This window comes from Dendropsophus ebraccatus, chromosome 13, assembly GCF_027789765.1.
Source record: "Dendropsophus ebraccatus isolate aDenEbr1 chromosome 13, aDenEbr1.pat, whole genome shotgun sequence".
Taxonomy (NCBI): domain Eukaryota; kingdom Metazoa; phylum Chordata; class Amphibia; order Anura; family Hylidae; genus Dendropsophus; species Dendropsophus ebraccatus.
Genome location: NC_091466.1, coordinates 40,303,765 through 40,447,943, shown reverse-complemented (window position 1 = coordinate 40,447,943; position 144,179 = coordinate 40,303,765). Strand labels below are relative to the sequence as shown.

At 41.2% G+C, this 144,179-nt stretch overlaps 1 protein-coding gene across 4 annotated transcripts; it reads right to left on the bottom strand.

Annotated features, from left to right (window-relative positions):
• Positions 1-23,150: 23,150 nt before the first annotated feature.
• Positions 23,151-131,829, bottom strand: KIF26A (kinesin family member 26A). 4 transcript variants are annotated; one of them, XM_069950034.1, is made up of 16 exons: positions 131,695-131,829; positions 118,406-118,633; positions 85,710-86,225; positions 71,039-71,199; positions 52,798-52,981; positions 37,382-37,591; positions 36,815-36,908; positions 36,111-36,373; positions 35,696-35,879; positions 34,738-34,897; positions 33,049-33,211; positions 29,007-32,241; positions 28,679-28,869; positions 27,456-27,476; positions 26,727-26,877; positions 23,151-25,232 (listed from the first exon to the last, which is right to left on the bottom strand). In XM_069950034.1, exons 1-16 carry the CDS (start codon positions 131,827-131,829, stop codon positions 25,054-25,056), a joined length of 6,075 nt encoding a protein of 2,024 aa, XP_069806135.1. In that variant the 3' UTR covers positions 23,151-25,053. The 4 variants fall into 4 exon arrangements, with proteins under 4 accessions (XP_069806135.1, XP_069806136.1, XP_069806137.1 ...); XM_069950035.1 differs by lacking the exon at positions 131,695-131,829 and adding an exon at positions 119,602-119,842; XM_069950036.1 differs by lacking the exon at positions 131,695-131,829 and adding an exon at positions 119,602-119,842 and having other exon boundaries at positions 85,941-86,225.
• Between the last annotated feature and the right edge of the window lie 12,350 nt (positions 131,830-144,179).

The window sequence follows — 144,179 nt, the reverse complement described above, 5'->3', positions numbered from 1 at the left end:
GGAATCCATTACTAAGTCGGGGCCTAGTGTTAGCCGGTATAAAATGGCTAACACTAACCCCCCCATTATTACCCCAGTACCCAATGCCACCAGGGGTACTGGGAAGAGCCGGGTGCCAGTGGTCCTGGACTGGGCGGCAGCAGGCTGGTAAGATTTAGGCTGGGGAGGGCCTAAACCAATGGCTCTTCCCACCCTGGTGTTACTAGGCTGCTGTCGCTTGGTTTTTAACCCGGCTGGTTATAAAAATAGGGGGGACCCTATGCGTTTTTTTTTTAAATAAATAATAAAAAAAAACGCATAGGGTCCCCCCTATTTTTATAACCAGCCGGGTTAAAAACCAAGCAGCCTGGTAACACCAGGGTGGGAAGAGCCATTGGTTTAGGCCCTCCCCAGCCTAAATCTTACCAGCCTGCTGCCGCCCCAGTCCAATTTTGACGCTCCGGGACCACTGGCACCCGGCTCTTCCCAGTACCCCTGGTGGCATTGGGTACTGGGGTAATAATGGGGGGGTTAGTGTTAGCCATTTTATACCGGCTAACACTAGGCCCCGACTTAGTAATGGATTCCGTCTATTAGACGGCTTCCACTACTAAGTCTATAAAGTAAAGAAATAAAGACAACACACAAGTGAAAATTTTTTTTATTCAAATAAAAACACCCCCACACCCCTCATTGACCATTTCATAAAAAAAAAACACCAAACAACCGCTGGTCATCGACGTAGGCCATCGAATCCGACATAATCCACAGGATACGGATATCTGAAAAACAAAAAGGGACAAACACACAAAAAACACACAAACAGGAGCACAACACCCATCATTGTGTGCGGTGTTGTGCTCCTTACAGTATGCAGCATCTTTACAGATCGCTGCTTACAGTCTGGCCCCCAAGGGGTTAAGGGAGGATGTATTGCATCCCCCTTAACCCCTTGGGGGCCAGACTGATGTCAGACTGCACCTATCCCTGCAAGGAAGGGGTTAAGTGACCCCCCTTCCTTGCTGGGAAGGGTGCAGTGCTGGGGAGGGGGTGGGGAGAGCTTTATACTCACCCCGATGTGTCTTCTTCGCTGGTCCGCAGCACAATGAAGTCACTGTACTGTGGACCGGCTCTTTATATGTGCCCTCAGCCGATCAGCCAATCAGCTGAGCGCACATATAATTCAAAATGTTTCTTCTAATAATGCTATTGTGATAACATAATTAGAAGAAACATTTGATGTTTTAATTAAAGTAAAGTGTTGATTAGTACAGAATGCTCTATTACCGGGAATATGAATTAACAGCTTAATGGAGCTTCCTGTACTAATTAATATTTAATTAATAAAACACATTTTTGTTGTAATAAAATCAGTTTCGTTGTGCAATAATTTAATTCTAACGAATCCATCATTGTGCAATTAAATATACTGTCAAAAAATAAATATATATAAATATACATTTATTTATATATATATATATATATTTATTTTAACAGTATATTTAATTACACAATGATGGATTCGTTAGAATTAGAGGCATCGGCATTCGGCATTATTGCCGGCTATTTTTAAAGTACTCCGTACGGACCGCCTGTCGATCCACGGCCGTGAATTTGCCCAGTTCCAGCCGCAAACAATGGTCTTGTTCATTTTTTACGGGTCCGTTTACGATCGTGCCGTAGGCTCATACATAGTGTGCACTGTGCAGCCGTATATCGTATACTTTCCAGCGTACGCATGAACCGGAAAAATACGGCCGATGATTTACCGCCCGCAATACAGCCGCACAGATACATAGTGTGAACCTAGCCTAAAGATGTATTGCCACCTTAAAGGGAATCTGTCACTGGATTTATGTTGCCTTACATGAAGGCAGCAAAAACTAGTGACATAAATGCTAAACAGAGCAACATATTACTGACATTATTCTGGTCAGTTGTTGACCTGGTTTGCAGGAGAATAGACTTTGTGCTGCATCACTTTCTCCACCCTCCAGATGTTGATTGACAGCTGTCTGCCTATATACAGTATATTTACATAGTACATTAGTGCCTTGGATTACAAGCATAATTCGTTCCGGGACCGTGCTTGTAATCCAAATCCACTCTTAAACCCAAAGCAAAACTTCCTATAAGAAATCACTAAAATGCAGACAATTGGTTCCACACCCCAAAAATAATGATTTTTTTTCATTCTGAATAACATGTAAAACTAATGAAACAAACATTTAGAAACAGCTCAGTATGTGATATTGTAAGTTACTGTACAGTATAGCAATCGGCATGTGGATTATAATGTATAGTAAGTGCATAATCCTGAAAAAACATCAGCTGTTTGTAGAAACAGGATGGACCTGCAGATCCCCACAATTGAGAGGATGGAAAACACAAGGACTGACAAAGCCTGCAGGGAGGATGAAGGAATGAGCAGGGCAGATGTGGGCACAGTATAGCAGCACTCTCTGTCTGGGGAGAGAAGGGTTACAGCTAGGAATAGATTACCTCCACAGTCCTGTCCCCTGATGGAAACCCCAGCCTAAAGTAGATCTGCTATGATTTGGAAGGTGAAGGAGACTTCTTGGGTCAGAGTACAATGCTTATGAGCAGATTATATATTGTTCTGAGACTGTGTTGTTTATAACTACATTGGAAGCTCGACACTGAGCATATACTTGTATATTTTGTGTCTCCATTTTGATGAGTTGCAGAGTACAGTGCTGTAGACCCCGCTATGCAGACCAAGTTGTAATTTTGAAAAACTGTGAGCTCTTAAACCAAAACGCTCTTAATTCAAGTTACTCTTAAACCAAGGTACCACTGTATAGATAATTGCCAATCAACAGAGGAAGCTAGTGCTCATGAATATCCAGTATTACTGGGCACATGCACATGAGAAGACTAGTTTGCCATGCTCAGAATCGTTGTTATTCAGGGTGAGATCTGTGAATTAGCTTCACAGAGCAATGTAAGTGATACATCATTCTGTTTAGCTTCTCTGTCACTAGTTTATGCCATCCTTAGATAGGAATGTATAAAACTGCTGACAGAGTCTCTTTAAAGGGAACCAATCAGCCCAATTGAGCTGATATGGTTCCCAGGAGCGCTGTATAAAGCGTAACAGACACGGACGGGGAAGTAGTCATCTGGGAGGCTCCCCGCCTGTATCTAGTCTCTGCGCTCTGTCAGCTCACTCTGCAGGATGATTGACAGGCAGAGAGGCCAGTAAAAGACCTTTCTGCCTGTCGTTCATCCCCTCGGAGCGCGCTGACAGGCAGAGAGGGGTGACTAGATATGGGGGCGGGGAGCTGCCCAGATGACTACTTCCCTGCCTGTGTCTGTCACACGCCCGGAAAATAAGGGTACTATTACACGGAACGATAATCGGCCGAATTAGCCCGATTCGGACGATTATCGCTCCATGTAATAAGAACAACGATCAGCCGATGACAACGATCATTGGCTGATCATTGATATAGGTTTGGACCTATTTTCGTCGGGCGCTGACTGCGCACCGTTACGTGTAATAGCGGTGCGCGCCCGGCAACTGACGATATACATTACCTATCCACGTTCCAGGGCTGCTGCTGCAGTCTTTTTCTCCCCAGGTCCTGCGCGCTCTAGCTTCAGAGTGGCCTGTCGGCTGACAGGCCATCCGGCCAATCACAGGCCACGGCGGTCCCGGCCTGTGATTGGCTGAGTGGCCTGTCAGCTGACAGGCCACTCTGAAGCTAGAGCACGCAGGACCCGGGATGAAGAAGACCACAGCAGCAGCCCTGGAACGTGGATAGGTAATGTATATAGTTAAGCAAGGGCTGCAAGGACATGGGTAACGATGTCCCTGCAGCGCTTGTTTAACGATTATCAGGTCGTGTAATAGGTCTAGTAAACGAGCGACAATCTAGCAGATCGCTGCTCGTTTACAGGTATTATCGGGCCCCCATCGGCCCGTGTAATACCACCCTAAAACTCTTTTCTCTCTGGTATAAAGCTCCTGCTGCAGCCACGGCACAGCAAGGGGCACAGCACTCCGCTGAGGATGGTAAGGTGAGAAGTTGTTAAAGATTCTTCTAAGGTCCATACCAGATAGCAGAATGAAACTTTCATAGCTACAAGAGCAAAAGAAGTAAATTAATAGAATAAATATCAATATATAAGCCAGAGAAAAAGCAATGAAAAACAAACACCAGAAATAAAGTCGTGCTCAGCTGCAAGGAAAGAAAACCAACCACGTAAATGTGAACATGTGCTTCTTAATGAGGCAATTATAAGAAACAGGAGCGAGTAGTACAGCAGTACAGCTCTTGTTAACTCACACGCTCACTGGAAAAATGACTTTTTTAGCAGCGACAAACCTACAATAGAACCCATAACCGCTTTGACATGGCAAGTGTATAAGTACACAACCAACATGATCGGCAAAAAGACTGCAGCATTTACATGTTACAGCAGCCAGGGGTTAATGGCGGCTGTAGTCATTAGACTATGTCACAGCGGCTAAGGGGTAACAGTGGCTGCAGGTATGTTATTTCATTTTTAGACAGTGATACAGGGATAGGGGTGGTGGTGGTTATTAGGCTATGTTGCATTGCCTGTGGGATAACGGGCAATGGCCAAGGGATTATTATAATGCTTCTGCTTTTAATAGTCCTGCTGGGAGTAAATATAGGGTGACACTCACCATAGAGTTAGAGATATTACAATAGGTAATTAAGCTGTTCTAATAGTAATCTGAAGGGAAACCATTTATTCATGTTTTTAAAGTGCTAGGCCCTAAATTATCACAGTAACACAGTGGCCCATATTTATCAAAGGATGTAAAATACAGACTGGTGTAAACTGCTTTGCAGTCTACTGGCCTGTCCCAGGATTATTGGCAGTAAGTGTCTACCGTGAATGCAAGGACGAGGGATTGTGGGAAGTGTGTGCACTGTAGCATGGCAAGAGCAGGGTCACAGTTCAGAGAGGAAACCAGTAAGTGATTTGATCTATGGTGGAGAAGAACAGTACAGTGATGTAGTTAGTTTTACCAACAGCCCATTTGCACTATTTTACTATGTACATGGTAAACATCTGATTCTACCAATTTTACTTTGTTGGAAAACCCCTTTAACTAGTAATTATTATACATTATTTAATTGAGAACGCTGATACTGACACTTTTTCATTTAAAGGGCCAGCACACTGCACACTATGCATCCCACCGACAATCCCCACTCTGCTGCACTTATTACGAGACACCATCCTGCCTCCTGTGTCACAGCATTAAGGTTGGAGGATGTGGCCTTTTCAAATTTATTGAATACGTAACTGTGAGGTTATATTGTTTTAGTGATTTGTAAAGGAACAATTTGAATCTTCAACCTTGATGCAACTTGCTATTTAACCTCTGTCTGCTGCCTAACCTGATCTGTGCTAATGGGCCAACTCAGGATAAACTCCACCTGCCTGCTGCATGAATTCTGCCAGCCCTGCCTGCCTGCCTGCCTGCTCTTCTGCTACATGTTAATTCCACATCAGCAATGGCCCAGCAGAGACTATGCTGAGGGTTGTGATCTGGGACATCTCTACCAAAGAATTCCACACCCTTTCACAGGGCTTAAAGGGGTATTCCCATCTGGAGTAGTTATGCCCTATCCGCAGTATCTCCAGGATAAGGCATAACTAAGAGACCCTAAAATTTCCACTGGGCCACACATATGTGGCACTGTTCCTTTGGCAGGGATTTCTGGTTCTCCATTCTCTAGATTGCCCAGTAGTCAGACCCCTGCAATCTCTTAGCTAAGAATGGGGCATAACTACTTCAGATGGAAATACCCCTTTAAAAGTGAACAACAAGCTTTTTAGACTCCGCTCCATTCTACACCACAGCAGCACAAAGGATCAACAGCAAAAACAGATAAGGCAGTTACATCCTTGTTGGGTCGATTGTGTATGGGATCGATCACCTGAGGCAAATGCTAAAAATACCCCACCCACTCTGGATAAACCAATGGACTGTAATATGGTCATAATAATCAATCAATCATAAATGACCAGGAAATCTATTAATCACTTAGGATGCTGACATTGTGTTTTTCTCAGCACGTTATAATGATAATATTGCCTGTAACAAAACTAAAGGATTTTCTCTGCAGAAAGACAAATGTGTCCCTTTAAATTTCTCCAGCATTGTCACTGATAACCTTTATAGCTTTTCCCAAATAACTAGTTTTCCCAACATTCATTCTGAGACACACTGAGCCATCTGGAGATGCCCCCAGGCAGGTTCCATGGTATGATCACCAGCTGGGCAAGCAGTTGTTGGAATTCATGGGGTGATTGAGCTCGCAGGCTGCGCTCTCACATACCAGTACATTAAAATTCAAAAATTCTGTAACCTTTCCAAGACGAGCAAAAATATCTTAATCCTTGAATTGCCAATTACCCTATTTGTTTAACTCCATACATATTGGGAATTTTACAACATTGGGACCCCCCCCCCTCCCCCCACAAAAAAAAAAAAAATGTTTCCAAAATAAATATAGATTTGGGTGGGTGCCCTGTTGAAGGTTTTTCAACAAATGCATGAAATTGGTCATATATTGTTTAATCCAAGCTTTGGGGAAGAAGTGAATAATTTTCTGTTTTATTTTCTTGCAGAAATAGTGGGATATCACTGTTTTATAAAAGTGACACAGAAGGCATATTGGTGCTGATTGTCACTTTTAGATGATCTCTTCAGAACTGGGGGGAAATGCTATTGATTGAACCAGATGACAAATTTACATGCATGGTTTATGAAAAGTTTATTTAAATGTGGTAACTGATATGGTACAATGGTTGTTGTGATAGATAGATAGATAGATAGATAGATAGATAGATAGATAGATAGTAGCAGATATGATGAGAACCATGACTCTAGTTACAGTTAAAGATGAGTGAACTTGCCGAAAGTTCAGGGTTCACACGAACCGGAACAATTGGCATTTGAATCACTCTGCCTGGAGAAGGTGGATCAGCCTAAAGACTACTTGGAAAACTTGAATATCCATGGCCGTTCTCCGGCTGCATCCACCTTCTCCAGGACAGCGATCTGATCGATTCATATGCCAATCGATCAGATTTGTGTGAACCTGAACTTTCTGTTTGGATGGTGTTACGCATATTCAAAGCAACCCAATCTTCCAGTGGCATCTGCCTCTGCACACCTCTCCGAAAACATCAGTCAAAGATACATCATAAATTTTTTGTTAATGGGGGGGCCCAGGAATTTAGGCTTTATGGGGCTCTGAAATTCCTGATGGCAGCCCTGGATAGATAAATAGATAGATAGATAGATAGATAGATAGATAGATAGATAGATAGATAGATAGATAGATAGATAGATCTGTGTCTTTAATGAGAGTCATGGCTCTAGTTATAGTTTATAGACTGGTAATAAAATCCTTCATTGTGAATATAGAGGACATTTCTGCCGCATGCTGTAGAGCGGCTGTAATCACATTGGAAATGCTGGCTATATCCTTTAACAGCATTCCCTTATGTGACAGAACAGAGGTAATTAAACTTCACTATGACCGGTCTACCAAATGTCAGACCAATAGATTTAATTACTACAAGCATATAAATGGAAAACCGTTCTCTCCTTGCAGGTACACGTTTTAGCAGCTCACATATTACCACCATATAATTGATCCACCAAATAGTAATAGCTACATTGTAATTATGATTGCTCAGATCTGTTTAATGAAATGTAACTTTTATAAAAAATTAAATAAGCAACTGAATGTTTAGATCATAACAACTTATGACGACAATGTTAGAAGAGGAAGTCAAAGAATGAAGATAAATAAACAGATAGATTCATAGATAGACGATAGAGATAGATAGATAGATAGATAGATAGATAGATAGATAGATGGTAGGTAGATAGATAGATAGATAGATAGATAGATAGATAGATAGAAGATAGGTAGGTAGATAGATAGATAGATAGATAGATAGATAGATAGATAATAGATAGATAGATAGATAGATAGATAGATAGATAGATAGAAGATAGGTAGGTAGGTAGATAGATAGATAATAGATAGATAGATAGATAGATAGGTAGGTAGATAGATAGATAGATAGATAGATAGATAGATAGATAAAAGATAGATAGATACATAAATAGATAGATAGATAGATCTCCCTTCCAGTAAACAAACGTTACTGCGTTTGTTAGTACGTTGGAAAGTGCTTGAATTCTTTTAATGAAATCTCGGATAGTTTAGTTTTACAGCCTCCTAAAAATCCTGCGAAAACTGAGTACAGCCCTGATATTAATCACGCATCCTGTCCTTACAGCGACTGAAATCAATTTTCGGGTTTTTATGGCTGTACTATAGAATTATGAATATCACACAATGGAATGAAGAAGACTGCAGGAAAATGGCAGTGAGATGTCATTTATTAATATACAAACATCTACTACAGCATAACCAGTTGGCAGTTGTATATTCTAAACATCAATATAATGTACTAACTGCTTCCAGTCCAAGCAGGGTGAAACGCGTTGGAGAGTGAGGTGGAGGTATTCAGGCATATTGGGTCAGTATTGTTCCTGTTGACCTTATTCGTTCTCTTTAATTCTTTATTGGTAAGGCTAGGGCCACACTGTGTTTTGGCTGTTCATTTAACATATCCGTTTTACGGAAAAAACTGTTGAAAAAAACGGATGCAGTCGTATGACATCCTTAAAGAGGTATTCAGGGAAAAAAAACGTTTCCCCTATCTACGGGATAGGGAAAAAAAAGGAGGACATCGCGGGGACCGACCCATGAACCCCCCTGCAATCTCTGTATAGGACCCTTCTGTCTCCTAAGGTGGGAGAGCAGTGGGAGCAGGAGACAATGTGAATTGGCACAGAGGCCATTTTTCTTCACTTCCTGGATTTCAAACAGCTAACAGTGTGGCAGAACCGCACAGATATGGTAATACTTTATAAAGACACATCTATATAACTTTTAATGTACTTTTAATAGAAAACAAGTTTTCCTCATGTGGAGTTCCCCTTAAAGGTGCAGAGAGAACAGAAAGGATCTTATTACCTCCCTGACCAGTGTCTCAATATATAACTTGACCACATGGACCACATAAAGAACACTGGACAGCTCCACAGCACTTATGCAGACTACAACTGATAAAGGGGGCAGCAAAGTTCCATGCCGGTATCCTGCCAACCTGGGCACTGGCCCAAGTGCCTAGTTGTAAATGTGGTCTTGTGTACATGTCTATGCATGCAGTTCTGTTAAGCGCATGAGCCCTAATTTTACCATTTCAACATATCTGGTCATGGTAATTAGCCTAATTAAGATTAAGACTATGCTGCCATATAGTGTCTAAATGCTGTCTCAATTCAAAGCCTCTGAGGAAGAATGTGTCCACTAGGGATGAGCGAACCGGCCGAGGTTCGGGTTCGTATGAACCTGAATTATCGTCTTCTGATTCCCGCTGTCTGCCCGCTCCGTGGAGAGGGTGGATACAGCCTGAGGACCACCTGGAAAACTGGGATACAGCCTAAGGCTGGGTTCACACTACGTATATTTGAGGCTGTATGTTTGAGGCTGTATAGCAACCAAAACAAGGAGTGGATTGAAAACACAGAAAGGCTATGTTCACATAATGTTGTAATTGAGTGGATGGCCGTCATTTAATGGCAAATATTTGCTGTTATTTTAAAACAACGGCTGTTATATTGAAATAATGGAAGTTATTTACCGTTATATGGCGGCCATCCACTCAATTTCAACATTGTGTGAACAGATCCTTTCTGGGTTTTCAATCCACTCCTGGTTGTGGTTGCTATGAGGACCTGACATGAGGACCAAATACAGCCTGAAATATACATAGTGTGAACCCAGCCATGGCATGGCTGTATCAACCCTCTCCACGGAGCAGGCAGACAGAGGGAATCAGAAGACGATAGTTCAGGTTCATACGAACCCGAACCTTGGCCGATTCGCTCATCCCTAGTGTCCACAAAAGAGGATCCATTGGGACATGTCCAATTCATTCCAAATCCATTTGCACAACACCTTCCTATGCTTCCATATAAAATTGTAAAATATCGAGATGTAGGACTGGCCTTATAGAAAATGGAACTCCCATTTGCCATTCTTAAACATGTGTTGTTGTCATTTTAGCCCAACCCATATACAAACTAATACCACCATATACCAGTAATGAAGACCCAGAGCTCCTACAGCTTTGAATTCATTTTAATGGAAGGTGTAGTATTGTAATTGAACATTTCATGCACTTATACACTCACCGGCCACTTTATTAGGTACACCTGTCCAACTGCACGTTACCAGTGAGCGGCAGTTCTGTGGGCGGAAATGCCTTGTTGATGCCAGAGGTCAGAGGAGAATGGGCAGACTGGTTCGAGCTGATAGAAAGGCAACAGTGACTCAAATAGCCAACCGTTACAACCAAGGTAGGCAGAAGAGCATCTCTGAACGCACATTACGTCGAACTTTGAGGCAGATGGGCTACAGCAGCAGAAGACCACACCGGGTGCCACTCCTTTCAGCTAAGAACAGGAAACTGAGGCTACAATTTGCACAAGCTCATCGAAATTGGACAGTAGAAGATTGGAAAAACGTTGCCTGGTCTGATGAGTCTCGATTTCTGCTGCGACATTCGGATGGTAGGGTCAGAATTTGGCGTCAACAACATGAAAGCATGGATCCATCCTGCCTTGTATCAACGGTTCAGGCTGGTGGTGGTGGTGTCATGGTGTGAGGAATATTTTCTTGGCACTCTTTGGGCCCCTTGGTACCAATTGAGCATCGTTGCAACGCCACAGCCTACCTGAGTATTGTTGCTGACCATGTCCATCCCTTTATGACCACAATGTACCCAACATCTGATGGCTACTTTCAGCAGGATAATGCGCCATGTCATAAAGCTAGAATCATCTCAGACTGGTTTCTTGAACATGACAATGAGTTCACTGTACTCAAATGGCCTCCACAGTCACCAGATCTCAATTCAATAGAGCATCTTTGGGATGTGGTGGAACGGGAGATTCGCATCATGGATGTGCAGACGACAAATCTGCGGCAACTGTGTGATGCCATCATGTCAATATGGACCAAAATCTCTGAGGAATGCTTCCAGCACCTTGTTGAATCTGGCTGCGGCTGGGCAACACACTGATTGGCTGGGCGGCAGAGCAAGACGCCGGGACCCTGTGCAGCCAGAGCCAGGTAATGTATGGAGACAGCGGTGCGGGAGCCGAAGGGGTTAAGGGGGTGGCTGCATTACATACACGCAGCGGTCTTTCAGTTTTTTGCTGTGAGTCGGTATGTGTGAAGGCACCCTAAATCTATTGAATTGAGGTGCGCACATATTAGTGTGCACCAGCATCCCAATTCACCATTGCACACAATAGAGAGTTGTGGCCGGAGCCGCACTTTCCATTGTGTGAACAGTCAGTGGTGTGCAGTGACATGTCAGTTTTTACTACGGCCGCTAGAACTCCCGGCCAGAGTGTATACTATGTGTTAACACTCCGGACGGGATTCTCTCTAACTGCAGTGCAATGTGAAATTTTATATTGTGTGAAATTAGCCTAATGCTGTAATTATATTCCCAGATAACACTGCCATATACAATAAATAATATTGGATGGTTTCAGTTTGCTGTTGGGGCCCCATGCTTGGGGCTGCTGAGGCTCCCTTGTATATTACAATTCTGGCCCATTGTGCCACCCCTTAAAGGCGTTGTCTGGCATAAACTGAAAATATACTATTCTGCTGGGGCTGCTGGGGGGACGCAAAAGTGGGATATACTTACCTGTCCCATGTTGTCAAAATCATGACAGTGGCAGACAGTGGACGGCAACTGTGGTGGAGAAGGACGGGTAAGTATACCACACTGTTGTGTCCCCCGCAGCCCTGGCAGAATAGTAGATTTTCAGTTTCTGCCAGGCAACCTTTTTACATTATATGAGCTGTAAAATGCCCTTTTGGCATTTTTTCCACAAAAAATACACATAAAAAAGAAATTTTCAACACACCATGAAAACCTAAGGATGAAAAAATACATGGAACATACCATCATGTATCAGATAAATTGGTTCCTATAAATTCTATTTCATGAATCTTATGGATTATACCTCAAAAAATATGAAAATCATAGATCTAGATTAGAATGGACAAGAGTGAATAAGACAAATCCTTATGAAAATTCTATAGAAAAAAATCACTTGACAAATGTAATTTTAGCTGATTAAATACATTTTGAATGTTTGCTTTAATAATATTAGGAGCCTGTTCTTTTTATAATATCAAATTATTTTTTTTCTTTTGCAACTAAGAGGTTTTAATAAATTATACAGCGTGCTGATCCATATGCATTTCATGCTTATTCTATTCTGCATGCATAAAACTCTGTTTCTCCTGAGGGTACCAGCAAGAACAGAACCCTCCATCACTTCCACCATCTACTATGATTACTTATATCCTCTTTGATATGCAAAAATTACAAAGTATATATCACACCGGGGTTTCTGTTTACTCTCTAAAATGAATTTTGTGAGGAAATGTTAAGCAGTTCAAAATCTTCCATAGTATCATGGACATAATAGGGCAAAGGCTGTGTTCACATAGACGTCATGGTTTCTATTTATAATGGAAGCCACAAAGCAGTGCCAGATATGTTATACAATGGATACCAGTGGTGACTAGTAGTGATGTGCCATGTGGCAGGGTGGGGTAACTAACCCGGTGGTCCCCTGTGAGCCCAGCAATGTCTTTGTCAAGGTGGTTGCTTCAGTGATACAAAGTTCAGGAATTCCATGAAACATCTTGAAACTTTACAGTCTCTGTGCCTAAATCCTGTCAATGACTTTTTATACATCACAGGGTGTGACACTATACAATTTGGAATGGATTATAGGAATATGGTCACATTTCTTTTTAACAGTACTCTTTAGGCAGTTATACTAAGTAAAATTCTCTAAATAAGCTTCTGAGCACTAGTAGAGATGCTAGTAAAGAAGTACCCCCCCCACACACACACACACACACACACACACACATACACACACACACACAGATTTGGTTAAGTGTGTTAAAGTTTATATAGGCTACAAACTCACTGGGCGGATCCGCAGCGCTTTTCTCACTGCGAATTTGCAGCGAGACCCGCTGCAGATCTTTGCCCTGTACAGTCTATAGGCAGACAAACTCGCAGCAGGATGCACATCCAGCTGCAAGTTTTTCCGCAGCCCTCCCCGTTAACCCCCCTGCCAGCTGGAGGTATACATCACCGGGTCCCCGCTCCGGCTTGCTTCGGGGGTTCCCGTCACGTCCTGCTCAGCCAATCAGTGCGCTGCCCTGATGTGAAAACCGCCGGGAGCCCCGAAGCAAGCCTATTTCATTTTACCCGAGATGAAAGCTGAGCTGTGATTGGTCGCTGTGGGCAGTTATCACCATTTTACACCCTTTGATAAACCTCTCCAAAAGTGTCAAAAGCTTGTTTAGCTTTCCCTTCCCAATGTTTCCTGCCTACACCAGGAAATCTTTAAACTGTACCTGTTCTTATAACTTTCAAAATCTAAATTAACAGGGGATGTGATATAAAGTAAGTTTGCAATTTACATTATTATTTTTTTCTCATGCTTTAAAACAAAGCTTTACTTGCTTGAAAGCCAAGTCCAGTCTCCAGAAGGCAGCTGTTTAGTCTTGTGCTGGTTAAAAAAAAAAAAAAAAAAGACTAAACACAGGATAGAGTGTCATTGTCGCGGCCGCAGCAGCGTCCCGTGCTCCGGTTTGCCACCGCCGCTGCTCCTCCTCCCCCTGCTGTGGTGCAGAGGCGGACGCCGGAGCCCACGTATGGGGATCTAGTTCCACTGCTCCTTCAGCTACACAGAGCGCCTTACCATTTTGTGCTCCTGCTCCCCACTGTCCCAGTCGGCGTGCGCACCCCCACCAGCTAGTGCACCAAACACCTGTCCCTATAAACAAAGCACCTATCCTGACATTCCCCGTATGAGACTATGCATGCTTCCCTTAGCATGTGGTTCCAATTCTCCGTTGTTCCTGCCCGTCGTTCCTGCCAATTGTTCCTGCCCGTGGTTCCCACCATGTTTTCTGCTGCCTTCTTGCTACCTGTGGTTCCAGTCGTGAGTCCTGCTGTGTTCCTGCCTACCCACGTGTCTCCAGCTGCACTTCGCCTGCCACCGTTGGCAAGCTTAGCCAGGGGTAGCAACCTGGGGGTTGCCTGCCATAGCAAGCCCTAGTGAAGACCAGCGGCCCCATAAACTCTGCTCTCTGGTGCGGCTTACGCTATTGCTAGCAGTGGTACAGTGGATCCACAATTCCAGTTGTTACAGTCATGGCAGGCGGCACCTGCAGGGTTTGGGGGGGCCCTTGGGGTTTGGTCCTGTGACATTGGGGCTGCAAGGCCATTCCGTGGCCCCCTTTTCCTGCTTGCGCACAGTTTGTGGGGTTGGCGTTTGCTGACCGGCACATTGTTGTTTGGTTAGGGACTCGTGTATCAGAGACCTGCACGTGGTACATGAGGCAATATGGTTTGATCAAATTATATACTAACTTCTGATGTTGGTTTTTAATGTAGCTGAACAAGTTTTCGTATCAACCATGAGTGCGATGTGCAGCCATTTCTGTCTCTCCAGGCTTGTGCAATTTTTTTATTCTGTCCCTTTTCTTTGTTATTAGCACTCCTCCTTTGTAGGACCCATGTGATCCAAATAAATTAGCAGGAAGCACCAGTGTACATATGGTAAGTACCTCCTCATTTCTCCCATTTTACCTGCAGGAGCAATGGTGAGAGGTAACAGCTTGTTCGCACTTGTGTTGCTTGGTGGCCGCTTTCTCCACCGGCGTTGTCTATGGGGTTTGGGGGGCCCTTGGACTTTTGTCCTGTGACATTGGGGTTGCAAGGCCAAAGGCCATTCCGTGGCCCCCCTTCCCTGCTTGTGCACTATTTGCGGGGTTGGCGTTTGCTGACCGGCACAGTGTGGTTTGGTTAGGGACTCATGTGTATCAGAGGCCTGCACATAGTACATGAGGCAATATGGTTTGATCAAATTATATACTAACTTCTGATGTTGGTTTTTAATCTAGCTGAAAAAGCTTTCGTATCAACCATGGGTGCGATGTGCAGCCATTTCTGTCTCTCTAGGCTTGTGCATCTTATGTATTCTGTCCCTTTTCTTTGTGGCTAGCACTCCTCCTTTGTAAGACCCATGTGATCCAAATTAGCAGGAAGCACCTGTGTACATATAGTAAATACCTGCTCTTTTCTCCTATTCTACCTGCAGGAGCAATGGTGAGAGGTAACACCTTGTTCACACTTGTGTTACTTTGTGGCCGCATTCTCCGCCTGCGGCACCTAGGGGGCTTGGGGGGGGGCCTTGGACTTTGGTCCTGTGACATTGGGGTTGCAGGGCCATTCTGTGGCCCCCCCTTTCCTGCTTGCGCATGCTTTGCTGGGTTGGTTAGGGACTCATGTGTATCAGAGACCTGCACGTGGTGCATAAGGCAATATGGTTTGATCAAATTATATCCTAACGTCCGATGTTGGTTTTTAATGTAGCTGAACAAGCTTTCGTATCAACCATGGGTGCGATTCGCAGCCATGTATGTTTCTCCAGGCTTGTACAGTCATGGCTCAATTTTGCATTTACTTTCTTTAGTTGACATGTAAAGGGGAACTCCAGCAGGGGAAAAAATCCTTCAAATCAACTGATGCTTGAGTTTGAGTTTTTTACTTGAGATTTTTTAATAGAAGTAAATTACAAATCTATATAACTATATAGATTTGTAATTTACTTCTATTAAAAAATCTCAAGTAAAAAACTCAAGTACTTATCATCTATTGTATGTCCTGCAGCAATAATTCCCCACAGCACACTATGGAGCTTGTGGCACAGTGTGCACTGACATGCCTTTCTGCAGCCGCTATTTGCTGCGCTTCTCGGGATCCTAGCCGTAGCGTATACTATGTGTACACTCCGCCCGGGATCCCATAGGCAGCAAAGGCACGTATATTTTCGTAATAATCATGGCCGTTGTACATCGGCCATGATTTTACAAAAATATATGTTGTGTTTACATAGCCTTAGGGTGCATTCACACGTACAGGATCCGCAGCAGATCTGCAGCAGATTTGATGGTGCAGATTTAATGCTGTGTTCAGCTATTTAGATAAAATCTTCTGCAGATATGCTGCGGAGCCGCAGCATAAGTCCGCTGCAATACAGTGTATGTGAAGCTACCCTAAAGCAGGAAAAGTTTTGTATGGGGATTTGCTACTGCTTTGGACAGTTCTGCCACAGACAGAGGTAGCAGCAGGGAGCACTGTGTCAGACTGGAAAAAATACACCACTTCCTGCAGGACATACAGCAGCTGGTAAGTACTGGAAGGCTTAATGTTTTTTAATGGAAATAAAATATAAATCTATAATGCTGCAGATATTTTTGCATACTGTCTCAAAAATAAAATGGATTTTCAATGCAAATTTCAGTTCTTTAGGTTAAATCTGCATTCACGTGCACAGCAAAATCAAGGCTGCCTAAAGTAATTTGTATGCAATGTGTGAATGTAGCCAATGTGTGAATGTGCAATAGTTGTACACAATTTTTCATGCAGACCTATCATTAAAAAAATTGCCAAGAACGTTGCATATCTCCCACCATCTTTCATACATATAATGGGTGTAGACCCTATCCTAACAAATCATTTACCCAAAATGACCAGACAGACCAGGTGCAGATAACATAGATGATCAATAGATGATGATTAGTTTCAGGTATTCTCCATTAAGTAACAGATGCCCTCCTTTACCAGACAGCAGGAAATTAAAGGAATTTTCTGGAGAAAAAAAGATTATCCCCATTTAAAATGTAAAGACGGGATCCTTTAAAAAGCAGATGGCTGGCAGCCTTCTATGGTATTTGTGTGCTGTGGTGAGCATTGCAGCTCTGACACAGTCATTGATAAAGGGAAGACCCAGGGCAGAGGAAGTTGTGGAGAATTCATTCTGCTAGCTAGGCAGAAATGGTAAGATTTAACGCCAGCTTTGGGATGCAGACTTTCAACTTCAGAGAGTAAATATAACATCCAACACACTATAAGAAAAACCAATTAAAGGGATTCATGTATGTACGGGGACATTTAAAGATCGCTCCCAGCCACAGTTAGAAAACCCGCTCCTTTCTTTTATGATTCTCTGAAAAATGCTTTGCTAAGGAAATGCATTTTTTCCAGCAGTAATCTGTCAATCATTAAAGGAACCTCAGAGGATATGTATTTAGTACAGACGTATGTTCCAAAACTGCTGTCTATAATGGATATGCTGCACATGGGAACAGTTATGTTTATTTCTCTTTTCATGGCAAAAAAAAAAAAAAATGTCACTAGAAGAGAAATTTAAAGAGAACCAGTCATTTTTTTCCCTAATTGTTTGTATCAGGTCAGAAGATTTCCTGATTCAAGAATTATAATGTCAACCTATGAGGTGCGAGGGGTGGGGGCCTCTGCAATTATTTCGTGTATAATCTTCCTTTATGTATTATTAGGTGCATGTTCATTTATCATTTTGGTGCCATTTTGTGGAGCACCACTGCACAAAAAAAAACCTGTAAAAAATCAGTGCATTTATTTGCTTATAGCTGTTTAGATGCCGCGGTCGACATGTACAGATTGCAGCTGTATGTAGTAGATTGGCTCCTGAACCTACTCTATACTCCCTCATATGACCCATAATATAACAAAATTATGGTTCAGGGAAGGGTTAAAGCAATGCCAGGGCCTAAAAAAAAATATGTCTATGATACTTCTGAAATTTAGCACACAGACCAGATGAGGGTGTGAATCCTGCAATAGACAGTGTCCTATAGGTTGGATCCAGCATGTTCCCCCTAGTTCCTGATCCGGCCCCCCATGCTCTTCCCATCTGGTGTTCCCATCACCCTCCTTTGTTGATTTGCATCTAATTCTTTGCTTTTTAAGTGAGGGGATAAGACAGCATAGTGATGTCCCTACAATTTCTCCTCCTGATAGGTCACTATCTAGAAGATGCGTTATGGTTTTGGTAAGAGTTTACTGCACCAATAGTCTTGTAGGGGTTTATGGATGACTAACACTGTTACATGGACATATTTTGGAGACGACCATGGTTGGTGCTGATATTGGGCACTGACTATAAGTAGTTAAGCAATATAAGTCTATGTATATACATTTATGTTTGAATAAATTCTTTATATGCCTCCTGATATGTAGATGTACATAGGCCTGTAAGTCTAACATCTATAGTGGGTAAAGTATTTGAGGGGTTTATAAGAGATGCTATACTGGAGTATCTTAAAGAAAATAATCTTATGACGCAGCACCAGCATGGGTTTTATGAGGGATCGGTCCTGCCAGACTAATCTGATCAGCTTCTCTGAGGAGGTCAGTTATAGCCTGGACCTGGGTGAGGCTGTGAACATTGTGTATCTGGAGTTTTCAAAGGCATTTGATATTGTGTCACATCAAAGGTTGGTCTATTCAAAAAGATGCTGGTACTGGGGGAAAGGTCATTAAGGGAATGGGTGGGTTACAGTATCAGGACAGATTATACAGCTATCAAGCCTGGGGATATTTAGTTAAAAACAATTAGGCCTGAATGCTTTTCTTGAAAAATACAATTAGGCTATGTTCACACAACATATTTTTTCAGATTTCTACGGCCATTGTTGCCGATTGCAACAACGGCCGTAGTAAATACAAAAAAATATGTTGGATTGCTGTCTATGGGGTCCCGGCCGTAGCGTACATGCATAGTATACGCTCCACGGGGACCCCTAGCGGCGCATCAAACAACTGACATGTCAGTTTTTTGCAGCCGCTATTCATTGAATAGCGGCCACAGAAAGTTCAGTCAGTTCACACTATAAAGCGAGAGGCTCCGGCCGCTTGCTTCATAGTGTGCTGTGGTGAGTTCTGATGCGGGCGCGCGCTACTGCTGTACCGTCCGGGATGATCTTTTCAGAGATTGGACGCTCTGTGACCCGACAGGTTCACGTAACGGCAGGTCTCTTACGCCATATGAACATGGCCTTACAAGTTATGGACATTAGTTTTCATGAGATAGGACATTGATCCAGATTGCCATTGGAATTGGGAAGGATTTTTTTCTCCCTGTGATGGGGCAATTGTCATCTGCCTCATTGGGGTTTTTGCCTTCCTCTGGCTCAACACAGTAGGGTTTCTGTAGGTTGAATTTGATGGACTCTTGTCTTTTTTAAACCTATTAACTATGTGATTATGTGACTATGCTATGTCATCCTTATCTATACTATCAACATGCAATAAAGCACTACCAGTGGGGACACCTGGAAGCTCCTGGACCCCAGGCAGTATTTGTGAAACCTTCCCTCCCATACACTATGAGTCATTTATAATAAATGTATAATATGTCTTATTATATGGCAGGAACACATAATATCAGCCTAGATAAGGCTACTACCTCTCTCCCTCTTTTAATCATACTGAGGTCAAGAGGCTTCAGACTACTAATGATACCAGCAGATCTTTTATATCTATTGGCTCCTCATTCTCTGTGGCTTAGGTTTAGGGCTCCTTTATGTAATATAGATGTGCAAGTAACCATAATGAAAGCGTTTACACCATAAATGTTTCTATTCTACTAATATCTGTGCTGGGACTTTCATTTCAGCAGTAAAACCATGCTCCACCATTGGGATATCAGCATTATTTTCCGTCCTGACATGTGTGCTTTATATCATTGGTTATGACTTTGACAATTAAACGGCTGCAAGCAATGACCTGGAAAATGGTACATAACATTCTTTATTGCTACGTCCTGACCTCCTTGCTCCCAGTGTTATATATTGCTACCAGCCATCAGAAATCAAAGGACTGTTGCATTGATGTAGTGCCATCCTCAGCCTTGCCAGTGCCATTTGTTGAAATCACAACCAAAATGGACTCTTTGTCATAGATTGTGGACAAAGATTCTCTGTTTCTCCTATGGAGAGTAATAAAAATGTACACATCTATAGATCAGACTGACACTGGGGATCTGAACCTGGACAGGTTGTGTTAAAGAATCCTGGCCTATTTTCGAAATCTTGAAAGTACCCCTAGACTAAGAAATTGTAGTGAGCTTAAGAGCACAACTACTTAAAAAATATATGGTATAAGGATTTAGGAAGCTTATTTAAAAGTGGATACTGTCAATGTGACCCTGACCAATAGCTAGAATGAACTAAGGGTATTATCTCACAGGTCTGTGCCACGTGATCAAGACCAATGTAAGGCTATGGAACCATCTAATGCTGGGTTTTCACGGAACGATTATGATTCGAATTTGCACGATAACGATCGAATGCGAACGATAATCGTACGTGTAAACGCAGCGAACTATCGAACACCGAGCGAGAAATCGTTCATTTTGATCTTTTATCATGTTCTTAAATCGTCGTTCGCAAAAAATTCGCTGATCGTTCCGTGTAAACAGTCGTCGCGCGAAAGTCCGGCCCCCCGCCCGCAGCCCGGCCCCCCTGCTCGCAGCCCGGCCTCCCGCTCATCCGCAGCCCAGCCCCCTGCTCATCTGCAGCCCCCTGCGCCGGCTCGATCGCCACCCCCGCCGCCCCGATCGCCACCCCCGCCGCCCCGATCGCCATCCCCCGCCACCGCCGCTCCGATCGACACCCCCGCCGCCGCTCCGATCGCCCCTGCCGCCCCGGCCATGAGCATACGTTACCTGCTCCGCGTAGCAGGTCTTCGAAATCCCCGGCTCCCCTCTTCAGTGCATTGATTGGCTGAAGAGGTGAGCTGGGTATTTCAAACGGCTCCTCTTCAGCCAATCAGTGCTCCTCTTCAGCCAATTCCCGGCTCCCCTCTTCAGCCAAACAATGCACGGCAGCACTGATTGGCTGAAGAGGAGCCGTTTGAAATTCCCGGCTCCCCTCTTCAGCCAAACAATGCACGGCCACACTGATTGGCTGAAGAGGAGCCGTTTGAAATTCCCGGCTCACCTCTTCAGCCAATCAATGCACTGAAGAGGGGAGCCGGGGATATCGAAGACCTGCTACGCAGAGCAGGTAACGTATGCTCGTGGTTGGGGCGAACGGAGCGGCGGCGGGGGGGGGCAATCGGAGCTGCGGCGGGGGTGGCAATCGGAGCGGCGGGGGGGCGATCAGAGCGGCGGCAGGGGGGGGCGATCGGGGCGGCGCAGGGGGCTGTGGTTGACCGTGGGGCCGGGCTGCAGACGAGCGGGGGGCCGGGCGGGCTGCGGGCGCGCGATGGCAAAATGATTGCAAAACGATTTTTCCGTAAAATATATCGTACCGTCTAAACGCTGATTGTTATGGGGAAAAAAATCGTTAATCGTACGATCGGGCCAATTGTCGTTTCGTGTAAACCCAGCATTAGGGTCCATTTACACAGAAAGATTATCTGCCAAAGATTTGAAGCCAAAGCCAGAAACAGACTATAAACAGAGATTAGGTCATAAAGGAGAGCCTGAGATTTCTCCTCTTTTCAAATCCATTCCTGGTTTTGGCTTCAAATCTTTGGCAGATAATCTGTCAGATAATCTTTCTGTGTAAATAGACCCTTATTCATGCTCATAGAGCAGGGAGAGAACTGCTTAGCCATGTGCTTCTCTCTCAACTCTTTATAGTGATTGAACAGGGCCTTGACATGTCAGATTTATCACTATATATGACAAAACAGGTCACAAACTTTAAAGTGAACCTGACAGGTTATTACGCTGCGCTACCTTAAACAGGACCTGAAGCCAAACCCTCCCAAAATGATGTTACTACCATGAAATGGCTTAGGTTGCCTTACGCCCTCCCCTTGAGGGTTCATTTTATCTGATTTATCTGATAATTCAGTTAGTAGTCAGGCATGAACTTAATTTAACAATTCAAGTAAATATCAGGTGATGGGTGTGATTATATAGGTAGGGATACACATCCCTCAATGCAAAACATTCACATTCCCAGACTGTGTAATCATGCCCATCACCTGACAGTCAATCCCATTATTAAAATCAAGGTTGACGCCCATCTGACTATTAGCTGAATTGTAGACAAACTATAAACTCATATTTGAGGATTGGGAGGACATTTCAAGAAACTGTAAAGAGGAACGGAAACAAGGTATGATGTGCAAGCTATTTCATGATAGTAAAGATGCAAAAGAAGAGCCCATGGAGCCTCTTCAAAGAGTCTCGAAACACAGGACTAGCCAGATATTCCTCCGGGAAGGAACCAGCCAAGGGGTGGCTCCTGTAAGGAAACCCCCATATTAAGTGGCCCTATAAGTCAATGGAATGACAAGGGATAAACCAAGGCTAGGTAACCATCCACATACAGCTGTTAAAGGGTGTTGCCCCTCATCAGTGTGGAACAGGATTCTGGCTAGGTGGGAGCAATGCCTAGTAGAGCCATAAGAGAAACAGATCACTCATCTCAGGGAGACCAGCCAAACGACAACACTGCCGGTGCCAGTGCTAGTAGATAGTAAAGAGAGAGCAGAAAACATATATATGAAGGACTCCCAGAAGAAAGAGTGAGAGTCCAGCTTACCCTGCGAACAAACTATACGTATGACAGCTTTCTCAGTGTGTGTACTGAGGGACTTCAAGAGACTTTGCACTTCAAGGGACTAAATACTGGCTCCTCAGCGTTCTGTAGCTCAACTTCAATTGACACTGCACTTTACATACTGTATATTAAATATATATTTGGCCAGCACATGGCTTAAAGGGAATCTGTCAGCAGTTTTTTAGCCCTCAAAACTTACATCTCAATATATATTGAGAAGGGAAATGTAATGATAGTTTGTGCTTTGGTTTGCTACCTGGATGACCAGTAAAAACACTGTGTTTAGTCCCAGCCACTGCTGCAGCAAGTGTCCATGAGGCGGGCTCTTCCCGTTAGGTGCCCAGATTCATCTGTATTTACAGCTTTCCTCTTCCCTTTTCTCAGCTATAATTAACTGCTCTAACATTCAATCAGGACACTGCTGGAGCTGTCAATCATAGCTGAGAGGAGGGGCCAGGGAAGCTCTCAAGTTTGATAGAATGATATGGTAGCCAGACCTAAAATGAATGTACAATAATTTTTATATGTCCAGTAAAGAAGGGAAAACAGATATATTAATAAATGCATCTTTTATTCACAGATAAAAGTTTAAGTAAAGTATTATACATTTATACAAAGGTTTTGAAAACCCCATATAAAAAAACAAGATGATCAGAAAATATGACTCCATATGAAATGCAATATTACTTACACACATAAACCTTTGCAAAGTGTTTGGCAATCATACAACAATCGGTGCTTGAGATATTCATTACAAAACAGAAAAAATGCACACATTACATGCAGCATGTATAGGTTAAACCTGAGCGTTTGCCTTCCATAGAAAACTGTAAAAAAATTACTTAAAAAATGCATAATCAGTGTAAATAGAAAAAAATGTCATGCTTCACTATACTACTGCCAGTATAGTACAATCCGAGCAATTGTCATGTACGGTTAATGTCCTAGGCTTGTAAAATATACAAGAAGGGCATTTAATTTAGTTGAACAGATAACAGTATAAAATGGAAAGTGAAGCATAGTCCAAAAAAATGTTTTTACAGCTTGTTAAATTGATCAGAAAAATATTAGAATTTAAAGAAGGAAATTTTTGTTGTTTTCCCCTTGTAAAAAAACAGCTTTTTTGTGAAATCAGAAGGCAAATTCAGGCCAGAAACATAATTTCTTTATTGCTTCTGCTATAAAATGTTTCATTTTTTCATCCTTTTTTGTATTTTTTTTTACAAGTACTTACACTGTACAGTATAAATGTTGATACATTTAATGGTCTGCTTAGGTTTGCTGGCTTTGAAAATTTAGCACCAAAAAAAAAAGTAAAAAAATTTATAAGAAAACAAGGCACTTTAATTATGTTTTTTAAATGCATGAACTGATGTTTTAGTTTTAGTTTTAGTTTTTTGTTTTTTTTTCATAACCACATTCTTCGATATTTTTATTTATTTATTTTTATTCACAATGCTCAAGAATCCAATTGCATTGTGTTGTCTAATTAGGGTACATTTGTTGTTGAATTTTTCAATTGACTTCAATGGTGAATTTTTTAAATTTCGAAAATATATTCAGCACGAAATTCTGCATAATCTTAAATCCTTTTTTTCTTTTGGATTGTTTGCATCTTTACTGAGAATGTTTTCTGCCTCAAATCTGACCCTTGTGGATTTACGCTTAGGGTATAATCATGTTTAACACCTTCTTAAAACTTCATTCAAACCTATACATATTCCAAATGTAAAACCTGGACTCCTTCCCATTCTACTGAAAGCATGTGCTGCTGTAAATTTGGTTTAGTAGAACTGCAAAGAATCCAGGTGTTATATCTTGAATATTGATAGTTAAACATGGGTGCAATACGTCCATCAGAGGCCTAAGAATAAGAACAAGGGTGATTCCCTAGGCCAGAACACCAAGTTCCAATAGTGTAGCAGGTAAGGGTGGACATTTTAGCAAGGGGGGCCACCACCATATCAAAGACACTGAAAATATTCTGGCTTTCTACAGCCACCACTAGAGGAGAGCTCACTGTATACAGATTTAGACAGCTCCCATTCAACTCAGTATTAGCTGTCTATATTTGTATTCATTGATTTCCCCCTTCCTTCCTTTGAATGGGGCTAAGTTGCCATTCTGGCACTGTACCAATACAATGCACTTTACTAGTACTGTGGCCACATGGTTTCTTGCATGGGAACCTTCCGCTATGTTTCCCCTGGTGACACATCAGTGCGGATCTGAATAACCCAGAGAACCATGATTCGTCTATTTCTGGTCTGGAGGCACCGTATTCATTTATAAGTCATTACAATTCATCATCGGTATCAATCCAGTAACATTCTTTCCAATTTTACAGTTTCACATTCTGATGTACTTTTTTTTTTTCATTGCACAATGCAGGGCCTTTTCTAAATTAACTTTTTTATGTCCATTATTTTCTACTACTCCACTTTCTTCAGGTTTTTCACACTTCCACTTCTCTTCCACTATCTTGCTGATCCATAATCATTCCGATGTCAAAGCAGGTCACCATCATGACATGAGATTTGCATATGTTAACACAGAGCTCCAGATCCTCTGTGGCTTGTTCCAGTGCCTCTAGATACTCCTGAGACTCTCTGTCGAGATCTGGGTCCACGTCAACTGTAGGTCAAAAGAAAAAAGAAATGATAAGATTATTACAATACAAGGCTGCTATAATGATAATGTACAAATATACATTTTGCATATGTATATAGTACTTTCATATGGATCTAAAAAACTAGAGGATTAAAAAGTTATTGCTTAGTTAAGTCACCTATACTATTCCATTGTTGACTGCAGATCCCTAGTGACTGGCCAAGATAGGGGTCAGAAAGCAGGAGGCAGAAGAGAGATTTTTATCCATACACTATCCTTTCAAAAGCAGATCTGTCACCAGTGTACAATAGGGCTTCTAACCATGAATCAGAACATGTAACTCTTATTTTAATCCTTTACTCCAGCACTAGGATACAACTTCCCAAGGGTTGCAAAAGCCCAGCAAAAATTCACTGAGTGGCCATTTGCTTGTAGGTATAGGGGCATTAGTAGAGAAGGAGCTAAACTATGCTGCGCTTTTGCAGCTTGAGCAACACCCCATGGGCTTTATCTCCTAATTTCATACAATTGCATACAATTTCTAAAGCTTATATCTCAAAGCTGGAGTGACAGATTGATATGGAGAGCTATATTTCCTAATTCAGGATAAGAAGCTCCATTGTACAAGGCTGGTTCCTTAAGTCAGCAAAAACCTGACATGTTCACTTTGAGAAAGCCTACATTCTAAATCCATTCGAATTATATGAAGGGCAAAAGGGGCTATGGCATCCAACACTTAGGGCCAACTAGCTCATAGTTCTACCAAGTGCTTTACAGGTACTCCCTTGGGATTAAAAAAAAAAAAAGAGAGAGAAACAATGGCTAAGCTTTTATGAATCCTACCATAGAGATAAGGGGCTGACAGATACCTCTATCTATGCTCACCCCCAGGACAACAAAGTATCAAGTGTAGCTGATCCTTGTTTTCTCCAATAGCAGTAATTGGGAGACAGCAGATTAATCCTGATCAATATATGATACAGTTACTTGGACAGGTGGAAAGCAAAGATGGAGAGCACAGAGTTATCCGCGACATTTACTCAGTGTGCATATTCCCTTACGAAAATATATTGTAGCACCACATAGCTATATAAAATCTTATCTATAGCTGTTAGAGGGTTTTCCTAGGTATTTAAAGTTGATGATGGCTTATCTGTTTAAAGGGGTTATGGCACTTGTACAGGTGCTGCAGCCTTTCTTTGTTTACAGTGGGTTGCTCGGCAGAACTTGGCCATATTCATAGCAGCTATTCATGATATTACAGCTTTGTCCTTTTCCAGTGAATAGAAATAAGCCGTAATGCTGTACACAGCTAGTATGAATGTGATGGCAATATAAAGCCATGCAAAGCACAAGGAGCAATTGCTGAAACATTGCAAATTTCTCAAAAACATTTCCAGCAAGATTTTGAGGAGGAAGAAAAAAAAGAGATGGATAACCCCTTTAAATCTTACAAAAGCCAGTTTTCACCACATGTTATTATCACCATCTATGAACACACTGACCATCACTACTTACATTCTCCTCTCCATTTGTTTGGATCCATCATTAATCGAGTCTTTGTCTCTTCCAACTCATCTTTCAACATCTCATATTTTGCCTTTACATCCTTGATTCTCTGTTGTCGTCTTTCCGCAACCTTCAGTTTGGTGTTGAAGTACATCAGCCCCTTAAGAAAATAGATAAAACCTGTTATCAGCACCGGAGAGATTTCTGATTAGGTAGTGATCATAGGGCAGATATCATTTAACTTTCTGATTGACCTTAGCAATATGTTCTGCCGTGCTTATTTTAGTTATACTACAACTAAAAAAAGTCTGCATCTAAAAAATATGCTTCCGAAACCCGCAAAATCATTGTCTGTTAATTAACAAAAAATCCTGCCATATACATTTTTTAAATGACTTTTTGTGCATCCTTATGCCAATGTAATTACATAATGGACCATTTTGCTTTTCATTTTATTATTCATCAATTAGTTTCATTAAGCTATTTATTCTAATTCCCATAGTAACTGCAAGACAAATAGGAATTTACAGAGGTGGTTTATAAACCGAATTCAAATTAAAAAAAAAATTAGTATTAAATGAGTAGAAAATGAAGAAAAAAAATCCATCTAAGCATAAGATATTTGTGTAAATGGGCAATTAAGAAAAAAAAAATATAGGTATGTAAAATAATTAGGAGAAGAAATTTATGAAGATTAGATAGATAGATAGATAGATAGATAGATAGATAGATCCTTACCTTTTCCATATCCTGGAAAGGCTACAAGAAAAAGAAGAAAAAAAATTAAATTAGAACCATATTTGAAAAAGTAGAAATTATCAGAAAGAAACTTCCATGAGTTAAAATAAAAATAAAGAAATAGATTATTATCAGTTATCTCTAATACACTGCAAATAAAATATCTTGGGCGGGGGGGAGGATGGTAAGGAGAAAGTTGTTGGCTTGCAGCACCCCCACCACAGAAATGAGGGCACAGGTCCACTGAAATCTAGATGCTATACAAGAGCCAGAACCTCCAAAGAAAGAGGCATACCCTTTGTAGGCACTCTGCTTGATGGGCCACACCATGGTTAATGAAGTATGCCCTAGTGAGGTATTTTTAGAACAGGTTTTTAAAACAAGCCAATCCCTTTAATACAAATGTCTTAGAAATGGAATGTGAGTAGTTGGATGGGTTTGGGCTTCAGAATTCTCAAATATGAATACCTCAATGTAAATACTGTAGTGCTTAAAATGGTGTAACAGGCAGAAATGGACAAACCCCAAGCTTCAATATGAGATCACATATGATAAAATTAAATTTTTTAGACAGACATACTAATATAATGGTAAAGAAAGAATGGTAAACCATATGTGGTGTGATAATTGAATCTTATTTATTTTACTATTAAAGTATCATTATGTGAATATCATGTTGCATCTCAATCTTAAAGGGGCTGTCTGCTTTGGACAATGTTTGGGTTCGGCAACGTTATCTGAACCAAAGCGCTCAGTGTTTGGTTCCCTGTGATTGCAGAAGCCAGATGGTGTCCAAGGGTGTCCTGGATAATATGGATACAGGATATATGCATGTTTTCCTGGCAGCCCTAGGGAGGGATCTATCTTTTGCAGCCGCGGGGACTGTTGCTGAGCCCAAACATTTTGACTGGTCCACTAAACACTAGACAATGCCTTTTGTTCACCCTGTAAAAAGCTGACCACATGGTGCCACTCTGCAGGGAGTCATCTGGTAGCTATTTGAAAATCTGGCAGCAGATTGTCAATTCTCCTACAGTGCCTCAAAAGGTGGAATGAAGAATTACAGTTCCTACTGAAATCAATGTGATAGCTACACATGCAAGGTCCTCCAGAGCTAATAGAAAGATGTCCATAATAGAAGACTTTCTTCCCTAATATGGTATTTGGTCCGTCTCTATTATCTATAATCATTTTAAGTCAATTAAAATATAATCTCTACTGACCTCTGGTTCTTCACGTTTGTGCCTCTGCAGCCGTTCCACATCATCAATTTCATAAACCTTGATTTCAAATGGTTCCTTTAAAGTGCCAGGCAAAGGTGGGAGGTCGACCCACTGGCCAGTGACGTTGTTCTTTCTGCTAGTTGTTGTAGCCTCGGGGAGAGGTGCTGGTATAAGCCTTCTGCGTTGAAGACCTATGAAAATAAATAATTTTTATTTAACTTGGTCAAAGGGAATTAGATGCCAAAAACCAACAAACTAAACTAACAAAAATACAATCATACAAAAATAAAATATGCAGGTATATTTATAAATGTAAAATTCACATTACCTCTTTTCTTTGGAGACTTTAAACTTCTCAGCCGCCCAGAAGATGACATTCCACTTTCACTCATTGAGTCATGGGCTGAGGATGCGCTTCCGGTGGCTTCACTGTCTCGGATCATGCTTTCATATCCACTGCTACCACTGTGATAGAACAGGGCTGTCCTTCCCATGGCAGGGGGCAGTTCTCCACTTAAAACACTGCTGTTATCACTGCCATGCCCACTGCTGTACCTCTGGGGACGCCTTGGAGCTGTTATTTTACTATAAGGTGAAGGTAGAACAGGAGCCTGAGATTTTTCATCACTAAGGTTAATACCACTGTCATTTCCACTATCAGAATCAGTTGACCCCCGAAAATGGCCCATTTTGCCTGTACCGCCAGAAGCCAACTCATTGACACGGTTGTTGGCAGCTCTTAATGCTTGCTTTGTGCCCATAATTGTTGTTCCTCTTGAAGGTTTGCCATTAGCACTCTGGACTGTCCTGGAACCTGCTTTTCCACTAGGGGGTATTCCAGAACATTTACCATTTGATTGATTAAGAGATTTAACTGAGGAACTAAGAGTTTTCGATCCACTGGTTGAAAGGCTGCGGTTTTTGCTTAAACTTGTGGTAGCTTTCTGGGAAAGAGAACTTTTAGCCTGGTTGCTTTTGGTGGAAGAGCTGCAAGAAGGTGGTGAGGTAATTGTGTTAGACGCTGGTGGATTGCCAAGTCTAGGCACTGTTCGGCCAGCCTTATTGATATTACTGACACTGCCACTATCTCGGTTTGCAGTCATTCTTGAGCCAACAGATGTAAGGCTATCACATCTTTCCAGAGACATGTGACTTCCATAGCGTTGAACACATTCAGACCTATTAGATTTATTCTTTAAGCTGGATACTGCTTTGGGCTGTGAATGGTCACTTTTGGCGATTTTGCTACTAAGCTGTGTTTCGGAATCTTCCTCTAAACTGAAGGTGGACCTGCTATAATCTGTTCCATCTAATCTGCCAAGACTGTTGGAATGAAGAGGATTATTTTTATGATCTAAGCTTGACTTTCTTACAGGAGGAGCCGGAGGTCCAGTCCCACCTGGTCTTGGCAACATACTTGTCTTCTGTGGTAATGTCTTCTTGGCTCCTGACAACTTCAAGCTGCCATCAGAAAACACAGAATCGGAGGTACCTTTGATCCCATGCTCATTTTGGGAACTGTAGTTTGTTACTACCCCTAAAGTTGTGGCACCTCTTCTTAGTTGTGGCATTTTGGTGAAGGGTTCGTTCTTTTTAGTGGAAGGTTTAGGATCCATTTCGCAGCCATCTACCACCCGCTGTGAACATCCCAATGTTGTTTGGGACTTTACAGCCTTAGGCATATTGGTTTGTGCAACTTTTGAGCTCTGTTTGAATTGATTGTCTGTAATCAAAGTGGATGATTTTGCAGAAAGTGTCTGATTTTCAGTCCTTCCTTGTAATGAATTATCCTGTCGCACTGCCCATGGGTCTTCAAATATGCTTTCTTTGCACGTCAATGCATCAGCATGTGTTGTGCTTGAGGTAGACTTATTTTTCCGAGGAAGACTAGAATGGATCGTTTCTACTGAAATTGTGCCCCAGGTGCTACAAGCGCTAGGTTGGCTAGTTGCTTGGTAAGCAGTTGGCATAGCTTTGGTTAGCTCAGAGGTCTTAAGGCTCTTTTCATTGCTAGTATACATGAGGCTGGAACTGATACTATCATTGTCCATTTCAGAAAAGCAAAAACCACTATCGTTTAGAGAATTTTTCAGATTCTTACCAATGTGAACATTTGTGTTGTCTAAATCCAGATCCAGACAATCCACAATGTTGTCACCTTTGTGAGATGAGTGTGGAATTAAAGTGTCATTTGGCTGTGCTCCATCACTTTTAATCGTACAGATACTCACTTCACTGAGCCATGAGCTTATAGAAGATCGCCTGCTGCTGATTGTGCATTGATCCTCCGCCAAGGGAACCACAATATCAATATTGACTCCAGCAGCGGTTATCTGTGAGGTGTAGGCATCAAACTCATCATTAATACTGCTTATAATACTAACCGGTCTAGATCCAGAAGCGAGGGCCTGTAGAGAACAGTCGCTGTTAAAGCTAATGATGCTGGAGGGTCTACCATTATCAAGAATACCACCTATGGACAGTTCTTCAACAACAGTGAACACAAGTTCATCTTCTCCATTAAGCTCAACAGGCTTCTGCAATGTTACCGTTGTGGTTACAAAGTCACGATCAAATCCCTTTGCTTTCATTGCCGAGCAATATCTGCGTACCTCAACTGGACCAGGCTGTTTAGGAGTGCTTTTCATAACCGGTAATGTGCTGCCTAGTAAATTGTGCTTGTCCTGATTCCTCAGTCTGCTCATTCCAACAGGAGGTGTCCTGACACCACTACATGATCCTAAGCTCACTTGAGAGGTCGCCTGAGGAGGTGGTGGTGCAGGACTTGGGAGAGGTCTTTTTGTAAGGAGGCTTTTTTCTCTCACTGATGGTTCAGTAGATAATTTTGGTTGTTCCTTTAATTTGCCATTACTTGGCAATGAAGCATTTTGCCTTTCTGTGATTGTCAACTGATCTCCATCTGAGACATAGTCCAAACGTGCAGTTTCAGCTTTGGCATGTTGTTGAGGGTGCTCATGTGTAAGTTGAGGTGATGTTGTTTCCAATCCTGAACAATTATAAGGAAAAGCAGATGCAATATTTGTACTCTGTCCCTTCCTAGGTGAGTGTGGCAGTTTTTCTTGCTGTGGCATAGAAGTTATATTTTCCTGGTGATTCATGGCTTTTGTGATAAGAGCTGTAGGGGAAACTTCTTCATGGAGGAACCTTGTTGGGTTTTCACTGCCATCAATGCACTCAAGTCTCTCTTGTAGCTCAGCAAATGTGTTGCATTTTAAGTGATCATTATCAGAACTCCGAAGATTGGATAAATTATCTTTGCTCCTTCTCTTGAGAAGTGAAGGAATAATTGGGACAAACTCTGGAGGACCTTCATTATCTGTCAGATCTTGATCAGACAAAACAGCTCCATTTGGACCGACGTAGATGACGGTATCACATGACTGTTCACTGCTGGAAGAATAATCTGGATCGCTGTGCATTCCAACTGCAGGAAAGTCTGGGTCAAGTACAACTGTCCTTGGGTGAAAGGGTCTCATGTGATGGGGTCTTCTCACCCTGCCTTCTTCACAAGAGCTTTCTCCTCCCGACGAGCTGGATGCATACTAGAAAACAGAGAAGATGGCAGAGGGCTTAGAATGTGACAGCTGCAGTTTTTAGTGTCACCCACTCTATAAAAGCTTGTCTAAGGTCCATTAGCTTGATTCTTAACCACTGTTGAACCTCGTCCAAGCAAATTTTAACAAATACTGCAAATAGCTTATCCATCTCCTAATATAACCCACTTGGTACTTAGCAGCTACTGTCAGTCAATCATGCATACAAAAGTCATACAGATATATTAAGAGATTCTACAACACTGTATTTCAAACTTTTCAATATATAGGTGAGACATATACGGAGATGTGGTCCTATGGAGTGAAAGCTATGGGGGGGGGGAGATTTGAAGCAAAAAAGGTACAGTGAAATATTTCACAGCACATTCTGCTGCTTAGTGAGGGTCCAAAGGTTTACCCTAACGATAGGATAGGTTGTTATTTTTTTTTGTTTTTGTTTTCGGAATATGTTTTAGGTTACGCTCACACACTGTTTTTTGTTGTTTTATTTTTACCAGAACGGCCGCTGTTGACAATTATAACAGCCGTTCTTGTAAAGAACAACACACAGTCTGTTCACAAAATGTATGGCCACAATTCAAATAACCATTCAGCAATGTTCCTGCGGCCTATATGGCAGTATTCGCTGCAGGAACATTTAAAAATGTGTCCAGTACTGCACTGTAATACAATGGCCGTTGTATTACAGTGTGTGAACATAGCCTTAATGTTACAAAACCTTTGATACTATAAAGAAGATGATTTATACTTTAATATATTTTTGTACAGAAAGTACAATAGAGAGAACAGACTAACCTTGGATTTTTTCTTCTTCATTCGATGAATCCTTGAAGCGAGCTGTACGGTGGCGAGGGATTCTGGGTAATTTGATGGAGAGTCTGAGATGTGGGCAATCATCGTTGTTCTGCAGTTAATATTCCCCAGAGATTCCCTCAGGAGCATAGTTAATTTGCTGTCCCTATTTAACAAGGGGAAAGGCGAATTAAAATTCTGCACTGGGCATTCAGAGACATTCCTATTGTTATTTCAGTATTGTAAGGGCATGCCAACAAGCAAGTAAAAGGATTACATTAAAAATATCAGCTGTTTGCAATGCTATAAATGACAGCGAGTTGTAATTTAACCTGTCCAGTCTGCAATAAACTTCAAGGCAACTCGGTTAATGCCCCTGCTGGCAACTAAGGGATTAATTATTTCCATTTCTGACACCAGTATTTGCAAACAATTCAAGGAATGAATCAGTAAGTCGGTGCTAATCATGATATGGATAGAGAGTGGCTCTGTGCGCTCGAGGAACCAGCGGATTCAGCAGGTTTACGGGTTTGATGATATAGCGAATTGGTTGAAAATAAGCTACGTCTATAATGTTCGATTTAGTGTCGCTTTTACTCTAAACTTGAGCTAAGCTCCTAAAGACAGCTTGATGGATCTCTTAAGTTATGGGCATAATGGAGCTCAAGGAGCGTATAGGCAACTTAAAGGAGCAAAATCTATACCATGTGTTATGTCTCTTGGCATACATTTTGTGTGGCGTATTCCTTTACATTAGCTATAAGTACATCAAAGAAGTTTGGCCTCAAACTGGAATACATCTTAGCTTTAAACAGCTTGTGGCATACAGCCAGACACAGATATACCAGATTTTTCGCTTTTTACTCCATCTGACTATAGGGCCACATGGTTCTCTTTATATGTTGTTTCCCCTAGGTAATGGTGGAGAATGGATAAAAGAAATTTGGGCAACAACTGTGATTTTCACAACACACAGTAAAATGGTGAAATAATGGGAAATCAACCAGGGCTCAGATGTGTCCAAGTAAATCCTAATGTCTAACAAAATAGCAGGATGGATTCAGTAGACATGAGCTCAACTAGAGAAACCTGGAGTCCGGTTGTTCAGCATTTGAATACGGTGACTGAAGTAGTTGGATGCATCCCAATGGATTCCAGGAAAACATGGATACAGCCTATGGCTGGGTTCACACTATGTATATTTCAGGCAGTATTTGGTCCTCATGTCAGGTCCTCATAGCAACCAAAACCAGGAGTGGATTGAAAACACAGAAAGGATCTGTTCACACAATGTTGAAATTGAGTGGATGGCCGCCATATAACAGTAAATAACGGCCATTATTTCAATACCACAGCCGTTGTTTTAAAATAACAGCAAATATTTGCCATTAAATGATGGCCATCCACTCAATTACAACATTATGTGAACAGAGCCTTTCTGTGTTTTCAATCCACTCCTGGTTTTGGTTGCTATACAGCCTCACAAATACAGCCTCAAATATACATAGTGTGAACCCAGCCTTAAGCTGTACCCATGTTTCCAGGCAGCCTTAAGGCTACCAGTATTGAAATGCTGGACAATCGTACTCGAGAATGCTATAGTTATGCTCATCTCTAGTATTCACATGATCGGTTTAATACAGCTATAGGGAGAATATAGACTATAGTAGACATTTGGTACACTGGACTAACCTGTATGGGATATGCTTGGCACTGTTCACAAGGGCTAATATGACGTTACCAAGAGCATTCAGAGAAAGACACAGTCCTCCTCCCCCATCACGACTTTTACTCAGCACTTTTTCGCAGCTCCCAAGGTCAATAAGGTGCAATCGACTGCGTCCACCCGACACTATCCAAAGAAACAAACACTATATTAATTATGCGAAATTATGTTTTATTACTAAAATTCATAAAATATGTGAACCCATAGTAACCAACAAGATGTTTTGTATTGTTGAAGTCCATAATGTAAAGATCCTACAGCCATCAAGTGTTTGCTACTCAGTATCTCTGGAGGGAAGAGCGACACTTGACCTTTCAGTACTTTACAACCTTACAAAGTTCAGCTATTATTTAAAACTACAGCCACTTCCTTCCATTTCTGTATTCCCTCAGTACACATAAACCTTCCCGAAACAGCATTTCTACTGTTCCCAAAGTAGGAAGTGCCATTGTTCTTCAATAACCTGTTAATAATGTTAATTTTTTGTGCACCTGTAACACAAACCGAATTTATGGCCAGGTTTTTTTCTAAATCTGAAGATGGCATAAGCGTTACTTGTGAGGGAAGTAGAGACAAAATCAAAAGGATCTCCACCCTGTGCTGGTCCATGCCTTTGCCCATTGTGATACAAAGTCTATGAGGTTTTTCAGAAGGCCTGAACAGTCAAAATCAGGACAGGGCTTTATTGTGGTCCTTGCTTAATGTTCACTATAGGGATTCCATTGAAAGTCGTGGTGTTGTTTATCTAATTCAAGACAACATTTTTAACTTTTTCCTTTCCAGAGCAAGCAACTTCAGTAGAACACTGGTTACTGTTTATAAGATCAGCACTTCCACTCCATTATTTTTGGGCCATTGGACTATTAACGAAATAGACAACATTTATGACCCGTGACTAACAATGCATGATCCAAATTTACATACTTCCTCCTTTTCCACTCTTTTCCATGCGATACTGATATATATGAAGGGTGAAAAGCATATGCGAGTTCCTCCTGTCCTCTTCATCACAATCCACTCTACTTGTACTCCTTGCAGCAATGGCCGCATCAAGGAAGTGAGCAGCTTTTTCCGCCGTCGGGGCTCTCAGCTCGCTCTGGTTTTGAAGCTGAAAACACACAGGAAAAAAAAACACTTAATTAGGATAAGGGTGCGCTTTCTTCCTCAACTGCTGAACTCTCTGGGGCAATCAGAAAAACAAATATGGATAGCTAGGGACAAGGGATTCTGGCTTCAGTTTCAGCAGATCTATAATAGCTAAAAAGAAAGAGATACCAAAGAAAGTCTGAGATTTGAAAATAAAATGTATAAATAAATAATCCATGGCATGTTATTATACCTGAGTTCCACATATTGGATCTTCTCTGAGATACACCCCTGGGGACTGTCCGTCTTGAAGGCTTCCAGTGGCTACTTCTGCTAATAAATCCTTAAGGTTTTCATCTTTGCCATAGATTTCAACAGCGGATACCCGGATGGAAAAGCGAGTTCCAGTCTTTTCTCTCCTCTCGTTGATTAGTTTGAAAAGCCACGAGATTGCGCAGGGTATAATGCCGAGGCTTTGTGTAGAAGCATCTTTGCCAATCATCGTATAGGTCTTACCTAAAAAAGAATACACCATTAGATGACAATGGAGTCATCCGGATGCAGAAACAACTACTGATTGTCGTGCAAATCTCCAACTGCAAGCTAAAAATATCATGGCCCATTCCCAGAAAATCTGGAAAGGTTTTCTTTCCAAGAATCTATTTAGACTTCAGATTCGAGAAGCAACGAGATTTGTGTTTTTCCTTCACTATAAATATAATGACAACGAAACACAAGGCGGCCATGATGTATTAATACAATATTATACGATGGATAGGAATTTAGAAAATTTCTGACTCATTTCATAACACTGTCGCAGAAGTTAATTGAAGCGAGTTTTGTAAGTAATTAAAAGCTATAATCTATTTGCATTCACTATGTTTGCCGAACCAGATACCGACAGCATGTAATTAACAGACTGACATATAATTAACTGTAACAAATCTGGGAGCTTACCAAGCTTGACATGACCGAAGCAAAATATGCACCCATCTGCACCGTTCACAACAGACTGGATTACTTCTGCAACAGTCCCGGAGCAAACTTCAGCCTAAAGTAAGATCAAAGAATTGTTTAGATAAAAGACAGAAATGATGCAGTATACATCAATGGTGGCATTTGTAATATGGGTAAAGGAAAGAAGAAACACTTTTGGATCAGAGCTGGAATTTAACAGTATCCAATAGCATAACAACTCAAGTTAGTAAACATACAGTATACTAGGATTCCACATAGAGGGACTGTAGCTTAGACAGTCCTCTTTTTTTTATCCCTATGAGATTTTTTTACAATTAAACAGAACTTGAAGTGTTATTTATAGAGTTTACTACATGGCAATTTTTTACCACCCATGAAATTTAAAAAAACGACATAATGGTATTTATTGACATGGTATAACCCTGTACCATAAGGAAGAAGGTTCTACTTTTGTTTTTTAATATTCAATCCCAGTTGTCCTTGGGTGACTTATAGATACATAATACAGTACAAGCTACCAAAAACCTGTAGATGGCCCTGACATACCTGAGAAGCATCTTGAGGGAACACAGAATCAAAGGCAAACATCTTTGGAGCAGCAACGACAGCTCTTCTGTGGCCTGACAGGGTTGGACCACAAGTAGATGGATCATAAAGAGTAATCTGTTTTTTCCGTGGATCAACTTTTAAAAAGGACATGGACTCGGATGTATCATGACTTCCTTGAGAAGGGCAAATCCTAACCATGACTTTCACCTGAAATGAGCATCAATTACAACATTTTAGCATGACGGTGTGATAACTATTATGCATCAATATCACAAACTCAATAGCACAAGGTTTAAGTGGCTTAGTAGACTATGGCAAAGTTCAGGTGTATTTGGAAATGAGTTATGCAATTGTTCCGTATCAAAACATATAGCATGGAACATTTTTGATCCATGATGCTTACCGATCCAGCACCCTGCCAATATTTCTGTCACAATGCTCTAGATGAAGCCTTGCAGCACTTTAAGGGACACCAGATACAACACAAGGCTTGCTACACTGTGGCTCTACACTGGTTTAACCCTTTACATGGTTCCCCCTCTTTATTGGTTATGTATCATCTAGTTTGTTTTCATTTTACTTATTAGATACAAAATCTATTTTGCAATCTGTCTCTACTTTCTGATTGTAGTTTTTTTTTATTTAATTTTTTGTACAATATTATAGGGGCAGCCATCTTGCCTGAGCTGTTTTTACAGCATTTAGTTATTAATTTAGATAGTAAAATCGTAGATTTAAACAATAGGTCATTTTCTGCTGACACATCCCACGTAAAGGAATTATCTACTTTGAAAAGGTCCATCAATGGTGTTCCAGTAATCTACTATATTGCAGAAACCTGCAGCACCTCCACAGGGGAAACAAAGTATTGCAGAGTTTACTTTGAACTCAATGGTATGCCCGTGGACATGCTGGTCCTCCAAAGCAAAAAAATTCTCTTTAGATCCGATCCCAGATGTCCACTCTTACTCAGAATATACTATATTCTCTTAAACCAGACAACTCCTTTATGCATAACATGACCAGTTTGCATTAAATAAAAAAAATGTCCTCATGAGTTGATGGAAAATGGATGTTCATGTTATAAGGTCTCACACTTTTAATAGTCATATGTGAATTACAACATGATAGTGTGCATGCCCATACTAAGTCTTTTACGCGCTCTTTTACAGATTAATCATCATAGAAATTGTAATTTGTAAGGTCAAACATAGCCTGCAATCTCATCTTCACAAGTCGCCTGGAGCCTAAGTACTGAATTCCAAATGTTGTAAAAAGACTTTATAATCTGGAAGGAAAAAAGGATGTCGAATCTGCATTGCCACATGTGGTCAGGAAAATGAATGAACAGAAACTCTCAAGTGTATATTAAAGAATGAGGCTTATGAAGCTGAAGTCAAAGAAAGTATTCTACCTCCATCTGATTTACATCTACTTGGGAATAATGTTCTATAGCACTCACATCTAAGTAGCCAATTATTTTCTCACTTGCTGTACTCACTAAAAGTATTATGTGAACTGAATCTGAAGAGGGGAAAACAGGACTGAAAGACAGAGATAGATAGATAGATAGATAGATAGATAGATAGATAGATAGATAGATAGAATGGATCATAGTCAGAAAAAGATATATGCCCATCCCGGTTAGCCTATGACCTTGTGGTGTTAAACCAGAGAAAGGAAAAAATCTCCGTGAGTTAATACAATTTCAATAACTGAGAGCCAAATAATTGTTCAGCTGTCAGTTATCTCTTCCACCCACCCTCCACAGCCACAGAAACGTTCGACCTGGCCGAGCATTCCTGTGGTCCCGTGTTGCTGCTTAACTCTCCCAGAACAAAGGAGTCAGGCAGTGATTTTCCATCACCCCTGACTCCTATCAGCACCAACATCACCGGTCAGTGGTCGCTCGGGAGAACCCCATACACTGTAGATTCACAGCCAAATCCACCAACTAAAGTCTAAGGTGTATGGAGACCTTTAGAAGCCTGCTCCATACTGACAAGAGACAGGAATCCCAAAATAGCTGTCTACAGATAGGTAACTCCCCTTTTTGGAGGAGATTTTGACTTGCATATAATTCTTTATCCTGTGTAAGGGCCAGACATTGATTGTAAGGGACGCTACCTCCAGTAGGTGGCACTGTAGAGCAACTTCTTGCCTTCCAAAAATTTGCTACTTTGCATCTCTCCAGAAAGTTTTTCAGGGCTCTTCAGATCTCTTGTACTGAGTTCAACATGACCACTTCCTCTGGCAGAGAGCTCTATAGTCTCACTGCTCTTACAGTGAATAATCCTTTTCTGGGCTTTATTCATCCAAAACCTGTATAAGATGTCCCCTTGGTATAAAGTAGTATCCCTAATAACAGATCTATACAGCACTGTCCCCACCATATAGTGCAAAGAAAACATATGATATGCAGTACTAAAGAATACCTGCAATGATCAAATAGAAACATCACACATTGCTATACAATAGCAATACTGCCATGGAAATTATACAATCAGGTAGAACTCACTTCGAGATAGATAGATAGATAGATAGATAGATAGATAGATAGATAGTTGATATGAGATATATAGATAAATAGATAGATAGATGTAAAGAGAGAGAGAGCCTCCTTCCATCCTGTTGTATTTCACATGCCACATTCATTTGACTGGATGCATAATAAGCGCAGGGACTCTCAGTATACTCCTTGCCTAGGGGCTTAACCTCTGGCAACGCAGCAAATGAGAAAAAGGAAAGTGGGAGGGGGGATACAGGACAAAGCAAACAAAGAATAAGTAGACAGTGATAATCTATAATGACTATAACCAGGGTGTGAACACTTTATTTTGTCCAGTTTGATTGCACTATTGTGTAACCCTTGCATCACCAACTTGTTGTCTCACTTCACTTTATATGATTTTAAAAACATTTTAGCCATTTTATTTTTTTTTTTGCAAATAAGAATTTACGTTTTTAGGCATATTTTCAAGATTCTCAAAGACTGCAGCACAATTTGTACATGAATCAATAAACCTCAGCCAGGTGGGGGGTGGAGTTAATTAATAACATACATATACACATTTTTATATATGCAAATTTTTCTTGACTCGTATACACCAGAGACCGTATTCTCATATCTCTTGCATTTTATGACTTTGTTGTGCAGGCACCAAATCCATCTCAAGTATCTTCTATATACATTTAATTACTTGCTCTATACTTGTAGAAACCCAGATCCCCCCAGCAGCCCATCTGCTGCCTTTTAATATATGCAGAATTAAGCTCCAAGGTTGTGTGAGCTGCTTTTACATAAGAGCTCTTATTATGGAAGGTCACAGGTCTAAAGGTGCATTTCAAGCCTGAGCTTCTACTTTGTTCAGAAACCATTTGACACGAAGCGAAAAACACAACATCTGATGGGTTGGTTCATTTTACAAAGCCCAGGTCTGTACTGCAAAGAGAATGACCAAAATCTAAATAGGACGTAAATTTTGTGCTGTTTAATTTCTTAATATATCATTGTAGGGACAAGAGCCCAATGTTCTGGCAGAGAGCTCCAAATCGTCTCTAGACATAAAAATGAGGTATGCCTACATGAAGCCACAAATGATAGAAGCTTAGGAAATTACTGCACACAGGCTATACATTGAGCTTGATAATAATTCAGTATACAGTAGGCTCCCTCTAGTGGTGACTGCTGGCATCCACAATTATATTATTTGAGTCTATTTCAATTCAGGGTATTTGCAGCTTTGTATTATAAGTCACTATACTGTATATGTATATTAAAGAGTAAACCAGCACAGAAGCAGCTTTCTTCCATCACCCCATTTAAAACACGTACACACTTTGCTTAGCCGATTGTGCACATGTATTGGGTGTTTATAAGGAATAGCCATATGAGTGTTAGCTTAACAGTAAAAGAAGGTATATGTGCACATTAGAAAAGTGACAGCTGAACTCACCAATCTTGGTGGGATCAGCAAACTGAAGCAGATGTAGGGGATGAAAAGGATCAGGCATGTTTCAACTTCCCAATCCTTTTTTTCTCAAGGCGATAAGCCACTGTCATAGCGGTCTGTCAGGCGCTTATCTCCCCATTGCTACTGAGAATCCATGTATGTTCGTGCATGTATATGCGGTGATCAGTAGCGATAGCAGTCAGCCAAAGGCTGTGTTCACACAACGTCAAAAATTGAGAAATAGAAAATAGAGATTTTGATATTTGATTTAATTGACTGCAATGACAATGCATTGAAGGCAATGGAAAGACGGATGTCCAATGCACACAATGTATTGAAGAACGGATGTTTTTGCTACGGACATCTAAATATTAAACATGATCATTATTTTTGGACGTCTTTTGCAAACAGCGGACGTTTTTTATTAGTTGTTCACGCACAGTTTTTCTTTTGTCTCTGATTTTACTATTAAATTCAATGGAATTTTCTGTTAAGACACACCCAAATGCAAATTAGTAAACCCAAACTAGAATAATGTACCAACAGCTGTCATTGCATTAAGGGGAGGCCAGACATCTAAATGACGTCCGTTATTTAAGACTCAAAATAAAGGACGTAATTTTAAACAGAACTGAAAAAACGTTGCGTGAACAAAGCCAAACATATTGTCAACTTTGGGCTATGGCCACTCAATCCTCTACAATCTGAACAACCTAATGGTTGAGTGAGATAGGAAATCCTTTTTCACGCTCTATAGCACTTACCTGTGCTGAATTCATTAGCTGATGTTAATAAACAATGTTTTCATCTGTTAATTAATTCAACTCAAGGTAATTGCCATAGTAAATCAAGTGGCAGATTCTGAAGCATAGTGTTATGTAACATGGATTATCCTGAAGCATCGGGAGGGCAGTGCACACTAATATTATTATTGTAACCTATCAGGGACATATAGATTTTGAATGTATTGTTTGGCAGTGCCATTGATGTGTGGTCACACCTATTCAGGGCAGGTGCCCCCGACTGAGACCAAATGTGTGTGGCATGTGCAATAGCTTAGATTGCAGATGGCCTAAGCATTTGTAAGTGTGACTGTAAGCCCTCCTCCAACATTAAAAAAAATACTGCTTTGCCCTCCACCACCCTGCAACTTTAATCCCTAAAATGAGTGCACAGAAAGTATTTCAGCCAGTGTGAGGATATTTATGAATACAGGTACAATCCTGAAAATTGCAACCTCTTTTGGGAGGATTCCTTGAAATGTTAACAAGGATACTTCTAGGAATACTAAAGAAGGTGATACTGTTACTTGTAAGAACATGCCCCCAGATTACAGCGGAACAGTCATGTCTGACCTGATGCTCTGAAGTTACAGGCTAGGTGTGAACTCCCTCTGTAATTACAAGTGTTCCCTGGAGGGAAGAAGTGAATTCATTTCCTGGGCGGTACGGGAATTGCTATGTTGTCCCTGTTTTGTTTGTATTAAACAAGTCAATGCTATATACTGCAGTCTGGGAAAGCTGAGTGACCGCTGCTGTGATAGCTGGTGGCCCAACTGCTTATAACCCAGCTGTACAAATAACATAAAAATTGTTGAATTTTTGAATTTATTGAATTGTAAAGTGCTGCGTAATCTGTTGGCGCTATATAAATAAAAAAAATTATAATTATTTATATTTTAGATATTTATTCTTTTGATGTCTACCCTTAATTGTATGCAGAAAAATATCAAAAGAAAAAATCTATGACCAATCTATTGGCCTATGCCCGATTTGTCACCACAGGTGCAATAACCATCGTTACAAAGACTCATTGTAGGTCGGATCGTGTCAATAATCCTCACGTAACCTGAAGCTTTGGCGCAGCAGACTGGTGTTGAGTAGCACTGAGTAAACTGTCAAAGTGAGGCACAATCTGGAACCATTCAAGATTTATTGTATTTCTGGCCTATAATGCTGCCCTGCTTTCATTTAGCTTCAGATCAGCACCATGCCATGCCCGCACTGTGTAAAAGGAGCTCACAATCAAGGGTGCTGACATTAAATCAGGGTCACCGGTTATATTGAAGGGCCACAAAAGAGGAGCTTGTTCCTTTCTACAAGGACTGACGTGACTATGTTATTACAACCCTCGCTTCAGACAGAATAACAGACTCTGTCACTCTGTTGATTTGACACCAAACAAGTAAGAATGCAGGATAAAGCCCAGCCGGATTCCCTCTCCATGTCGGCGTGTATAAAAAGAAAATCCATGCTATATTTTTATAAGCCGGGCTTTCTTAAAAAGCCGTTACACCTACAGCACTAATTTTGTGAAAGTAAGCTTCTAATACTAAATAGCAGTAACATTAATGAGAGAAAAAAAATTATACACATATTTAGCCAAATGTTTCTGGATGCCCAATGGGACGCAAAGTGGGGCTTATGGGGCAGAAATGTTTTATAATCTGGGGTGAATAATTTTGTGAAGTTGGCAAACCATTAGCAGTGGCCTATGTTCCTGTGAAGTCTAATCCCATCCCTCTTGTTCCCAACCTATACCATTGGAGGACCATGTGCCTTGCCATTTTATATGACGGCAAGATTCTCTTCTCGCTGTTCTATTACATATGTATTAGGTATGAGCATCTTAGAGTGGCACACTGTACAGGGTACAAGGCTTCACTATGCACTAAGGAAACATTTATGAACAAGTTTAAACGTCTTATATAAAGGCCTACCCCCTCTTTCCCGGTCATATTTACTGAGAGGCACACGGCTCATAGTACAGCCGGACGGCCCTGTGCCTGGCATTGCACAAAAATCGACACCTGCTTTACATCTGTTATTAGGTGTAAACCTTAATAAACCAGGTGCTGGAGGAGGCCATGCCTCCTCCCCACCATGTGCTCCCCGATCAGGCGAGCAGGGGATAAGGCTGGCATACACCGTGGAAAAGGGAGTACATGGAGTACACCAGGGGCGCGTGATGATATAACCCCCCCAAAGTCTTTAACGGTTGACCAGAATGCCAAGCTGGATAATCAGAGTTGGATAGAGCATGGTACAAGTGCTTGTTACTCAAGTCAAGCATTTTTCATTAAAATCAATAAGAAACTCGATTGAGCACTATGCTTGACCAACACTAAAATCCGTGCCTAGCACTTTACATGGTGGCACTATTGCTTTGTTTTTGGACTGATGGCATCTTCTGCCGCCTCCGCCTCCACAGCACATCAGAAAAGAAGACAAGGCAAATTTTCATTTTAATGCGTAATGAAAAAATATCCATTGTCAAAACATTTTTGGTTCAGAAAAGGGGAAAAAAATTCCCTTTGCTACAAGTCAAAAATAACATTATAAAAATATTCACGGAGAAGATCGCCACTTATTTGTCTAGAAGAATAACAATTTGGACGGTGCAACTAATAAGGTTCTCTTTGTGTAGGGCCCTTTTTTTTCCTATCCATCTGAAGCACATTATAAAAGCTTTCATAAAAAGTCACATTACCCCAACCTTATGCATTGGCACTGCTGAATATACCGCCTAATAGAGTACAATGCTCTCTTTCCGCTGCTGTAGTGATATGAATTGGAAAAGGCAGTCCTAGAAACTAAGTGAGCCTTAAAATAAATGAAATTGCTGCTTCAAAAGTGTATGTGCATTGTTGGTGACAGATTCAAGGCTGAACGTCTATAAAAGCTTCATGAATTTCGTCTGGCTCTCCTCTTTCTCCATGCAGACTGCAGTGGGTGTTTTTTTTTTCAACCTTGAAATATTTCTGAGGTGTACGGTAAAAAGTCATTCAGACTGTGTGGTGAACAAGAGTAATTAAAATTCATTTTCACAAGGCTCAGGGTGTCATTGAGGACCATACCGCTTTTTTTTTTTTTCTTTCTAGGTTGCTGAATGACACTTGTGAATATAGGATTCTGGGAGAATAATGAGAAGATATAAAGTGTGCTACTTTTTGCATTTGGAAACTGCATAAACATGGCAATAAAGGATAGAAAAATGTTGTTTATGGTCCCAGATTTGGTCCTCATCACATTAATCATCAGATTGAAGGCCTTTTCCTAACTAGCAGCTCATTAAACCCCATTTCATACATTTAGATTTTCAAAGAACTCAATGAACCTGAATCCATGGCCCATGCAAACACAACCAATTTCTTATGGCAACTCTCTTAGGCCCCATTGTTATCATATGTTGGGGGTATGCCACTGGTATACGTTGGCATACCGGCATACGCACATTGGGCCTATTGACTTAAATGGACTAAACACAATCCACTAATAACAGTTTTTGGCCTATTTAAAGAAGGTAAATTTTTTGGGGCATGTATTTGAGACCCCATTCACATCATGTTATTGGGGTACATTGCCCATTCAAAACAACAACCATTTTATAATGACACACAAATCTTGGAACACCTGCAAGGTAACCATTCATGCAAGTCCACTTTTCTTACATGTGGTGGCAAATGGGCAGATTGTTTATGGGTCACAAGGTTGGTATGTAGGCCCACACCAAAGAGCCCACCAACCTTATTCCAGTCCTAGCTTTCAGAGTATTGAAGGGAAGCCAGTAGTATAAAATAAGGCCTAACAGAATAAAATATTATGATAACCCCACACAAATGTACAGACCACCTGCGTGTGTGCACTGAGGATCTTTGCTGAGATTAGTTGATGCATCTGAAATGTTGTAGACAGTCTATTTATTCCATACATTCAGTACATAATTGCAGCTTTCTAAGCTAAATAATGCTAACCGAGCCAAGATAAATGGGACCATCAACTCCCCTTTCATTGCTCTCACGCTTATTATTAGATTACGCTGCCTGGGCAAGGAAGAAGAAAATTTTATATTGATCTCGACCTTTACTCATCATTTCCATCAGCCCGGCTCCCTCCAGCATCCAGAGTATAGACGTTCTGAGTACACATGTGTAATGTCAGCTTTTTAGATGTTCCTATGGATGTAGTAAATGCTGAGATCTCACCATATAAAGCAACTCCGAAAAGCAAAGTCAATGCTCCAAGGTCATCGGCATTATTCTAACTAGAGCTTTCAAGGGAAAAGGGAAAAAAAACAATCTGTCAGCCGTTCCTTAACTGTTTCATAGCTGAGAGGATCCTCACTGCTGTGTCTATCAATTATGAAGTGTTTAATGCGAACAAGTGCTGCAACAAATCCTGCCCTCCAGTAGAAACCAATCAAGATCGACCGTGTTCTCATGAATATTTCTCTATGATTTATGACTATCCGCCATAGATAACACAGGCAAAAGGACTTCTGGACAGACAGTAGCCACTTTAATAAGGCAAAGTACATTTTCTATCATGAATGCTCCCCTGTGTGGCCGTTCACACCTATGCGGGATAATAGCAAACTTTGTAGTTACCCCAACTACTACCTATTTCAGGGTTGAAGTCATACCTTGAAACTCATAACAGATATACCCATCTACCAGTGCCATTTATAATCATGTATTCTTTCCATTCTGAAACAATGCTCACTACTGCCTCCTCTGTCCATGTAATGAACTGTCTAGAACAAGAGAGGTTTTCTATGGGAATTTTCTACTGCTCTGGACAGTTACTGTGATGGACAGACGAGGCAGCAGAAAGCAATGTGTCAGACTGGAAAGAATACACCACTTCCTGCAGAGCATACAGTAGATGATAAGTAATAGAATACTTGGGATTTTTAAATAGAAGCACAGTAATTATAACCGTATATAACTTTCTGACCCTAGTTGATTTTAAGACTAATATTACATTTTTTTCCCCTCCGGAGTACCCTTTTAATTTTGTTACAGCATCACCATAAGAAATGTCATATAGCTCATTCCCTGCAATACATTGCAACATCACATAACCTCAGCAATACTACATCTGACATATTCATCTCAGCTACACCTGTATATAACCAGTACTAATCAACGTATTGAACAAATAATACAGGGTCAGATGTCACTCATGTAATTCTAGAATACAGCCACTTCCATTATTTCACTTTTCTACTTAGAATTCTGCTATTTGTTCATCCCGTCCTCTAAGATTTCTGGCATTACTTTAAGATGTTGTCTGCGGCTCACACATTCAGGTCCCCGATGAGGCTTCTTCATTACTCTGCTGCAGCATCAATCTAATTAGGGATGTCTATGCTCAGTGCCAATATGTTCCATTCCATATAATTTAAAGTGACAGATATGCATAACCCTTACAAAATTGGTTTATAGAAGATATTTCATACAAGCTGTTTATTTGCCGGCATGACCCGCAGCTGGCAGTTTTATCCGCTAAGCTACAACATGATCTTATTGTACGTGCTCATAATAAAGACTGGGCACAGTCAAGATAAGGAGATGTGTAACTTAATAAGATTTCAATATCTATGGGTATAGAGTCTGGTCAATGCCAGGGTGGCAGCTTTGTATTCACTTTGCTGAATAACAACTGGCCAATGTGATGCAGCTCTCGAGCAGAATCTCCCCAAAGAGGACTATGGCAATCTGTTGTAACAATAGAGAAATACATTATACAATGCACGTCCTGCATTATAACCAAGCTTAATGCACCAGTGATCAGCGGCGTACTGTTACAATTCTGATTTTCTGTGTTAGCTATATATTTGTCTTGCACAATGCTGATATTGCTAGATTGCTGGAGAGCAAACGACATCCAATTAGTAAAAGACTAATGTGAATTGCTTCGGAACACAATAAGAAGCGGATCTTCAGATGGGCAGTAAAATTACACCGATATCCAGATGATTCTTCACAGTGAGGAGCTTTATTCAAAGACAAGATCCGATCAGATCACTGGGATGGCATCTGCATTTAATTAAAGTCATGTAATACACGGCTGCACCAGGTCTTCCAGAGACAAACTGGCCATAAATTTAAAATTATTAGGTCTTCTGGTCCCTGCATACACACAGTGTCGGACACTGCCTGTCCAGCAGCTGGGGCCCCCAGACAGCCATAGGATGATGCTGCCTGTCCTCAGTGGGCCCCCAGCTGCAGCAGGATAAATACATGGTTTTGCCGGGTCTGCCCGACTCTGAGGAGACAGCCCCGGCAAAACCATGTCCTGGGTACTCCCGGGAAGCTCCACCCCGCCACAGGAAGCCCCGCCCCATTCCGGCGTTCACAATCTCACTCAAGCAGAGCAGGGAGAGGAGTCGCTGGGGCACTAGAGGAATCATACAGGTAAGGTAAGTATAGCTGTTTTTTTGTTTTAAATACAGATGGAGGGGCTGGAGAATGATAAGAGAGGTACTGGTATGCTGATGAGGGGCAAAAGGATGAGAGGGATACTACTATGATGATGGAAGGGCAGGAGGATGAAGGGGGAAGGAGGATGATGGAGGGGTAGTAATATGATGGAGGGGCAGGAGGATGAAGGGGGTAGTAGTATGATAATAAAGGGCGTAGTATTATGAGGATGGAGGGGCAGGAAGATGAATGGGTAGTATTATGATGATGGAGGAGCAGGAGAATGATGAAGGAGGTAGTAGTATGATGATGGAGGAGCAGGAGGATGAGAAGGGTAGTAGTATGATGATGAAGGTGCAGGTTGATGAAGGAGGTAGTAGTATGATGATGGAAGAGCAGGAGGATGAGGGGTAGTAGTATGATGATGGAGGAGCAGGAGGATGAGAGGGGTAGTAGTATGATGATGCAGGTGCAGGAGGATGATGAAGGAGGTAGTAGTATGATGATGGAGGTGCAGGTGGATGAAGGAGGTAGTAGTATGATGATGATGGAGGAGCAGGAGGATGAAGGAGGTAGTATTGTGATGATGGAGGTGCAGGAGGATGAATGAGGTAGTAGTATGATTATGGAGGTGCAGGAGGATGAAGAAGTAGTAGTATGATGATGGATGATTTGGTCAGTAACAGTGTGATGGTATGTTGAGAGGTACAGTATGGTGATAATATATATATATTAGTGCTGTTCTGGGGTCACTTCCACACACTGAGCCACCACATAACAATGTATTCTGATCTCCCACAAAGCATTCAGTGTACAATACACCAAGAATCCTCCAGGTACAACAGCTGCAGGCACTACAAATCCCAGCATTTACTGATAGTCTGCATCCCTCAGTATATGCTTGGAGTTGTAGTACATATGAGCTGCCACTGTAGAAAGATACAGTGCTGGACCTTCAGGGCTGATGGTTGTAACAGATTACGGCCACCAGAAGCTTCTGCACAACAATCAATTATTAAAGGTTTGTTCTCTCTGAAACTACAACTCCCAACATACCCTTCATTAAAGCTTCATAAGTGTAGGGTATTCTGAGAGTTATAGTTTGACTGAAAACATGTAATTCACAAGGGAGTTGTCGCAGATTCAGATGAATCCAGGATGGGGCCGGGTCAGTATGTCGCTTTTTACCGATTCTTCTTTGGTGGGCCCCAAGGATCATTTCCTCTGGTGGGCCCCAGGTATCCCAGTCCAACACTGCATACACATGCACATTCGGCTTGGCTAAGCATGCATGTAGAGGGAATGTGGTAAGGGAATGTGGTAAGAAAGCTGCTCCAGGGTCCTATCTCCCCGAGACAACAGAACCAGGCATTCCCAAGAGTTCTCTCTTCTGACATCTGCTGCAAACACACTCCAGCGAACATTTGTGTGGCCGGGCCACATGGTTAGTCCAGCCTTGTGTAGGCTTCGCAAAATAAGCACAGATCACCAAGTTTCTCGTCAACTGCTGCCTGTTGGCCCATGCAATAGCACCCTAACTCTATCCCACAAAAGCTCAGCTGTGTACTTTTTAGTAAGCGTCACATTTCCCTGCAGTGCCAACACTGGTGAAATTAAAGTGAATGTACCATCAGTACCATTATTGTTGGAGATGAATAGAACAGCGCCAGTACGGGAATGCCAAAGGTGCGGTCATTTTTTTTTTAAACACAGCCTGGTTCCCATGTATGGCACCGTTCTGCCCCCAGTGGGAGGAAACTCCTGCCCCTCTATGACGCGAGTCCACTAGAATGAATGGAGCCGCGTCATAGAGGGGCTGGGGTTTTCTTCCACTCGGGGCGGGTCGGCTTGCCTCCAGTGCTTCACCCCTGGCCAGTGCCCGGGAATAGAACGATGCTGTACACAGGAACCGAGCGCAGCCCAAGTGCAACATGTCTGATAACCCACTATGTTTCATGATTTCACATACAGATTAATGTATGTATGTAGACTATACACAGTTTGTTACGCATTATCATAGAAACATATGTGTTTCAATGAGACATGAAGAAATTGCGCTAGTGGTTTTTGTCCAACTTTGAGTAAATTTATTGTTGATTATAAATTTCTTACTGTTTTCTAAATACAGCTTTTATGCTGACCTATGGGTCAACATAAAAGCTGTATACAGAAAACCGTAGGAAATTTATAATCAAGTACAAATGACCTCAAAGTTGGACAAAACTACAAGAGCAATTTCTTCATGCCATATTGAGGCCAACAGGCCACATATTTGTCATATCTATGCCATCTGCGTCAAAGTATTAATAAAAACAAAGCCATTAAAATGGAACATCGCCATCTAAATGGTGCATTTATTTATGTAAGCCAAGACTTTTAGATGATTCTTCTAAAGAATCTTGAGAAAATGACAAGCACTTCAAACTTGTTCCTTAAAGTGTGGTGTAGAATTAAGTGAATAGAGATCCTCTTAGGTTACAAAAATATACACCTAGAAATGTGACATACAAATACCTCCGCCGCTCAGAAAGTAGTCAGGAAATGGCAAATTAAGATGCTCGGCAGCGTCTTCAGTGAAAAAGATGTCTTTTTAATGCCATCGGATGATAAATTACCTTAAGTAGCACATTAATGTCAGAGATTGACTGTAATCCAACTTCTTCTCGGTGTCATCATAAAATGGCTTTCAGACATCATTTGTACTATTCCAACATTAAATTTAATAACTTCCACAGAGACGGCGGGAAAAAAAATACGGTTAAAAGAGGCTTGCAGCATTGGCTCATTGCTTTTAAAGGGTGAGTTTAGCTAAGTGGATGGCACTGTCTGATGTTTCCAGCACATTAATACTCAGAAAGGATAATTCCCTCCATTATGTTTATCAATGCCGATAAGATTCTGCAAAGATCACAAAGGTATAATCTGGTCTAATCTCAGGAGCACATAGCGGCAATGATATGGGATGTAAAATGATTGGTGGATGCCATCGCTATTTACATCAGCAGACGCCCAGGTAAAATACTAACTAGCATTGGACCAGATGGAGATCATGTTTTCAGTATAAAAGGCCTGTAAAGGCGGATTAACCATTGGGCCAACCAGGAAGCTCTTACACCATGGGAAGCCTACAGGCCAACAACTGATTAGGCAAGGTTTGCATGTCTTTGTTGACCAGGAGCTGTATAGGATGGGAACAACACATGCAACCCCATTAGGCTGACATAAGTCATGATGGTCAAAAACTAGTCAATAAAAAGTTTTTTTAACTGGAGTAAACCATTCCATATTCCAACTATAGTCGATCACTGGATGTATGTGAACGTAGCCTTAGAAGACTCACAAGGAAAAAGAAAGTCATATTTGCTAATGAAATCACATTCATAAGTGTTCACATGTTTGAATAGGGAAGTGGGATTTACCACTGCCAAAATCTTGGCAAAACTGTCATGTTTGGCCAACATACAGATAACGTATTCAGTGGCCTTACATTTTTCCCCAGGACTCAGGGCCGATTCAAGGGTTTCTGCGGCCTGAGGCAAACCTCAGACGCCCCCCCCCCCGCCGCCGCTGCTGCAGCCATCTACTCACCTGTCCCACACCGCAGCCGGCCCGCGATCTCTGCTGTCTCCACATCCCGTCAGGTCCCGCGATGTCACCCTGCAGCTGTCACGGACCTCCAGGCTGTGGTGAGTGAGTGGGGTGATCGGGTCGCGCGGGGCACTCACCACAGCCTGGAGGTCCGTGACAGCTGCAGGGTGACATCGCGGGACCTGACGGGATGTGGAGAGCGCGGGCGACGGGACAGGTGAGCGGCCGCTGTCATTTTTGTTAAGTGATACTTAACAAAAATGACAGCAGGGGGTACATAATGCCGCCCCCTGCCGGACCGCAAATTCTGCCGCCTGAGGCGGAAGGCTCATTCCGCCTCATGGCAGAAGCGGGCCTGCCAGGACTCATTCCTTTTTAGATACAGGCATCTATATAATCTTGTTTAATACTGCACGTACGAATAGCTGTACATGCGGGAGAAGTTGCATGATGGCCATTCCAATTAATGGTGACATTTGTATAAATGTTGCCCAAAAGTGGTCATAATGGGGTCATTCGTCGGTCGTCTTAGGACAAAAGACTTAAATACCTTCATTATTACTCCTAAAATGTTTTTAAAAACTCTCCCTCCCCCCCCCCCAAAGACCCATAGGCCATTTTATAATATCTGGAAATGCAATAATATTCATAAAAGAGATGTTTCCCACCTTTCCCATGCCTGGATTTTCCTTGATTTTGGACACGGCTCTCATTAAACATGGAGGCGCTGGAGGCGGACATAACTGGAGAATGCCACTGAAGTTGGTAGAGTAGGTGGAATACTCCCGGGAGTGAGGAAGAGGCGGGTGATACTTCTTGCGCTTTGAAGACAAGTTAAGCTTTTGAGCGGCTCTGAAAACAAAGTAAAGGCAAAGAAGTCTTATTACTGTGCACACCCAGCGCCATTCAGGCCATCAAAACAGATGTTCGTTGTCATTTCTGCCTGTTTAACAAATCAAGTCATTTCATCCTAATCACATTTCATAAGAACATATCACCAGGAGACTCATAGACAAAACTGTGCGCGGAGAAAGAACCGGCAAGTTACTGATTTAATCTGTCCCCCAGCAGAATTTCAATTATTGCGTAACTTTTTATCCAACAGCTTGACAGCTGAGTCCAGGACTTCGGAAATCTCATTGATATCGTAAAAAATGCTCGAATGGTTCCCTAGCCACACTTTGGACCAGATGGGTTTGCTACAGCCAGCAGTTAAGAAGATATTGCAAGCTACTCTAATATCTTATCAATATGATGAAACTACATTCCCATTCATATTACCGGGGCACCAGTGCAAATTAAAATTTTTAACCAGGCAGATTTTTCTTTTTTTTTTAAACTATTTGTGTCAAGCATACAGATTATTACCATCCCACTGATTTAAAGGTGTTCTTCATTGTCATAGCTATGGGACTATATTAAATGGTAAAATCTTTGTGGGAAATGTCCTATATATTGGTATGCAGAATATACTGAAATTCTGTTATACATAGGCCTGGATTATAGGTAGGATAAAAGGGGCAATTACCCACCAAGCCAACATTACCAAGCAACTGCCATCACCTAGTTATTACCAGTCCTTACCGGACACCCTATCAGGAACGCATAAAAAAACCTTAAATATACCTCCCAATCAGAGGATTTTGTGGGTCTACCATTTTAAGGCCTCCATTCTAGTTACACAAAGATCAGCTGAACCCATAGACTTTGATCGGACTAGCCAACTAGGCTGAAGTAAAAGGAAGGTTCAGCAGCACCAATGGTCCCTTGTATTACCGACCATGGTTGGATGCATGCTGGTGAACCCACAACCCTAAGTGGTTATGCGAAACTTGTCTATAAGAAGTTCAACAGCATCAAGAGATAATCTTCCAAAGAATTTATTGGATGCAAAGTCTACATAAATACAATGTTTTGACCCCTGCTGGGGTCTTTGTCAAGTATATATATCATTCACAAAGAATCCAGCAGGGGTTAAAACCTTGTGTCTAAAGCTTATAGCCACCCAACCCTATTGTACTCAGAGGAGATAAACCGCTACCAGTGTGTCTGTGGTTTACCCCTCCTGTCTCCATAGAAAACACTACAATGTTTTGTAGTGCCAAATGTTTCTGTTTTGGGAGTTCAGTGCCTCACTGTTGCATGCGCAAAAGGTCGTTGTGGTCAGGGACAGAGCCATCACTGGGCCACAGTGTCCAAGTGGACCAGAACCAGCATTGTGAGAAAGGCCGACCCAATTCACACTCGGCATGAGTTCTATATGGAGAGAGGGGAGAAAGCCACTGCCAGACTCATCTATCAGCACTCATCTATCTATCTATCTATCTATCTACTATCTACTAAAACAAAGTATCATCTCTGAAGTAAAGGGAGATTTGAGAGGCCCCCATGCACATTACAGGGTTGGTTCCACCTAAATAGGCAGGTTCGGCTGACACATGTCTACGTTTGGTCCGCTTTAGACTGTGCTTGAAACCACTAAGCTTGAGTGCCTCATAATGCATGTTTGACAGTATAAAGTGTGTCCTTATTACAGTTTAATCCATTCTGTAGGACATCATTGTTGAACACCCCCAGCCTTGTACAAGATTTCACCCTACTCCCCATTTTGGTCAAGTTATTTTGTCACAAATTTAAGCTCAGCCTATGTATTGGCTAGTGAACTGGCAAATCGGTTATATCAGGTACACCAACTTTGCTTGAAAAAAATATTGACATCTATAAATATCTACATTATTCAAGAGCGGAAGAACGAATTTTTCCAAACACGATTATATAGAAGGAGAGCTGTCAGCAGCGAAACATGGTATTATTGATGGACCGAATTGCGCTGCTAAATATTTCATATTTAATGATCCAATTAGCAGTTTCTGACTACATTGTTACCTAATCAATGACAAGTTGTCTACGCTAGTCATGTAATACATACATGTGTGTGTAGGCCCAGAGTCTATGCAAACCGGAATCAATTACTGCAGTTTCTACCTTATTTTTGCACACCGTATGAGCAGTTTTCTTTCCCATGCCCTTAGAAGCACGTGTGCTTCGGAGACTAGAAGACACACATCTTCTTCGATATACAATCAGTAAAATGTAGCAGAGAAGCTGATGAGATAATTACATCTCCAAAAGATTCAGCTTGGAAAATCCCCAGTGGAAAGGAAGGAAAAGATAGAGCAGCATCTTAATACTTGCAATGTTCCAGTAGACAAATTTTGCCATTAATGGGAATATTGCATGGGGCCAATATGTGCTGGTTTTATTTGTATACATATATAAGAGGTAAGACGGGCAGAGAGGATGTTAGCACTTGCTTTTTGGCTCATCTGCTCTCAACGAAACATGAAATTAGAGAGGATATTAAGCAAATATCAAGCGTTTCCTAAAGTGTCACTGAGGTAATCTGTGTATCATAAGAAGCCACATTAAACTGATATTATATAGCAGTATGAGCATCCTGAGGGTAAGAGGAAATATTAAAAATCAATCCAAACAAACATATTTTATACTTAAATGATAAGAAATTTGTAAGTAAATTAGAGGAAAAGATTGCATATTTGAAGCAATGGCAGTCAAGGCCTTCAGGGTGAAATCAAACAGGATGGAATTGCTAGAGAAAAATCTGCAGAAATTCCAACTAAAGTCTTCAGGGAAATGTGCAATACAGATCTGCAACAGGTTTTGTGAGCAGATTTGCAGGTATTGATTTCCCCCCAAAATTTAATCCTTTAAATAAAATTTGCAATTGTGGATTTTGCTGGACCAACAGAAAATCTGCACCAAAATCCACAAAGAGAAAATCGGCAATAAATACATGACATAAATTCACATGTCATTATCCACAAGGAGTAGTTATGCGCTGCATGGATACCATTTTTAAAGAGGAACTATCAGCAGGTTAGACAAATCTAAAGCTCCCTAGTGGGCACGAGGCGATGAGGATGAAGGTATGTCTGTTACCTTCATCTTCTGTGCCTTTCCCATGCTGTTTATTCTGAAATCCTCTGCCCGTTAAGCCACTAGGAGCACTGAGACATGGCTACCACCCCAAGCACCGATCCAACCCGTCCCCGACATCCGCCCCATGGGTTATCCCTGGAGCAGGACAGCTAGATAGGTGCTCAGGGGGGCAGTAGCTATGCCCCCAGTGTTCCTAACAGCTTAGGTCCCACGGAGCACCTTACTGGGCAGAGGATTTCAGAATAAACAGCCTTCAGCCACTGATATTAAAATGCCGAACAATCGGATTCAAGCATGCTCGAGTTGCGCTCATCTCTAATGGCCAGCCTTAATTTAATGACCATTTTGGAGTGTAAGGTAAGGTGTAAAACATCCAGTTTGCATCTGTTCACCTAACAAATAACATTTAGTTTAATTTAGGGGCCGTAATTTTACCAACCATAAACAATTGTAATGGTTTTGGACCATTTTTTAGATTAATTTCGAAAGCTTTTGTTGCACATAAATGCTTCAAAACACTTGAAAATTTCAAACAAAGACCTATTTTGCTTTAAAAAAATATAACATGTGCTGAGAAACACCTAAAAAAAATGCAAAAAAAAAGATGCCAACATAAAGTAGAGGTGTGAAGTTAGGTTGTAAAATTGAAGGGACTGAAGCCATTATCTAGAGTTTGTAATTTTTTTTAGCTTTTTTGTTTTATTTTAGGCTTTTTCTTCTTTATTTCAAAGATTTCCCCATTGCCTTCCAGCACAGAAAAAAATCTGGCACTAAGGAAGGGATTATGAGAACAAATTTCCTGCTTTTCCAAATGATCTTCTGCCTGGACGGAGAAGGAGATAATTCCGGTGCTCTCCTCTACCACATTAGATCAGTCTTTGTTGTGCATCCTTTGTTGGTATTCAACAGACAGATTAACTTTAATCCAGTCTAATTTGCGATCCTCTGAACCACAAATGCCCGAACACAGTCCCCTCTGTGCTCCCTTTGTCCTCCTCTTTTCCTACATATGGCATCCAAAATAGGAGTCACTACTGTGAAGGCAATTGTAAATTGTCCAGTTTGTTGAACCAAAGACCAATGTGGAGGATGATGAAGTTTTCCGCCACGTCCAACACTTCTGCCTTCCATTGTTCCTAAAGTCAACTGATAATTAGCTGTATGACAACCAGTTGCCTCACAACTAATCTGCTCCATAGCACGAGGCTCCTGGGCCGAGCTCCAAGGAAATCCACATTCATTGGGACATTCAGACTAGTGGCCATTAAGACTCTTTTTTTTAAGCTTGATGTCTTCGTAGCATTGGACTGAAATTTGAAAAACTGATATTTTTCCTCCAAAAAAAAGTGCCACTAGAGGCTCTTTCTGGTATTATGGTTAACCCCCATACAACAGTTTATAGAAAAGACTGTAATAGCCCTTAGTACAGTTCCAACAGGGATGTTGAATTTGCCCTGCTTTCTTGGTTAGGGAGTATAATAGAAATGAGGGTGTTGCCATATCCAAAATGTTGATATCAAAACATCCCTAACTAGCCAGGACAGGAAAGTAGTTGTTTGCTTGCCCCAAACTCCTTTCCATGATCATTTGATTGATTCCCTGTACCTTGTCTACTAAGGGTCTATGGCAATGTTCCCCAATTGGTCACTCTCCAACTGCTGCAATACTATGCCATCTATCATGCCCTTAAAGCCGAAAGCTGTAAGACCTGCAAAGAGGGGATCCCTACACAGGGGATGTCAATCTCTGCAGGAACCACTTGTACAATCTTACCTGTACTCCTAAATAGATTATAAGGTTATAATCTAGACTAACTCCTGCAGTGGTACAACATGAATATGTAGGAGCCTGGAAAAGTTGAGCGCTACATGTAATGGCAGCCATATTGATTGTCACCCAATGTTTCCAGAAACAGATACACTGTAACTACAAAACAACTGAATGGATATTAAAAAAAATATCAAGACAATAGGTCTCAATGGGTACTTCTTTGATTTCCACTATGTTTCAGTATTATTTATACCAACAAATTAAGGTTGCAGAGACAATTTTCCCAAGGTACAGTAGGGTGTACGGTGAATGATCTTTATTTTGATTGCATGGGAAGTTTGTCCATATGGGAAGACAAAACACAAATAAAGAATGACGTAAGTCAAGCATTTAGCAAGATGTTTACATTTGTTCTCTCTGTAAGGGGCGCCGTACGTAACATAAACATTCCCATCATGTAATGGATAAGAACGTTCCATGTAGTTAAGAGATGGTGAAGAAAGAACCTTTCCTAGGTTTACAAAACAGCAGTGAGACGTGTTTAGCCCCGATGTGGCATCTACATACAAAAGATTACTGAAGGGATCTGCTAATGAGGGGTTAATGACAAAAACATTCTTATGTTTATCCACTTGTCTGACCCAATAATCAAAGGCTACGTGTGTGTGTGTGTGTGTGTGTGTGTGTAGATTGTGTATGTTCTCTTGTGTTTGTGTGGGTTTACTCCAGTTTCCCTCAACACAACAAAAATACACTGATAGGGTATGTGCACACTGAGTAATTTAGACGGAAAGTCTGTTGCGTAATCCGTCGCTCTCGCCCGCTCGCGCAAAGTTCATTCTTTGGACGGAGGAAGGAATCTGCCCGTGCATAGAATGGAGTCTATGACACAGACGGAGAGCCGTGCGGCTGTCGCTGTCAGCGAGCGGGCGCGAGCAACGGATTACACAACGGACTTTCCATCTAAATTACTCAGTGTGCACATACCTATAGGTTGGAGTTTAAATTGTGTGCTATTAAATAACAGATAGGATCAAATATTAGGCTTTTTTTAAAGGAACAGTCATAAACACTCCAAATTTGAAAACATGTAGTTGTCCCTTTAATGATTTTTTCTGACCATTGACACTTGAGTCACAGGATAGAACAAAGTCCATAGACAACTAATGGTTGTCTCAGGGGTGGCAATTTTTTCATTCCATTTATGATGTTTTTCTTCCATAGAGAAAAACAACTGCAAAAAGTTTCTAAATTGCATTGAAAAAATGGCAGAGATTCATATGTGTGCATGAAGCCTAAAATGATAAGGTTAAGGATTAGTAAGTAAGGATAAAGGAATAAAACACTATGCTCACTTTTCCATGGGGGTCAATGGAACCCATGGAATCCTATATAAGTGAATAGATCCAGCACAGCATTATATATAATGGAACTCTGTAATGCACATGTGAGCAGAGTCAAATATTATAGAATGATGAAAACTCAGACCAGGTTTTTATGGAGCCAAATAGAGCAGTATAGGCCACAGTGCTAATAGCATATTATCTATATATAAAGCCTGCAGCTCCATGTCCTTGGAGGATAGCATTAAAAACCACATCTAGACTAGAAGGTTAAAAATAAAAGCAGAGCATTAGTGTATTATACATGAAGACCAGGGACAGGCAGCCTCAATTTCTGCCACATCTGTGTCCTTGGCGCTCAGTAAATCAGGGTTATTCTATAATGATCAGCTGTATTTAACCCTTTAGTAGCTGCCCCCTGACTCAGCATCAGACTAGGGTGTATGTATTGCATATATATTTTCCAGCTCCTATTTTTACAGTAGGCACATAAATATAATCACTTTATTTTATTAGTATAGTTTACATTTCTACTTGCCATCAGTGAATGTAGATATTGTTTGACCTACATTACAACACAAACATAAATCTAACCGCAGTATAATGAAAGGTTAGCAGCTTTCTCACATTTGTAGTTTATATATTTTTCCATCATTTTCCACCAAAAAACTGATCTGATGATAATTCAGTAATTTATTTGGCAGGTTAACATGTAATACTATATTTCCCCAGTAGTGGCCGCTGCAGGGAAAAATCTATGGTTAGCAGTTGTGAGCTATCATTGCTTTTCACCGAGGGGAGGGGATTTAAAGCCTTGGCAACCAAGGAAATTTGGACATTACGATTATTGGTACCAATTGTCATGAACAATTGGATTGGTAATGATAATGGTTATGATTATGGCCAGCTTTAGGCCTAAACCCACACGCATCAAACACACAACACAATAACAGTCACATAGAAACATATAGATGCTCATTATGGAGTTCACAGTAATATAATTAAGGGCGGCATTTATTTTCTGCATAATAAAAAGCCATAATGACATAGCGCTGGCATCTCTGTCCTCCCGCACATATATATTATCCAAGTACAGGCCCAGCTTCAGTGTTATCTTTTCTAATGGACTGAAAATGTATCTTAAGTAGAAGCCGCATTTTAATAGTCTCCAATAATTGAATTACACCAATAACCATCTGCCGAAAATTAAAAATATTATCTAGAAAACAGAAAAAAACATAATCTTGCTTAGCGCAGGAATAAAATAAAAAAAAAGGTCAAAGCTGTCATTCCCATGAACGATATTCAGGCAAATTGATGTAAAAGCTGAAGGTTCAGAGAGCGGCTCATACAAATGCCTACTTTGTGCTCCATAGCTTCTTATCACAAGTGGAAAAGGTAGCTGTATCCATCTCTTACACTGTGTTTGCTCACCGATTTACCCAGACCTACAAGTATACACAGACTCTTTTAAACCTTCTTCTCCCCCTCTGTATAGCTGTCAGCCATGGAGCCATTGTCACTTGTATATGGCAATTTTTACCACTTTCACCACCAATTTTTAGTTGCCACTGACATTTTGTGCGTAGACTAGCTGCTATGATGTCTACCACACAGAAGCATAGACCTTGATCCTACATGCACCTTCACCAGATGGTGGAATATAAATGGCACTTGTTTGGGTTTGTGCAAACCCAAACTTTTGGCAAGTTCGCTCATCTCTAGTGATATATAACACTCAAATATGTCCTATGTTGTCGATATACCCAAACAGAAAAGGGATTGTTGGCCATGGCATAAGAGATGTTTCATATTCATGACCCTAAATGTCAAACACTTTTGTTAAAAATTCTGAGAACAAAAAGCTCAGACTACAGCTAGAACAAACACTGACCCAAGAGGACAATAAAAAATATTCACTGCACTGCTATAATAATAGAACTAAAGATGTGGGCTGGCCGACTGATATCAAAGGAGTGCTAAAATACCTCTCTATTTTAAAACAGCAATGTTATAAAGCTAAAGTACATATTTGAGGGCATTTCATCCGGCTGCAAAGAAGCAGAATGCTTTTATAATGCTGCTAACAATGTCCATTGGCTTTTACGACTCTTGTGAGTATGTGTGTTTCAACGCTCGGCAAAAGCAATTAATTTGTCCTAAATACATGTCTGCTCGACTAGCAGCGTTTTATAATCTCTACAACATGGATGGACTGAAAGCACCTCCAGAACAATGCAATGACAGGAATAATAAGCGTCTGTCCTATTGATCTATAATGAATACAATATTATTTTTCAAATCTAAATAGGTATAAAATTCTGCTCTGGTTAATTTATAAACAATCACCATTACTCATCTGTTGCGCCCCTGTTACTTTGCTGCAGCACTGATGTGCCACCACCCAATTCTCTGTGAAGATCCTAGGGTTAAAGCCAATGGAAATGGGAATTAACTGCCATGGTCAAAGGGCTATACAGTGCATCATTGTAGAAGCAAAGTAAACAAAGACCATGAAGGACTATCAGAACTTGTCCTGCAGCATATCTCCACTTTTAAACTTCTAGACAACAATTTTAACTTTGTGTCTGTGCAGAACATTGGAGCTCTGTATTAGAAAAAGTAGACTATGAACACTAAAATTATATTTTAAAGGGCGTCCCCATTTTAAAAAAAAAACAAAAACATATTTCTATATGATTATTAGGGAATTCTAAGTTAAAAGAGTTTAAACAAAAATATACACTGACCTACCCTCAGTTCCTGTTGTGACATCCTCTGGTCCCCAACTATTTGAACTTTTGTCCATTCCAAGGACTTTTTTTCAGCAGTGATGATCCCCTCAGCCATTCAGTGACTGAGGTGGGACACTGCTGAAACCAGTGATTGATCAGGCTGTCATTGCCAAGACAAGTCCATTTTAGAAGTAGGAAGGACAGCAATGAGCAGGGGACCAAATGAATTCACAGCCAGAGCTGAGGGAAACTCAGAAAGGTGAGTATGCTTTTTCCATTTTCATGCTGCTCCCCAGACAAATATAAACTTTTTCAGTCATCTGATAACCCCGTCAATTTTCACATGTTTGGTGTTAAAAGTTAGACATTCATTTTCAGCAAATTTTATTTAAAGAAAACATCAATAATGATATAGATTGCAGCTGCTATGGGGCACCAAGAATGCTTAGTTTGGCACCCTTTCCCATCCATATCAGTGGGAATATTCAGTACAGGGTTCTCTTTCTCTACAGTCCTGTCATCAGTGAAAAATAAGATGAGGAAAACTAGCCTATGAATTATGCCAGGCTTCCAACCTCCACCAGATGGCATGGTGCCAGGCCCTGCAGTTATTTGATGGCGTAATGAGGGGAATGATGCTGTGAACCTGCACCAAAGTGGGAATTCTGTCAAATATTCTCGTTTTAATCCAAAAACAAAAAAGTGCGGTCAATTGGGGTTAAAGTAGCCAATATTCTTCACAGTCTTCATTTTCCGTATCTAGTTCTCTTCCTACCAGAACTATAAGCTACTAATACTAGATGATTATTGTCGATTTATGTTCTTCTTGAAGACACATCATAAACTCTTGAGATCCCTTCATTTCCCATTAATGGCTGAACAGAACAGACCTTCACCACCTTGCTCTGAAGATATCTTATCTTATTTTATTTAACTCTTCTTTCCTTTAATAGAAGCCGTCCTTTAAGATACCTGAGAGATTTCTCTCTTAACAGTTTAGTGTCAGGAAAAGGAATAAAACAAACTTATGTCTTGTCCCCCGGGCGGTGAAATATAAAGTGACCGAGGACAGTGTCTGGATGGAACCTGGTTAACTCTGTGCCAGATGAATGACAATAATGGTATTGATATATCAAGGACCGAACCTTTATTATGTTTTGCCAGCAAAAGCAACGACATATTCCACATAGCTTTGCAATCAATAGGAAGAAAGACTAAAATGAAAAGTTGACCAGAGGTGGAAACAGTCTCATTAGAATTACAGTCAATAGGTACAATATATTACATAAGGTAATATAGGCTAGTATTACACCATCGAATGCCCGTCTCATGAACATCTTTAATCAGTTCAGCTGAATCCTGGGGGTCAGTAATATGAGCAATAAAAAGCATTCAAAGTCTACAGAACCATATATGAAGGGGTATTCCAGCATAAAGCATATATTGCCAATCCACTGGTTAGGTGATAAATGCATAATTGGTAGGGGTCTGACTGCTATCTGTGCTTGTCTGTTTCAGTCAGGGCCATAGACTATGAATGGGGCAGTAGTGAGCATGTTCAACCAGCACTCCATTCAAATTCTTACTTGAGGGAATGGGGGATCTAAGCCTCTTGTTCTAGTCATTGGTAATATTTATCACCCATCCAGTGAATACATGATAAATAAATTTGACTGGAGTACCCCTTTAAGTTTGCTATAGAACCCCCCCATAGCGGTCTAAACTGGCAATACTAGAATGAAGGGGAGGACCTATGGGTCTTGTATTCCCATCTTAACCCATACTTCCCCCTCCAGTCTAATACACACTATATCTATGCAATCTATTAGCATAATAATTTCAGCCTCTCATCCGACACATTCAAACAATGCAGAAAACATGAAAAGAACAAACACAGGTGAATAAGAGGCTTCATACAGCTCTATGATGGATTTCCGTCATATATTTTCTCTGATTCGGAAATGCTTGCATGGCAGGGGAGCAGGAAAACAAGAAAGCAGCTGAGGGCCAACAGTTAAAGCCAAACTTTGCAAATATATATAGGGTTTTAAGCCAGTTATCTCAGTGAGTCAATATAGACAGATATCCGTTAAGATTGTATCTGCTTGTCATGCATGACTTGACCCTAGAATCCAAAAAATTCAAGGCTTGCGGCAAAATGATATTAAAAAGCGACTTTGTTTTATTTTTCAGCCATCTTTTGTTAAAGGAGGAATCTATGGATGGAAAGCGGGCTAATTAATCACCGGGAACAAGCGAGCCCCATCCCTCCCATTAATCATCCTGTGTTGGGTGATGGCACCCACTGATTGTTTGTTTATGTAGCTAGTCATGCATTCCCCAGGAACGTGGAAGCCTCATAGCAAAGCGTTTCAACAGCTCACTTTGTTCAAAGCCTTGATTTGTTCTCCCTGTCACAGCAAAATAAAAATGTACACTTGACATCTTTATCATGGCTGCATAATTAACCGTCTCATATTCCTGCTGAGGGTGATTTGGGCTTCATGGTAGAGAAGCGGGTGCAGAAATGTTCTATAAAAAGACACAGAGGTTTCTGGAAAATAATAAAGTGGGTTCATATCTTCCAATCGTTGTGCGTGCTTCGGATCATTCACTGCATCTTTCTATAGACTATTAGCTAAAGCTTGGTCTAGCAGTTGCATTTTTCCAGATTGTTCAGGTTTGCAGTTTATATCAAGGTGCCAGGCCATGGCCTTCAAATTTTTTTCAGTGCACACCCTATGCAGCTCTTCAACAATATGGAGAATGTTTTACAAAGGTTACAGCCATGGGGTACGCCAGGGAGAAGGTGAAAATTCGCCTCTTCTCCCTGGCGTACACCTGCCATATTCCCCCCCCCCCCCCCCCCCCGCTTGCCCGATGGGCAAGCAGGGTGGGCTCAGGGGGGCACGGCAAGGTGGGAAGGAGACGTGGTTTCCTCCAACACCTCATTTATCATGATTTACGCCTGCTCACAGTCGTAAATCATGATCCAAATCTACACCTGCTGGACGCAGAGTCGGGCACACGACAAGCCATATTTACTAAGAGGTGTGTGCCTCTTAGTGAATACGGTTGGGGGCAGGGCCTAATATACGCTGGTCTTCATAAAGCCATAAAGTCATAAAGTAGGAATATTCACTAAACCCAAATCTAATGAAGAGTTTAAAGTAATATTTACCAAACCTAAATCTAATGAATCATCAGCCATGAGTTCATCTAGTCTTGTAAGTCATTCCACTTTCCAAGTATTCTAATTCCCTAGAACTCTTGAGTCTTATTCGAGGATAACTTGCAGATGTAAATCTCTACTTGCCAAGCAGTTGGTGCTACACAGTGGTTGACAGCTATCTGCATGTAAAAGTGTCAATCACTAAGGACTGCCCATTTCACCACTTAGGTCAGAATAAACAAAATAGTCAAGTTGGTGGTCCTACTCAATGATTAAAAGCTGTCTACAAGCACACTTACACAGAAAAAATAAATGTCAATCACTAAGTAGCCACACCCACATGGTGGCTTTGCGCAGAATAAGCAGGTTTACATCAAAAAATGACAAGATGTTCTGGAAGTTTTCCCACATAATTCTATGTCACTCTGCTCTGCTGTCTTTAGAATGTACTGGGTTTTTATTGCCACAGGTTCCCTTTAAGTCTGGTAGTCTTTGCCTGACACATCCAATTACGCAAACGTAATTTACATTTATACAATAATATAAACCGATACAGCGTAAAATCTAAACCTCTTCCTTCTTTACAAACCTTTGTATATTTTTCTATTTCCCCTGAAAACATAAGTATTCAAGGCCACAATGCACCTTTATATTCATGGCTGGCATGTTTAGAGAGCGCATCTGAGTTTAATTCTCATCTGACACCAGGGCTGAGATGGCTGAAGAATAACCAAATAATGAAATTCAACCGTATCTCTCCGTAAAGGAGTTCCAGAAAACACCCTTCACAAGGAACATGGCAAAAATAAACACTTCCACACAATCAGATCAAATGCCATCTGCTTGGCACAGTTCGAACCTCCGACAGGCGTCTAGCAAGTGAAGATGGCGTTCTTCTCAATCGCATATGGTTTGTATGTTTTATGCTTCTTACCAATTACACTAGCAATAAATCTGAGAATTTGGAGGGAGATTATGTTCAATCTGGCCCCTTTCCTTCCTGCTCTTCACCTCAAGGAACAGAAGGAATGTTAAAAATAAAAATTAAAGTTTTTTTTTTATTATTTAATATGTTAGCACCTCTCGTGGCACATTATGGCTCGGAGGCAAATTTGTTTCCTTTCAGTTTAACAAACAATCTGATTTCACTTCTGGACACTATTGAGAACCATTGGAAAAATATCAAGTGTATTTAAAAAAAAAAAAAAAAAACTAGTTACCATAAAATAATGCGAATGCTTTATTCTATCAGTTTCTTGTACATTTCCTGTTTAGGGACCGTATTCAATTTAAAAAAAAAACTTTTTTGAAAGAAGGTTATGTGTAGCATTTTATGATTTTAATATTTTAGCATTGAGCTCTCCTAATGGCCCTATTCCACGGGTCGTTTTAGAGGAGCAAACGAGCGCTATTAGCGCTCGTTTGCTCCTCGTTCCCCGCTCGCTGCCGCCGCTATTCAACTCGGCTGCAGCGAGCGGGTGAGTGCGAGAGGGGCGGCGGGGAGCTGCGGGGGGGCTGCCCGGGGGATCGCTGATCGTCCGGGCAGCCCATAGGATATAGCAGCGTCTGCTGCCGATGCTCCTATTCAACGGAGCGACGGCAGCAGATCGCTGCTATATCAGTCGCTTGTTTTTCAACATGTTGAAAAACAAGCGACTGCAACGATCAGCCGACATGAACGATGTCGGCTGATCGTTGCACTCTATTCCACGGAACGATTATCGTCCGTAGCGGTCGATATCGTCCGAAAACGAACGATAATCGTTCCGTGGAATAGGGCCATTAGTTGACCATATGGAAAGAAACCTGCCTGTCAATTATCCTAAATCTTTGGGGTCTTTAGAGGATCTTAAAGGGGTATTCTGCTCAAACATAACTCTTTGTATTTTGCTGCCCATGGTGAGACTAACAATTCATTCCATAAAAATGTATACATAGGCCCTTGATTAAAACACCAGAAACTTTACATGTTGCTAGTCAATACTGGTCCTTCTACCAGTTGAAACTTCTGGGGATCGGCTCTAATTGAAAGAGAAACCCACAGTCAGCTGAACATTTTCCCTGCAGTGGTCACTACAAGTAAAATGCAATATTACATGACCTTCCAAAAGAAGACACACTGATCTCCACAGTAACTAAGACAGGGAGTTCTGAGCATAAGCCCTAACAGAGGATAAAAACAGGGGTTATCATGATGAGACAACCCCTTCAAGTCCCTATATCCACACAGACATATTTAAGCCAGCAATCATGGACAACCAATTATCCTAATAGAGCATAACACATGCCTCTAGAGTCATTCATTTCAAAACTTTACTTGATATATAAGCCATTTTCCTGCACTTTCCATCTGCACGAAGGAACGTTACCACCACAACTTCCAACATGCGTTGATTTAATTGAATAACAGATCTCTAAGCATCTGGATTTTATGCAGAAATGTCAAGATACAGCTCCCACCTGCAAAGTACACATATTCATCAAGATTCTCTTTCCAGGACCTAAGTTGTCCTCCAGCGATCCATATTATTTTTTTTCTTCAATGTTGAACATCTGGACTTTCTTGAGGTTTCATGAGACGGCTGTCAGGTTACTGGAATTTTATTCTGCAGGAAGGGTTACATTCCCATCTCTCTATGCCAGGTGCATCGGCTTGAAAGGAATAGCTAACTGTTGCTATTAATTTGTAGAACCTCTTACTTTGTCAGATGGACTTCAGTCTAATTATTGTAAGTGCTTTACAGCTGCAATAAACTACTTCCTCCCTAATTACCGCCATAGAGCTTTTCCAGGATCTATGGACTCATCACACAATATCCAGGCCAGTTCCTTTGTCTCCATAGCCAGAAGCATAGCTGTAAAGGGAGCATAGGTAAAAGTTGCTCCTGCCTCTGGTGCCTAAGGGACCCTCTGACTTATAATAAGATACAAGTATTATAGCTAGTTCATGGTAAGTAGGGCTCTTTGTACTGGTGTCCAGAAGTTTTAGTGTCTAATTTAACTTTATTTTTTAGTGTTTTTATCTTATTTTATTTTATGTTTAGTTTACATTAGGAAATTGGATTAAAAAGTCCATCCAATAGGCAAGATATCTTCAGGTTTGGGACCAAATAAGATGTTACCTAGAGGAAATACAATGCCCTTTTTTTTAAATTAAATTTAAATTTACTCTCCTTCTTGCTAACTTAGCCAAAATTTCTTCCAAAACAAGGAGTTATCCATCTGTAAAAAGCTGTTTTAAGTTCCCTATACACCTTATACTTTTCTCGGCCAAGCCTGTCGCTAGTGGTGGATTTGGCTGTCAGTGTAAGGTCTATGGGGCTCTCCGGAATGACCAACGACAGATGATGTCTTTGGGGATGGAAAATCACTGCCTGACCCCTTTTTTCTTGGAGAGCTTGGCCAAGCCTAACGTACCTGTATGTGGGGAGGATGGGGTCAGAGAGAGGAGAGATAACGGGTGGCCGTATGATCATTTAACCATCAATTATTGAAGAAGTATGGGGTGTTTGCCCCTCATCAGTACAGAGCAGGGTGCTGTCTAGAGAAATGTCTAATGGTGATGCCAGATATATAGAAGTAGGTTGACAGCTGAACAACCATTTTATAAATTATCATCTGAAGTAGAATCATTTTGCAGACACATTCATATACATTTTAGTCATTACTGTTTATAGTTGTTCAAACATGGCTATACATGATCAATGACACCAGCCGAAGGCCAAACGATTATTCTGGAAAAGTTCTAAGATTCTTTTCTGAAAGATTTTTTGACTGTCAACCAAAAATTTACAATATGGTCATCTTCTTTCCATGCCGCGACATGAAAAGATTGTTCATTGATAAATTTCACTCAACGAATATTCATTTTGCTTGAAATAATTTTCATTGACTCTAATCTATTGTGTATGAGAACCTTTACGCTTGGTTTCTTTCTTTAGGAGGAAGACACATATTTTTATGGTTCAAGATTCATAGTATGTTCTTGAAACCCACAATCCTCATGAAGCACAAGCTTTACCATTATATATATATATATATATATATATATATATATAAATGTATATATATTACAAGATGTATATATTAACAATCTAAAGAAATAAAAAGGAATTTCACAAAAAGAGCATTCATACCCGCTGAGCAGAGTTAGCCAAACTTGGCCTCGAATCTATGGACCCAATTTATAGAAACTAATTGAAGGCTGAGATGCCTTGAATACAACCTATTAGTCATTTAGAGGTTTTCCATAATATTAATGCATATATCTGTGTCTTTCATTAGGCGTATATTGGCTCAATACCTTAATTATATGCTCAGTCACAACACAATCAGTCCAAAGCATATTTCCAAGCTGCTTCTCCATGCCTGAAGCATATAAGGTGTCTGTTCTATGACTAACCTCAATTATTGACTATTTTATGGCCAATATAATGACCAAGAAATGCCTACCAGTGAGCCATCAGGAGACAGCGATAGGACGGCGACCCATAGATTATGTATAACATTATTGTTCATTAGTAAATAATGAGACGCTTTAATCCACAGCCAGTTAGGGAGTAAATGTGATTCTGTCATATTAATCTATCTAAGCTTCAGATGTATGTCTCAATTCTGCAAGCCAAGCAGGCGCCTGCAGCATATCAAACATGCGGAGTCTGAAGTTTAAGGCAATCTATCTTGAGCCAAACAAACAGCCGATAGATGCTCAAAGCAAGAATAATCCTAAGCAGCCCTTTTATAAGACTTGACATTAGATTGGAAAAAAAAAAGCTTCTGCTCATCGAGACATCTTCTTGACTTTTATTTTATGCAGCAGATCGTTCCCTTCAAAAAACATCATTGTAATACAGACCCGGAGGCCTTTATTCATACATCGATTCTAGGTTGCAGCCCAAAGTTGCTGAAGTACTGATCAGACAAGCCTTGTCCATATTTAATATTATGGCATCTATAAACAAGAGAGGACCCCTTCTACGAGTCAGCGAAGATCGTGGGAAAGCACAAATGTCTACTGCTCAGGTAGACATGACCCATCTATGTAATACCCGTCTATTTAATACACGGCCATAACTCCCAACCATCTTGGATCCAGTGGGACATTCCAAATTTTAAGCTTATTTCCCACCATTCTTGTACACCCCTCCATCTGTCCCACTTCTTGAAACATCCCTGGCCCCTTTAACTGCAAACGCTTCTGATGCGGGAGCCAAGCTAAGCTGAGCATGCGTGCATATAGGAGGAATTGGAAAAGATAGCTCAAAGCCAATGCATTCCCCCGATAACTATATTATATGCATGGTCATCAGCTTTAAGCCAAGTTCACACAATGTATTTTTTATTAAACAATGCCATTGTTGCAGGTTTGCGACAACGGTCGTTGTTTAATTACAGTGGCCGAACACATTAACCCCTATGGAACTACGGCCGTAGTTGATACACAGTGTATACACTACATTTCTATGGAGTTACGGAAAGAGACGAGCACAGTGCTCTTCTGACATACTCGGCTCCTTCCGTCACTCCATAGGAATGAGTAGAGCCGTGGGTCGCATGCCGACCTGGGGCTCTCTTCATAACAGAGCCAGCGGGTCCGATACAGAGATTGCGGGGGGGTGGGTTCAGGGGCCAGACCCCCCCCAATCTCCTACCTGTGGATAGGGGGAAAGTAAAGTTTTCCCCGAATACCCCTTTAACGCATTTAAGCTATACAGCTGGGACAACAGAGTATTCTTTACAGGGGATCAGTTTATAGAAATAAACAATACATAGGAATATTCACATTTCTGCTGGCTGACAGACATATTGCTAACAGCTTAGTTGCACTTCTATAATACAGGGAATGGATTTTTTTATATATATCAGATTATTATTATTTGGAATTTTTTTATTTTATTGTGACCTTTAAAAATCCACTATTTTTATATACCTGATGAAGAAGGAAGCTGCAGCCGATGTCCCTGAAGAAACTACAGCGGATGGTCCATATCTCTGTGATCGTCCTGCTAAGCTCTGCTCACTGATGTTTTGCCCTGAAGAAGCTTCTGCACTTGCATTCTCCCTTCCCCCGTCTATGGATGTAGAGTCAGGCTAAAACAAAAAACAGAGAAAATACAGAAATAAAAAAAGAGTGCAAGCCATCTGTCTACCTGGATGTTCTTGTAGAGGCTTTTACAGTCACATTATGGGAAAGACCTGTAATGAGGTAGGACAACCATGCTTTGTTGTGCCATATCATAGAGACGGCTGTAAACTGCAGACGACAAGCACAGAAGCGCAGGCACCTTTTGTTATGGGTGCTGCAGGGTGACACACAATGACAGGCATGGAAAACATAGAACATGAGAATCAGTCATATTTTATGCCTTGTGCAACTCTTTTTCTGGTTCAGTTGGGATTGTCAGAAATTATTCTTCATGCGAAATCAAATACAAGGCAAAATCATCAGGTGGTTAAGATACTATATCTATGGGGACTGATGAGAGTGATAATCTGTGTACAACACTGTGGACTATGTCAGCACTATATATGCAAAAGTAAATTCGTCACCTCTTTTGATAGGTCTGTTTCATTAAAAGGGTTATCCAAAAGATGGCTGCTTTCTTCCAGAAACAGCACCTCTCCTGCCCTCAGTTTGGGTGTGGATTTGCAGCTCTAGTAAATTTAAATGAATTAAGCTGTATTGTATTTCCACACACAACCTGAGTACAGGTGTGGTGCTGTTTCTGCAAGAAAGTAGCCATGTTTTTTTCTAACCCTGGAAAAGCTCTTTGAATATCTGCATTCCTCAACATATAACAACTCGGGAACAGTCTCCTAGACCTATTTGTGGTGCAGTTCCTCAGTTATTCCTCCTGGAAATGTAGGAATAAAGTTCCAATTGCGTGTTACCATTCCTCTTGTCACTAGTGTTGCCCAATCAACAAAAACATATCCAATTGATTAGATAAATGGTTACACCAAGTGGAAAATGTATTAGTATAATTCCAGGAGGATTAACAGAGGAACAGCACAAGGCAGAGTTCCAAGAAAATATTTAAAGTGAATGTACCACCAGTACATGACTTTTTTGTTTTTTTACATGAATAGACCAGCGCCTTGGCGTGGATGCCGGTGCCACTGTCCTTTTTTGAACCGCTGCTTGCTTTCTGTGCATGACGCCGGTCTATTACCGAGCACCGGCCGGGCATGAAGCACTGGAGGCAGGCAGGTCAGCCCCCAGGGTGACATTCTGCCCTCCCCTCTGTGACACAGCTCCATTAGAATCAATGGAGCCTTGTCACAGAGGGGAGATTGTCACATTGGGGGCCATTGGGCCTGCCTCCAGTGCTTCATAATGGCTGGTGTGTGATAATAGACTGGCGCCGTGCGTGGGACCGAGCAGCTCTTCAAAAAAAGGACCAGTCTATACATGTAAATAACAAAAAAGGATGTACCGGTGGTTCATTCACTTTAAGGCCAGGTTCACACTATAATCCTATAAAGAAACACTGAACCTCTTCTGAATCATGAAATTGCAAACATCTTTATTAATAAAAAGAACATACAATCAAATAATGTATAGAAAAAGACAATGAACTACGACTGAAAGACACGTTAAAAACAACAGCGAACATACAGACGAGGGGAACTGCTGTTAGGCATGACAGGAAAAGAGCATATACAATATGTTTTAGGCTATGTTCACACTGCGTATGAGTCCAGACGCATTTCGTACGCTGCTGTACATGTGCGGCTGAAACTACGGGTGTGGGAAAAGTAGAGATGCGGCCAGATGCGTACGAACCATGAACATACGTCCGTAGTACAGTTATGCTTCCCTAGCTTGTTTCGAAGCGATCTGAAACAAGTCATTTACTTGGAAATCTTCGTCCAGCCCCGTAAACCACACAGAACCTTTTGGAACGAAAAGTTCAATTTGGCTGAAATAAGTACTCCGTACGGGACCGCATGGCAATCCACGGCCGTGAGTTTCAACATTTCCGTCCTCAAACAATGATCTTGTTAATTTTTCACGGCGCCGTATACGATCTGGCCGTAAGCTCATACGTAGTGTGCACTGTGCGGGCGTATATCGTATACTTTCAAGCGAACGCATCAACCTCAAAACTACGTGCGTATATTCGCGGTTAGCACTACGGCTGAAAACATACGCAGTGTGAACAAAGCCCTAATGTGTATAGGAAAAGTACCATAGAATGTAAGACAATGACAGAATTATAAATATACATTACCAGGGTAAGAAAAGTAAACTGGCCAAACAGCTGCCCCCACCCCGACGTACGTTTCGACAATGGCCACTGTTTGCGTAAGACACCGGCCGTTCTGTGACCCTTCATTTCTAATGAATTCGCCACTGCACACAATGGAGTATGCGGCCAGAGCGTACTGACAGGTGTGAACTGACAGGTTCTCTGCAGCCGCTATTCAATGAATAGTGGGGGCAGAAAACTGACATGTCAGTTTGTTGCAGCGCCGCTTGTGATCCAGGCCGGAGTGTATACTATGGGGGAGATTTATGAAAGGTTGTAAATATACACCTGGTGTAAACTGCCCACAGCAACCAATCACAGCTCAGCTTTCAGCTCTAGTAAAATAGAAGAGGAACTGTGATTGGTTGCTGTGGGCAGCTTACACAAGGTTTATATTTACACCCTTTCATAAATCTCCCCCTATGTGTATACACTCCGTCCGGGTTTCCCTCTAGCTGCAGCACAGTGTAAGTTCAGTATTAATCGCGGCTGTGTTGTAAATCGGCAAAAACTGTTGTAATTAATACTGAATTTACGTTGTGTGAACATAGACTAAAAGTGTGTTCTAAAAAAGTAACAGAGAAGGCAGGGGAAAAACAAGTTCTGCAACAGCTAGTTAGCCAGGATGGAGTCACTGCTTCATATAATAGTTTCATTACATTTTGCCATAGTGTATGAAATGAAATCAGTAGTCAAAGGTTTGCTATGGTTTTAGGCACTTTTCATCATTTGTAACTGCCTATTGGAAGCTAAGGAACACCCCCTTGCATTAAGGGAGTTAAGGAAACTTTGAAGTTTATTTACCCTGCAGGTACCTAGGGCATGACATTAAGGGATAGAGCTTGATAAAAGGGTCCCACTCTGTCATAGCAGTTTTGTAACAGCTGGAGAGCCACAGGTTAGAGGCTACTGCCCTGTACTGTATTCGTATTATATTATATTCCCTGCTATATAGGGCATGAAAGGTACAGTCAACAGTGTTATGCTTTTAGGTTTTAGGCACTTTTCACCATATATATCAGGCTACTGGAAATTAAGAAGCATCCTCTTGCGCTAAGGGAACTGAGAAAACTTGTATGTTTATTTACTCTTTGCAGGTGCCAACAGAACTGTGTCAAAGGATGGAACATGACAAAACAATCAAAAAAACAACTATACTGTATATATATATATATATATATATATATATATATATATATATATATATATATACATAATGCAGTCTACTAGTTTTTCCTAAACTGCCTTTTTTGCCAAAAAGTCATTAAATGTTTTATAGAAATATATATATATATCTTAAAAAAAAATGCCATAAAACTTTTCACAGCAAAAATTGACAAAAGTGTTTTTTTACCGACAGCCTCCAATCAAATCCTTTTCACCAGTTTTAGAAAGTGAAGATCTGATTGGCTGCCTTCCCTTAATTACATTTGCAGCAGTTACTGATTGCCTATCAGAAATTTACTTGAGTTATGGTGGCCAACAAACTTCACCAATCCCTATCTAAATGGCAGTGAAGCTGGTGCTATAAATTACAAGACAGGATGCTCCGATAGATTCCCTTTCACTTGTGGTGTATGTACCTTCCCTATTATCCAGTTTGAAAAATGGCTTTAAGACCAATGCATCCTAAAGAATGCTATGTATACACATTTGTCCTCCTCCAGATATATAGAGCCCATACCTTTCCCTTGTGCTGCTCTTATCCACTCCCTCACACACAGACACATCTACAATCCCACAAAAAGGAGCGTCTGGTGAAAAATGAACAAGACCAAGATGCACGGCCGTAATTTGTGGGCAGTCGAGAAACACAAAAGATTGATGCCCGGACAGACAGCCAAGTTAAAAACAAAGCAAGTGAATAATGCACTTAAGGAAAATCTATATGTCCCATTGTGTTTTAAAATGACTTCATTAGTAATGGATGGCTAGACCAGCAAGAATAGGCCATGGGCTGACAGCTAGGAAGCATTTCTAGGTACATGGAAAACTTGTTCAGTCATGTGATTCGAAAGCCAATAACACATCAATTTCTCACTAACGTGTAATGAAATGTTGGAACAGTAATGTTTAATCACTGGTAAAAAGGGGCAATGGTGCATTTGCAAGACCTAGCAACCGAGGTTTGATTTGTCATACATACTAGATAGACTATAAATGTCTGAATTTACTACAATAGTAACCCAAGATGCTTGTAATTTTATGTTCATATATAAAGAGATATAGATAGATAGATAGATAGATAGATAGATAGATAGATAGATAGATAGATAGATAGATAGATATATTATATATACATATGCTCCTATAGGATATATATATATATACTTATATAGACCACATAAAAATGTTCATATAGACTAGATTATATAGACACAGATTAGCAGCTGCCATGATGAAAGGAGGCCCTAATAATGTTAGCCAACCCCTTTGTTCCCAATGGTTTATGCGAATTTAAAAAGGCCTATCCAAAGATGTGTGATAGGAAGTGAGACTACTTATTATTAAAACAAAGGGATCTACAAATAGGAAAAAAAAACTGAAGCCATGAATAAATAAGCAAATAAGCCCCAGATGTAAGGTTTTGATGGACTATATAAACACTATCAATATGTAAATCATGTCAAGTCTGAGTCTGTAATTTTTGAGTCTGTAATCTTTGAGTCGTTTTGGCGTCCAACACATACCATGTTTCCCCAAAAATAAGACAGTGTCTTATATAAATTTTTGTTCCCAAAGACTATTATTTTCGTAGGATATTTTATTTCTCGGGAGCGGAACAGGACAAGCACAGGGAAAGAGGGAGAGATGTGAGCGGCATGGAGGGGGAAGGAGAGAGCTGAGTGGCACGGGCAGGGATTAGAGCAGCATGGGGACGGATGTGAGCAGCACCAGGATGGAGGGAGAGAGGTGAGCCGCACCAGGAGGGAGGGAAAGAGATGAGCCGCACCAGGAGGGAGGGAGAGAGGTGAGCCGCACCAGGAGGGAGGGAGAGAGGTGAGCCGCACCAGGAGGGAGGGAGAGAGGTGAGCCGCACCAGAAGGGAGGGAGAGAGGTGAGCCGCACCAGAAGGGAGGGAGAGAGGTGAGCCGCACCAGGAGGGAGGGAGAGAGGTGAGTGGCACGGGACAAGCATGGGAAGGGAGGGGGTGACTGGTTGGAGGTGGTGGACGGCCTTACTTTCGGGGGCGCCTGACTTTCGTGGTGGGGGTGCCTTATTTTCAGGGGGAATGCAATTTTAGCTAACAAATGCAAAGTACCAGAAAATGTTCTCTTAGGAGCATAGGAGCAATGGGGGAAAATGAGCCCCAGATGGAGGGTGAGTGGAGGCTTTTGACCATATGCTTGCTATGGGGCCCTGTCTATTCTATGTTTAGAAGATATTTTCCAGTACATTTCATGCAAATAAAAAAAACATGTTACTACTCAAATGTTCATAGTTTTTTATTATTCTTGGTTGATGGTTGAAAAAAAACATGTCTAACAAAATATATACTGTATTGATGAAGTAGACAAAAACAGAACATGTGCTATGGTTACTAATCTGGGAACAAATCACCTCCTCCTAGGGCTCCCAAGAGTCAGACATCCCCCCCCCACACACACACACACACACAAATGGTATATTTCGGGGACATGTGCAATATGAGAATGGCTCTAAACTGGGATATTTTAATGTTATATGTTGGCTATAACTATAACGCATCTCTCCATTGTCATCCCTTTGAAATCCCGCTGGGCCTGGTTAAGGAAGACATTAGCTATGCTTGTAACACCTATTCCCGGATGTGCTATTCTCAGCTGGGTTGTGCTGATAATTATATGCCGATTATATAGAACAGATAAAACACATGGCTAACATATTATGCACTGAATGTGCAAGAGGCCAAGAATTTCCTTCCCATCAAACAGTTGTGTTCTTTGCGGTGGTCCATATTCGTATGATCCCCAGCATAGAGGATTGCACAACAGTACAGAACTTCAGCCTAATAACAGAAATGTAACCCATGGATCTTGCCAGTAATGTTATTCATATGTCATGTATGGTAGGTATGGAAGCGATTATATAGACATCAAATGTTCTCTACTAAATTGTAGACAACTGTGCATCTTCAAAGTAGAAATCTGAAGAATTAAGGGGTTGTACTGGATTACGAAAAAGAGTGTAATTTAGTTCTACAAACAGTGGCACTCTTGTATGGGCTTTGTTTGGTATTGCAGCTTAGCCCCATTGTCTTATATGTTTTTGTCATACTATGGCATAATAGGGCAATCTTTAGTCCTGAATGTGCCCTTTACGCTATCCAGTGAAGGGGCAGATATCTGATATTCCCCATGCAAGAACAATATCTCCAATCCAAAAGCATCCTCCTTCTGATGTCCCATATGCCACTCAAACAATTGACCAATAATTAGAAATTGAAAGCTATTAAATCCATTAGATGAATCACTTTTAATACACATACATTCAACATAATAGACAGTGGAATTTACCTTTTATTGTAATCAAGTTATGCCCTATCCTCAGGATAGCGGATAATTGATAGCAGGGGATCCAACCACTGGGACTAAAGGCTTTACCTATGTGTATGTTTTTGGGTGTGGGAGGAAACCGGAGTACCCAGAGGAAATCCACGCAAACACGGAGAGAACATACAAACTCTTTGCAGATGATGCCACTGTGCTGCCCTGAAACCCTATTACACAGGCTAATCTGGAGGAGCAAGCAAGTGGTGACCTGTCAGAACAGCGCTCCCTTGCTTCTAGTTCCCTGCTTGCTGTCGGTGCTATTACACGTGCTGAGAGTGGGGGGCGTGAGGAGCTGCGGAAGGGACTCCACAGAAGCTCTGTAGATCTTTGGGAAGCCCAAAGGAGATAGCAGTGGTCTCCCCCACTGCTCCTATTACATGGAGCAATGCCTTGCAGACCGTCGCTATTGTTCTATTTCTTTTTTTTTTTTTGTTAAAGGACAAGGATCCAACATCATGTATGTCGGCTGATTGCTGCCTTTTAACAATAATTGCTTGGTGTAATGGGGCCTTAATCCTCAGTCTCAAGATCAACCTACTTATAACACATGTATGTGGCCACCTAAAAGGTACCCATACACTTTGGCCAACTGCTATCACACCATACACATACACATTGGACATGGCCAGGCGTTCAACTGTTTTGAATAGAAAAAGGAGGGGTAGGAGGGGTAACCGTAAACTTCATTAGGCAGCTTGTCTCTCCAAGAACAATCGTGTAGTTAAAAACCAAACATACCGCACACTTCTCTAACCAACATCATGTATCAGTGTCATCTGATTTCACTAAAATTGTTGGCTGCTCAGCCGTGATTGGCTGAACATAGCAGTGCTTGGTCAACAGCGAATACATACGTATAATGCACCACACTTCCAGGTCTAGCGTGGGTGAGGGGAAACATGGGGAAGGGGGCCATTCACTTAAATAACACACATTACAAAGTTGTATAACTTTGTAATGTGTGTTATTTAGTGAATAAATGCTTTAAGACGCACTACCCCTTTAAGTCTACACTTGTCTCCAGGTCAGCAAGCAACCATGTTTTCAAAACTTCCAACAAACACAAGGTTTTAAGACTAGGAGATGATGTTTGTCTCCTCATGGAAGCTTGTACCGCTGCTGCTGCTGATGAGTGAAGTAGAGGAATGTAAAATGAAGAGGCAATCTGGATAATTGATTTTTATCTTTTCCTCTTTTAGTTCTTTTTTCTCCATAAAAGTGATTTCTGTTATCTGACTGAATTGCTTAAAATAACAGTTTGCATAGCTCCCATCCTGCGCTCCTGATTTAAATTTTAAAGTCTAGTCATAAATTATTTATGTACTATTATGTTCGACTGCAGTTGGCTCTCAAGGAAAAGGAAAATGATTCTGAAGGAAAAAAAAATAAAGAGACACTGCCGCTTTTAATCTTCGCTAATGGATGGGAGTTAATTACTTCAGGTTCCTGCAAGCAGTCTCTGAGACATCTCTGACTTTCTTGCCACAAAGAAAGTAAAATTGCACAAAATCATTCTGCTAAATTGGTCCATTAGATAAAAAAATAAGGAAAAAAAAGAAAAAAAAAAGCGCTACAAATGTTTCAGTAGATGATTATAGCGTATATGTGTGTGTAGCAAACAGCGAAACTTGATAAACCCTAGGATTAGACTTAGATTAGCCAAGAAAGAAGGTAGGCAGATGCCTAAGGGCAACTAGCAATTAGAGGTCCTTAGAAACTTGCAAAATGTTAAATTTCAATCTGGTCATGTTTCAAGGCTAGACATCAACTCTTATATCACAGAAATCTCAGGTCACACTCTTAACGGAAATTCTGTACACCTTTGAGGTCGACCAGAGGTTTGTGCCTAAGGAGAGCTTTAAGATAAGCCAAGCACCGCCTGGGGTGGCTTCATAATGGCCTAGGCTAAGATTTGACAAAAGGAATTAAGGTTCAGTGACTGTGTTTTCCTATTAAGGCTAGTGTGATATATGAAGTGCTAAACCTCGGGCCTTAAAAAGCTTTTTTTTTTTGTGTAGATGTCAATAAATGCTATCACCAGATCCTTTGGTTACGAAAGTAAACCTGACCACAGTAGGTCTAGTGCTAGATCAAAGACAAAGGATTATGCCAGCTGTATTCAGTTTAAAGAGGTTGTTTGAGATTTGGGGATCTTTTTTTTATTTCCCAGAACCAGTCAGTAAGTGGAACAGCAATATCAGGCCAAGAGCGACCCATATTCGTACACATGAGATTGCTGTGTGCTGAATGCTCATGTGGTCTGAACGGAGGAGGGGTAAGCTGCTTCTCTCTCTTTCTGAGAATATGTTAAAAATCAGAAGGCCCAATACACATTAGACGATTGACAGATTCTGCTGAAATGAGTAAGCTCATCCGAACGTGTATGGTGGCCTTAACGTATGGAAATCTAAATGTTAATATAATTCTCAAACCTAAGACTAGATTTCTAGTATGGGTATTTTTATTAGTGCCATAGCATTGTACAAATGAAACTTGTAGGCTGTATAAAGTCATTATAAACATGAACTTATAACTACGGGTTGCACAATTTTAAGACATTGCCTCAGTAAAAGGACTGTCCAGCAGGATAAATGTAAGAAAAGAGGGCACCCTAGGTACATACATAGTAAAAAAAAAAAATCAGTACTCATCTTACCAATTCTCCCCACTGGTGCAATTCCAATAGTGCTTGTTGGTTCACAATGCATGGAAATGCCCACTCAGCCGATCACTGACTAAGGAAGGTCTAATAGGGACCTGGAACTATCAGAATGGCAGCAGCAGGTGATGAATAAGGTAGGTACTGTTTTTTACAACCCAGTCTACCCCCTTTTTTACATTTTATTCCCCCTTACCAGCAGCAAAATTACTGGATATTACTTTACTGGAATAAAAAGCATTCCATAGGGGGAGGTGTGATGCCCCTTATACTGTAGGCTGACTATCTCCTTCATTCCAATGGATAATGGAACCAGTGGAGGGATCCTTTCTTCACCGGCCCTACAATATTATTAAACCAATTTGTAAGGAGCTGACCCAAGAATCACGGAAGCAAAATAGAATAAAGAGGTCAACAAGCATCAATCCTTCTGTCCCAAATGGTACGGGCTGAGTTAATTTTAACATTAACAATGCAGTTGTATTCTTTACCCTTATTTCGGTTTAGATCCTGCTAATTTGCTTTTCCATTATAGTTCTTATAGCAATATTAACAGCAATTTAATTCTGATAACTTGATAGATCACAAATCTTGAACTAGACTCCATAACAACCAGCCAGCACTTGTGGAAAATCACTATATAAATTCTATCACAACTGTTTCATATCTCCTAAATAAATCTGTTTTTCCGCAATCAATGACGGCTTTCTATTGGTGTTAAAAATCTAAATGGGTTACCTCCACTGGCAGCTATAATCCTGTCTGACTTTGCACATTGATTCTCAATAACCCGGCTAAATTACCTCATCCTAAATCCTCAGGTTTTATTTACATGGTTAATAATCTCGCTATTGATTATTGTGACTTGGTTCTAATTATAAATCCATTATAGGACTTACAATGAAATTAAATCAATGTTCTACATAAATGGAAAAAGAAGCCTATAATACACAAACCCATTCACATGATAATGGATCTTTCAGACCGAAGGGAAATTATTTTCCATAAACTAGGTGACATTTAGAACTATGGTTTTATTTATTCTTGCTGCCTCCATTTAGGTAAATCAGAATTGGTGTATACTATTACATTGTTACATAACTGATAAGATTGAAAAAGACACGTCTATTGCAACCTAAAATCCTATTGTGTTGGATATTGACATTGATGACCTAGTCTATGTTGATGACCTAGTCGATGATGCAAGTCTATACGCTGGTCTCCCCATCAATATCTAGAATAAAGGTAGCTATACACATAAAAGAATCAGCTTTTCCCAATCCTCACATACACATGAATGCTCAGTTATGGATTCAATATGGTGGTGTAAGCCAATACCAGATACCTTTGGTGGTGGCTCATCTCTATGAAAAAGCAACAGGCAGTTAAAGAGGACTCCGGTGCCGAGGTGACAGGCTCCCGACCCCCCGCTAGAGCACCTTATATGTACCTGTTCCCACCGGGTCCCGCTTCTTGATTCGGTCGGGTGATGGAGATATCAGCGCTCGAAGCCCGGCGCGCGTGCTCCTGAGATGAGTCCAACTCTCATAGAGAATGACTGATGAGTCCGACACTCCGTTATTCTCTATGAGCGTTGGACTCATCTCAGCAGCGCGCGCCAGGCTTCGGGCGCTGATATCTCCGTCACCCGACCGAATCAAGAAGCAGGACCCGGCGGGATCAGGTACGTATAAGGTGCTCTAGCAGGGGGGTCGGGAGCCTGTCATCCCGGCACCGGGGGTGACAGGTTCCCTTCAAATGTTAAAGTGCCTGATCCTATCAGGGGAGACTTGGAAGGCCTTTATACACATTAGTACATTGGTGGGAGCTCCAATAGTCATAACCTAACTAATCTAACAGGTTGCACCAGTGTTGTATTTGCCATAGGGCCCTATTACACCAACAGATTATCTGACAGATTTTTTGAGCGAAAGCCAGAAATGGACTATAAACAGAAAACAGGTAACAAAGGAAAGACTTAGATTTCTCCTCTTTTCAAATCCATTCCCGGCTTTGGCTTTAAAAAAAAAATCTGTCAGATAATCTGTTGGTCTAATAGGGCCCATAGACACTCAGCCTGGATATGAACCACTTTCACTAAACTATATCAATCTCTGGACTATATATACACGTAAAAATGTAATAAATAAAGGGACTCAATAAAACTTTTATACCATCACTAATACAACCACACCAGTGTAAGTGTTATTAAAAAATACCATGGTACCATCACTGAATAATACCAACATACAGCGAGTGTATAATGCCACCACATTGTCAGAAATAACGCAAGCATAATTTTATTGAATAAAACCCACACACCATCACTGGTTAAAACCACTATACTGTGACTAAAAACTAAAAATTCCACCATATAGTGACTACTATACCAATAACAATATCATTCATGAATATACATCACCTTAAATTACAGAAATGCTTTCAATGTCTTATGTAGAAATACAGCAACAGGCAAGGTTACTGCAAGAAAATTAAAACAGGGCTCTAGGGATATAAACTGTATGTGGCTGACAAGGCCTTGGCACAATCCAAGCTTTATTACCACTGTTAGTTTTCAGATTTTTGGTATTTTTACAGAATAAAATTATTTATATAGTACATAAGGTTCGAATTTATCTTAAGCGTATGAAGGCAACCATATGTTAATATGCAGGTGACATGCAGGTGACCAACTTGGGTCAGAGTGTTTAGACACCCACTAATCTCTAAAAAATAACTCGGCTAAGCGCTTAACTCCACAGCTCATTGTCTTTTCTGCCTTGCAAAATCTGTACCAGAGTCTTCCACCGACCAAGTACCATTTATACTACTGCCATCTTCCAATGTGATAGATGGGCATCAGGGTTTACACTACTGTGTATTGTTACATGCCATGCCAACTATCTTAACTCAAAATGTTATCTCTTTTTTTAGAGGACCATGTGGCAAGGAAAGTACAGTCTAATAATTGCTTCTGTCCCTATATATTATATACGCTTAAATAATTCTCTGACTTTATTCCTCCTGACCCTTACCTGCACACACACTGAAGCACAGCACATTTCTACCTTTTGGCACAATGTCATCTATGTCACAAAGTCCAACATTCTGTGCCAATAATTTTTTGGGGTCACAGGTAAAGGATGCAATTCTGTCTCCCTAAAGCCACCATTAGGGGGAGCTGATGGAGAAATCTGCCAGCAAATGTGATAAAATAAAAAAGTTATTGATTGCAGAGGTTACATGAATGAAGTATGTGACATCACCGCTGCAGGACCATTAAGGCGGGGTTCACACTGTGTTTTTGCAATCCGTTTTTTTTTTCATCCATTTTGTTGCAAAAACGGATGAAAAACTGATGCATTTGTGTGTATCTGTTTTGGTCTGTTTTTCCATCGACTTCTATTATAAAAAAAAAAAACAGATGTTTTTTTTTTAACGTACACAAAAATGTACACACAAACGTTTGTCCATTAAAAAAATATTGATCCGTTTTGAAGGGTTTTTCTAATGGAAGTCAATGGAAAAACGGATCAAAATGTAGGCACAAAAATGCGTCCATTATTTGCATCCATTTTTCATCTGTTTTTGCAAAAACTGATGAAAAAAAGGATTGCAAAAACACAGTGTGAACTCAGCCTAAGTTCCACTAAAGTAGCAGCACTGGAGCAGCAAGAAATTTAGCTTGGAGGGATGCAGCCCTATACATTGTTCCTCTGACACATGGTCCTCTAGCGGCAGTGTATGAAACTGTAGTCCTAATAAACTCCTCTTAGATTTTTTTTTTCATCCCATACAGGCTTCACAGCACCCCATTTCTCACATTGAAGACTACGTTTTTTCTCCCAAACTTGCACTGACAATATTTTTATTATTATTTTGTTAAAGTCAACAGCAAAATAAGAACCAGAGCTAAATTGTCCTCTATTTCACATTGATGTCTTTTCTTATATCCCACAGTGGCTGAATTAAGTAATTCTATGGATCTACAAGCCATACACTGAGAACTAGTAAGTCATTCGTTTTCATTATACCCCCTTTATTTCTATGTTTTCCTTGGCTTAAGAATACATCTATTGCATACTCCATATGTCTGCATAATCCAAGGGCCACATTGCATTCTTTAAAATCTCCTATTACAAATTATAAAAGCAATTTATTTTGCTTTCTTGTAAAAAAAAAAATTGCATTTAGAAATAGTAAGTGCAGGTTATATGTGCAGAGCAAATAGTATTTAGGAAATATAATTCCGCGCCTCAGCCTTCCTGTATCCAATTTTCCATTTTTAATTTCCATTCTTGCAGATTTCCTCCGGTCATATGATTAAGATAGGGAACCTTTGACATTACTTATTTCACTTCTGTGAAAATGTTTATGCCTACTTTATGTTTCTCAATTTAGTGTTTGGGTAAAAGGAAGTTGCAAAACAAAGAGGGTTCTGCAAGCGTTGTATTGCATCCCAATAGATGAAGAGATCTCGAGGGTCCATTGGCCATGTATACAAGCACATGTACAGGCCCTTTTACAATGGCCGACTATCGGCAGGGAGCGTTGCTAGAAACGCTCCTTCAGACGATAATCGGCCCATGTAAAAGTGGTAGCCATCAGCAAAATGCCTGCTTCTCAGCTAATCGCATGTTTTGTGCAGGTGGTAAAAGTTGTCACCATCGGACGCACATCTCCCTGTGTAAATGGGATGTGCAGCAAATAGCAATATATAATTAAATGGCCACGTTAATGATGCCGTCATCGTAGTGTGGCCCGGCTACAGGACTAGTTTTGCCTTCTAAAGGTCTTCGCTAATCTAAGGCAAAAGTTATGGTAAATCTAGGACTACGCTGCTTAAGCAAAACCTAATTCATTTGCAGTACCAGCCGGATGATCTTCATTTCTGATGAATTGGGATGCAGGCATACTCCAACACATTTTGTATACGTCCATGGGTCCATGAGTTGTGTTCTAGCTTTCTGTCTTCTAGTTCTATTAGTGCATTCTATAGCCTACTTTTAAACATACATTCAATTGTGTTGCTATATCATTACACTTTAACAAAAAAAAAATCCCAGCTCTGTAACTATAATGCTGAAATCCAAGGGTTAATTGACGGACAAGGACACAGATGACATCACTACACAGAGTTGTATTGTGTATACTCACTTGGCTAGCAGGTGGAAGGAAACTATTCACCCTTGATATGCTCCACATTCCCTCTAGATATTGTTGCGCTTGTATGGTCACTGAACTCAATGCCCCACCAATGCCGCTGGAACCCACTGTCACTTGTACACTTGAACTTGGAAAACTTCCCTGCCCGTGAGGCCATCCAAGTCCTTTCCTTCGCTCTGTCCCCGAAAATATATTTGTAGATTTTCCAGACTGTCTACCCACCTGCCCTGCAATCATCAGCAATTCCTTCGGCGAGGAGACTGTGACCACATTCTGGGACGAGAGCCTTGGGATGACGGTAGCCACAGGCACTGAAGTTTGGGGACGATCAAGAATATCCGGACAACCGGCTTGGTTGATGGTTTGAATCATCTGCACGGCTTCTTGTTTTAGCTGATTCAGGTGAGTTGCGCAGACGTCACAGCGACTCTCTCCTTCATTCCTGCTTTTCTGCAGATAGTCAGGCACTTGGAGCTTGTCGAAAATTAAAGCTGAAAATTGGGCATTCTGTAAGAAGTAGATAAAATTAATGAGTTTAGAAAAAAAATGCATTGTACAAATTGCTAAAAATAGTTCATACATAAAGACTTCTACTCTATAGGAAACATGGTATACTGTAACTACAATATCTTGGGGACATAGTGTATCCAGTAGAGGCTTCCTAAGTTCCAGTCATACCTTTGTCTATTCCACCTGTTCCTCCATCTGGTATAATAGTTTCTAGTTTGACACACTGCTAACAATCACACTTATTGGGATAGAGAAACCTTTGACACTCGCAGTTGTAGCAGAGCCACAATTGACATAACTTCCAGCAAGTCAATGAACACAAGGGTCTTGAGTGACAGAGACAGCAATGAGCCCAGCCTGACACTGCACAAGAAAAGTCCATTGTCACCAAAGGTTGCATTCACAATGACACTTCATTGACTTTAACATGTTTCTGTTGTAATGGACAGATGACATGACTGCACAAGAAGTCCACTGTGTGATAAAAATGTCTTGCACCTTTAGGCTATGTTCTCAACAGTGTGAATATGGCCTTTCTGTGTTTTCAATCCACTCCTGGTTTTTGGTTGAAAAATACTGAGCAAAAATACTATGTGGAAACGTAGCCTTACAAGTTAATTTGAAAAACCATAAGTTCTAATAAACTCCATATGCTCTTCCACATCTTCAACAACTAGGTAGAAATGCTCCTTCGGCCGTTAATAGGCCTGTGTAAAAGTGACAGTGATCAGCTGAGGATCAGGCAAATGCCTGATCTTGTGATCAAGCATGTCTCTCCAGTCCTCCAGCCGGATGGTAATAGTTCACTGCTTGTGATAAGGAAACTAAAAGCAGTTTTCAGGGCTGCACAAGTGATACAAGGATCATTCATACAGCCCAGCTACATGATTTTTCATGCCATGTAAAGGCACTGCAAAGGAGCGCTAATCTTGCTGACCAGCACTTGCTTGCGGCCCCCGCAGCTGGCAAATCTTTTTGCCTAAAATGACCTAAAGGGGGTTATCCAGCACTACAAAAACATGGCCACTTTTCCCCCTCTCTTGTCTCCAGGTCAAGTTTGGATTGCAATTAAGCTCCATTCACTTCAATGGAACTAAAGGCCCTATTCCACCAACAGATCTGACGACAGATTATCTGCCAAAGATTTGAAGCCAAACCCAGGAGTGGATTTGAAAAGAGGAGAAATCCAGTCTTTCCTTGACGACCTGTTCTCTGATTATAGTCTGTTCCTGGGTTTGGCTTCAAATCTTTGGCAGATAATCTGTCGTCAGATCTGTTGGTGGAATAGGGCCTTGAGTTTGAAACCCCACCCAATCTGGAGACAGGAGAGGGGGAAAAGTGGCCATTTTTTGTAGTGCTGGATAACCCCTTTAAGACTTTATTGTTCTGACTATACATGGATAGACCTAAAAATATGGTGGCTTGGTTGGCCAGCTTTAGTCGCTAATAACATTCTTAGGTGAAAAGGATGCAATAGGTAGCAATTTCATGCCAAAATAACTACAGCAAGCAATATGTGGCATCTAGTATGATATAAATGTTGTCTATATACCAGTAATTCCTAGTCTTATTATTATGAACTCCTGAAAAAATGCAGTTGCCCCACCGTATATACCTACAAGATGGAACACAAGTGAATGATTACTTAGGAGGTCCAACCTATGGGATCCCCAACATTCTTGAGAATAATGATCCAGACTGTACTGTTAGAGGTTCTAAGGAATCCCTACTGAAATATTAAGGAACACTGCCTAAAGGGCCTATTACACCAAGCTATTATCAGCAACATTTGGCCAATTATCGGCTGTTACGGACGATAATCGCTTGGTGCAATAGCTACTGTTAAAGGACAACGATCGGCCAACATGCACAATGTCAGCTAATCCTTGTCTTTTAACATGTTAAAATATTTTAGAATGATGACGATGGTCTCTGGCCGTCGCTCTGTGTAATAGGGGCAGTGGCATCAGACCACTGCTATCTTCTATGGGATGCGGGAGGGGCTCCCCCAGCCTCCCAATCCCGCAGCCTCCCGCTCCTACCCGCTTGCTGTCTATGTGTGTGATAGCGCCAGCAGTGAGCAGGGAAGGGGGAGCAAGAAAGCACTGATCTGACAGGTTGGCGCTTGCTTGCTCCTCACCATCAGCCATGTAATTGGGGCTTTAGAATCCATAGTAACTTCCAATCACAACAATAACCCTAACTTGGGGTTACACAATACCAAGACAATGCCATAAGCAGTGAGAAAATCAAGTGAAATACTATACAATCTAAAGAGAAAGGCATCAACAGCACATGACAACATCTCACTATCCATATGGATGCTTCATTTTCATAGGGCATTCAGATCTTCTATATTAGCAGTCTGCAACTGGTGGCTCTGCAGTTATTGCTTAACTATGACCCCCATTGTAGTTTAGAAGGAAAAAAAAGCCGATCTCATGTACTAAGGCAAAATTGCACTTATTTCTTTTTTTTGCTTTTTTTTACCCAATAATTTTCTTTGTATGGAACATGGGGTAGATGATTTTACATGCCTTCTATAGAACATGGAAAAATTATCTGTCTACGCCCAGGCTTCACGCTCTGCTGTCACAGGCCACGCATTCCATTAAACCATTTAAAGCCATACCATACATTAATAGCAAGGAAGGTACACTGACGGATTTATATGCTTTTGAATCCACATGTAAATATTTCGGTTGGGTCCCTTTGAACTCCACGCTGGGCGTACAAAGGATTTTACAGGTCAGCTTAAAATATTCCAAAGGAAGAATTCTCTCTCCCGGGCTGGAATTTTGATTGGCTATTTGCAGGGGAGCATTTAAAGCACTGAACCATTCTTACAAAGCCGGGTTATATTGTTGTAACTATATTCCTCCTGCTGCTTGTTGATGGACCAGCTGTGAGACAGCGATTACTTTGTGACCCATTCAACGCAACGTGACAAAACACCTGGCCAGCAGAAGGGTGTGAAGGTTAAACTGATGCATGTTACACTGTGTCCCCCAGTGATAACTCAACACTCTTGAAAGCGAAAACCTCAACTATTAAAACTGTTTTACAGTGTTGGTGGATGGTAAACTTGGGCTTTTCACACACTTCTCATGAAAGGAACATGGGTTATAAGGCAGGAAATAAGTTTAGCCAGAATTCAGGAAGTAATAAGGTGACAACCCCAAGGCCACCAAGAAAGTGGCAATAACATTGGGTGAAACATAATGAGTAGCCATTTTTATTGTGTGCAGGTTACTGCGTATGTCTTAGGAGATCTAAAGTGTTACTGTTGTTAAAGAAAAAATACTTTTGGCATGTTAAACGTTTTGATCGGTCAGGGTCTAGGTGCTTGATATAGTCAAGATGTCAAGTATATCTTGTCTTCATTGATAATAAAGAATTTCGACAAATGGATACTCCCATACTAGTACAAAAGAGTCGCCTTCCTGCAACTTTTACATGCGCCTCATACTACCATATTAATAGAAGTCAAAGGGGAACTGTTTTAAAAAATGCACTGCTGGCATACGCCACGGAAAAGGTGCAGATTCTTTCAGTTTCTGTGGCATACATCAGCTGTAAAGCCCCTATTACATGGGGCAATTCAGAGGAGCAAGCGAGCGCCTGTCAGGTTAGCGTTCGCTTGCTCTTCGTTCCCCGCCCATTGCCAGTGGTATTACATGTGTCGGCAGCTACCAGGTAAGATCCAGGGGGCCGAGGGGATCTGGGGGGAGCTGCCCGGGTGATTGCTGGATTGTCCAGGCAGCCCATAGAAGATAACGGTGGTCTGCTGTTGCTACTCCTATTACATGGAGTGATGGCAGCACATTTACGTTTCAACAAGTTAAAAGACAATGAGCATCCGACATCGTGCTAAAGGTTTATAGTGGTATCCAATGCAGTCCTATTGCTTCCACTATGACACAACATTAGATGCTTCAAGACAGCCATAGGCTATGTTCACACTTTGGGCAACAACGGCCGTACTTTTACCTAGTGTGAACATAGCCATGAAGTGAAGATTCACCTGTACACACTGATAGACATCTGCAAATGTAGTTTGTGAATAATCCATGACTAATTACCCCCCCCCCACACACACACACACACCACCACCACCACCTATTGCTATGACCAAGGGGATGTGGTTTTCAATGAGAGATCCATCATTTTAATTTATGATGACATGTAGGGGGGCTCAGAAGGTGCAGTCTACAAACCCCCTCTGTTTACATGTCTGTTCATATGTCCTTAAATCCCACTAGACACAAAAGAACAAGAGATCACTTCCCAGATACACAGGTTAAACAATACACATACAGATTTTATACAATGAATCACTTATATCTTACATATCTGGAAGATATATACTATGGTTAATGATGTCATTTCTCAACATCATACATCAATATGTTGTATAGAGATGAAGTGCTCATCCCCATTTAATCTAGAAAATTTGTATCAGCTGTTCAGCCTTGACTTCTGTCTCAACCCCTTTGTTACCAGTTCTAGTCTTGATGTGTACTGAATTTTTTTTTTTAAATTTATGTTATATCTCTTTATTCGTGCTATTTATTGGAAGCAGTTATAACTCACTACATGACTTTTTCCAATGGAATATTCAGAAATCTTTGATCTCAATGCAAAGTCTGTAACCGGACCACCTAACTGTATGTGCCATTTATAATACTTGTGTCTTCTATTAGCATAAAAGTGTATGGGCCCCCTCAGGGTCCTTGTGTGGCCACTACCTCTGCATCCCTTATACCTATGCCCCTACGTTCAATCAACAATATAATGTCTATTGTGCCTGCCAGACCCAAGCCCTCATGCAGTGTTCAAGGGGTTTTCCCATTAAATCAACCCTGTCTTTATGTCCTTTTAGGGCATAATGACATTATAGAGGGGGTGCCCCACTCAGAACACATAACAGAGGCCTGATCTGTACCAGTGGCGCCTCCCTTGGGATTCAAGCCATCTTTGTATTATTGATCTGACAGTCACCATGGTTGGTTGCAGCCTGGTTGGAGGTAGCTTAGTTTGCTGGAGGTGGAAATCAGCTGATCAACCCACAGGCTGCATCTGATCAGACTGCCCCTTTTATGGTCCTTTTACACGGAACGATTTATCGTTCGAATTTGCACAATAACGATCGAATTTGAACGATAACCGTACGTGTAAATGCAGCGAACGATCAAACGACGAGCGAGAAATCGTTCATTTTGATCTTTCAACAAGTTCTCAAATTATCGTTGGTCGTTTGCAAAAAATTCCCAGATCGTTCCGTGTAAACAGTCTTTCAACGATTTCCCCTATGTGTGAGATAGCCTGAAGCGATCGCAAAACGATCGCATAACGATTTTTCCGTACCATGTATCGTTCCGTCTAAACGCTGATCGTTGTAAAAAAAACATCGTTCATTCAAAATCGTTAATCGTGCGATCGGGCGAATTATCGCTACGTGTAAAAGTACCATAAGAGAAGGTTAATGCCAAAAACTATCAGTCATTCCACCTGATTGTATAGCTTAAAAAGGGTTTTATGGAACTGTGCCTGCAATTTCAAATAAATTGCTATACCTGATAGAGCCTATGTACAAGAGTGGTACTGTTTCTGAAGAAAAAAAGACATTTTATGTGATGCCATTAATATACGTGTTCAGCCAAGCTTTTTTTCTTAAAAAGGTATAGAATGTAAGCTAATTGTATAACCATAGAAACCAGTTATTAGCATATGTGTGTTAACCTACAATACATCGAGACATTGCTATCAGACTGGTTTCCTGGCACCCTATTATAAGTAAGAATAATAAGCGTGACTCTTTCCCATTAGCTTCAATGAACCCTTTAAATTGTAGAGAAGCTTCAATTTACAGATCATCTCTACATACAATAACATGCCGGAGAATTCTAATCACCACTTCTAATGATTATACCATTTCAAAGGCTCTACAAACAGCACAACCCATGAGATGGTGAACTCATTGGTAGAGAATGAATGGGGCCAGCCGATGACAGATAGGAACAAGGTGTCCGGGTGTTTACTTACGGGCGATGGCCTGTGTTTATAAGAGTTACAAGTGCCCATTACATTTATAGAAAGAGTCTATCGGTGGCATGCTGGAAATGACAAGTAGCTTATAAATATGTCACAGTTGTATGTCCTCAATCTTTTTTTTTTCTTAGTAAATGTCCTCTTCAAAGGGTTTGGCTAAAAATAAGCTTGTTTGTGCAGCCATCGTAAAGCTGGAGAAGAGCACAGGGCAAATGTTGTTATCACAAGGTAATGTGCGGCGTGCTGTAGAGAAGCATCAAAGACCACATCAGTGGAAATGGGATTTCTGGAAAAATAATACTTTTTTTTTTTAGAGAGGGCATCAAATGGAAAGCTTTAAGGTTCACAGGAAAACCAACACAGACGATAACATAGGAAGTTAAAGAACAGTCATTCTGGCAATAAAATTATACTGGGTATATGCAAAGAGGGGATTAATGCCCCTTAGCCCCAATAAAAACTTTGTTGCACCCTCCTTAAGCCACTGACAGTCTGTGGGCCAAAATATAGATATGATTTTTGCCTATGTACCCTATAGCTATGTTCCTTTGCACTATTTACTTTGTTCCTTTAAATGCCTGTATTTGTACTAGAACTGCTTCGTAAATACATTGATATAATCCATGTAAACACTCTTTCCCTGAGAAACAAATATTTAATATAGGTTTATATAAAATATGCCTTCTGCATGAAGTTTATCCTTTTCCCCATGCTTCTGAGTGTGTTTTCTGCTGACAGGTTAGGTTTACATATGCCTAGCAATATAGAGCTATCCTAGATGGGAATGTTGTATGCAAGAACCTGGATTCCTTGCATCCAGTGCCTGACACAGTGACACATAGGCTGAAATGGGGCATGGTGCCAGACCTCTGAATGATTCAGGATAGTTGCCATCTGGTGCTTCCATGTAGGTTCCAAAAATGTTGAATGCATTGTTTTTTTTTATCCATTGCACCCACCCTAGATGCAAGCTATGCTAGAGCACTGACATCTATGAACATCTATGAACGCCCTCCTATGAAACTTACCCTTATGTGTAAGACATAGGGAAGTTAATGACAGTTAGTGAAGCAGTGACAATCATTGTACAGAATGTAGAATATGTTGGTGATATATATGCAATGCAATGGAAGTTATGGCAATGAATAGAAACACATCTGTAGGAATAATCGTGACAACTCCTATCTTCAAGAAACGCTTGTTTTAATCCCTTTAAGTGGTAAAATCATAGACACCTACTCTGATCCTGGACTATATCTCATGGCATTTACTGTGTACATGTCGGAGAGGAGACTCACGGGCACACTGTGTAGTCTAGGGTCTATTAATAATAGAGATGTCATACAGACCAAGCTTATCAGTCATCACAATGTATAGAAACAATTACCATAACAATGATATTGTATCTTACTCCCATCTATTAAGTAACTCAACCCTCCTCCATGTTTAGATTGTTTTATGACCCACGGTAAGCCTCTTTGTCTCCCATGGAGAAAAGTTAGACAAAACAAGAACATACCGCACAGAGACAGAATTACAGGAAGCTATACCAAAAACCATTATAGTAGTGCCCCACACGGCAGACACATCATCACTACCACATGCTGATAGGACTACAAGCAGACCCAATGAGAAAAAAAAAACTAAGCATCTGTTCAAAATACTCAAGGGAAGGACACTACACTGGAGTATATATCTATTACACATCCACTTAAAGTTTAAACACATTTAACGTTAGACAACTAGACAAAGGATATCAAACTAGGAGTATACTCTTTATAAATGGTAAGCACTATATCTATATAAGTTATAATACCCAGCTATATGCTAAGATGCCCCAGCCATGCTGCATACTGTCCACCATTCATGTTGTGTTACTTCATACATCATCGATGGGACATACAATTACAATAAGACGTCACCTAGCTCTAACAAGTAAAATAAAGCTAACATATTCCACAATATATAAATTATCCATTACATATAATACCCACAAATTAATATAGCAATAGAAAATAATGAAAAATATTAAGCAAATGCAATAAAAAATATACCAGAAAATAGTAAAATTCTAATAAAAATAGACTGAAAAATAAATCCATAAAAACACAAACTCCAAATTATATTTCATACCAAAACTTTTCCAAAGACCCAAGACAGCAATGGAGAATTAGAATAAAATCCATTTACTACATAAAAGTGCAAAAAAAAAGTTTCCAAAAATGATTACCTCGACACTGATAAGAATTGACTGTGGTCTCCTACCTAGGCTTCTAGATGAGGTGTGGGAGAGTAGGAGCTCATCACAGAGATAAGAACTTCCAAGACCATCTGCTATCTGACTCAGAAGGATGGACGCTTCCACTGGAATAATACATACCTTTGTAACACTATCCTCAAGGAAAAGACTGTGTCCACTGGGTGTGAAGATAAAATGAAAGCTGAACGTGCAGCGATCACACTCTCTAATTATCCGCTCCAGCCTCCCCAGTCCTGTAATTCAGGACTTCCGAATAACAAGTTCATTCAGAATAAAAATAAATAAACGAGGAGATGCCTTCATGTGCATTTAAAGGGTTAAACAAAGGCTACTGTTAACCTATTATTTTCTATGAGTAATTCATCTCAGTACAGACACAGTAGCCCAGAAACATTCTTTCCCATTTACCTGAATGTAGACCTTATGATTAAGGTGTCTGAGGCCTCAGTACGAGGGGCTTAGGAATGTAATACCTATTTTAAACTACAATTGGGGGAAAGTTCCTTCCTTTTTTTCTTGGATATACTTCTATTAAGTTGGATCACCTATGAGTTTATGAGTAAAGCTGCTGTTGAGTGAAAAAAGGAGCATCAAAAAAGGAGTATCACGTGTATGTCTATGGAGGAACTACAGTGATTGCAAAGGTAGCAGTTGCCCCTGCCCCAACTTCCTAACGGGGTCTGTGTATCTCTTAAGTCAATACTATATGTAATATAGTGCAATGAGGGCTCCTGTTGCACTGGGAACCCAGATCTCCAAGATAAACTTCTGGGTCGAATGGTCATCTGGCTGTTAGTTGTAGAGGATATTCCAGTGACACAATAATGGGCCCTAAAGGGTCAGCAGAATGCAACCCCACTTGGAGGTCACCTTGGAGCCAATGACTTGCCCCTAAGATGAGGTAGATTGCAAATCCAAGCTTGTTCTCCCATTGGAGACAGCAGGAACAGATATGTGTGCTCACTTCACAGAGGTACGTGCTCTGGACTGTGTCAGGCTATAAGTTCCTCTAAAGTCTATGCTATTTCTGGTCTCCTTTAAGTGCTGCTTCATACAAAGAAGAGTTTTATCTCCTTACATCATAGATAACAAGCATATGATCTTCACTCCACATACCACAAATGACAAACATAACCCACTCACCATTTCTATGTGTGCACCCTATACCCTTCCACATGTTGACCCTAAAGATTTTGTATGATGGAATTACAGGAGTTGTGCCATTCGCTTATCCATTGCATGATCTCTACTTGCTGTCAGTGAATGGATTCATTCAAACTGTTTGTTACAATGTAGCAGTCCAGCTGGGATAAAATGTATGTGGGTGAGTTGTGCCCCTGTTGTGTTTAGCTCATACAGTTTGCCTCCACTGACACATTCCCGTGAGGATGTTAGTGCACGGTTACTGTAGCCCAGTCTATCCTATAAACTCATTACCCTTCATGGAGTTGGTTGGTCCTAAAAACATCACAGTGGGTAAACAATGGCTAAACATTTCCAGGGTTAAATATTCAAGCCTGTCTGTGGAGATTAAGGGCAATATGACAACTATGTACTAATGAGACTAGTCCCACGGAGCTCCGGCTGGACCCATCCCCCCTGCCAGCTATAGACAGTTGTAACCTTCACAGAATTGCAGGAGTGCACCCTTATCTCCTGAATGGAATAGAAACACAGGGTGGATATTTTTCCCAGGGAGCATTGCTTGACCTATAAAGTGACACCAGGAAAAGTACTACTCCCTACACCTAAAGGTCTCTATACACTTTACACTTATGGCAGCCGAACCCCACCGCTTGCAGCATATTTGGCCACCGATATCAGGGGCCATCTAGAACAACCATCAACAGATGGTGTTGGGGGCGAGGGGGGTTGACCATGATGGAAAATCACAGCCATCAATTTTGTTGAGAGAGCGATAAACCACAGCGAGAACGATATTGCTATGGCTCAACCCTCCACATAGAGAACACAGAAATACTCAGCCGCCCCTAAACGTTTCTGGGTATAAGGAGGGCAGGCTATAGGCAGGAGATATAACTGATGGTGAGACGATCGTTCTGCCATCAGTTATTGAGGGTGTATAGTCAAAGTCTTCTCACCCAGCCAGCTAGTACCCTACTCAGCACTGATGAGGGACACGAACCCCAAAACAGTTGCCTACAGATGGGTGACTTATTCATATGGGGAGGCCATGCTTTCATTGGTACACCTTACATATGTTTCAATGCTCTGTTCAATGCTTCATGTTTCAATGTTCTGTTTCAATGCTCTATCATTAAAGGAGAAGTCCAGTGAAAATTTTTATTAAAGTATTGTATTGCTCCCCAAAAGTTATACAAATCACCAATATACACTTATTACGGGAAATGCTATTTTCCCTGCACTTACTACTGCATCAAGACTTCACTTCCTGGATAAAATGGTGATGTCACGACCCGACTCTGAAAGCTGTGCGGGCTGTGGCTGCTGGAGTGGATGATGGCAAGGGGGCACTGAGGGACATAGGACAATGGAGGGAGACTGAGCATCCCTCTGCCATCATCCTCTCCAGCAGCCACAGCCCGCACAGCTCTGGGAGTCGGGTTGTGACATCACCGTTTTATCCAGGAAGTGAAGCCTTGATGCTGTAGTAATGCAGGGAAAAACTTTATAAGCATTTCCCATAATAAGTCTATATTGGTGATTTGTCTTTTGACTTGACTTTTGGGGGGCAGTACAATACTTTAATAAAATTTTTCGCCGGACTTCTCCTTTAAGGATAGCTAGTTCCAATAGGTGGCCCTAGAGAGCCAGTGTTTTGCCTTTGAGGGGAAAGCAAATCTAATCGCGGCAATCAATTTAGTCTTCTTTGAGATGACCACCATTGGAAAAACTTGCCCTTGTTCTAATATGGTGGCTTTCAAGATGTTCCATGTTTCAGACAACCTACAATTTAGGCTGAGGATCCGCTCTTAGTCAGAGCTGAGATCTGTGGCACCACAGAATGGGCACCATGTCATACTACAAGTCACCTGTAGTGGTGACTGCAGAGAATATATTTAACTATAAGCAGTTTTTCCAACAGGAGCTGATCCCCAGAATTGGTCGTGATCATGGCACAGTTGCAAATAGTTAAATGGGGGGTCCAGTATATCCTACTTATACCTAAACATTTACAACTGCATAAAACACAGAGGATTACGTGAACAGAAAGCACAAAAAAAGGAAACATAAAGTAAACTTACTGAAACTCTAAGAATACGACAAGCCTTGAGGGCAGGATGGCCATGACTTTGGTTGTACAAATAGGCTGTTGACCTCAGACCTGAGAAGCCAATAACAGTTTATTTTACAGCCCTGGAATGCCAGGAGCCATTGAGTGGTTGTTAAATGGGGCTGTTGATTTTTACATGCTTCTAACCATAAAACTTAGTAACAAGTTACTGCCAACTGCGATCCATAAAAATCCTTGTCATCTTCACTTTTTATCCCAGATCCTTGCGGCCACCTTTATTTTTGTGCAGTGGAAACATGTCCGACCATAAAGATGAGTCTGGTCAGAGGAATGCTCCATGTAGACGCCACAGGAAGCTGCACTTATCTGCTTTATTTACACATCACACTCTGTCAGTGCCCACAGCTTCATCCATTACAACTTCCTTCCCTCTTATCTCCACCTCAGGACCCCCACAGAGAGCTAGATGCAAGAAGAATATATTGTCTTTGTCTGTGCAGAGACCAGCAGAACAAAACATTTTCTTTGTACTCTCTGCAACCACACGAGGTAATAATATAAGGATGATGCTATATGGAATCAGGCAGGAGATCACCTTGAAACTAATCCCAAGAAAGTGGAAGGAAATTTCTTACAATGTAAATCCCCAAACAGTAAAACAGTAGATCTCTCATGTTAGATTATTTTACCTACAAGCGATTTATATCCCTTTTTGACCTATGAATCCCATTAAAAGACTAAAGACTTTAATTCACAACAGCCTGCAGTATAATATTGAATACGGACTATAATGACCATACACATTAGAGAAAAGTCAGCCATACCCACAATTATCAGGTGTACAAGGCCCTCCTGACTCTCCCACAACCAGAGATGTTGGCCACAATGAATTTCAACAGTGAATCCTTTTATTCCCCCAGAGCAAAACCTCCAGCAGAGGTGTCTGGCAGCATCTTATATCCCGCTACTGACATACATGCTTGACTGAGTAAGGCATGCATGTATACAGGTGTGGTGTCGTTGGAATAAACAGCTTTCGGCTGAAAGAGCATTTAAGCTAAAAGTAATTGAGGGGATATGTAAACCTTGTAGGTATCTGAAAGAAATCTGTAATTTAGAATGCTCATTTACCTCAATAGTGACATCATGATATGCAGGGCCAGCCGTTGGGGTGTGCGACCTGTGCACTTGCACAGGGAGCCTCAATCCCGGCCAGCTGGGGTGGTGCTTCAGCAGACAGACAGCTGCACACCTAACTTAGAAGTAGAAGTTAGATGTGCTGTCTGTCTGCCGGAGCACCCCCAGCTGGCCGCCCACCCTCCTTGCATAGTGGTTCGTTCGGGGTGCTCCTGCAGACAGACAGCACATCTAATTTCTTTTACTAAGTTAGGTGTGAAGCCGGGGTGCCTATGGCCGCCCTACTCCTGTACTGGTTAGTTCCTCTCCTCCACTCTCCTGCGCGGCGCTGTAGCAGACATCACCCGGAACCGCAAGACTAGCCAATCATTAAGGAGACATGGAGACATGGAGTCCAGGTGTCCTCATGCCCCGGCCGGCACTCTGGGAAAAACTTTCGGCAGGGCTGGGGGTTGTAGTATTCTGGGGGGCTGTAGTTGTCTGGGCACGGGGGGGAACTGTAGATGTGGGAGGACTGTAGTTTTGTTGGGGGGTGTAGTTGTGTAGGGGGTGTTGTTGTGTGGGGGGCTGGGGGGGTAGTTGTGTGTATGGCCGGGGGAGTAGTGGCTGTGTGTCTGGCTGGGGGGATAATTGTGTGTATGGCTGGTGTGGTTGGGTCGGGTAGTTGTGTGTATGGCTGAGGGGTCGCGTAATAGGTGTTGGATGTTGTCTGAAGTGGTGGGAGGCTGAAGGAGCTTCATGTTACCTTAAGGGGGGAGGCACTGAAAAAAGGTTTGGCACAGGGCGCCATTTACCCTAAGGCCAGCCCTAATCATATGGAATTGATAGTTTCGTAATACTTTAAAAATGATAAATTACCTGATATCGAAAGAATACAATCAGGCAGATACAGATATATATGTATAAAAAAGTGTTCTCCAAAAACTAGGTACAGGGCTACCCTAAAGCTGGTCACACACATGGATAACTGATGGCTCACAATTGTCTCTCCCAGACCCACCATACACATGTACCCTCTGTCTGGCAATGAGTATAAGTTTTCTAAATAGGGAGAGGAGAGATAACTCTGGCAGCAGCTTATTTCCCCAAGAACAAAGTTAACATTGACCAATCCTTCTTTCCCCTGACATCAGAAGAAAGTTGGTGGCTCCCCCTTACACATTAGAGGATCAGCAAGTCTTGGTGAATATGGTGGATTCTGCCAATATTTAGCTGATGTGTATGGCAATCTTTATGTTGGATGGTGCTCTGTGGTATTTTCTGTTGGCATCTCCTGTAGTGTATTACTATGCAGTGTATCGTCCTATATGGCTAAGTAGCACAGGGGCCCAGATTCAACTGCTATCCCAGCATCTCCTCCAGCTACGTAAAGTTCTAGGTCCTGAAAAGAAACATGAAAAGCATTTGAGGTGGGGGTGGGTAGAGACTCCTTTTAAATTCCTTTTATTACGTAGAATAAAGATAGCTAAGTCAATGATTACACTGAGATTGTTTTCCTCATTTACATGAGAGGCTTCGGCAGAGAAGAGAGGGGCTATGCCGTTCTATATATCATTACTACCATTGTGCAGAAGCATGTTAAAGGGAAAAGACAGAAAAAAAAGAATTTTTTTTAAGAAAACTTTTCCTATCCTTTGTATGCCAATATAGCTTGTTCCAGCCAGTACTGACAATGATAATGGTGGCGATGATGAGGATGATCATTAGGGGTTATATACTAATTATCCCTTATCTGTTGCTCACTTTATGATGCCGCAAAGCACTAAACATTCTGCCTGATCAGAACCGGAGTCATAATCTGCTTTTATAACCTTTTTAAGATGCTAAAGGGATCTGCAGTTTTCTAAACAAACGGTCGTTTGAGGGACGTAAAACAGTACTTAATCCATTGGCGGGTGCAATGCAATTCATTGCACTCTTATCTAAAGCATTAAACTCCCACATAGGAGGCTGTTAGCTCTCCAGGTAGTCTGTCTCCCCAAACAATATTCTCCATCCCAATTAGGATGACACAGCTTCTGTTTAATTGCTATTGCTCAAATCCATGGGCTGGCAAAGGCATCTAAGTCTTGTCTCTCACTTCCAGAGGAGTCATGACTGGAACATCTGTTTCACAGTATTGCCACAAAAATGCTTTCTTTCTGGAAGGTGTCATTTCAGATCCTAAGGCCTAATTACCGGGAAGGGAATAGGAAAGGGGGAAGAATGCCCCCCAGCCTCCAACCCCAGGTTCAAGGTATTTACAGTCTATCTAATGCTTATTCTCCTTCTCACACCGCCTGTATTCCCTCAGGGGGTCTGGTTTCTAAAAGAGAATATATTTGCACAGTCTCGAAACTACAGAGGGTTTGGGTAAATGGTTTAAAGGCTCAAGTGCAGACAGCTGTCCATTAATGTATATGGCAGAAAATTATATAGACGGAACGTACGGCGAGACATCATGGGTGCTGTGCGTAAGAGATAGATAGAGGTGAGACATTGGCTGTACTCATCTCTATTGCCGTGAGTGCGAAACAAAATAGATTATCGTGTTCTTTTTCAGTGCTATATATAATATTGGTACCAAATAACCATTTCTAAAATTACAGAATATTTATATATGGAAAGATTATTACAATTTGAAAAGCAAAAAAAAAAAAAATTGAGAGTCTCAATTGCTTCCCCAATGTTATTTGGTACATAAAGAAAATACCCACAGGCCATAGAGCAGGGATGGGGAACCTTCGGCCCTCCAGCTGTTGCAAAACTACAATTCTCATCATGCCCGGACAGCCAAAGGCTTGCAACAGCTGGAGGTCCGAAGTTTCCCCATCCCTGCCATTGAGTGTACCCGGCCGCTGTTTATCTATAAGTACACAATCCTTAATTTTTACCCATAAGCATTTCGGGGCTTCCGTATTGACACACGTGCTGGTCACTAACATAACCTCAGCTCAATGCACTGCCCGACTATTAATGTGTTTTTCTATGGGATATTCTATTTCAAACACACATCAATCTGGGTGTAACTGCTGACCTATTGTTTTTCCTGAGTTAACAACAGATCCAGGAAAGAGAAGTGTTGCCTAAACAGTTGGATATGATGCCTGCCAAAACACAAATTACATGGAGACTGAATAGGAAACTGTTCTCATATGGAGAAAGCAGAGGTTAAACCATGATGGGTGTGATGAACTTCAACCTGTCCATTACGGACGTGCCATGGAGTGGGGGGAGGGGGACTTTCCATGACATCACAGATGGAAAAAATAACATGCACTGAAACATTGATACTGTAAGTGTAAGTTGCAATATAAGTGGTCAGGTTTCATAAAATTTAAAGGGAACCTGTCATGCTAAATATAGTGTTTGGTCTGTCAGCCTCATGTTTTAGAGTTGAAAATCATGAGCAGATTTATATAGTTTCGTAGGAAAAATGTTCAGTACAGTTTGAATTTTGAATTTAATTTAAATTTCTGTTTATTCTGGATTGCAATAGGCAGTCCTGCTTATTGACTGAAAGCAATCATTGGTTAGGACCGCCCACTGGACTCCTAAGCTTAGAATGAGCAGAGGTGTTAATCAAATTACATGTTAGACTGATTCTTTTCCTGCAAACTACATATCAAACTGCTCAGCTTCTTTTGCCCTTCAACATGATGTTGCAGATTCTATTCCAATATATATTATATCACATGATCCCTTTAAGTTTCCTATTATATCACTTTCTGTGTTTCTTGACCTTCCTCTCATAACCATGCCTGAGTGTTAGAGGATATTTCATACCAATAGGTTTATACTTGACCTATTCTTTAACTCAAGTTAAACATAGTTTAAACATAGACTTTTTGGTGATTTTAATTTTCCTCATTTTCCTATTTACTATCTATTTTAAAATAATCCTGAAATCTTGCAGTTTAAACTTTTACCACTAGGCCTAAATCTGATCTGACGTTTTCTTATCCATGCTGTCAGTGCTGATATCCATGAGACTTACTGTAAAGCATATCTCTGAACATGATTAAAACAGCTTAGTCAAAATGGCTGCCCCCATAATAATGTACAAAATGAAAAATTATATTCAGAAAATTAAAAAAAAATTTGCAAAAAAACAACATGTTTCCGTATCTGGGTATAATCAGAAAACAAAAAAAAAGATACTTTAGGTTGACTGACAAGCATTTTAATAGCAGCAGGCATAACATTAAGAAAATATTGCATGACACACAGATTCTCACTTTGGTTTTGCCTGGGATGTTCCTTTAATTATTACATTGTATATAGATCGCGTACAGAGTGATGTCATCCTATGCAGTGACATCACCACCAGTCAGGGGCGTAACTACCACCGTAGCAGACAAAGCGGCTGCAATGGGGCCCCTGATCCTTCATCATTTGCAGCACCCGGAAGCTGAGCTGGCCTCCTAAGTGCTGCAAATGGCATTTAAATGCAGTGCTGTGAGTTGGGAGCCATTGGCTCCCTGCTCTGCCAATCACTCTTGTGGCTGCAGGCAACACTTTGCCTCTGTCCACAAGAGGCCACTCCCACCCTTCCTCAGTGCTCCAGTGCACGAGTGACGTGGCAGGAGGACGGCCCAATGAAAAGTTTGCTATGGGGCCCAGCCATTCCTAGTTACGCCCCTGCCACCATTTAAGAAACAGAGGATGCATTTATAATTTATACCAAGGCCCAGATTTCCCAAAGTCCTCCCCTGTTCCAATAGCACTGTGTAGCTAGGCAGACATGCTGATCAGGAATAGCTAAGTGATCTAAGTAGAAGTGATAGTCGCTGCTATAGACATCACACATCAGATCAACAGATTATTTACATTTATGTCATTATAAGGTCATACAGGTAAGAATAGTTTTTCAATCATTTTTTCGTATTTTCGCTAAGCGGTCTGGGGCCAGTAGTCAGTAAAGTTCTAACAATGTATCACGGAGAAATGCTTCACAGTTAATGAATTGGGACGGTTTTGTTTTGCAGCCATCAACACGTAGGAAATGTAGTGTTTTCCCAAGTGCTCTTACTTCCTGAGTTGCAGAGTTTTAGAGGAAAAGCCCAGAGTGTTACTGACTTTGATGATTACAATGTCAGTCCCTGTTATGCTTTCCAGCTATAGTGTCATAGGGAAATCAATGTACAGCTTCACCAGTCTGCAGTCTGCAGCCACTCCGGACTACAGACTGTCATTGGTATTGCAGCTCATCATTTTTTTCTTATACCCGGTCCCTGTTCCGATGGACTGATTTTAGTCTTGGACTAGTTAATAAAAAAAAAAAAAATGGTGTATGTATCTAGGCAGATTAATAAGTCTTCAATTCAAGCGTTCATATAGTAGTTTTTACAATATTAAAACACTATGGACCCCCTCCAAGGGCTTTATACAGTATATCAATGCAAATGTAATTCTCATGGAACATATTGTAATCTGGTTAGGGTTGAGAAAAAAAGAGGCAAACAATTAGCGGTCCCTAAATAGACTCTGTCAGTAAGGTAATGCTGTCCTAGTGACAGCGAAGCTGAACAGAATGATGTATCACTTACATTGTCCTGTGCAGCAGATACAGAGATATCTTTCTTAATAACATGGACAATAAGTCGTCCTCCCCATTATGTGCATGAGCCCAGTAGTTCTCAATATTCATAAGAAGCAGAAAACTCTCCCGCCCCCCCCCCCCCCCAGCTGCTGATTGGCAGTTATCTATCCATGCTGTGTATAGGCAGCCAACTGTCAATCAGTCAATCAGCAGATGGAGGGCGGGGTAGGGGTGTGGCAACAATCCTATTCTCCTACATATTAGGAGAACGGATGCATAGAATGATGTAAGTAATACACCGATCTGTTCAGCATTTCTGTCACTAGTTTATGCTGCCCTCATTTAAGGCAGCATAAACCTAATCACAGAGTCCCTTTAAATTGAGAGGACCCGGTCCTGTTTGCTACTATACATTGGGTGGCAGAAGCCTGTGACTCTTCTTGGTAGCACACACAGAGGTACTGTATGAAGAGGCAAACAAACGCTTTCAGTCACAACTTTGAGATTCATGTTGTTATGAGACCACCATTGTTTTATGCACACTGCTTGGTATAAACAAGTTAATACATAAAAAATCCCACTGAATATTAACAGGAGTCTCGTAAAGGAGTCTGCATGTCTCAGTAATGACAGATGAGCAAGGAGTCTAAGTGCAAGAGTCATAATAATAAGTCATTTACAGCTCACACATAAACTATGTCCAGACCTAAAAATCTTAAATGGACAGCAAATTCTAATTCACATTGGAACCAGAACTTTGTATCTGACAGCCAGACAGAGGGGCTTAGTACCGGCTTTGTAGCACAGTATATTTTGAGACTTGTGTAGGAGACTCCGGTGGTTGAGATAAAAGGGGATTGGAAGGAGGCCAATACAAACACACTGCAACAATGTGGACGTACGTAGGTTATTAAGAGTTGCTGAGATGTCTTAAGGGAGTAAAGGCCTTAAGGTCCTTTTACACTGGCCGATTATCGGCCCGTGTAAAAGTGACAAGGAAAACATGCGATCTCCAGCTGATCATTCATTTAGAGCAGGCTAAAAAATTTCTCATCATCGGCCACACATCTTTCTGTGTGGAGGCTTATAACTATAAAGCGAAATTCACAGCATTGTCGTATATAGCCATGCTGTCAGTTCGCAGATCACACACCAGTTGCATACTTACCTAGTGCACTGCTGCTTGTGACCTGGCATCCTCTTCACCGGCTCTCCCATTCAGCCACTGTCTTCAGAATAATTGACAGCTGGAGGAGGCGGAGTCTGAAGACAGCAGCTGGGAGAGAGCTGGAGAAGAGGCTTCCAGATCACAAGTGCGTTAGGTAAGAATGCAACTGCTGTTTGTTTGGGAAATTGGCAGGCTGACATAACAGATATATGTATATCCATGCTGGCAGTTTCAATGGCTGCAAGAACGATATATGGATTGTTCGTGCAGCCCAGCGACCCGATCTTTCGTGGCCATGAAAAGGCACTGTAAACGGGCACCAATCTCGCTGATTGATACACGTTTGCAGTGGCCCGTGAGTGAGAAATTGCAACAGGTAAAAGGACCCTTAGGTGGAGATTGACTACTGTACATGTTACGGCAAAGGTTTGTTTTCTCCCATAAGTATAGTTTTCTGCTTCGTTGATTGGATGGACATTGGCATGTCAGGCAAGGGACACCAGAAAACTAATATCCTGCAACTATTGCTGGAAGAAGTTGGTAATGGTTACTGGGAAATATATTGTGGCCTTCTCTGGGCCCATGTGGATGAATCCATACCCGCAGATCACATATACCTTGTCCCCTTTTAAAAATGTCTCCCTTCCTGGGTTGGAATACTGTTTAACCACCATGACTTCACATCAGTGTCCATATAACTTTAATACCCACTCTGTGCTCAAGAATTTACACAATAGGCACAACAAATGTATCTATACCACCATAAACATCACTAATGAATTGTTATAGGCATCAGGTATATCATTTGAGTAAATGATCTTCACACATGAATAAAAAAAAATCTTTCTAACTTGCTTTTCAGGACCACTGCACTGACTTGCAAAGCAATTTAACTTTTTTGTATACAAGTGATACACAAGTTAGACAATCAAAAGGAAAACAATAGACACACTCCTTAGACCTGCCAAACTCCAGACAGACCGCAAGCAAATCAATTGTGAGAAATAGGACAGGATGTGTCGGAAAGCTAGATGACCGATACAGCCAGTTGCATACGAACATCAATTCATATCAGTTATAGTAGACTGAGTTCAGTGCTGCCGTATCCATAAGCCAAGCTGGCTCTCATAAAGAGCTCAGCACAATGCTTAGCTGTGGGAAAGTAAGAATGACACGGGCAGGAAGGAACTTTCTGAAAAGCAAGACCTACAATAGTAAACACAATATGGCATGGGAACGTCAGGCCGAGCTATGGACAATGGACCCGAGGATTGCAGCAAGAAAACTTGGCCAGTCGACAATCTGAAATTCAGTCTGCATGGCTATGCGAGAAATATGAATCTACTATTCTGAGTGTTTATGGACAAGGTTAAATTGGGTCTATGGAGCAACTTGGTCATTTGCACAAGCCAAAATCCTAATCAAGAATGATGAAGTAAAGCAATGAATTCTTTGAGTTCTGCACAAATTATTCAGTGCTAATGTCATTCTGCTATGGATCAATTTACCAATGTGCTGCCAGTAAGGAAAAAAAATGTTGTTTTTACTGGAACGATGACTGCTATGTATGGAGTCATTTACTATGTTTTCAGCAGGTCATGTTCAGATTACAGGGGCAGACTCGACGTATACTTACTCATCAGCTAAATGTCTCCCCGTCTGCTATAATCTACTAGACAATTCCCATGAACTAGACGTTACTGGCCAAAAAGAACATTATAGCTTCACAAAAAGCTTTGTATCCTAAGTAGTAATGACAGGAGGTATTTTGGAGACACCTCCAGCCCTTACTCAGCTTCTTCTGACCAAGGAAAAGCTATATGTCTACCTGTGATGAAGACTTTTAAAGAATAAGGTAAGAATGACTAACTAGACTAGAGGATATTTTCAGGAGCTGCCTGATACTACCACACTCCTAAACACTTTTTTATTTGCTCACATGGTGGCACCTTTGAAGAATAAATTCCTGTGGAGGTTCCACTCTACAAAATGAGGATGGGGTCAACCTGGATTGGACTGCTACACAGACTCTCTCCATAGTATATACACCTTTGGCAAGAAGGGTAAGAAGAAGAGGTAGTTAAAGGTGCATTCACACTCTTTTTGGGGTGCCATATTGTTCTGCCGTCCTGTATTTTATACGCGAGAAGAGTGACATACAGTTTCTCCTTTTTTTTGCTGATTGGTATCTGTTGAGATGGTCTTTCTTGAACAGTTTCACACTCTCCATTGGGAAAGGTTGATGGGGCCAATCTACTTCTTAAGATGCTTGACTGTATTTAGTGTATTTAGTGCTTACCCCCGAAAAAAACATGAAGGACATCTACCAGAAATGAAAAATCGAACAGTTGCTGGTCTCTAGTGCCTCTCATATGTGGCTATGGGGAAATGCTCTTCTTTTTGGTTCTGATAAAATTCCCTCAGTGCTACATGGTTTTAACCAGGATATAGTACACTGGCCCATTGGATCGAGACAATGACTAAACATTACATTAGGCCAATAGAATGGGGTAAACTAAAGCTCTAGAATAATGCATACGTCTAAGGGAAGACTGATCCCTGTAACAAACGCGCCATCTGTCACAAAGATAGACACTATACTGAGATGGTCACAACCGTGCACCCAAAATAGTACTTGTACTATAGGAAGGAATGAAATGAAAAAGCATGTAATACCTTCCTGGTGAATGATGAATATGTCTATGAAACATACATAAACCAATGGCTGACAAATGATAGGTTTTCAGAGATCCATCTATGACCTAACAGAACGACTAATCCTCAGAGTGCACTTAAATGAATCACCTTGTTCTGCAATCAGTCATATAGGAGCAGAAACATGTGGTTAAACATTTGTTAAGCATGATTAAATTGGTATTTGCAGAAGACAGCATAGAGAATAGACAAGAAAGTGCATTCCATAAGACGCACATTTATACCAGACCTTTAATAAAAAGATATGCTTCCATTATGCACGGTGAATTTCTTGACCCTTACTACTTTAAACCTTCAGTTACCCTGACATGACTGTTTTAGTATATAACTGCATGGACACTGGAACATCTTTGTTAGAACTCTGTGTTGTGCTGTTCCTCAGTTATTCTTCCTAAAAAAGTATGAGTAAATAGACAATAGAGTAGTGTTATCTCATTAAAGGGGTTTCAGAAAGCAACAGGTTTCAGAAAGATACAAAGATTTGTATTTTCTATTTAAAAATCTCAAGTCTTCCCATAGTTATCAGCTGCTGTGGGCCTGCAGGAAATGTTTTTTTCTTTTCAGTCTGACACAGTGCTCTCTGCTGCCACCCCTGTCCATGTCAGGAATTGTCCAGAGCAGGAAAGGTTTTCTATGGGGATTTGCTACCGCTCTGGACAGTTCCTGTCACGGACAGAGGTGGCAGCAGAGAGCACTGTGTCAGACTGAAAAGGAAAAAAAACATTTCATGCAGGACGTACAGCAGCTGATAACTATGGGAAGACTTTTCATTTTTAAACAGAAGTAAGTAACAAATCTATATAACATTCTGAAATCAGCTGATTTAAAAGAAAAAGTTTTTCACTGGAGTACCTCTTTAAGCTGATTTGGTAGACTACTGGTGTCCATTAAAATCAGTGAATGCTTGTTGACTTCAATGGATACCCTGCTGTACTTCATTTCCCCTGTGGCAACCCCTATGACATCAGAAATGACCCCACCCAGGATACGCTTTGCATCAGGGGTCTCATAGACATTCCTTTTAATCCTGTATATGCAAAAAGGAACTTGTAGTATTCAGCCTATGGCATGGAGAATGAAACCTAAAGGCTATGCTTTATAGAAGTTGTCTGACATATTGCTCCACAACCATGATCCTGGTATGGTTACTGGCTGGCTCAGGAGACCAGATGGTACTGGTGTATGGCATCTGGGAGTCAGGCAGATAACATAGTCAGCAGGCCTGACAACACTAAAGAGTTTGAATGAGCAGCTTTCCTACTGATTTCAATATAAATAGTGTAATGCCTCATTTCTCCAGAGGTGGCACTGCAGGGAATATAGATAGTTGTTGCCAACTTCATTTACAGATTACAACTGATCGCTGTAGATACCAGCATCAGTAGCACTCCTATAAATCTTAAATATTAGTAGATATGTTAAAGAATATTTAATAAATGATACAAATATCAGAAGAGGAGTCTATAATCCCACAGCTGTAAAGAACATTTGGGGTAAAATTACAGAGTAATTAAAAAATATAACTCACTCCAAGTAAAATAAATAGAAGGCGTCTCATCAGTGCCGCCACTGCGCCATGTATTATCTTACTGCTGAAATATTAACAGCATTAAGATGAATAAAATATGGAACTTTCATAATTTTACAACTAATTGCTAAGAGACTAATATTTTCATCCGTTGCCGCTGGCATATTGCAAGCGAATTTAATTGTGGAAAACGCGAACACGTGAACTCAACAGTGGTTTATTAAAACTAAGTAACTTAATAAAATATACATTTAAAGAAGTAATCCACCTAAAGCCATGTTCTTATGATTGACCCCTTCTGTACCTTCCCAACACGTTTCTCCTATTACCGCACCAGTCAGAGATATATACAATAAATCCTGAGTCAGTGATGGTTCAATCGTACAGATCATTCAAATGCATTTCTGATACTCTGACATATATATATATATATATATATATATATATATATTGTTTTTTTACTTTTATTTAAAAATCTCTTCCATACTTATCAGCTGCTGTTTGTCCTGCAGGAAGTAGTGTATTCTCTCCAGTCTGATATGGTGCTCTCTGCTGCCACCTCTGTTCATGACAGGAACTGCCCAGGGCAGGAGATGTTTTCTATGGGGATTTGCTCCTGTTCTGGAAATTTCCTGACTCGGACAGAGGTGGCAGCAGACAGCACTGTGTCAGACTAAAAATAATAACCCACTTCCTGCAGGACATGCAGCAACTGATAAGTACTGGAGGACTGGACATGTTTTTTTAAAGAAATAATTTACAAATCTATGTAACTTTTTGTCATCAGTTGATTTACATTTTTTGTCCTCCAAAGTATCCCCTTTAAGTGTAGGTAATGTAGTATTCATTTAGTTTGCTCATTTAAAAAATGTGTCTGCTTTTCAACTATAATTCCGAATCACTTGACGCTCCAGATACAAGAATTTTTAGTATTCAATCATAGAAGTAAAAGCATGTCAGCCCAATGCCAGTATGCCATGGACCAGCCATGGGAAATTTCAGAAAGGACTCAATTATTTAGGTTGAAAACTGTCCATGTCAGACACTACTACACTCACACTTTCCACATGATAGCCCACCTTATTTTATTCTATATTACAAGTTCGGAAAATTAATTTTAATTTAGAGATTCTTTTTTTCTTTCCTTTATACCTCGCAGCAGCCACAGCAATTTTCAGAAATTTTGACTATGGTGAAACATTTATGAGAGATTTAATGGTGAATAGATCTGAACAGAAGGGATCTGTTTAACCTTTCTCTCGGTGGTCAATGCTCTTTATAACCCTAAGACACAATGTAAGGTTTGTACCTGAAATCCAACCCTTTAACAAGCTTTAGCACAATGACAGGACATTGCATTAATAGTGCCCTTTACAAAGATAGAAATGTATTAGGGAGGAGATTCTCTTACCAATCATCGAGTTCCTTTATTCTTTCTATTATCAAAGACGTTTCCCTTTGAAAGACACATAATTGCGACCACACAGAGTGACCTTCTAGGACAGGTGCACCGACCCGCTAGAACCAGGTCTTGTCAGAAAAAAGGTGTATTTTCCCGATGCATGTACCACCCAGCAGGAGACAGGTCAATGTCAATAAGCTGCAGATAAAGCCACAAGAAGAATCTAGGCATTGTAAGTATAAATCTACTTCCCAAGAACAGTCAGCAACTTAATATTATCCACCAGCCGTGACCAAGTCAAGCTTTCAATGACTCTTTGAAATCGTTTTGTTTTGCTTCCTATTTCCAGACGTCGGACTCGAAACCCACATCCCAATGCAGTCACACAATGAAACATTAAAAGAGAAAAAACTATATTTAGTTCCAGCAAAGGAATTTTATAATCATCACGCAGGAAACTTTTCAATTGAAATGAAGGTCAATAAGAGCAGATTTCCCCTACAGGCCCTGGCTTCTTCCAGACTTCTCCTGCAGGAAAAATGACATTGTTTCATTTAACAATGTTGGGTATAATACATAAAGTAACAATATAATCACCGGCAAATGGACAAATCCTTAATAATAACAGGGATGTCCAAAACTAATTTATGACGGGAAGCTGGAAGGTGTCAGTAAGTAGATCCTACAGGACTGTTATGATTTGGAGTTGAGTAACAACATTGGGCTGTGGACAGAGAAGACAGAAAAGGAAGGGATGTGAATTTGCTCTGTGGATTTTCACAATGAAATGTGAATTTCGGGTGAATTTTATGCAGTCAATGCATTGGAATCTAAAGAAAGCTCTTAACATTGCACTTTGGCAGGACTATCTAACCATCTAAAGTATATGACAGCCAATCATTTACTCAGTGGCAGATGTTGCAGAAAGAAGGATCAGGCATGTTAAATTTGAACCTGCCTTTTGTACTGGGGGAGATAAGCTGCCACCAGAGAAGCCTGAGAGTAGCCTTGTCACATCCACAATTGGCTGGATCAGGAGAAATAGCTGTCAGCCAAATAGCTTTACAGAGTCTCATATCAAGGTGTCCCAAATGGTCCAGTTTTTTCAACACCAATACGCCCTAATAAAAGTATATGGAAGGTGGAATTCTGAGGCAACTCTTTTAAGTTCTTAACATTTCTTTTTCTTAGTTTTATGTGCTTCTCGGAAAGTTAGCAAAGGTGGCTACCAGTAAAATTAGTTGTGCATTAATATATACTAGCTATTCAGGAGCAATGTATATGACAAGAGCCTGTCAAAACTGTAATGGTGGCCATATTGTTTACTACCCAGCATTCTCTAATTACCCAGCATTCTCTAATTACGAGAACAATTCAAAGACTTATTTTTCCTGTCTTGGTAGTAGTAGATACTAGAGATGAGCAAACTTCTAGTATGTTCAGGTTCAACTGAACCCAAACTCTCAGCATTTGATTATCGGTGGCCGAAGAAGTTGGATGCAATCCTAAGGCTGCCTGGAAAACATGGATACAGCCATAAGCTTCCTAGGCCTGCATCCAACATCTTCAGCCAATGCAGAGAGTTTGGGTTCAGAACTGCAATTGGTGGGCAACATACTGTGGGCAACATAAAGCAATTGTATTTGGCAACCAATCAGATGGCTGCTTTCAGTATCTGAAAAATGAGAGCTGGTTTCTGATTGGTTGACATACTCTACGTTTCCTTTGAACCCTTTTTGCTAAATCTTTCACTGTATGTACATAATGGCTGTCTACAGGATGGATCCACATTTAAACTTGGTATCAATACAGTAAAAAAGGAAAGAAAGAAATTATAAAAGTTCCAGAACACAAGATTTCTCTCCATAAATGATATCACTTCTAGAAAAGTGGTTCAGAAAGCTTTTAACATCTGTTCAATTAGACAATTACCATTATAACTTAATTATAACTTACAACAGGAACATCCATTTTAAATAAGTGTACAGAGCGCAAAGCTAATATTATAACCTTCCAGCGTGATGTTACCCCAAAGTGAAACCAAAGTGCAAGTGTTTTATGAAGAATTGTAACCAATTCTAATCATTTTATATTCATAGAGGCCAAGACATGGAGCAAACAGTGAGGTCACCAATCATTTTCTTTCTCTATGTCTATGGGGGGTCCTAGGGTGTTCCTGAAGACTAGTACCCCAGAATCAACCAGAAGGTCATGTATATCATCACTATATTATCAACATCCTCACTGTCCTAAAACACCAGAGACTTTCTCATCATTATTTAGGCATTGTATGGCGACATTATTTGGACATTGAATAGCAATATTGGGTGGGAATTATATACTAAATATATGGTAATAATACTTAAATACTCTGTAACTTTATTATTAAGGCTTTTCATTGAGGTGGGGGGAGGGCAGCTAAAGCAGCAACGGATTAATATAGTTAATAGAGTATTCCCAAAAAATGAAGTTTTCTATACACTGAATAGGGGATCTATGTCTAATTGGTAGGGATCAAATTTCTGGGGCCCGCACTGATCAAGAAAGTGGAGGTCTGTTGCCAACTTAGTGAATGGGGCAGTGCCCAGAAACACAGGACTAGCCAGATATCCCTCCGGGAAGGACTCAGCCAAGCGGTGGCTCCTGTAAGGAAACCACCAAAACCACCATATTAAGTGGCCCTATAAGTCAATGTAATGACAAGGGAAAAACCAAGGCCAGGTATCCATCCACATACTGCTGTTTTTTCGGGGTGTTGCCCCTCATCAGTGTGGAGCAGGATTCTGGCTAGGTGGGAGCAATGCCTAGTAGAGCCATAAGAGAAACAGGTGGCTGATCTCAGGGAGACCAGCCAAACGATGCCGGCTGCTTCTGAAAGCGCTTAAATGCAGTGAAATCCTACTGTCTATGGGACATCTGAAAATAGACGAGTACAAAGCTTAGTTATCTTCATAAGTCCCATAGAGTTTGCATGAAGTGGTGGCTGAGGATGCCCACTACTGCTCCATTCACTGGTTAAAATTTGGACCACCGTTCTCATGATCCGCTGTAACGCCCACCTGTAGTCTATTATCCGCTATCACGTGCATAGATGGTAACATTTTACTATTAAAATAACCACTTTAAATTCAGTCATACCCAATGTTTTAGGTTTTAAGTCGAAACTCAAACCTGATATGTAAGGAACAAAACATACTCCGAGTGCATCCTTATACAAACTCCTGCAATTGCCTTTTACTGCTCCACCGAACTCAATGTATATAACACACATAGTAGCGATATAAACACTGTTATTAGTTACTCTAAACATTTCTTTATATGGCACCAGCAAAGCTGAAAGACATCCATAACATACAGTAGATGTAAATGGGCCAGTAAGATGAATGAGAGGAATGTTTATATAAGGAGACGTCCTCCCATAATTCCACATTATTACTGTTTCATGACATCCCGTAACACTGCACTTTACTAAATCCTACATATATATTAAGATTCCAATGTAGTTAAGGCATTCCCAGGCTTGTGTCTCCACCTGTTGAGCAGCAAGACAGAACTTGTTGTCTACCATGGCACTAATACTGGTTGCAGGAATTTTCTGATCCATTGTATTAGCTGATGACCACCTGTTCAGGCCAAGGTTTATGACCACTCTTGGACATTTTCAGGGATGAGCTCCATAATTAACATTACATTTGAAGGAAAGGACCCAATTTCATGGAATATTTGGGCTATTAGGATTGTGGTGTCTTTAGTAGGCTGATAGGAGAATATCAATGTCCGGAATGGACGAACTAGTGTATTGGGATTTAGTGTTTGCAATATGAAAAGTTTCCAAAAACTCACAGTCACATGCAAAATAATAGGTGCAGTGAGGAGTAATTTTATGTACAGTCCAACCATGACTTTATATGAGGGACAAGACACTATATAGTTCAGTTTCACCACCCCATCAGCCCTGGCAGGATAGCAATGATAAAGTAAAAAGCAGGTCCCTTTTAGAGGTTGTTTGACAATGCCAACAACCAACGACAGGAGATCCTGGTAGCCCAAACTCATTTTTATATCTGTAATTTGTTTTCCTCTTCCATGTTTGCCAACAATAGGCACACAAGTGAAGAACAGAATCCTAAATATATTTTACCACCCGTTAAAATGCTACTTAGACCAATGCTACTTTTTCCCTAAGAATCCAATGCAACTGCTTTCATGGTGTATATGTATGTTCTTGCTAGTTGGCCATATGCATGAGATGGTTGTTACCCAAGACACAAGAATGCTTGGCTCAGCTTAGTAAGTGGGAGAAAGCTGCTGCCAGACTCCTCTAGTGGCAGCTTACCTCCATGAGAACAACAGAATCAAGAAGTGGAAATTCATTATTCCCAATTGTTCTCTACACATGAATAAGCCAAGTCCAGCTCACCTTGTTGTATTACTCATTTGTTGCTATCCTGGTCCACGAAAAGACATTCACAACTATACTTAGGTTCAAAAAGAAGATCTCTGGCACAACTGGCTATAAAAAATCTTGCTTTTCTGAAGAAACATTAAAACTTGACCCAACATGGCTAGTGGCAGAGAGATACCCTAACACATCTTGACTACAATGACATTCTTTATCAAAGCCCTCTGATGAAGAACAATATTATGTTCAAAACATGTTGGGGCATTTCCATTAATGACGAGCAAACTTGCTGAGCACTTGGGTTCATCGGGCTCTGTATTTGCCTCCAGCTGCCTGAAGAACTTGGATGCAGCCCTAGGACATCCTGAAAGACATGGATACCACCGTAAGCTATACCCATGTTTTCCTGGATGCCCTACAGCAGTACCCAATTTCTCTAGGCAGCGGGAGTCAAATGCTGAGCATTTGGGTTCAAACAAACCTGAGCATTTAGCAAGTTTGCTCATCGCTAATTTCCATGTTGGGTCAAGCTTTAAAGTGTCTTTAATAAAGCAAGAATGATGTTAGTCTGTTGTACTAGAGATCTTCCAACCCAACCCTTCTCTCCCCTAACATCTGCCTTAGGGGGAGAATTGGGTGGCAACCATTCAATTTACATTAGATGGTTGACTGGGTGACCAGTCCCACCAAACTCTAATGTGTATGACTAGCCTTAGACCTTGTCTTGGTAACATACTACAGGCTGCGGTAACTTGTCATATAATTGCCGATGGATTCAGTCAGATAATCCCCCACGGCCCTATTACTAATCCTGGGTACTCTCTGCCTGCCAAATGGAGCACTATAATACAGTAATAGGGAGTTGCTATGTAAGAAATCCCATAAATATTTGCATTCATTATCCAAAGATGAACCTCACACATGAAAATATCATTGAAAACCACATTTTACCCATATGATAAAGATTTAGGATAAACTGTCTAACAGGTGGCATGACTCACTCATCCTCAGCATTATGGTTGGGCTAATAGCCGTCTAATGAAGACAACTTTCCTCTCACCCTGGAGTTATTTAAGAGAAATATTTTTCATTTTTTGCAAGAACAGACACAGAATGGAAACTTTTGCAAAAAAACAATATTTGGGTTTCTGTCCCTTTTAGACTGGGAAACATGTTCTAATGTTATTTTATTGTCACAGATCCCTCCCATGTCAGAGGGACGGGCTGGTTTCCTTCCTGAGCCAAGATCACACAGCACTGCATTGGGTCACCCTGTCATTAATTGTCACAGCGGGTTTCTTTCTCACAAACATTCCAAAAAAGTAAAAAAAAAAAAAGAATCAGCAGATACAGGGAGGAATTACGCAGCTCGTAATTATTGCACATTCTAAAGCCTGGGTGGGTGACCGCCGTCTATCTGAACGCCAGATGTTGGCTCAAACCGGGAAACAATTACAATCTTTTCGGAGGCTGCAATGAATATGGAGGGAGGGAGCTGTGTGCTTTCAATTACAGATGAATTAGGGTTACCGATCTACAATAAACTAATATGTGCAATGCCGTAAAATATTCGCATTATGGTGGCAGAAGACATACGGCAAAATTCTACTATTAATAAGTTTTTTAAAAAATCACAAAAACCCTAAAACTTAATACTCTCCAGCTGTTGCAAAGCTACAATTCCCAGCATGCCCTGACAACCATATACTGTCTAGTCCTGCTGAGAATTGTAGTTTTACAACTGCTGGAAAACCACAAGTTAGCAGGCATATAGTGTAAAAATGGTATTAATATAATATAAGCTCATATACATGATCACATGTCCTCTTCTAGTTGTATAGCACTGTAATATGGCACCCATAGAACTCAATGAGACCCTCCATCAACTTATAGCAATGGGCAAAAGTTCAAAGCCAAACTTAAACTGGTTTATCAACACTACAGAAGAAAAACCTCATAACTAGTGTTGAGTGGACTTGCTGAACTGTTTGGGTTCTCCACACTCGAAGGCTTAGCTTTTGACTCCAGGGCTGTATCCATGTTTTCCTGGCAGCCTTAGGGCAGAATCCAACTTCTCCAGACACCGGTAGTCAACTGCTGAGCGTTCATTTTCACAGAACATCCACTCGACACTAGTCATAACATGCAGTGAGAATAAGTGTTCTATTGACATTTTTTTTGCTAGGTGGCAGTAAAGAGCAGTCCTGAAATCTAAACTTAAAGGATTAGGAAAAATTGCTGCTTTCTTTCAGAAACAGCACCACTCTTGTCCTCAGTTTGTGTGTGGTATTGCTGCTCAGTTCCATTAAAGTGAATGGAGTCATAATACCGCACACAACCTGAGGACAGGGGTGGTGCTGTTTTGGAAGAAAGCTTCTATGTTTTCCTAACTAGATAACCAGGATTTGCATTGAAAAGTCACTGCACAACTATCTCTACCAACCCATTGCAACAACCCAATGACTTTTGGTCCCAGATGATCCTGCACTGAAGATCCTTGTCCAAAGGTTTTATCATAGGTTATTTATCATTCACAAATACTAGATACAAGTCAATAAAATCATTCAGGAGTAGAAAACAAAGCAGCGCCACTTTTGTCTATAGGCCATGTCTGGTATTTCAGCTCAGCCCTTTTCTCATGAGCAGGGATGAGCTGCTAGAACAGAGTGGAGCTGTTTCCAGCAAAAGCCTGGACAAAGCTATTGGCGATGTACAAGACATTTCTTTATTGTTAATGGGGGTGGTCTGGATGATGGTGGTCGGGAGGCACTCTTACCATTAAGGAGCCAGGGACAGCCAATTTGAGAGCTTGTTTCTTCAGTTCAGCCAGTTTTGCTTGACAGTAAGGACACCATTCCCCTACCCCAGGTCCCTCTGACAGTTCAGACACAGAGGCTGCCCCAGCTCCTTCAGGAGGAGGACGGCTGCCTTGAAGGACTTCATCTGCTGACTGCAATCTTTTCCTGGGTGGTGGTACTTCTCTGCCAGGGAACCTGTCTGCAACCTATGGAAAGAGATGACACATTACTATGAATCCATACATAACTGTATAGCGGTTAGGTTACTAATTTCCTCATCTATAAGTCAGTACTATAGTGGTAAAGGTACAATGCTGCATACATACATATATATATATATATAGAGAGAGAGAGAGAGAGAGAGAGAGAGAAGTAATAATACTGATACATGTACACATATAGTAGGGTTTGTGCTGGAAAAGTACTAAAATACATAAAGATATTGCTGTGGATTTTATTTTAAGTTCAAACTTCTAATTCTAAATAAACACATACAAGTAATATCAGTGGTGCTTTAATAAAAATATACTACTACTTCTCAATTACACTTATATATACATTGCATTGCATATACAGTACCTACATATAGTTACCTAGTGATGGTACTTTTCCCAGAGTTATAACTAGTATTAGAAGTACTTCTCCTAGTTCTATATACACATATGGGAATGACAGTAGTGTAACTTGTCCCACTTCGACATGACTTGTTGCTGTAGTAGTAGTAGTAGTAGTACTAATAATATACATACACAAAGTATTTCCACATATATTATAAAGGTAGCAGTGCTTCTTCTAATGTTACCTATAGTTACTATACTTATGATAGATATATATATATATATATATATATATATATATATTTCAATATTATATTCTGATGCATTCAAATAATAGTAATTCTCATAGTACATAGATATATTAGCACATAGTAGTAGTCTGATTTCTCCCACACTTATATATACATGTGCAGAATGAATCCTCACTACTGGCACCAACAGCAAACAAATGACATCCGAGCATTATAATATGATAAGTCTATCTGACACGCACGAGCTGCACTAAGAAATGATTCCGCCTTCTAGACATCTTCATTATTCAAGTCAGTTCTAGTTCCTCATCCCTAAAGGAAAGCATTTGCAAAGTTTGCCTTGACAGCTAAAGTTCTGCAACTTACCAGCCCTGAATGATTGGCATAGCCTGCATTGCCCAGCACAGGGACCATGGTTGTGTTGGGTTTTCCTTGTGTGCACTACAGTCATGGATGAGAGTGCAAAGCTCCCAACTCTCTAATTACCCAAACTCCTTCTGCCGAAGCTAAGTGATCTTCCCATCCATGCTGTCTTCCCGGGAAACAAATAGCCTTGCAATGTGAAGGTATGAGCTATGAGGGGCAGGGAGAGCAGCCTCCTCTCAGCAGCTCTGGACTGACCAGACTAATGATTCAGGAAGACTAGTGCAGCAGGGAGAGAGTGCAGGGAGGGGCAAGACTGATTACATCCAGGATTACTTCACTTTCCCACAGACATGAGGGTCCAGGACAGGAGCAGGACCCCCCCCCCCCCCCCCCCCCCTTCCCCCTGGCCCAATGCCCCCAGTGCAAGCAGAAGTTTACTTAAGAAACAAGCAAAATGTAAACAATGGATGAAGACACCAGGACCAGACTGTGTTGACTTTAAATCTCAGCTATTTATTACAATGAGACAGGTCTGGTATCTTCTTATAACACTGTATGAAGTCTTTAAGTGTAACATATTCTTCTATAGAGAATATACATAGCTCTTTACAATCATGTTGGATGATCTCTTCCCTAATTTATCCAGAATTGGACAACTTTAAAAATCTATAGAGTAAAGTAGTTGTATATTTTTTAAGAACCCTTTTTCCTGTGACATTTAAAAAAAAATTGTAAGAGGGTGTAACAAATAAAAAGGACACAGCAAAACATGGAATGGGGCTCCTTGGGGGTGTGGCTATAAGGGGTGCAAAGGTAACCTTGGTGTCTGATGGTCTTAAAAACGTCACTGTCACATAAGAAATTTAAAAAAAATATGGTAAAATAAAAGCTGAGCAGTGATTAGTTGCTATGATCTACCAATACGTGTCATCGCTTTAATAGAGGGGAATACCCCTTTAAGGGTGCGTTCACACCTACAGGATCTGCAGCAGATCTGCAGCAGATTTGATGCTGTGTTCAGTTATTTAAATGAAATCTGCTGCAGATCCTGTAGGTGTGAACGCACCATAAATGTGTATGACATGTCCCCCAATCTCTGTACTTAATTCTGTTTAGTGGCTCAGAACAGTCTATGGATCTGACTGCTCAGATATTAGATTTTATGGGCAGTGTAATTTATCTCCAGAAGCAGCACAGTTATAATAATAGCACTAATCTGTAAATAATATCACAGAGGTGTAAATTGGGACTGTCAGCAGATAGATATTGTATGTACTTATGTGCAAAGTACAGCTGTAAATCCTCTAATCCAGCATCTGATCATTCAGAAATTTGGCACAGAACTGAAACGTATTGTAGAATTCCAGAAACTCGAAGCAGAAGACGACGCAGAGTGAAACAACAATATATAGGATAGATTATAGATAGATAAGTGGATAGAGAGATAACTAGAGGATAGTAGATGATCTAGATAGATAGGAAATATATAATGAGATTATAGATAAATAGATAATGAGATAATAGGTAGATAGATAGATAGATAGATAAATAGATAGATAGATAACAAGATGATAGTAGATGATGTAAATAGATAGATAGATAGATAGATAGATAGATAGATAGATAGATAGATAGATAGGAGATAGATAGATAGACAGATAGATAGATAGATAGATAGATAGATAGATACACAGATCTCACAGAAGAGAATCTGCTACCATTGTATTCAACCTAAGCAGTTTAATATGTAAACTCCTACAAAGTTAAGGAACCCTGCAGTCGGCCTGAAATGTTTAGTACCATAAAAACAATAGATTTTAACTATACAGCAAAAGTACATATTCTACATTTTATGGTTAGTGTTTTAAGGTTAGTGTCCCTTTAAAGACTTTCCAGCTATACCCTTTTCTATACCAGGGAAATGTGACCCTCACCATTAGGTAACATGAGACGTGCCCCCCCCAGCTCATCTCACACCACATTATTCCTTCACTCTTGAATTTCATGATTAACCATATGAGAACCTGACGTTTCAGCAGTCACCGTCTACTGGATGGGCTGGGCGGATTTCTATGTGTGGCATCTGGGATTCTTAAGATAAAGCAACTGTAGTAGACAACAGCTGAGGCCAGCATCCAGCTATGGACAACCCGGAGCCTGAGAAGCAATGGATATGTCCTATCACATAGGAGACAACATGGGAGGGGTGTGCTGTCTTTATTTGGCCCCTGCCTGTCTCCAGCCCCTCATCCTCACTGCTTCACATGTTATTCTTGAGAAATGGACCAGTCAGTGCAAGTAATGCTGGCTGTCAGACACTGGGAGGGAATGATCACTTAGCTAATCCCTGAATGTGTCCATGCTTGAAGGCTTAAAGATTGGCCGGACAGCCGCTAAACCTGCTCAGTAAATAGTTTTGGTATCTGACCTCTACGTATACATAGTAGACTAACCAATGGCTATAAAGAAATAAGCAAAGTTGTAGAGTCTAGTGTAGTCAGGAGGGGCAGGCAGAGTACAAGCATTGTGTGCCAAGGGTGCTGCCAACAAGTCATACTGAAGTGACCTGGATATTTAGATACAGGGCTAGGGCAGTAAACTGAATCTTTGCCCTAGGTGAAGTAAATCACAGGTTTGGGATCCTCACATGTGCCACAGATGTTCTTCTCTAAAAACAGTGGTCTGGCTTGTGGATATAGCTACAATGTAGATGTACAGAGGAGAGGGGGAGAATTATCAAACTGGTGTAAAGTAGAATTGTCTTAGTTACCCCTAGCAACCAATAAAATTCCACCTTTCATTTTTCTAAGAATCTGTGAGGAATGAAAAGTGGAATCTGATTGGTTGCTAGGGGCAACTAAGACAATTCTGCTTTACACTAGTTTGATAAATCTCCCCCATAGTGTATAAATACTCTATAATATATCAATATGATATAGGATAACATCTTCCATAATCAGAACCTCCTACTCCCGCCTCCAAGACTTCTCTCGTGCTGCACCCGTTCTCTGGAATACCCTTCCCAAAGACTTCAGACCTCTTTTCGACACCCACAGTTTCAAGCATGCCCTGAAGGCTCATCTCTTCAGGTGCGCTTATAACGTTCCCTAATCTCATCTCTCTCTCTCTCTCTGCTATCCCATCTGCATCCTCTTCGGTGCCATCTACATTGTACTTGCTACCTGAACTCAGAAAATGGCATGTGACTGGCTCGCCCAATCACCTATAGGCACTTTGAGACTTTATGTACAAGGACTGGAAGACTGGCAAATAAAGCACTTGTTGCCTCTCGTATCACCCGCAGGGCTGTCTTAACAGCATTATGGGCCCCTGGGCAGAGGTGCGAAAACAACATGTCTCATATATACAGAGGGGCAACAACATGACTATTATATACAATATGAGAACCATGTTGTTTCCCTGTATGTATACTGTATAATACAATATACAGGGAAACAACATGGCATAGATATAGAGAAGGGCAAAACAACATGTCTCATATATACAGAGGGGCAACAACATGACTATTAGATATGAGAACCATGTTGTTTCCCTGTATACTGTATACAGGAAAACAACATGGTTCATATATAATATAATAGTCATGTTGTTGCCCCTCTGTCTATATGAGACATGTTGTTTCCCTGTATATTGTATTATACAGTATACAGGGAGACAACAGGGCTTATATGCAGAGGGACAGCAAGCAACATGTCTAATATATTGTATCTGGGGCATGTAATATACAGTATTCACCACGTTTCCCTGTTCACTGCACAGTACTCCGGCGGCCATCCTCATGGGCTGAGACCTGACGTTGTCCTCCTCAGCTAATACGTGAAGGAGGAGGAGTCTCAGCTGCTGCGTACATCGTTCACAGACTCCTCTCCCTTCTGCTGGCCTGAGCCTGAGGACCGCGCACGGGGGGGGGGGTGCAGCTGACGGCAGGACTCAGAGCACAGGCACTGCAACAGCACCTACAAGGGGGAGCTTGCGCCATGCAGACGAGGGACAAGGAAGATGTCACATCGGCCGGGGGGGGGCGGGTGACGGCAGCACAGGCACAATACCTACAAGGGAGCTTGCTTGGGGACCCGGGACAGAGAATATGTCACAGCGGGCAGGGGCCCCCTAGGATGCAAGGGCCCCCAGGCAGCCGCCTACCATGCCCAATGAGTAAGAAAGCCCTGATCACCCGCAGTCCTCCTAGTCTGTACACTCTCGCGAGTAGGTCTCTAATTATGTGTTGTTTTTATTTTAATTTATTTATTGTATAATGTAATATAAATATAACCTCATAACCTCCTGTATTGTACTTATGTATTTTTTAAAAAAATGCTGCGGAATCTGTTGGTGTACCGACAAATATATGGAAGTGTGAATGAGGTCATAAAGTTTCAGGTCTAGTTTGATTTATTAGATTTTATCCAGTACCGCAAAGCAAACAATATGCATTAGATATCCAACTACTTGCTAAAAGTACATTCTATCTGGTCACAAACATGTTTATTTTCAAGGTAGCAGGGATATAGGGATTTGGGGGGTGCAGTGTTGGTAGTCGTTCCCATTCCAGGTGCCCAAACATTGTAAGGGACATATTACTCACTTTGCTCATAGTATGCTGTGTCCCTCATAATACACTGTTTCCCCAAAATTAGCTGTACATGATGTCACCCAATGGCATAGGCCTAGTCCCACCAAACTCAACCACATTGGGTAAAGGATGTGTCATGACTTAAAGCACCTATAAGCCAAGATAAGCTACTGTAATAATGATGATCCCAGCACTGTAAATAACCATAGACGGCACAAGTTAACAAGCAGGCAAGAACCCCCATAGGCTCAATGTAATGAAGCTGTTTAATAGGCATTTTAGCACGGTAAGCTCTTGCTTATTTGTAAGCCATTATTTTGTCTCTTACAGCCATTGCCGACACTTGTAGATTGAACTCAGTGTTATTGGTTCTCTATTCCTGATTCAGGCTTGAGCTGCTTATGTAAATGAAATCTCTTACAACCAGGAAAGTATATACTGTCAATGCAAAGTGTGCAACGTCTGGATCATTGTGCACATAATATATGGATACCAGGGTTCCCCAACCCGTGGCTCTCCAGCTGTTGCAGAGCAACAATTCCCATCATGACCTGACAGCCTAAGGGCCCTATTCCACCGGACGATTATCGTTCGCATAATCGTTAACGATTAACGATCTCAAACTACCGCTATTGCGAAAGACCTGAGAACGTTCACTCGTTTTCATGGAACAATAATCGTTACTTATGATCGTATTTGCGATAATTTTTTCTTCGCTATTTCTTCGCTATTGTGTTCGTATCTACTGCGAACGACCGAACGAAGTGTTATTCAATGCAAACGATTTGCGAACATTTTGCGAACAAGCAACGATAAAAATAGGTCCAGGTCTTATAAAGCGATCAACGATTTCTCGTCCGGTCGTTAATCGTTAACTGCATTTCAACCGAACGATTATTGTTTAGATTCGAACAATTTGACGATAATCTGAACGATAATTGTCCAGTGGAATAGGGCCCTAAGGCTGACAGGGTAGAATGGGAGTCATAGTTTTGCTTTGCAACAGCTGGAGAACCACAGGTTGGTGAATACTAATATAGTGTTGTAAATCTACAATGCCCATCATGTCCTGATAGATAAAGAATCAGAGCAGAATAGGGGTTGTAGTTATCAACAGCTGGAGAGCCACAGTCTAGGGAACGCTACAGAAGATGATCAATGTACTGTTGGAGCATGGTGAGGGTTATAGTTTTACAGAAGCTGAAGAGTCGCAAGTTCGGGGACACAGTTATAGTGTTGCAAAACTACAATTCACATAATGCTCTGATAGATTCATTCTGTCAGAGCATAATGAGAATTGTAGTTATGGAATAATATACTGTCAGAGCATAATGGGAGTTATGGGTACCCAACGGCTGGAGGGCCACAGGTTGGGGAACAATATACTGTCAGAGCATGATAGGAGTTATGGGTACCCAACAGCTGGAGGGTCACAGGTTGGGGAACAATATACTGTCAGAGCATAATGGGATTATGGGTACCCAACAGCTGGAGGGCCACAGGTTGGGGAACAATATACTGTCAGAGCATAATGGGATTATGGGTACACAACAGCTGGAGGGCCACAGGTTGGGGGACAATATACTGTCAGAGCATAATGGGATTATGGGTACACAACAGCTGGAGGGCCAGAGGTTGGGGAACAATATACTGTCAGAGCATAATGGGAGTTATGGGTACCCAACGGCTGGAGGGCCACAGGTTGGGGAACAATATACTGTCAGAGCATAATGGGAGTTATGGGTACCCAACGGCTGGAGGGCCACAGGTTGGGGAACAATATACTGTCAGAGCATGATAGGAGTTATGGGTACCCCACGGCTGGAGGGCCACAGGTTGGGGAACAATATACTGTCAGAGCATGATAGGAGTTATGGGTACCCAACAGCTGGAGGGCCACAGGTTGGGGGACAATGATATACTGATACACTAATATACTTTTGCAAAACTACAATTCCTATAATGCCCTAAATATTTGGGTACAATGGCATATGTAGTTCTACAACAGCTGGAGACGGAGAGCCATAGGTTGGGGAACACTTCAGTATATGAACAATGCCTTCTTATGAGATTGCCATTATGGCTTTCTAGCCTGCAGTCAAAGAGATGGCCGTGTTTTGATAATAATGGGTGCAAATCATGTTCATGTCTTTACGATGGCCATCCCTGTTTGATAAACATTCTTTGGGATGCTCTTTTATAATGACAGACGTTACTAGGCCTCAAAAAGATGGCCATGATGGTCTTAAGAGATTCCCATCAAATGGTGGTTTGCTATAAGGATTTGGTGCTGCTCTTGACAGTTCCTGTCCCAGACAGAGGTGGCAGCAGAGAGCACTGTGTTAGTCTGGAAAGTATACACCACTTCCTGCAGGAAATACAGCAGCTGATAAGTATGGGAAGACTTGAGATTTTTAAATAGAAGTAAATTACAAATCTATGCAACTTTCTGACACCAGTTGATTTGGAAGAAATAAAAATGTCGGAGTTCCCCTTTAAGGTGTTATCACCCGTTTTTTTCCTAACTCCATAAAAGCAAATTCAGTAGAACATAGCCCATTCCAATACTGCTGTATAGATGTAGTCATTCAGCTTTCCCAAAAAGCCGTATGACTACCTGAATAGAGACTGGTCCCAATGTCAAGAAATTCTTCCCCGTAGCCTCAGTATATCACAGCCCCATAGACCTCCCTGGTTGCCAAAGTGCATCCGTATTCAATAAATCCTTTAATTACAAAGATCAGGCCTTGTTTGTCTGTATTATCTATGGCCCATTAAAGATCTTAGTACCAGTAGTGGGTGGGATGGCACATGCCCCAAGTAACTATATAGAGTTAACAGTATACATATATAATTCATGGATTCTACTCAAAGCTAACATTACTCGGTTTTGCAGGTTCACAAAGGATGAATGGGATCAGGGTTAGAAGACATTCATAATAATGATTTTATTATACTCATCCACCTAAACCCATTCCAAACACGAAAATCCAATGTGTGCAGATAAAGCAGGAATTTATGACACAGCAGGCTTCCAGCAGTAGCGGTGGTTTTATAGCATATGGCAGGGATCTCACTACCTGTCGTCGCCTGTGGCATTGCCTGCCCTTCCTGTATGACTTACAGAATCATGTGTTTTGCTAGAAGCAAGATCCACCTGTTTCACTAACCTGATTTGTCAGACTTCACTCCAAAGAGACGCAAAACCCACATCTTCTATATCATGGTCCAAGGAAATGCTCAGCGCCCAGCCTCCCACAGGCCCTTCCCACTATTACAGCAGCACTAACCCTATACTACCCTAGACTATGGAGCTAATAGTGAGATAATGTAGTGATCATGAGTAGGGTCTCTTACCTCTGTTATCCCAGCTCCAGACTCTACTGTCTAATCTGAAATGGCTGATAACAGTGAACAAAAGATTGCATCCAACCCCATGGCAAATGGAGATACCATATGTTTTAGCTTCACAGTCCAGTACTGGAAAACTACTTTAGTGACTTATGTGACTATATGGAGAGACATTATTTATGGACCTTGTCTAGTATCTGCTAGTTTAGAAGGTTGGGTAAGATTACTTATGGGTCGGGGTTTTGATACTTTAGAGCTTTTGGGAATGATCATTTAGGGGGTCTGATAATTTAGGGGTCTGGTCTGGGGTATGAAACTAGTGCATAGCTGTGTGTTACATGATTCCTAAAAGGCGCTTGGTGGTATAGTTGTATTATTCATGTTATTCAGCAGAAAAGTGTGTCCCTAACTTTCACATGAGGCTGGTAAATGTTCATGATCAGAAGGGAAAATATATGGCAGGTTAATGGTCCACAAAAAAAAACTATATATTTTTATTATGTTTTGCTATGTGTCAGAGCGCCACCTAGTACTAAATTTATTTTTATTAGCGTTAGACTGCACGTGAGTCCTTGCAAACAAAGCTGAAAGTCAACCAATGCAACCAGCCAAGACCAGTGCTTGTCAATGCAAGTGGATGACATAAACAATACAACCTGTAGTGTACAACATAACACAATGACCAAAGCGTAAGAAAATAGTAAAGTGGGCAAAGATGGTGGATAGATAGATAGATAGATAGATAGAGAGACAGAGAGAGAGATAGATAGATAGGAGATAGATAGATAGATAGATAGATATCACATACATATAAAATACTGTAGAAAGATATCACATACATATAATATACTATAGATAGATATTAGATAAATAGATAGATAGATAGATATCACAGAGATATAATAAACGATAGATAGATAGATAGATAGATAGATAGATAAATTAAATAAGTATTACATACATATCAAATACTGTAATAAAGATAGATAACATAGATATAATATACAATAGATAGAGGGATAGATAGATAGATAGATAGATAGATAGATAGATAGATAGATAGATAAATAGATAGATAAATAGATAGATTTTATCTCTAATGCTTTAGAACATTGTGGCACAATAACAATACTCCCCATTAAATGCAGACATGAACAGTTAATAAGATAATGTACAGGCAGTCTTTGTCTATCATTATGTTTCGGGTTCAGAAGGCAGAATTACAGATAACAGAAATTTGTGACTTTTTAACCACTTCCAGAGTATCTTTATGTTACAATGTTTCCCTTACAAATTGTTCTCCACTGATGTCAATTGCTTCCTGGCTTTCATGCAGTACCTGAAGCAGCAGCGCCACCTACAGCTAGCAGGCAGAACTCCACCTAGCAATCCCTTGATACTCCCCTATGTTCTTATGCTCACTGATTTTGTCTTAAACTAACACAAGATGACAGCCTTTAGTTTAACCCCAGGGAAAGCCATCTTTTCATGCCGCACTTTCTAACGTACCGTCACTCTCTTACCACATCCAGGATGATTTTAAAAGCGTTATACATACTTAACTATCATTTCTCCATAAATATATAAAAAAATCTGCCTTTTAAGAAACTTCTCAGCCTTGTGCATAACTGCATGTACCAAGCATACAAAGCTATTAACTCATATACATGTCTATGCATCTGTCTGGCGTAGAGAGAAATTTCTGCAGCTCCTCTCAGTAACTCAGTGGCTGATGCCAGAGAACAATAGATTAGACTCAGCTTCACAGTACTGGCAGATGGGTCAGGTGCTGCTCTTATCCTCTTTTCCTGGCATGAAGCATTCACAGACTACCTTAGCTGCCCCCTATATAGGATTTATAATCCAAATAGTGGTTTCCTAATGCAAAGTCCCTGTTATGCAGCACACAAGGCACATGCCCATTACCCTCCCTATATAGTGTCTATTTAATAGTGGTAACTTTTATTGTTCATTGGCTACCATCCTCATCAAAGCCACTTGTCTCCAACTGTAGAACTACATGTACCAGCAATGACATCTGACTCATAATACCTGAACATCCCAGTATTGTCTCATAATATTGTGTGTTTCAAGCCTACTAATGCTGTGTGCCCTGGTCGTGCCACAATAAACCAACCCAGCATGTGCCCTGTACAGCGTACGCCGCTCTAAGGCCTGAAGACCCTACAGATTGTGGCTTGTGATTTGTCCTACAGTTTTAATCCATCTCAGTGGGATGGCGATGGCTCGGCACATTACACGGTCTGTTGGAGGCATTACATTTACGTCCCCTTGATACTTTCACTCTAAATAATACACCTGTGCTAGTTTAAAGTGGCATTGTCCTTCCCTTTGTGTCCAAGTTTTGATTTGCATGTATTATTCAGACACACAGCTTCCTCCTGGGGGTATGTGTCACTTTTGGTGGGTGAGGGGAACCATTACGTAGACCATGCAAAAATAAATTAATAACTAAAAGGGCGGTTTTATATAAAAAAAAAAAAAAAAGCAATCGCCAATAAGCGCTTACCAAGTTAGGGGAATCACCGTGATTGTGCAACTTTACACATGGCAATGATTTCATTACCGTAAGAACATATGATCTCATATAAGGGGTCAAGTTAGCAATTTCTACATCTAATGGTTGCAATAGAAGACCTATTGCTATGGTGTGATAATCGTACGCTGTAAATAGGCTTTAATACATACATTTATGCAGATTGCACAACCATTGCACATTTAATGGTCAACCTTGGGGCAGATGCAATGCTCCTGCTGTCACTCTCTATGGGACCAGAGCATGTCTCTAGTTTAAAGATTTTTATAAAAGGGATAATGAGACACTCCAGCCCTGCTCTTGCAATGCCCTAAAGGCTAGTGCAGAACTGAAGGAGTTAGCCAGATCTATTAAATTTTAATCTCTTCTACATCTAATACCTCTCTATTCTGCTTCACTTATCTCAAGCTGAGTGCATCCAGGAGGCGCCAGCAAACTGGTACACAGTGCCCCCAGTGGACAGTTTTCAAAGTGCAGTTTAGGATTTACAACATGCAAATGACTGCCAAACTGTGAGACTGGAGGGTGTGTATAATGTGCATTTTAAAGTCAATTGTTAGGCTGTATATGCATTAGATCCTTAAAGTCAAGCTCATGTCTGTATACATAATTTTACCTTGCACACACTGCATTTCTATAGACAGGTTAGTAGACACATAAGGCATGTAAGTGTCAAGTACAATAGATGTGAACATACAGACACAATGCTATACACCTACACTCTCTGACTGCAGTAATAAGACTAGGCTGCCAGTTATTGTATATTTCCCCCTAGGACACTCTGGAGAATATAGAATAGCAAAGAATAAAGTTAGGATAATGAATGCTGCAGATTGATGGTAGGGGAGCAGCCCTGGTCACATCCCTCTAGGTGGCTGCTGTCAAAGTTACAAACTCCAGATTATTAACTCTTGGCATGGATGTGCTTATCTGCAGGGGTTGCAGCTGAAGCCCCCCACCCCCACTCCCACCCACCATCTACATGCTCCAGTTGCCTTCACTGCCTTGGTAAATATTTTATAGGTTTTTTATGTGTTCACATCTATAGATAGTCCATAATGCATCAGGTATGATTTTAAGGTATAGCTTTCATAGTGATCCCCACACTATGGCTCTTCAGCTGTTGCAAGACTACAACCTGGGCTGTCAGGGCATGCTGTGAGTTGTAGTGTCACTGAGATCGCTGAGCTATGATCTATGTTTGCTGAACTTACTAGACATGCAAATAGTGTCCCTTGGTATGCTGGTTCTTGTAGTTCCACCCCTAATAAAATTGGCACTTAAATGATACAAATGCACAATTGACACCAATGCACATGTAGCTCTAAATGCAAATAACAAAGATTCTAAGAAAAAAAAATGCATCAGATCAGAAGTCAATCCGACCCGTATCCATGATCTACCTGTTGTTACCTAGCAGATTGAGCCCCTTATATAAGACCCCCATGCATGACACCTGGCAGCAGAGTTCTGCGCTCTCCCTGGTGCTGAACCACTCGCAACAATTTGCCATCCCCACCCATCTCTCTCTCTCTCTCCCAAGTTCCAGAACAAGGGACTAGCCATGCATTAGGCTCTATGGACTCCTCACCTTGCCTCTCCTCCTCAAGAGGTGACTGGTAAATCCAAAAATGATCTCAGAGTCCAAGCAGAGTGCCCCTAGCTCCAACAGGCTGGGGTTCTTCCTATCTGGAGGATTAGAACCAGATGAATTCTCACAAGCCATACTGTGATATCTCCAGCTCCCTGAGCAATAGGAAATAAAAAAAAACGCAGTTATCCTTTCATCCTGATGGGCTGTGCTGCAAGATGCGATTTATTCTGTCCAGAAGCAATGCGGAATATCATTCAAAGAAACACTTGAGCAGTGAGCTCAGTGTCTGGGTACCACTCCCCTCAATGTCCCACCAGGGCTGCAGTCTGTACCAGGAAGGATCCCCAACCGGACAGGAGTCCACCTAGATCCATCAGCAGCAGCGACAAGGACGTGTAAATGCAATATCTCCATGTGATCTTCCCATCATCAAGTCATCACAAGCACTACCTCTACTCATATCCTTGCATAGAAGAGACATGCCATGCTCTGGGGAAGCCCTGCTTTGCCAGAGGGGCATGGAACCAGCTTGGTAAGGGTATGCATTGAGGATACACCTGAGAAGCACTTTAAGTGGCTGTAGTCCAATGCAAGAAGTTAGCAGATAGGTCGCTGAGAATGCATGCCCTAGATGAGATGTGCTGCACACAAGCTGCCTGTCATCATGCTTAGAGCCTGCATAGTGTGTGCCTGTTCACTTCACACCCTGCCCCTCTGATGTGATGGGACTCCCAGGCTCAGGACAGCTCACTACACCACTGGTAATTGCTGGCTGTCAGCTCTCAGTTGGGGCTGTCTTGTGGGCGTGACGTCATTGTCACACCAGCAGAGCCCCCAGCAGCCACTTCTTGGCTTGTCTCCCACCTCTATGGGGAAGAACTGCATTGGCAGACAAGCTAGCCCTAGTCTTGTAATCTGCTATGTGCAAATGGGTAACACATTTCCTGGGAGGCAGAAAATAAGGTAAAGCAGTGAGCACAACCCCTCTTATCCCCTATCTGTCACATGCACCCTTTCACTGCCTGCTCCCTCTGTGGCATTGTTAGGAGCTCCCACGTGCAGATTGATGTGTAACCTGTGCAGCTGTGTGGTAGCTACTACTCCAACTCCCTCCATGCAAAGGCAGATGATAGGAGCTGTAGCACCAGCAAAGTTTGCATACATAGTCTTGAGATACTAACTGCATTAGATAGAGTATTTACCCTTTGTTCTCTGCCACCTCCCCAATGCCAGCTGGAGAGGACCAGGGACAATAAATTGTCAAATGCATATCTCTTTGCAGCCCTCTTGTGTTTCATGGGTGGAATATAAGGTGAATGCCAAATAAAATGTATGGAGATGAGAAGAAATCACTAAGATAAGGAGAATTTCCCCCCAAATTAATTCCCTTTGCTCTGTGTGTTTCTGGGAAAGCTGGGTAATAGCAGAGAATCTATTACATCTCCTATATGGGTTGTCACCCAGCTTGTCCAGGTTACTGAAAGGCAGATCTGCCTTCTGATGCAACAGCATATAAAGGAGGATGTATCACTGCAGAACTAGGCAGGTTCCATTCAGGAACCTGAGAAAGCTGAGTGACGACTATGAGAAGTGTAATGCATCCATATTTATATCATGTGCACTCAGGTGAGGAAAGGGAAGGGAGGCAATGGTTTTATTGAATTGGATCAATGGCTTGCCCAACATATAGGTAGCCCCTGCAGCTGCCCCTTAAGAGAGGACACCAGCCGTTCCTTATTTCATAGATGCCCAGGATAAGGGAAAGGTGTAAGTTGCTTGTTCAACTTGTTCTTCTGACCAGTCTGAATACCCAAATGAATAGCGCAGTGGAACAGGAGACCCTTTAAAGTGGATAACTCCTTTAAAATGAAAATTGTTTGGATATCATTATGATGTGTCCTACAGTTATAAAATGCACCATATTTTAATAGTATTGTCCAGGGTTAGAAAACCACAGCTGTTTTTTGTTTGTTTGTTTGTTTGTTTGTATTCAGAAACAGCGCCACAACCAATCACAGGTTGGTCGTGGTATTACAGTGAAGCCCTATTCACTTCCATAGGGCTGAGCTGTATTACCATATGTAACCTGTACAGTTGTGACAGTTTTTTAAGAAGAAATTAACCCTATTTTTTCTTAATCCTGGAAGCTTTTTCATAAAAGAATAATAAACATGCTATTATATGTAAAACTGGCACTCATGAACAGGAGAAAGGAACTCCAACTCTATAGTCACGCCAACTTAGCTTGTATAGAAGTAAATAGAATTGTTTCCCATTATGGCACAGTCCATCCCCATAGGAAATAGTACAGAACAAGTCATTTAATACAAACTGTTCTTTTCCCTGCAGTATTGTGGCCGCAGAGCAGAGGATACAAGTTTCCTGGTGTTTAGTGTATTAGTGGATGAGTGCCACCATCTCCTAAATAAACAGTTGAAGCCGGGCTCAGCCAATGCACATCCATCTGTTCCTTCTCTGTGTTGTTAACTGGATTGTTAATTTGTGTTTAATGATCAGAGAATCTCTTTAACTGACTATATCTCTATAAAAGTAGTAGGAAACATCTTCTGAATCTGGCGCTCATCATCGACGTATATATATATATCAACATTCAATGCATTGTGCTATACATTGTGCAATAACATTGCATCAAGCTGGCAAAATTTCTGATTGTTCTTCATCCATTAAAATGAACCACCAGATCCAATGCACACTGGGCAACAACTGCGCCTAATGAGCTGCAATGACTTTAACTAGGTCCATTGGGTTGGGTCACAGTCCGTTATATGTTATCTAACAATATGGTATACTTTAGAAGGAATCTACCATGGGGGCTCCTAACCCAGATGGGAACACAGCTTTACCTGGTTTTCATCAGTCTGTAATGAACAAGTACTTGAGAGGTCTGGTCCCTGTTGTCCAGTGATTTAAAGGTCCAGTCTAGAGATAATCGCAACCCGAGCATGCTTGAGTCCAGTCGTTCGGCATTTGAATACCCAGGGCTGGAGAAGTTGGATGCAGCGCTAGGGAGTCCAGCAAAACATGGATACAGCCTATGGCTTCTCATAGTGACAGCCCACTCAGCCAATTACTGACTGAGATGGGACAGCACAGCGGCCAGTGATTGGCTGAGCAGTCCATTACTGCTGAGATGAGTTTGACTCAGAAGTGGCAACAGCAGTGGTAAGCAGGGAACAATGGAGGACACTGGGGGAGTATGCTCAGGTAAGAATAAAATTTTTGTTATGTTTTATATAAGGGCATCACTATATATAAAGTATTAAGTGGCAGAGTACCCCTTTAAGCTATGTTCCCACACAGTATTTTTCCTGAGTATTTTTTAACCAAATCCAGGAGTCGATTGAAAACACTAAAAGGCTATGTTCACCCACTGTTAAAATTTAATGGCAAATAACGGCCATTATTTCAAATATTCAAATATTTTTAAATATTCTTTTAAAATACCAGCAATTATTTGCCATTAAATGATGGCCATCTGCTAAATTTTTAACAGTGTGTGAACACAGCCTTTCTGTGTTTTCAGTCCACTCCTGGTTTTGATTAAAAAATACTGCCCAAATTACTGACCAAAAATACTGTGTGGGAACATAGCCAAAAAGTACGTGCACACTAAGGAATTCTTGCAAATAACTTGCCGTGCATTCTGACGCTCATCCCCTCGTGCTCTCACTTTACTCTGTGTCCGTCGCATAGGCTCCATTCTATACTCAAGCAGATTCTGCCGTCCACCCAAACAATGAACATGTCCATTCTTTGCGCAGATGCCGTAATCTGCCTGAGCAAAGGATGGAGCCATTGGGATGGACAAAGAGTGAAGCGGAAGCATGTGGGGATGAGCGGCGGAATTCAGCTTCATATATCTCATAGGATGTATATAGCCATGATATGGAAGAATGCATAACCCCTCAGTGTCCCTCTCATTAAGGATCCATTCACACATACTGTATTGCATTAGATTTCACGCTACAGGTTTTGCAGTGAAATCTGCTGCAATTCTGAATAACATTAAAGGGGTTGTTCACCATTTTTTTTTTTTCAAATCATCTGGTGCCAAGAAGTGTAATTTGTAATTCACTTCTATTAAAAAATCTTAAGTCTTCCAGTACTTATCTGTAAGTCCTGCAGGAAGTGGTGTATTCTTTCCAGACTGGAGAGCAGGAGAGGTTTTCTGTGGGGATTTGCTACTCCTCTGGACAGTTCCTGACATGGGCAGAGGTGGCAGCAGGGAGCACTGTGCCAAACTGGATAGAATACACCACTTCCTGCAGGGCATACAGCAGCTGATAAGTACTGGAAGACTGAAGATTTTTTTTTTTTTAATAGAAGTAAATAACAAATCTCTGGCACTTTCTGGTACCAGTTGATTTGAAACATTTTTTTAAACAACCCCTTTAAAGGTCTATTCTCTCCACTTCATTCCACTGCAAGAATGGAATTCAAAGCAGTGTTTTAGATAATGCTGCTGCTGTTAAAACATAAAAAAAGAAGCCATACCTACCTCCTGTGCATCCCTGATGCCCTCTAGTGTCTCCAGTTTTCCCGCTTGGTGACAGCCTGCTCAGCCAATAACTGTGCTGTCCCACCGCAGCCAGTTTTTTGTTTGTTGATTGACAATTCCCATTCCTTCATCGATGCAATGACTACTTACGACTTACAGGCAATGCTGTGTCCTCATAGTGCCTAGCCTAGGTAAAAATGGTGGCTGGCACTTAATAGAAAAAAAATTCCCATTGAGTCATGTACATTCCATATATCGCACTAGATACTGTCTATGTAAATGCAAATAGAACCTTGCATGGAGCATTTACAATGACTGTCTAGTCTTATGGCCAGGCCTTTCTGCATGTAACATTCCACCTATACACCCCCTGTCATCCATCTCCCCCAGCGCTCTGTTAGTTGATGGGATGCAGCAATCAGGGGTGATAAACTATCCATCCATCATGAGAGAGGAATAAAGCATCAAACGGCCTTATTGTAAAAGCAGGACAGGGGCTTCTGCGTGCGAGGCTACCAGATCAAACCTGGACAATCCCCTTTAAGTTGGTTTACGTTTCTCTGGTGTTGGTTCTACATTGACGTCCCTAAGGCTTAATTCACACAGTCTGTGCTACAGATGTTCTACGGACCAGACTTCAGAACTCCTGGCATCATCATTCAGCTCATTATGCAATGAGCTCAGAAATAGTTAAATGGTCCTGCTACTGTAATTGGGAAATCATTTCAGATGTTTGACTGGTAATCATTATGGCTGAAAACTCATGCCTCCCACATCCACTGGTAACAGGTAAGCACAAGGGCTTCTACAATATTATCTATGCAGCACTATATAAGAAAAAAAAGCTATGTTGCCCTAATTTAATTTAAAGAGGGTTATCCAGGGTTAGTAAAACATGGCCATTTTCTTTCAGCAACAGCACCTCTCCTGCCCTCAGTTTGGGTGTGGGTTTTGCAGCTCAGTTCCATTGAAGTGAATGGAGTTGAATTGTAATACCACACACTACCTTCTGTTTTTTTTGCAAAAAGTAGCTGTGTTTTATCTAAGTCTGGATAAACCCTTAAAGGGTTCTTCGGCAAATCTTTCAAATCAGTTATATAGATTTGTAGTTTTTTTAGATTTGTACTTTTATTTAAGAATGTCCTGTCTTCCAGTACTTGTCAGCTGCTGTATGTCCTGCAGGAAGTGGTGTATTCTTTCTGCTGCCAACTCTCTTCTCCCACCTCTGTCTATGTCAGGTACTGTCCAGAACAATAGCAAATCCCCATAGAAAAATGTTTCTAGTTTGCACAGTTCCTGTCACAGACAAAGGTGGCAGCAGAGAGTGATGTGTTAGAATGAAAAAAATACACAACTTCCTGCAGGGCATACAGTAGCTGGAAGGCTTAAGATTTTAAAAAAAGAATAAAATTACAAATCTATATAACTTTCTACCAACAGTTGATCTGAAAGGAAAACATTTTCACTGGAGTACCCCTTTAAAGAGATTACTTTTCAGCCCAGTTTCAAGCTATTTAATGACGTTTAGCTGCAGTTCCAGACATGAACTATGGATAAGTGAGGTGCTATTTCAGCCATGTCTTCCTTATGTAACCATTAGGTATTCTGGGAGAATTGCCTTGTAAAGTGTTAGAACTGCGTTCTTCCTAATGGTCATATTCCGTACTATATCAAGCATTAAATCCATTGCGCACACGGCTTAACTTCTTCAATGTGAATTAAATGGCGTAACATGCCAAGTCTGTGTGCAGAGTACTTAGTAGCAGGTCCCTCAGTCTTATTCTTATGCTTCAGGGTACAATCCTGGCTTCTATACGCTTGTAAGAGTAGTATTTATAGATTAGTCATTGAAATATTTCATTCCATTGTTAGATTCAATTATTTTTACCAATTCCTTCTTTCTAAATGTTTTTTTCCCTGAAGCATTAATTGGGATTTAATTGCAGCTATTCTCTTTAATTTTTAGGGATGTTAGAACAGTATAATTATGTACGGAGGGTTGGCATTGTGTTGTGTTTTTTACGCTTCTGCCATGGATGGTTGCCAGTAAACATGACTTAACACGGGCTTGTTTCCAATCACCAGGCACCGAGCTACAATCCGCATTACTGAGCACACAGCAATTATTGTGCTTTCTATCAGTCGCTGCCATGCAGTGCAATGGTCACTGAAATCCTACTGCACAATGACTATTCATGGGGCACCTCGCACAATATGGTGCCGCAAAGTACGTAGCATTAGCAGTCCAATATTTTCCATTATCTTTAATACTTTGCTACTTTTGTCTTTGTATGAGAACAATGCACTATTGCGCATATTGTTAGGATGTTCAATCTGCAGATGAGTCATTGTGTCAAATCCGCCTCTATCAGGACAGAACAAGAACTTTCAGTCTAGTATGTGATGGGAGTAATTATAGGATATAGATGAAGTGGGTCATGTTATCAGAAAGAGCAAGCAGATGTGTGCAGAGGGTGAACCTTACATAACCCTCATCTGCCCCTGAACAGAGCAGGTGTATATGTGTTTAAGAAATGTTTAGAAGTGCTTTCCTAGTAGGGTGACCATGGTACTCTTAGAAGTGTACCCTACAAGGACTTGGACATAAACTGTGTTGGCCATGACGTGGTCAGAGACTACACTCTAAGTGCATGTGGTCAGAGAGAAACTTCTTGAAAAATGTAGTGGCCTAGTGGTCATCTTGGAGGAGCCAGAGACATCATATCCAACAGGTTGGTGTAAAACTGTGTAATACGGCCTTAAGAGAGGCAAGCTAAAGGCCCTATTACACGAAGGGATTATCAGACATATTCGGTTGATATTAGCCATTACGGTCGATAATCGCCTTGTGTAATAGAAGACAACGATAGAAACATAGAAGATTGTCGGAAGAAAAAGACCACTGGGTCCTTCTAGTCTGCCCTTTTAGTATTTCCTTTCTTATTCTCTTAGGATAGATATATGTTTATCCCAGGCATGTTTAAATTCTGTTATTGTAGATTTACCAACCACATCTGCTGGAAGTTTGTTCCAAGTATCTACTACTCGTTCAGTAAAATAATATTTTCTCACGTTGCTTCTGATCTTTCCCCCAGATAACCTCTCACTGTGTCCTCTTGCCGACGCTGCGTGTAACAGGAGCGGTGGAAGCAGACCACCACTATCTTCTATGGGCTGCCCGGACAATGTAGCGATCACTCGGGCAACCCCCCCCCCCCTTCCCCCCTTTGCTTTATGGTGCATTCACACATGCAAAAGAAGCTCCCAATAGGCAACAAATAAACTCCAAAAGAAGTGTGGTTTCCAGCTCCAATTGACTTCAATGGGGAATGTTTAAACAAAACAGCTCTGAAAAAGAAGTACTCATGAAAGAGGTAATATGTCATTTCTTTTCTTCAGTTCTCTTTTTATATTTTTGCAATTTCCCATTGAATGAAATGGAGCTGGAAAGCACGCTTCTTTTGGAGCTTTTTTGGCACATGTAAACGTACCCTCAGGGTGTGTTCTTACATTCAGTTTTTGAAGCCAAAGCCAAGAATGGATTTTAAAAAGGCAAAGTCCCAGCCTTCCCTTTATACAGGTCCTCCATTCCTGGCTTCGGCTTTAAAAACTGCATCAAAATGCTTCCTTAACAGTAAAATGCTGTTATACACTGGTTCAGAGAGTAAAGATATCTTTTCCAAGCCTCTGCGCTGCTGTAAGTGATATTGCCTCCTCGCACCCCCACCCATCTCTGATCCTGCTTGGAGCTCAACTTCCAGCTGACAGTCAATCAAGCAGGGATAGGGAGGGGAGAAGGAATGAGGAAGAATTCCAGCTTACAAATAGTGTAGAGTTCTCTGAACCCGAACGCCAAGCATTTGATTCCCCACAGCTGCAGAAGTTGGAAACCACCCTAGTACTGCCATGAAAAAATGGTTACAGCCTATGGCTGCATTCATGTTTTCCAGGACTCCCTAGGGCTGCATCCAACATCTGCAGCCGCAGGGAATCAAATACTGAGCAATAAGGTTCAAAAAAAGTTTGACAGGACCACTCAACACTACCTAGGAATGCCTCTTGAACTCTTTGCACAGGAAAATAGAAGCATTTTACTACCTTCTGGAAGCATAGATTTTTTTGTATTTTTCATGTCCATTTACTTGGTTCCCATCGACGCTGGAGCGTATGGCCGGCCTCTGCGGATGCTGAAGTGTACGCAAGTGCCAATGGCGTCCCTGGCTAAGGCGTTCCTTGTGTGGTGTCCCACTATTAAGTGCCTCAGGCACCTTGTTATGAACGTCACAACACCTATATAGAAACAACTGAACCTCCACAACTTAGTAACATCCAAAAAATACTTTATTTCATAAAAAGCACATACACTTAAAAATCGTACTACACAGTGAACTGCGTCTGAGAAAATACATTAAAAACCAACAGAAAAAACATACAAATGAGGGGTGCTGCTGTCGGGCAATGTGTGGAGGGATAATCAGGGACCAAGTACAATTAATTGGTGTATTACCATAAACCCACCCTGAACTAACTCCATCTATACAAAAATCATACAAAATGAGTTGTCTTACCCAAATAGATGTGATGTACCAGCCGGACAGTTGCCCCTACCCCAACGCACGTTTCGGTGAACAACCTTTATCAAGGGGTGATGAACGTCAGTAGCAACGGGTGGAATGGACAGAAAGACACGGACAGTGAGCCCTGCGCTGTTCCCGCCCACTGTCCCTACCTACTTGCCATGGACAGAACTAGGCGGCTGCGGAGAACCACGAGGGCGGTCCCTGCTCTGGTATAGGTGGTACACAAAATACAGACAGACAAATAAAATAGATCAGTGTGGACAGACCGGGTCATCAACATCGGGCAGCAAAAGTACAAAATCGGATCCTAAAGAATAGTCAGAGTCAGGCAGAATGATGGAGGCAGGCTGCAAACAGGAAAGGTCAGGGGACAAAAGCCAAAAGGTCAGAGCCAGATATATAGAACAGACAATAGCACGAGCAGGCAGAGACAAGCTCAATAACCAGCAAGGAGTACACAGACTGGGAGTGTTATATAGGAGGCCAGGGGTGTGGTCGAGAATACAATTGGATTATCCCCCTGAACTCCAACCACAGGCACCTGACAACAAAACACATCCACTGGCAGGAAGACCTGCCAGTCACAGAAAGAACAGAAACAAAGATTAACCATAAAATGGCCAGACAGAACACAGCAGGTAAAGTCGGGTGTGTCCATGAAATCAAGTGAGCAGACAAAATAAACCAGTGTTCAGACTAATGCAGAACAAAACTCAGAAACAGAACAAATTCAAGAAAATCAGCACCTTCTCGACCACACAGCACAAGCTGAGGGGCACATTAAGCTCTGCAAAGATACAGTCCTGACACACCTGTTGCAAAGTTCTCACTCCAGGTTAAGGGGTGATGAAAGGTACTTTACAGTTTCGCCACTAGGTGTCAGTGTTATTTATAAGTCTTATTATTTCATGCACAGCTGAAGTTAGGAATTGGTTACTGTTATTGTTGTTTTTTTTCTTCCCTGCTCTCCACACACACTCATCCCTGTAGGAGTTAGTTAGCTCCGTGAGGAAGGAAGTCAGCAGGGCAGTCTAGTCTTAGACACAAGTGTGTTCAAATGCAGCTAGAGACAACTAGTACTTTTACTAATACTACTACTTCTACTATATCTATCATGCAGTGCTAAGCACTCTAAGGGGGAAGGGTCCAGGAACACCCTAACCCAGTGCTTCTAAAACTTTTTCTACTGGAGCCTCACCCAATAGACCAAGGCAATGCCTGGGCCTCACCAGACTGACCAAGAGGGTACCTGGGCCTCACCATCCCTGGTGAAAGTACATTTAAAAGCTGAAAATAATGCTAGGGCTACTATTCACCCATCTCCCAAGATCTATATACTAATAAAGCAAGTACAAAATAAATTAATAATGTTGCTAAAATTGAGATTTTTGCAAACAGCAAAAGGACTAAGCAGATTATAGTTACTTTGTTAAAGCTGGCTCCCCAGCTGGGCCTCACCAACAACCAGGGGGCGCCTCACTGGTGAGGCCCACCTCACAGTTTGAGAAGCACTGCCCTAACCCATGCCAAGCACACATCTAAAAGGTGCAGGGCAGTAACCTGAAACACAAGAGAAACTAGCCTGGATAGGACAAAGTTACCATAAGAGGTCTACGTATCCAATCTCGTAGTGCAGATAACTAGGTAACCCCTGGAAACTAAGCTTTGCCCTGATAACCATGGCTGGGGCTTTTATCACCCTATTAGGATGGGTAACTCAACACTGTTGGGCACAAGGTGGTCATATATAGTCTAAACACAGGTACAGGTAAACATCTCACCAGAAAGTAGTCTCAAAAGTTCCAGCAGAGTTCATTGCCACACTGCTTCAGGGCTCCTTTGACCAACTCTTCTCCCCTGCTTAACTCAACTCTCGAAGCACTGCTACAACTACCTCTCTTCTACTCTACTTCTCTAAGCACCTCCTCAAGCACAACCAAGTTCCAGCACTAAAGCTATGTGAAGATTTATCTATTCTACTGAAGTGTATTGTCCTACTGAAGAATTTTATGGTAAAAGTAGTTATTTTTATATCACTGTGACTCTGTCATACTTTATCCACACCAGCACCCATACACACACAAACCGCATACCTTGGGTTATTTTTCCCCTTTCTGTGGGTGGCGGTACCGATAGTCCGGTTGGGTCAGTTGCCACTCAGGACTACCATGACAAGAGCCACTACATCCCAGCAGGTCACCGACCATTTGCGGATTACAGCCAGCCACAACACAAAGCAGGTACCACCATCACACCTGTGTGCTGGACAAGCACTGGCGTCACGACAATACCATCTCTGGCAGAGCTGTCAGGCAAATACCATCTAGTGCCACAAGTCAAAAAACAACCAACCACCACACTTTGTCTTGCCACGGCCAGGGCCTCACCACCCCTGGCCGATCGGCACAGGTATGCTGCATTGATGTTTACTGACTGGCAGACAGCACCGCCAGTCACTGTGTGTGGATGCATGATCTAAATGGTCCCAAACTGGAAAGATAACCCCAAAGGCCAGCCTTTCCTTTATATGAATCAGCGTTCCCTAGAACTTCACAAATTCATCTCATATCTTGGCTTTATATAACTGCAGGAGCATCTCTTAAAGGTAATTTTTCAACTGCAATTCACATTCCAAACTGCGGACCCTGTTAGATAGCTATCAGTGCAAGGAGACACATGGTACTTTTATTATATCTATCTTTGCTTCCATAATATAGAAAAATGCCTTTTCTCTCTGGTGCAAACATTTAAAGAAGCTTTCCTGAGCTCCTGAAGTGCTGAGAGCCTGTTATCAAATCTCACCCTTGTATACAATTTACATGCACGGCAAAGGAATGAGATTAAGAGGCTGAGCCCTGACTGTCAATCAAGTAGGGACAGGGATGGGAGGATGTATTCCAGCCCTCAGCACTTCAGGAGCTTGGGAAAGCCTCTTTTATTATTTGCACCAGAGAAGAAAATAATTTTTCTATTTTATGAAAGTGCAGGGAAACATATGAAAGGTGCCATATGTTTCCTTAACCTAACAGGGATCTAAAAGTGTCAGCAGTTTGGATATTACCTTGCAGCTGACAGATTCAAAAGGTCCCAATGCAAAATCTTTAACTGGACCCCCACCTGTCATGTATCATTTATAATACTGGTGTTTTCCTATGTGGCAGATTGGGCTCTCTCAGGAACGAGGGCTCAAGTATAACCAAAATTTCCACTACAGTAACCCCCTTTGTAACTGATTGCTTAAAGGAAAAGGAAACACTTGGAAAGGAGGAGAGTATCTTATCGGCAGTTCTGTGTTGGCAAAGACTGCAGGGGTAGTTTAGGGGTAGTGATTTCTGACAGCCTTAAAATGAGTCACCAGTGCAACCAGGCGGTGGGGAAAGCAA

Bases quoted from the DNA above. Each gene is read 5' to 3' on its own strand.
- KIF26A (XM_069950034.1), bottom strand. From the start codon at position 131,829: ATGGCTTGTGAGAATTCATCTGGTTCTAATCCTCCAGATAGGAAGAAC. The intron at 118,634-131,694 runs GTGAGGAGTCCA...CTCTTTCCATAG, and splicing joins TCTTGAGGAGGAGAGGCAAG to GTTGCAGACAGGTTCCCTGG. The intron at 26,878-27,455 runs GTAAGGATCTAT...TATTTTCTTAAG, and splicing joins CTTTCCAGGATATGGAAAAG to GGGCTGATGTACTTCAACAC.